The 144,179-nt window shown below is 46.2% G+C and overlaps 3 protein-coding genes across 3 annotated transcripts; 2 read left to right on the top strand and 1 right to left on the bottom strand.

Annotated features, from left to right (window-relative positions):
• Positions 1-9,263: 9,263 nt before the first annotated feature.
• LOC306959964 (zinc finger protein RFP-like) lies at positions 9,264-17,854 on the bottom strand (the record flags this gene model as incomplete). Its single annotated transcript, XM_079552222.1, has 5 exons — positions 9,264-9,626; positions 14,691-14,936; positions 15,133-15,270; positions 15,363-15,602; positions 17,561-17,854. 5 exons carry the CDS (start codon positions 17,852-17,854, stop codon positions 9,264-9,266), a joined length of 1,281 nt encoding a protein of 426 aa, XP_079408348.1.
• A 14,607-nt stretch (positions 17,855-32,461) lies between these two features.
• On the top strand, positions 32,462-69,158 carry LOC306959963 (chloride anion exchanger-like; the record flags this gene model as incomplete). The annotated part of the gene is made up of 20 exons (XM_079552221.1): positions 32,462-32,577; positions 38,868-39,007; positions 39,082-39,192; positions 41,287-41,447; positions 44,404-44,568; positions 45,065-45,217; positions 52,783-52,865; positions 54,839-54,986; positions 55,106-55,219; positions 56,204-56,281; positions 57,498-57,593; positions 57,657-57,763; positions 58,891-58,960; positions 59,029-59,121; positions 60,997-61,092; positions 63,123-63,350; positions 64,762-64,816; positions 65,581-65,726; positions 66,685-66,744; positions 69,132-69,158. 20 exons carry the CDS (start codon positions 32,462-32,464, stop codon positions 69,156-69,158), a joined length of 2,247 nt encoding a protein of 748 aa, XP_079408347.1.
• Positions 69,159-71,742: 2,584 nt separating this feature from the next.
• On the top strand, positions 71,743-112,627 carry LOC306959962 (chloride anion exchanger-like; the record flags this gene model as incomplete). Its single annotated transcript, XM_079552220.1, has 19 exons — positions 71,743-71,870; positions 76,510-76,649; positions 81,903-82,013; positions 82,171-82,331; positions 84,298-84,462; positions 84,746-84,898; positions 85,879-85,961; positions 86,044-86,191; positions 86,422-86,535; positions 90,814-90,891; positions 91,729-91,824; positions 95,785-95,891; positions 95,965-96,034; positions 97,044-97,136; positions 97,289-97,384; positions 109,093-109,317; positions 112,253-112,307; positions 112,370-112,519; positions 112,575-112,627. 19 exons carry the CDS (start codon positions 71,743-71,745, stop codon positions 112,625-112,627), a joined length of 2,226 nt encoding a protein of 741 aa, XP_079408346.1.
• Positions 112,628-144,179: the final 31,552 nt, after the last annotated feature.

The following is a 144,179-nucleotide window of genomic DNA, read 5'->3' as shown; positions in this document are numbered from 1 at the left end:
GCTACATAACTGCACGTAGCGCCCAAACCCCTGGGGGCTGGAGCGGGGATGTTGTTGCGATGAAACAACATCCCCGCTCCAGCGTTATGAGCGCGGCACTGGCTTGCCTACGCAGACCCACTATCCCCCTCCACATTTTAGTTTTTAATTACAGATTAGCATGATTCACGTGGATGACCTTTTTCAAAATCAAAACGGTGATTTTCGCCGAAAGGTGACAAGTTTGCAGCCCGGCCTGAGCAATGGTGGGCAACGTCGGCCTCTAGCTTAGCGGTCACAAAGAAGAGCAAAAATGTATTTTGCAGTGCGTCTGGATGATTGGATATACTTACTTTATATCAGCAAAAGTCGCGTTATTGCTCAATTAACTGAAGAGAACAAATATGTACCAATGGAGCTTCCGATTTGCTGGTTGACGCTGCCATGTTTGTTGTGTTCTTGCCGCGCTGCACTCTGGCTTCTGAGTGTCACGTGACTAGAAGCAATCTGATTGGGTGTTCGTCAATGAGTTTGAAGCAGCGAAAAAAAATACACAGAATTTTTTTTTCAATGAATTTTTTTTTCAGCAGCGAAAAAAAATACACAGAATTTTTTTTTCAATGAATTTTTTTTTCAGCAGCGAAAAAAAATACACAGAATTTTTTTCTATACGGTGGTGAAATACGGATGCAAAAAAATCAGATACATAAATTCAGTGTATAAAAAACACCTTGATAATAAAAACACAAATTAACCTTCATACCATAGTTTAACATTGAGGTGGAGGTCAAGTGACGGTAACTATGGTAACGGTGGTAACTGACAAAATGCATATTTTTATGTCTTTGTTTTTTGGCTCATATCTCAGTCATTACTGGAGGAATCCACATGAAACAAAAACTGTCACAAAGTTCATCGTCTCCTCTGTCGGCACAAGTGAACTCATGTCCAACTATTGTCTCTGAAAAACGTCAAAAAGTGGTGACAATATGGGAAAACATGACCATGATGTTGTCCAATAGAAAAGACTTTCAGACAAAAAAATAATATCACAGGTTTGTGAATCCGATCACGATCAGACACTGAAGAGGAAAAACATTTGTCAATTTTCGTTTTGGAGATTTCTTCCAAAAACTGCATTTCTCCCATAGAGTTGTATTGGCCCCGCCCTCCATATGACATTATGACATCATCACATTCTAAATCGTGAACGCCGCCTATTATTAAATATAAATGATTAAGCATTGGCTCCTTCTAACAGATTAAGAAAAGCGTTAGTATCCTCTTTATGTAGATACAAATTTCCTTTAAACGGGTAAAATCTTTCTACAACCCACCGGTTAAGAATCACTTTGGTAAACCTTAGAATAACTTCCCAAGCATTAACCCAGACCAAAGTGTAGCATGTGGCGAAAAGTACCGTGACAAACTGTCAATAAATGTTGGTGCATGGTGTAGGGTATGAGGGTTTATTAATCAATTAATTTGTTTATTAATTAATTAATAAGTTGTAGATTAGCCTTAAAATTTAACGAGGCACCAGTTCGAAAAGCGAACAAAATAAAAGTAAGAATAGGAAGCTAAACTACAGATTTATCTGAAGGAAATGAGGTCTTGGACGTACACATGGACCCTTAGTCTGAAATAATAAACACAGACATTACCAAAGCAAACTGTGGTTTATGGAGGTTTAATGATCAAAATCAATTAACAGACGGCATTAAATATTAAAGTGCAAACAGAATAACCTAGAAGGCTAACAGGATGAATAATCAGATAAAGGGCCAGATCTTGTGGTTCATAGCGCAGGCTGTAGAGAAGACGAGTACGCAGACGGGTGGCGCTCCTTGCAATCTTCAGTGTCATACCTGGCGCAAAAGTGGGCAGGACAGGAGGGGGGACAGACTCGCATTGCGATGTTGTGGTGCCGCCCCCTCCCCATGCTTTCCCCAGACCTGCGGAAGGCGGTGGGATGCGAGGGGGGGTTCTCCTGTAAACGCGTAACATGCGTGATGCAGCGCGCAATGTTTAATAAAGATTAAAGAAATAAAACTGTCCATCCGCTGCTGCAGCCACTCACTGCAGATCCAGGATGAGCGGGCGGGACAGAGAGGTAGCAGCCTCGCGTTGGAGACAGTTTGAATGCGCAAAGTTACGAAATGTACAGGATTTAATTGATCAGAAACTGTCATATCGGCTGCGGAGGAGTTGCAGAGTTATGCAGTAGTTGCAAGAAAACTGTAGTGTATTGGAACATTTGAGCTACACCTTCACGATTCTTGGAGCGGCTGAATTGGAAAAAAAAAAAAAAGTTGCTATGCGCCCTGCAAAACGCGCTTCTTTCTTTTGGACTGAGCTGTGGCTACACAAGGAGCATCACCAGGAGGTAAACACTGACACACGATGGAAAAGTGTCCTTAAAACACAGATTAGACCTGGTGTTGTGGCACTTGAAGGCATGTGTGGTTTATTTATGGAAAACTGTTGTTGTTTTGGTGTTAGGGGTGTGCGCGTTGATCTACAGTATCAACGTAAACCCGTGCGTAACCGACGCTCAAACAGACTTTTCAAGGCAATTTCGCTTTTGTTTTCAATTGTGCTGCTTATAATAAACCACGCCTCAGTCGGCCTCTTTTTTTTAAATAACGCCCTCTCCCTAGTGGCGCAGCCTTTAGCGCAAAACCTGCGCCACATGCAAGATCGCGCGTGCACCACGTTGCGTTTAGAGTTGCGCATGGACTGCGCCAGTCACAAGATCTGGCCCAAAATGTTCTAAAATTGTATCTGAAAGTCAGTAAGATGGTTATGTGAGTCTTATTGAGCTAGGTCTGTGAGATACGCTTACGACCGTGAGAAAGGTTTTCCACGCCAACTGTGGTCCGGCGATCCAAAGTTCTGGTGTCCGACGGCCTGTTTGGTCGTGGTCTCTCGGGTGGCAATTCTCAAGTTGATGCAGGCGAGGGGGTCTCTCTCCAGCTCCTCGGGGCCTTGGGGTTTGGATTGACCAGCTAGACTCAAATTGGTTTCGCTGAAAGCTCAGCGATCAAAAATGTTGTTGTCTTGTAGGAAAAATGCAAATGTTCTTAAAAAGAAGTAACTGGTAGTTACAAAATCACGTCAACTGACGGGCTCAAACTTAAAGTTCTTGTGGTCCATCTGAGACAAAGGAGAGGTCAGAGTTCAGCGGGGGATGTTAGCCATGTGCTCATCCTGCCGTCTCTTTCTCCTCCTCCTTCCAACTCAACTCAGAAGCGGTTTCAGAAAAGAAAAGCAAGGGTAAGGGAAGTTTCTGGCTATTTCTCCTTCCTTTATACCAAGGGGGCGGCCCCTTTTTCTCCGTGGATTCGACCAATCGTTTCAGTCCGTAACTCGATATGCCGATCCCAAGTGGGAATGTCTTTGGGAGAGAATTCAAGAAATACATTTCTATTGCGATAAACACATTAACAACTTCACAACTTTCCAAACAACATTTCGACAGTATGTTTGTACATTGCGTCTTTGTTGACCTGGGGAAGAATTCATCATTAGAACAGATTGGTTGAGTTCATTCTCACTGTCCATGAATTGAAGAATTGGCTTATTACTCAAATCGGATGTTTGAGATTCAGTCTTTAGTCCAATTCGAAGGTCAATAGAGAGTTCTCATTTCTGGCTGTGAGGGTTAGGATAGATCGTCACAGTCTTTTTCTCCTGAACTGTATTCGATCTTATCAGCCATTCACAAGACAGGACGTGACGACATCCCAAAAGTCATAAAATGGCCTAGGAGTTTTGGAGTGGGGGGTTGAGCTGCTCTCAGGAATGCGTTAACAATGGCAAAAGGCAATAGGCGAACCTTCACACGCTACAATGGTAAGTATTTGCCGGGCCGTGAACATCGAGCGGTGCTCCATGAACGACTCCTTTCAAATGATTTTCAAGAACATCAATCTGCAAAGCACATTTATTTAGTGCTTTGTTAGCTCACTTCACTACATCTATATCTAACTCTGAGCGTACGCTGTACTCTGCTTTGGAAGCCTTTTATGTTGTGTTGCCAAACCTCTTTAGTGATACCAAAAGTGAACGTCACTGGTTTTGTGTCTTACATAAGGTCAATGAGCCATGTTTACATTACATGGGGTATTTATTAGTTAAGAAGGGGATCTGCACTAGTATGTATGCACTTACAAACTATGGAACTATTATGGAACAATTACTATTTTGATAACAAAACCAGCCCCTGCAATTTGATATTATACCTCATTATTTCAGGCAAGGATTTTGTCTCACTGATAGCCTGTGTTACTCTCTTTTCTCGTATATGATTCGATTGACAATACATTACAAAAGGATGGAATAAAAAAAAAGAAATTACAATTAAAAGCATAATAAAGTGATAAAGTAGGCCTGATAAAAGCTGGCCTGGTGTACAATCATGTTATCAATGAGCTGCCAATCTTTGTGTCACACTGTCTGTGTAATATGACACTATAGTGCAGTACAGTTACCTTGTAGTCTTCAATCATAACTTTTGAGTCATCCAAGGCATCTGTCTGCTTCATGAGCTCTACCAGGTTTTGATGGTGCTTGGTAACTTTAGGACCGTGGCATGGAGAGTAGAAAACTACTGTGGCACTCAAGATGATTCCTTCCTGTTGGAGCCATGTGTCACCACTAGGAGGTGCTGTGGTGATGCTCTACATATGGGGAGCCACACCTTAGTCACACAGGTGTTGGCAATCCAGAAGAGCACACAGTTTGTTGACCGCTTCACTGTATGTTTTTAGCCCTTGTTTATGGAAGTAATGATTTGGATTTTATAATGAATTATTGAAACTTGACACTATTTTGAACCTAATAAAGCAGCTGTATTTTTGTACATTGGACTCTTCGGATTTGTATGGAAGTGCACAGTCAGCGCGTCACTTACTTTACCTGGATTTGCTGCCCTCATCGGTCTATGTGGAAATTAGCCGGAACACTTCCATTTCTGGAAGGGTCGTGCTGCAGGCAAGCAGCCCAAATGTGTGCATCGCCAATTTGAAATGCATGTGATATATAGACAGGTTAGTAATGTATCGAAAGATATCTAATATAATCCAGTGCCCTATGATAATACTTACATTTTCTTACAAAGATCCTTTATTTTTCATAATATGACTTAAACACCGATGGATTATGGGAAAATCAAAGACTTCTTCAAAATACTGTCCAGTCACAACTCTGTAGTACAGCCTTAAAAAGTGAAAGAAATGGACTGGAGCAGCACCAAGGAACCATCACATATGACCAGAACAGATCAGGCTCCCAGTTGCATCAAGGTAAATGATGTCATCTTTGCACCTTTGGTAGAAGACAGACAATGTCTGTTTTGACCACATCATGAGCCCCTTTGGATGAAGTAGTACTTTCTGGAGGACATCACTGTCATCGCCGTTTTGGTCTTCTAGCAGCTTCTGAATGCTCAGGACTTCATTTTGATGTGGTCGGCTCTTTTTCCTTTCAGTGCTGGATATATTTTTCAGCACTTTTGGTCCAGGAGCTTCATCACGGCATCCTGATTGAAACACCTCTTCTGAAATATTTTCTATTTTTTCAAGGTAGTATGAACGAGGTAGCTGTGCTTGTAGATCTTTTTCAATCTGCTTTCGTGCTTGTGCACGGACTGGTCTGCTTCTTAATTCATCTTTGGAATGACAGACCTCTCCAGTGAAATCTTCAATGTGACCTCACTGCGCACGGTCACAGTAACTGCAACAGTACAATCTGAAAATGTGCAGTATCCTGTACACGTGAAGAGTGGTGTATCGGTTTCTGATGTCGCTGACTTCAAAGTATGCCTGTTAAAGGCAAAACTGCAATATGCGTGAACAGTTCGCAGACCAGATGAAAACAAGTTGGTCCATTCCAATCCAGAGAAAGATCGATCTTTACGTGATTGCATCAGTGCTTGCCATTCTTTTGGATTTATAAAGTTAAACAGAGGTGCCTGTGGGAGACTGCATGTAAACATCTTTTCCCCTTATAAAGAAAAGGACAATATGTAACTTCATGGTCGTCTGCCATGACCGATGTCCAAAAGTGGGTCAAGGAATCATGTTTACAACTTAACAAAAAGAAAACAGTCTGTATGATGTTCAGTAAAAAAGCAACTGATTTAAAACAGTCCAGTGTTTCCCTGGATGGAGTCGAGCTCAGCCTCGTTACTGAGTTCAAATACCTGGGACTGACATCGGACCCAACGCGGACATTTAAGAAACATGGAGGGGGAAACAGTGCTTCACCAGCACTGTTTACAGTGCGGGTGGGGGGCTGCTGACCTCGACTGGGGATGTCGTCGGGCGGTGGAAGGAGTACTTCGAGGACCTCCTCAATCCCGTCGTCACGTCTTCCAATGAGGAAGCAGAGGCTGAGGACTCGGAGGTGGGCTCGCCCATCACCGGGGCTGAAGTCACCGAGGTGGTGAGAAAGCGTGGCGGTCGGGGACAGTGCCCCTGGATTGGCAGACCGGGGTGGTGGTCCTCTCTTTAAGAAGGAGGATCGGAGGGTTTGTTTCAATTACAGAGGAATCACCCTCCTTAGCCTCCCCGGTAAGGTCTACTCCAGGGTGCTGGAGAGGAGGATCCGGCCGATAGTTGAACCTCGGATCCAGGAGGAACAATGTGGTTTTCGTCCTGGTCGTGGCACACTGGACCAGCTCTATACCCTTCATCGGGTACTCGAGGGTTCATGGGAGTTCGCCCAACCAGTCCTCATGTGTTTTGTGGATCTGGAGAAAGCGTTCGACCGCGTCCCTCATGGTGCCCTGTGGGGGGTGCTCCGGGAGTTTGGGGTCCGGGGCCCTCGTGGTGCCCTGTGGGGGGTGCTCCGGGAGTATGGGGTCCGGGGCCCTCGTGGTGCCCTGTGGGGGGTGCTCCGGGAGTATGGGGTCCGGGGCCCTCGTGGTGCTCTGTGGGGGGTGCTCCGGGAGTATGGGGTCCGTGTCCCTCGTGGTGCCCTGTGGGGGGTGCTCCGGGAGAATGGGGTCCGGGGCCCTCTGCTAAGGGCTGTCCGTTCCCTGTATGAGCAGCAGGAGCTTGGTTCATTGCCGGCAGTAAGTCAGACCTGTTCCCGGTGCGTGTTGGTCTCCTCAGGGCTGCCCTTTGTCACCGGTTCTGTTCATTACTTTTTTGGACAGAGTTTCTCGGCGCAGCCAGGGGCCGGAGGGTGTCCGGTTCAGGAGCCTCAGGATCTCATCTCTGCTGTTTGCAGATGATGTTGTTCTGTGGGACCTTCAGCTGCACTGGGGCGGTTTGCAGCCGAGTGTGTAGCGGCCGGGATGAGGATCAGCACCTCCAAATCTGAGGCCATGGTTCTCCTTCCCCTCTACAGGTCGGTGGGGAGTCCTTACCTCAAGTGGAGGAGTTCAAGTTTCTCGGGGTCTTGTTCTCAGTGAGGGACGGATGGAGCGTGAGATTAAAGTTCTGTCTAAAGCAGAAGCTCCATGACTTCCTTCTTCACTTCTCAGTCTGTGACTGAAGAGCAATGAGGCCTCAGACATTTTACTGCAAACAAAGAACACATTGTATTTAGCCTCATGTTACTGCCACTCATGGTGTCTGACCTAAAGTCTCACTCTGAAGAAAGTCAACTCACATTTCCACTGAGAAGGTTGGAAGAGCGCCCCCTTGTGTCACCTTGCATCCAAATGCCCGGAGCATACCAGCGGGTCAAAAAGACCCGCGAAGACGACACGAGGGTTAAATACACATTGAACACCAATGACTGCATGACAAAAGATAGCCGGGGAAAGCTAACAGAGCCAACCACACTGGCAGGGTACATGTACAAACATTCAGCGTAGCTACTTTAACTTTAACTCCTTTAACCCACATAAAGGACGGCGCATAATCAGCATATATTTATGCACAATCGTCGCAAGGACAAAAACAACAACAGTGAATGACTACGTTCAAATAGCACGGCGACACTTACCGATCCCATTCAAAACAAAGGCACACGGTCACGATAAAGCGTCGCGGTGGAACCACCTGGTTGAGGATAGTGATGTGCCTGTCAGGGTTTGAAGTAGAAATACATGAGGAAACCGGGCATAGGTGAGACACATTAGGGCGGGGCCGGCAATGACGAGAGGGAAATCAAACAGAAAATCACAGACCAAAAAAACATGTCAGAATAAAACACCAAGGACAGAAACACAAGAAAAACAAACTCAAACAAGCATGCTTTATATATTTTGTCCACATGATGGCGTAGTGGAGCAAATAAAGCGCCGTGATGCTTCGAACCATGTGTGACGCATTTGGCTGCGATGCTTCAGTGCTTCATGGGGCTTCATCTTGCCATCACTAGTTGAGGAGCACAACACGTCAGAACTATTCACTAGAGTTACACAGTTTAGACGTCTAGATTGACGTTTTACCTGCAGTACCGAGTCCCGCTTGTCCCACGCACCTGGCTGGCAGCCAGAGGCTACTGTGTACAGCTACTATTGGCAGGGTTGCCAGGTCTGGGCAGCCAAACCCGCCCAAAAATATCTGAAAATGCGGCGCGGCTGGAATTTTCAATATTGTTTACTAGTTAACAGAGCCCATGTGCTCGTGCGATGATGAGAAACCGCCCCTATATCCCCCCCTTATTGAAAAAGCAGCTTGCAGAGCCTTGGATTTGCCTTCGAAATAGTGATTTTGATCAAGTCAACATTGATTACAGCAAGGCAAAAAACCGCGGACAGTTTTTTTCACCCGCGGAATGGCTTTAAAAACCGCCCAATTCCGCGGTTTAACTGCGGACCTGGCAACCCTGACTACTGGTAACCGGACACCCGGGAAGGCGCGCAGAGGCTCATGGGAAATGTAGTTCTTAGGGCAACTGCAGGGAATGTATTAATATTAGCTGGGTTACATGTCTTTTATCATCTTGTATGTATTGTTCATGTCACAGGTTTGACTTCTGGAGACTGGTGTGGTGTAGCCAATGATAAAACCAGTTTAAGAACATAAAATACAATTTACTGTAGTTTATTAAAAGCACGGTTAAAACATACATCAAAAGGAGGGCTAAAACATATGGGTTCAAACGGATTAAAAATGGGGAAGGTGCGCTTTAAGGTGCTTCAGTCCGGTCCACTCCCAGGAGGTGGGGAGGTCCGGCCGGCTCCAGGAGTCTCCTACGGAGGCTCTGCAGGGGTCCACCTCGGGGAGCGCATGCCCTCGATCCCGCCGCTCCTGTCCGGGGGACCTCCCTGGCCTCGACGCGCTCCCTCACCGCCATCCCTCCGCCGGCCCTGGTGTGTCACGTTAGTGCAGGGCCGTGATGACCAGCGGCGCTGCGTTCCTGCCTCCGTCTCCGCTGCACGGGCCGAAGAACGCCCTCAGTTCGTCCTCCGCGAAGCTGCAGCCGGTGAAGGTGTAGATCCGCTCGGCCGAGTCGGCGTCGTAGAACCTCACCAGGCCCTCGCCGCGGTCCACGAACACGCCCACCCTCTCCAGGCTCCTCCTCCTCGGCTCCAGGGCCACGGCGGGTTCGTCCAGCGCCCGATACTCCCCGCCCCCTTTCAGCCAAATCACCCACAGCCCAGAGGCGGGACTAGCAGACACCTGACCCCGCCTCGGGACCGACGCCTTGGCCACGCCCAGGTACCAGCGGGTCTTTCCTCCAACCTGGAACAACAGAGTTTACTTTAAGATTTAGGAAAACTAGTCTTTCAGTTTCCACTGAATCTAAAGTGAATTTAGTCAAGTTTACATTTACAAGGTTCCAGCTCAAGACAAACCTGGAATCAGATTTAACCTGCTTGAAAATGAGCCACAAAAACAACAGTAAAGTGTGTGAGGAGGTGCCCTGTTGCTCTGCAGTCGAGAAGCTTTAGATTTGGGTAAAACCGAACTGGAGATAATGCGCTTGGTTAAGGCGGGGGTTAAGAGGTTAAGATGACTCGCAGTGTAAACAACCAGCCTGAAGATCATCAGATGGTATGAAAATAAGCCCTAGCGAAGGATGATGTGTCTTTACACTGCGTTCCAAATTATTATGCAAATTGGGTTTTTGTGTCAAAAAGGTAAAAAAAAAAAACAATAATAATGAAACTCATGGATGGTATCGTGTCTTGGGGCTCTATAAATCACTGACATTAATCTCAGAGACCTGGGATGATTAGTTTTCAGGTTAGGCCCAGTTAAGGGAAAAACTACTGAAAAAGGGTTCCACTTTATTATGCAGATCATCATTTTCAAGCAATATGGGAAAGAAAAAGGGACTTTCTGCTGATGAAAAGCATGAAATAGTTGAATGCCTTGGTCTAGGTATGAAAACCTTCGATATTTCATGAAAGATTAAGTGTAATCATCGTACTGATAAGAGATTTGTGGATGATTCAGACACACTCGGCTTTGTGCAGATAAAGGCACAATATGGACGGTTTTTGCCAGACAAACACAATAGATTAAGAGAACAGATGCCACAAAGCAGCAGACAGGTATTTGAAGCTGCTGGTGCCTCTGTAGTCTCCTGAACATCAAGGTATAGGACCCTCCAGAGGCTGCAGTTGTGCATAAACCTTCTATCCGGGCCTCCCCTAAACGGTTAATTGAAGCTGAAGCAGAAACGTCTGCAGTGGCTCAGAAATACATGAGACTCATTTTCAAACAGTCTTGTTCACTGATGAGGCCGTGTGACCCTGGATGGTCAGATGGATGGAGGAGTGGATGGAGGTGAATGGCCACAATGTCCCAACAAGGCTGTGACGTCAGTAAGGAGGGGGCGGAGTCATGTTTTGGGCCAGAATCATGAGGAGAGAGCTGGTCGGCCCCATTAGGCCCTTTTAGGCTCCCTGAAGGTGTGAAAATGACCTTTGAAAAATATGTGGAGTTTCTGACTGACCACTGTCTTCTATGCTACAAAAAGAAGAGCCGTGCTTTCCCAAACAAAATCCTCTTCATGCATGACAACGCACCATGTCCTGCTGTAAAGAACACCTCTGCATCACTGGCTGCTATGGGCATAAAAGGAGAGAAACTCATGATGTGGACCCCTCCTCCCCTGACCTCAACCCTATTGAGAACCTTTGGAGCCTCAACAAAAAACACTTCTATGAGGGTGGGAGGCAGTTTTCATCCAAACAGCAGCTCTGGGAGGCTGTTCTGACATCCTGCAAAGAAATCCAAGCAAAAACTGTCCAAAATCTCACAAGTTTAAAGGATTTAAGAATTTTGAAGCTGCTTCACACAAGGGCTCCTATGGTGAAATATAACTTGACCTGTTAATATTTTTTTCATTGAAATATCTTTTGATTTCAGTAAATATGACCTCCTAATGCTACAAATACAACAAATGACCATTTTCAGTTAATTACAAGCTTTAAAATGTATTGAAACGATGAGTTGCATAATAACTTGGAACAGTGGATTTTGAGGTTTTTACTATATTTATTTTTGAAAAAAATACTGTTATCACTAGGAATTTTTTTCCACCACATTTAAATGATCCTCTACCAGTTAAAGACTTGAAAATTATGCTGACTCTCATTTGAGTTGACAATTTAGAAAATCTTAGAAAAATGTCATTTGCATAATAATTTGGAACGCAGTGTATATTGGATTGTTTCTGTTACAGTCATTGATGATTCCAAATGAGCGGCTGAAGAGGCTGAAGAGGCTGATGAGGCTGATGAGGCTGATGAGGCTGATGAGGCTGATGAGGCTGAAGAGGCTGAAGAGCTGGATCACAGCACAAGATCAAGCCCACGTTTCCACATTCTCCTTTTCATCTGTATTTTCAGCCTTTTTTCCAGAAGCTTTTAGATTTGGGTAAAGCTGGAGGACTTCTGCACACTTTACACATGGCCTCCCTGCTGCACATCAGGAAGATGACGTGTGGTCCTCACCTGCATCACAGTCTGGCTAAACTCACTAATTACAGTATTTTCTTAACAAAAGAACCAATGAACCCAAGGACTGTGTTTTTGTGTTGCCCAAGGTTATTTTTAGAAAGATTTTTAGGCAAACAATGCGGAACAGGCCATGGTTCTTCCACACTGAGATCTGATCTTCTGAGCTTGGACGAGTTGATGGGTGTGAGGAAGCTGGGCACCAGGGGTCAGAATGGGCAGGCAGACTGACCAAGCATTTATTTAGCCAGACAAAAGGAATGTCTCTGACACACAGATGTCGCACACAAAATGGCCCCAGTGACAAGAAGCCGTCAGGCTTTACACTTCCCCCTAATGGGAAAGGACCTCCCACCGGAAAGCACCATGAGCTCAGTGGGTAAGTTCTACATGCAAGTTCAGCAGGTTTTAACATTTGACATAAAATGAATAAGTGTTCAAATCAAAACAAAGACAAAACACAAATCAAAAATCATGCACAAAAGGAAACACAAAGCAAAGTTAAACCTCCTGCCACATGGTCCAGCCTAAGATTTCAAAATGGCCGACAAAGACCACGCCCCCTCCTTTCTCACCAGTTGGTGCAGCTAAATGTCTATTGAGTAAATGAATAAACAAACATGACGACGTGAAGTAATTATTAACTTAATAAGGTGAATCAGGGGTTATTGTTGAAACAAACGAACGAAATACATAATGGGACTTTCCCCATGCTGGTCTCTGTGCCCAGGGGAGAGCGGTCGCTTCTAACTTCACCCCCGTTTGGAGCCATAGGAATACACTGGGAGAGGCCAAATGCTAACAACATCTTTGGGGCACACACAAAGACCAGACAGGTCCACATGAACTCGTCTAAGCTCAGGTAAGAACTACCTCAGGATGAAAAAACGGGGGCCTGCTCCTTTAAACCAGGGGGGCCCAAACTTTTTGTCTCCGAGGCCAAAACTAAAAAGTGCCTGTGAGTCTCGGGCCAAACACGGCGATGTCAAGCACGAAAAACACACATAACTGCACATTACAAAGCTACTTTATTTTATTTACTTTTATTTTTTCAATAGCCTATGTTTGCATTTGATTCTATCTATGCAAATAACATGTTATATTAACCTCTTAACTCCCGACTGAGCCGAGAGGATCTTTTTTTGTCCATGTTTTATCACATTTTTGTAATTTTTTGGTCACATTTTGTCACATTTTTGTCATTTTTTCATTATTTTTTATTACATTTTGTAAATTTTTTGTCACATTTTGGTCATTATTTTGTCAAATTTTAGTAATTTTTTTCATCAATGTTTTCTCACTTTTTTGTCACATTTCCATCATTGTTTTCGTCTCAGCTCTGTCACTATTTCCACAGCTTTTTTCCAGAAGCTTTTGGATTGGGGTAAAGCCAAACTGGAGAAAATGTGCTCGGTTCAGGCGGGAGTTAAGGGGTTAACACAAACTGTAGCAATTTAGTGCAAAAAAAAACAACACACCTGTATCTACAGCACCTACAGTAACTTCACCTCACTCGTTCACTCAAAGAAAATGCCACATTAGATCATTTTGAAAGTGTCAGTTCAGCATCAACTCTTGTATCAGTCACTTTTTAACATATACTGATGTTGATGTAACAACCTTTGCAATAAAAGTTGGAAAACTGTGAAAGTTGATGCTACAAAGCTCTTTATACCATGGTGTGGGTGAATACTGGATTCTGATTGGCTGGTGCATTATTTTGGTGTAACCGCACACGTAGTCCGGTAGTTAAATCACTGGGATGTCACTCCGCTGTGGCGTCGCCATAGCAACGCCTGACACAGCTGAATCAGATAAAGGCGTAATTATGAGATGGATTTAGTGTTTGCTAAATGTTTGTAGAGGAGAGTGAGCAGCTAGGTTAGCTACTGTTAATAACATATGAGCTTTACATTTCTATTGGAAACGGTTAAGGTTATTCATCATTTTCAGGCGTACATAAAATGATCCTGCATTGAAGCATATTTGTCTGGATTAGTAAAGTCAAACATAAAAGTTTGAGTTGGGGGGGCCCAGGTGTGAGCGACTCCACCGCAGCTGTTTCCATAAACAGTTGAGCTGGTTGAGCTAGCTAGCTTTAGCTTCAGGTTAAACCTTGTAAAAGTGAAATAACTCCTGCCCACGAGTGCCGCATATCGGTGTTTCCTTCCAGGGAAAAGTGTTTCCGGGTTAGTCCTGTTGTGTTGTGATTCTGTGCTGATGTTGTGTCGTTGAGCCTGACTGAGATCCTCGTAATAGCTGCGGAGAATGACTCGCTCTGAGACCAGCCTTCAGTGACCGGCTAATAACCCACACAAAATGAAAAATGAAAAACACATTTATTATAAATGTTACGTTTGTGGGACCCTGGTATAAGCGGATTAAACAACTCGGAGCCGTGCATTCGACGGTTATAATGCACTTTGCAGAGTAACACCTTGACCCCGCGTCGTGCTTTATAACCATCGAATGCACGGCTCCGAGTTGTTTAATCCTTACGTAATTGATAAATACAGAGGCACCACAACAGTGTCTCCTTAACTTTGTGAAAGGAGTGAAACAGCGCCCCCAATTTGACGCTCGTGGTCAAAAAGTGTACTGCATCCATATTTACCTTTGAGAATGAATGGAAGAGAGTTAGTATTAACCACAGCGCAAAAGTAGGTCACTTTGGGCACCCCTGGTTTAAAGGGCAATGAACTAAACATGGCAGCTTCACTCACATTGATTTTCTGTTTGATGAAGAAAACTTATCAAAGGTTTTCTGCAGCAGAACTCAGCTTGTGCTCTCTTCAGTTGGATGTATTTCCCCTAAAGGGCTTGGGCGGGTGAGACTGACCTGCACTTCGTAGTAGGCCTTGGCGCTGCGTTGGTGCAGCGGCGTGCTGAGGACACAGGGGCTGTCCGTGAAGCGGCCGGCGGAGAACGGCAGGTCTCGCTTGGCGTCCCCACAGTGCACGGCCTTACGGTCGCCGGAGAGCAGCAGCGCGGAGTGAGCCGTGTCCGGGTCCAGACAAACGTCCACCGCAAACCTCTGAACGCTCCTCAGCTCCGCCGCGGACAGTTTCTGCAGCTCGGAGCTCAGCTGGAGCAGAGAGCGGCACCGGGGGTTACGAGAGTCAGGAGCACGGCAGAGCTTCACATCGTTAAGAACGACTGACTGTATTATGAACTCACTGGAGAACAGGACAATACAGACACAGCTGAATGATGGAGCTCGCCCTCAACAGCACTTAGCTTTGGCAGGATCGCTCCAGGACTCTCAGACGTTACCTTCTCACCTCTGAGCGCAGGGTCTCCACCGCCGACCTGACCACGCCCTCCAGTGACCCCTGAACCTCCTCCTCCTCCCTGTGCTCCCGGTTCAGGAAGTCCAGCGGGTCCTCGGTCCTGCTCAGCGCTGCCATCTCCTCTCGCACCTGCAGGGGGGAGATTAGTTTCCTCGTTAACATCTTAGCTTATGTGAGAGTCTAAAGTGACCCTGTGCGTTTTGCCCCCTCCCCCACCGGACCTGCTCCAGGGCGTGGTGCAGGCGCCGCTCGGCCGCTCGGCGCCGCCCCTCGATGTCCTCCAGCAGCTCGGACAGGACGCTCTCTGCCGTCCGGGCGAAGGCGGCGAACAGTGTCACGCTCGTGTCGGTCTCCACCATGGCCTCGTCACGGAGCGCGCTCAGATTCTCCTCCAGGCGCCGCGTCCTCTCCTGAGCCGCAGAGAGCAGCGCCGCCCTCTGCTGGTCCAGCTCGGCGTCACTCTGACCGGAAACAAGGACAACTCTGAACAAAAGAGGCTTTATTATCTCTATATTATCTCTATCTGTCAATTTAAAACATCAGCTTCTAAGAAATAAATGATGACATTTCAGTTTCTGAGTTTACTCATAAGCCGACTGTACAGCTCCTGATCAGCAGAGGGCGCTGTGACTGTACAGCTCCTGATCAGCAGAGGGCGCTGTGACTGTACAGCTCCTGATCAGCAGAGGGCGCTGTGACTGTACAGCTCCTGATCAGCAGAGGGCGCTGTGACTGTACAGCTCCTGATCAGCAGAGGGCGCTGTTACTGTACAGCTCCCGATCAGCAGAGGGCGCTGTGACTGTACAGCTCCTGATCAGCAGAGGGCGCTGTGACTGTACAGCTCCCGATCAGCAGAGGGCGCTGTGACTGTACAGCTCCTGATCAGCAGAGGGAGCTGTGACTGTACAGCTCCTGATCAGCAGAGGGCGCTGTGACTGTACAGCTCCTGATCAGCAGAGGGCGCTGTTACTGTACAGCTCCCGATCAGCAGAGGGCGCTGTGACTGTACAGCTCCTGATCAGCAGAGGGCGCTGTGACTGTACAGCTCCTGATCAGCAGAGGGCGCTGTGACTGTACAGCTCCTGATCAGCAGAGGGAGCTGTGACTGTACAGCTCCTGATCAGCAGAGGGCGCTGTGACTGTACAGCTCCTGATCAGCAGAGGGCGCTGTGACTGTACAGCTCCTGATCAGCAGAGGGCGCTGTGACAGTACAGCTCCTGATCAGCAGAGGGCGCTGTGACTGTACAGCTCCTGATCAGCAGAGGGCGCTGTGACTGTACAGCTCCTGATCAGCAGAGGGCGCTGTGACTGTACAGCTCCTGATCAGCAGAGGGCGCTGTGACTGTACAGCTCCTGATCAGCAGAGGGAGCTGTGACTGTACAGCTCCTGATCAGCAGAGGGCGCTGTGACTGTACAGCTCCTGATCAGCAGAGGGAGCTGTGACTGTACAGCTCCTGATCAGCAGAGGGAGCTGTGACTGTACAGCTCCTGATCAGCAGAGGGCGCTGTGACTGTACAGCTCCTGATCAGCAGAGGGCGCTGTGACTGTACAGCTCCTGATCAGCAGAGGGAGCTGTGACTGTACAGCTCCTGATCAGCAGAGGGCGCTGTGACGGACACAGGTTTGTAATAGTTTGATGAAATTGGCTTGTTGCACGGTGTGGCTATGCTAGTTCCTCTGACCTGAAGGTGTGAGCGCCAGTACTTCCTGTCTGTGTTCTTTTCCTGGAATAATAATCCTATTTTCCAAAGATTGCGTTGTGGGCAGAGAGTTCCCAGTAGATGATCATTTACTGTGTTCAAATCTTGATGTAGGAGTTCAGATCGGAGACGCCTGTGATCAGAAAGGATTGATAGTTTGTCTTGAAGCTAAAGGCTAACATGCTATTAAAAAAAAAGTTAATAAAAGCACTATTTCCAATTGTATAATGCATGAAATGAATGTTAGCCTTTAGCTTCAAGACAAACTCACTGATCCTTATGAACATAGACGTCTCCTCTACGGAAACATTAACACTGTACAGCAGCTCGTTAACCTGCAGGAGGTGATCATCTACCAGGAAGTCACTGTCCACCACAGAGTCTTTAGGAAACACGAAGATTCAAACGGGTCTAAGCAAATTTTAATGGAATTTAATACGGACAGGAAGTACTAGCGCCCACAGCTTCAGCTCAGAGGAACTAGCGTAGCCACACTGTGCAACAAGCTAATTGGTATTCAAAATGGCCGCCGGAGCTATGCATGATGTCATTGGAAACGCATGTATAGGCTGAAGACAATGTGTTAAATCTTTACTCAGTGTGACCTCTTGTAGCGTGTACCTACACGTGCACAAACTAAATAAGTTGTTCCCACAGCTGCCAGCAGGTGGAGCCTCTTTGAATGTTAATGTAAGCTTCTCCTGTGGACGCTCACCTCCGTGTCTCTCCCCCCTGGCCCCCGGCTGGCCCTGCTCTCCTCCCTCAGGCTCCTCTGCTTGAGCGCGGTGGACGTCTGGCACAGCGTGGTGTTGACCCGCAGCTCGGGCCTGAGGGGGAAGTCCTCCTTGCAGAGCGGGCAGCAGCTTTTGCCGGACACGTCCCAGGCCCGAGTGACGCAGCCGCAGCAGAAGTTGTGTCCGCAGGGCAGGGTCACCGGGCGGGAGAAGAGCTCCAGGCAGATGCTGCACACGAACTGCTCCCGGAGGAGGAGACTGGCCGAGCCCGCCATCGCCACACATGAAACAAAACTGTCACAAAGTTTAAAGTCCTCTCTCCAGCTCATATGAACTACTCTAATTGTTTCCTCATAAAGGCGTCTGAAAGTGGAGACACTGTTCACAAACATGAGTAGAATAAGAATAAAGTTGTGATGAGGTGTATTTTTCTGTGGCTAAATGATGGAATATGTTCAGAGTAAAAGAACAGGCTCTTCCACACTGAGATCTGATCTTACCTGAGCTTAGACGAGTTGATCCGTACCTGTCTGGGCTTTGTGCTCGTGGACACAGGCGTAGTTTGCCGTTAGGAAAAGCAGGCAGCTGCCTGGGCCCCCAACAGACCAGGGCCCCCAACAGACCAGGGCCCCCAACAGACCAGGGCCCCCAACAGACCTGGGCCCCCAACAGACCAGGGCCCCCGTGAACTGACCCATTTTTTAATATCAAATGCTGGATATAAAATCTTCCTAAGATTTCGGAGCTGCACTTACACCATGTCTCCACTAATGCGCTGTGGCGCTGTCCATCCTCATCCTGGTTCCCTGATGTTCATGTATAATGAGCAGGGACAGACTGGGCGGCACGGTAACGCAGTGGTCAGCACCTCCGCTTCACAGCCAGAAGGTCCCAGGTTCGATTCCCACCAGGACGGGGCCTTTCTGTGTGGAGTTTGCATGTTCTCCCCGTGTCTGCGTAGGTTTCCCCTACCACTAAAAACATGTGCAATAGGTGAATCCTCCAGCCAGGTGAATCTGACCATCAGCCTGGCTCCACATCATGGAGATGGGTCCCCGGGCGCGGCACTGCCGTCGACCACGGCTCCTTACGGGGTCGCCCCAGCGGCATCGAAGGACGGGTTAAACGCAGAGGACAAATTTAAAAGTAAACAAACAAACAAACAAACAGACCTTTCACTCACGGCTCCACCAGATTCTGTTTCTACAGTGAAACCACTTTGACCTAAAGAACCTCAGCTTCTGTTCTGAGGGAAACTGATGCCCAGTGTAATTCCCCACGTTCTCCACACGAGGGCAGCAGATCCACACAGTGCTCACACATGTGTCTGTCTTCTATAATAAATAAAGTTTGGATTGACTGAAAGAGAATTGAAGCACGACTGTTCAAATGCTTCTTGGATTGCTTTGAGTGTTTTGAGGGCTGTGTGAGGGGCCCCTCCTTTAGACGCCCCTGCAGCACATGACGTCTTCTTCTGGTTTAGTCCTTTTGTAAACACGCTTCATCTTGGACTGAACCGGATCATCAACATCAATGATCAGTTTTGTAGGTCTTAGCTTTCAAATGAGGCCTCTAGGCTGTAAGATTTGGGTAAAGGGTTAAAGTCCTCAAACATGTGGAGCTTACAGTGAATCCTTTGCATGTCTTGGTGGAACACACACTTCAGTCATACATGACGTGTTTAAAGTGATGCTTTACTTGAACTGCTACAAGAGGAAATGAAGATAAAGGTTCACTCACCAGTGTCTGTGTCTCCTGAGTACTGCAGTATTCCTGTACCGCTGATACTGCTGTTACTGCTGTTGTTGTTGGAAGTACTTTCCCGTCAGACTCCGCCCTCTCAGAACTCATCCTGCCACATACCAAACTGCTTCGTACCTGGGTTTCCTGGTTCCACCTCATCGAATATCTGGCCTCAAAGTAAAACCTAAACGTGTTTGTTTTTTTGTCTTAATTTTGTCTTAAATTTAAAATCGGTCTTAATGTCCAGCTTTTTTGCTTCCGATACCGATACTAGGGTTTGAGTATCTGCCGATACCCGATATTTACCGATACCAAGAGACTTTCTGAAAAGTGTTTTTCTCCGAGTGAAAAAAGGTATCGACTCTTCTCCATTTTCAGATAATGCTCACTACTGCCACCTCAGGTCACACGTGGAACTGCATCTTCTCTATGATACATTTGTGGAGGTTAAAACACCCGCCAAAACCAAAGGCATTCTCTCCTCTTTGCCATTGTCGTCACCTTCTATGTGTTTTTGTCACCTTTTTTATTCCTTTTTGCTGTTCTTCTGTCACTTTTGTGCTGGATTTATTTATTTTTTTCTTTTTTTTGCTGTTTTTTTTTTCATTTTTTTGCTGTTCTTCTGTCACTTTTTTGCTGTTTTTTGTCATTTTTTTGTAATTTTTTTGCTGGATTTTTGTCATTTTTTTGCTGTTTTTTGTCATTTTTTTGCTGTTTTTTTGCTGTTTTTTTGCTGTTTTTTTGTCATTTTTTTGCTGTTTTTTTGCTGTTTTTTTGCTGGATTTTTGTCATTTTTTTGCTGGATTTTTGTCATTTTTTTGCTGGATTTTTGTCATTTTTTTGCTGTTTTTTGTCATTTTTTTGCTGTTTTTTTGCTGTTTTTTGTCATTTTTTTTGCTGTTTTTTGTCATTTTTTTGCTGGATTTTTGTCACTTTTTTGCTGGATTTTTGACATTTTTTTGCTGGATTTTTGTCATTTTTTTGCTGTTTTTTGTCATTTTTTTGCTGTTTTTTTGCTGTTTTTTGTCATTTTTTTGCTGGATTTTTGTCATTTTTTTGCTGTTTTTTGTCATTTTTTGTCATTTTTTTTGCTGTTTTTTGTCATTTTTTTGCTGGATTTTTGGCGAGCGGCCTCTTTAGGAAGGATGAATAAAGTCCTCGCAGATAAACGTGCTTTTCTCTCTGACATTATGGTAAGAAAAAAGAACAGGCGTGTCCAGAGTAGGTTAGAAAGAGCTCCTGCTTCACACACAGTGCAGACATGACTCGGTTTTCTCTGCAGGGGCAGCGCGGACGCCTCGGGCACTTCCTGATTTCTTTTTTTAATTATTATTATTTTTCATGACAGAAATAATGAAAAGGCGGTTTTATAAATTAAAATCAGGCCTAAGGCAGTACATGACAGACGTCACATAGACATGTTAATATGACTCTTTGTTGTAGTTGTTTTGTTTTTATCACTGAAAATCAGTCTCTAACCCATCCCTAAACCTCTCCCACTTAACTTGTTCATAAAGTAAGTTCTGGAACGAGCAGAACAAACATTTTCTGATGGTTGTTGAGTGAAACATCCAGCATAAATAAACGAGAAGCATGGCGTGTTTCCGTCAACACGAATCAACGCGAAACAGGAAGCCTGAAGGCCACACCTGAGTCAAGTCTTTGTGAAAGAAGTCGGTCGGGACAACTCGGCCATCGGGAAACAGTGGTTCTCTCTGTGTTTAGTCCTGACTTTGGGAAACTTGTAGCAGCTAGTTGGTAAATGGACTTTTACCTTTTTCAGTCAGGGACCAGACAAGTTGGAACAATATAGAGAAAAAAGAAAATGGGGATAAACTTTGGGGAAAAGATATTCTTCTAAACTTCTATAGAAGAAGCTGTGGCCCCTGCTTTCGATTTTTTCATGAAGCCGGTTGACTCCGCCCTAAAGTGTCGCCTGTGCCGACTGATGTGTCCAGTCTCTGACCGTTACTGAAGATCATAACATAACATCAGCTATTTCAACAACATGACTTTATGATCTCCATTAAAGGGAGACTGGTGGGTTAAAGTCTGCCATATAAATGTCCCTTTTATTAACGGCGTATCACAGTTGGATTACGGAGGCTGGCGTTTGACCCGCGGGGAAACTACAGCGTCGTAGTTTTCACGCAAAGAAAGAAAGAACCGAAAACAACGATTAACCGGCAGATCATGTAGTGTTTCTGTTTTGTAACTTGTGGTTTACCTCAGGCCTTTTCCTGCCGCGGAGGCCCAGAATGCAGCAGGTCCTGGTGTTCGTGGAGCTGAAGCCCGGTTGTCTTTTAGTGAATGAGCCTCATGTGGACAGGGCTGGACTGGCAGAACAAATCGACCCGGGACTTTTGGGTCAAGACGGGCCCTCTAAAAAAAAACAAAAAAAAACAGTCATATTCAATACAGTAGTCGAGGTGATGAGCAAAACAATAAAACAATACGAATGGAGTACAGTACTTACATGTTGTTTCTGCTGAATTCAAGCTCTCGCCTCAGAGACTCAACACTTTCATCTTAACAATCTTAAAACGTGCGTTCCGTTAATGAAGTTCCTCTCGCGACTGCAACACAAACAAACTTCTCAAAACCAGATGATCCCAGTGTAGATGAAACGCAGTCACAGAGGTGTCAGTGAGAGCAGAAGTCGCAAAAAGAACAAACTTTGTCAATCCTTTCAATGGAAACTAGAAGATTTAAAACTGCCCTGACGACGAGGGGCAGGGCGGAGTCACCTGACAACTCCCAGCATGCACTTCTCTGAGGTTCTGTGGGTCCTGGAGGGAGTTACAATAAACTGTTTCCTCTTATATTCACGGTGTGAGGGGCATGAGTGTGATGTCCCAGAGGCCAGAAGGGAATAAAAGGCGTCACATCCCTCTAGTGGAGGAGTCGTGTAGTTGCATAAATGTAATGATAGAGATTCTGATGGCTTTTCCTGTTAATTGTGGGCCGGTGTCAGATATAACGGGCCTTACCTCGGTCTGACCGGCCCAACCGGCCCAAAAGTACGTCGGCCCACCGGGAAAACCCCCGAATCTCCCGACGGCCGGTCCAGCCCTGCATGTGGACGGTCAAGAACTTTTTCTAGGGCAAAAATGGTCTTTCAAGAGGTTTTATCTCTGGAGACAAAAATACGTCAGAAAAGCTACAAAAACACGACCAAAAAGTGACCATCAGTTTTGAAGGTCTTTCAAATGAGGCTGTAAACTCCAGTCCAGAAGCTTTAGGATTTGTTTCAGACTGAAGTGGAGGAGATGTGCTGGGTGAAGCTGGGGGTGAGAGGCTGGGATGACACATGTCCACAGCACAGTTCGGAGCTTTGCCTCAAAATGCAAGGACGGGGACGATCCAGGCACAGCTGAGAAGATCTGCTCAAACGACTCGTGTGAACCTGAAGTCACCGCTCTAAAGAGTCTACCTGAAGGTGTCCGGAGAAAGAGCACGTTCTGGGAAGTGTCGTCCAAGATGATGTTCTTACTTTGTCCTTCACAGTTAAAGGGATGTTTCAGGGTTTTTGACAGAGGGCCTCATCTCCTCGTTAATGCACGCAGTCCTTCTATTTGAGGAGTGTAGTGGTGCTAGGCTAGTGCTAGGCTAGTGCTAGGCTAGTGCTAGGTTAATGCTAGGCTAGTGCATGTCTATGGTAACTAGTAGCCTGGATTAAAAACAGCCTGACCCGAGCACAGTGCCCATATTAATGTGTGTGGATCCCGGTGGTGGATCGGGTGCATATTCTAGAACTAAATGCAAATTTCCCAAAAAATTAAATGCATTTTTTGCTGGATTTTTGTCACTTTTTTTCTGGATTTTTTGTTTTGTTTTTTGGGGGGATTTTTTGTCTTTTTTTTTCTGGATTTTTGTCACTTTTTTGTCCGGAGAAAGAGCACGTTCTGGGAAGTGTCATTCAAGATGATGTTCTTACTTTGTCCTTCACAGTTAAAGGGATGTTTCAGGGCCTCATCTCCTCGTTAATGCATGCAGTCCTTCTATTTGAGGAGTGTAGTGGTGCTAGGCTAGTGCTAGGCTAGTGCTAGGCTAGTGCTAGGCTAGTGCTAGGCTAGTTCAGTGGGAGGTCTCTGAAGGCAAGTCTCCAGTCAAGTCCAAGGCAATTGGTCATGGAGTCAAGTCAAGTGTAGTCATAGCTTTTGTCAAGTCAAGTCTTTCTTTAGCCGCAAGTCGCCTTAAGTTGCAAAGGTCAGCGTTAAGCCTGATTCTTCTTTTGTGTTTAATCTACTTTCAAATATAAAGTGTTTTAAATGTAGGCTCAAATCAAACTTTTTCAAATGGAATGGGGTAAAGTCTAATTAATCTTTGAATTGCTACAAAACTTTAAATATACATATTTTAAAGGCACCAGTCTATGTACACAATGACTGGGACAGCGTCGGTGGCGATTTAAAAAAAACTAAGGAGTCTTTTAAACATGAGCTGCTTTTCCTGCAGTCAGAGAGATAAATATAACATTATATTTTTATATAGTTTTATAGTTTTTGTTAGCTTATGGCAGTTTTCCTGTCAGTGGTTCCCCTGTCACGCCCCAGGCCCTGCATACTCGCCCCTGCTCAAAGTAGATTCTGCACGGCCTCTAAATGCTGTAACTTTCCACCTGAAAACACCGAAAAGCTCCTGAGATTTGTGTCATTGATCCGCTGGTTCTGGAGCTTCATTGTTTCAAACGTTTTCCTTAATAAATGTCTATGAGTCTTCAGCTCTTCATCATAAAAGTAGAAACTTTTACTGCACCAAAGAAGCACGTGTTTCCTCCTGCCTTTAAACGCTGCATTGATCAGACTCTCCCATGTGCGGGGGCGGACCGGCCATACGTCCATCCTGGAGGAGCACAGAGGGGCCACCGGTCCCGCCTCAACCGAGCTTTACCCAAATCTAAACGCTAAAAAGAAAAGCATCAAAGAGGATGAAAACATGAGGAAAACGCAACAAAAAATGATAGAAAAAATAATTTAAAAAACAAAAACAAAACAACAAAAATGTGGCGACGCGACGAAAAGTTTCTATCACTTTTGTAGGTCTTAGCTTTCAAATGAGGCGTTACATTGTTGATCTCCAGTCAAGAAGCTTTTAGATTTGGGTAAAGCCCAGTATAAAAAAACATGAATCTAAAAGGAATTCCGTGGAGTATGGTGCACCACAAGGTTCAGTGTTGGGACCATTATTATTTATTATTTATATTCATGATTTTGCTCATGTTTCTACGACCGCCTTTCCCGCTCTTTTTGCTGATGACGCCGATCAAAAAATAATAATAAAAAGTCGAACTGGGGAAAATGCACTCGTTAATGTTAAGGCGGGGGGTCAGAGGTTAAAATATGTATTTGTGGAAGTGTCACAATTACGCTAATTTGGGCCAGGCTGGTCAGAGTCAGGGCTGTGTTTCAGTCCCAGTCCGGCCCTGCCCATATGTGAACATAGATGCACCGCTTTTAAACAATGAATCCTGATCTTTCAACAGTTTCACTCAAATAAATAATAATACACTGCGTTCCAAATTATTATGCAAATGACATTTTTCTAAGATTTTCTAAATTGTCGACTCAAATGAGAGTCAGCATAATTTTCAAGTCTTTACCTGGTAGAGGATCATTTAAATGTGGTGGAAAAAATTTCCTAGTGATAATTAAAAAAAAAAAAAAAAAGTAAAAACCTCAAAATCCACTGTTCCAAATTATTCTGCAACTCATCGTTTTAATACATTTTAAAGCTTGTAATTAACTGAAAATGGTCATTTGTTGTATTTGTAGCATTAGGAGGTCATATTTACTGAAATCAAAAGTTATTTCAATCAAAACATCTGAACAGGTCAAGTTATATTTAACCAGAGGAGCTTCTTTGAGCAGCTTCAAAATTCTTAAATCCATTAAACTTGTGAGTTTTTGGACAGTTTCTGCACGGATTTGTTTGCAGGATGTTAGAATAACCTCCCAGAGCTGCTGTTTGGATGAAAACTGCCTCCCGCCCTCACAGAAGTTTTTTTTGTTGAGGCTCCAAAGGTTCTCAATAGGGCTGAGGTCAGGGGAGGAGGGGGTCCACATCATGAGTTTCTCTCCTTTTATGCCCATAGCAGCCAGTGATGCAGAGGTTTTCTTTACAGCAGGACATGGTGCGTTGTCGTGATGAAGAGGATTTTGTTCTTTTTGTAGCGTAGAAGAAAGAGGTCATTTTCACACCTTCAGGGAGCCTAAAGGGGCCGACCAGCTCTCTCCCTATGACTCCGCCCCCTCCTTACTGACGTCACAGCCTTGTTAGGACATTGTGGCCATTCACCTCCATCCACTCCTCCATCCATCTGACCATCCAGGGTCACACGGCCTCATCAGTGAACAAGACTGTTTGAAAATGAGTCTTCATGTATTTCTGAGCCACTGCAGCCGTTTCTGTTCATCAGCTTCAATTAACCGTTTAGGGGAGGCCCGGATAGAAGGTTTATGCACAACTGCAGCCTCTGGAGGGTCCGACACCTTGATGTTCCGGAGACTCCAGAGGCACCAGCAGCTTCAAATACCTGTATGCTGCTTTGTAGCATCTGTTCTCTTAATCTGATGTGTTTGTCTGGCAGAAACCGTCCTCATTGTGCCTTTATCTGCACAAACCGGAGTGTGTCTGAATCATCCACAAATCTCTTATCAGTATGATGATTACGCTTAATCTTTCATGAAATATCGAAGGTTTTCACACCGAGACCAAGACATTCAACCATTTCACTCTTTTCATCAGCAGGGAGATCCTTTTTCTTTCTCTTATTGCTTGAAAATGATGATCTGCTTAATAAAGTGGAACATCCTTTTTCAGTAGTTTTTCCCTTAACCTGAAACTAATCATCCCAGGTCTCTGAGATTAATGTCAGTGATTCATAGAGCCCAAGACACGACACCATCCATGAGTTTCACTATTATTGGTTTTTTTTTACCTTTTTGACACAAAAATCCAATTTGCATAATAATTTGGAACACAGTGTATAAAGTCACCGAGAGTCATTGGCCTCGAGTCCAAGTTAAGTCTCGAGTCACAAACAGCAAGTCCCAAGTCAAGTCTTTTTGGAGCTTTGGTCAAGTCAGTCTCAAGTCCCCACATTTGTGGCTCAAGTCAAGTCATGTGACTGGAGTCAAGTCATGTGACTGGAGTCAAGTCATGTGACTGGAGTCATGTGACTGGAGTCAAGTCATGTGACTGGAGTCATGTGACTGGAGTCTGCCTCCTCTGGTGAAATGGGTCTATAGTGAGTGAAGTGGCCGGTCTGACCGAGGCCTGACCGAGGCCTGGGAACGGCGCTGACCGCAGAGCATTCATCTTCCTTATCTCCCTCTGTCGCTCTGATGCTTTAGCTGAGGCATCACTCGTGTCTCTGTCCTTGTGCACATGTGTGTCAGAGGCGATACAGGCCCGGGTACGACAAACTATACCAGTCTGGCATCACAAAGTTGATCAGCAACTTTTAAGAGAAGAAAAAAGGGGAGAAAATTGGGGGGAAATTACAACATTTGGAGCAAAATTGAAAAAAAAAAAAAAATTAAAATGGGGATAAAGGACACAACATTAGGGAGAAAAACGTGTTTCACCTCAAATAAAAGATACAAATGTGAAAAAAAGGAATTGGAAGGAAAAGGAATAAAACACAGATCCAGCTTTTTTGCTTCCGATACCGATACTGGGATTTGAGTATCCGCCGACATCCGATATTTACCGATACCAAGAGACTTTCTTATAAGTGTCTTTCTTTGAGTGACAAAGTGAATATACTCTTTTCTTTGTAAGATCAATAAAGTCATATTTTATTGTCATGTTAAAAATCAATTATCAATTATATCTATTGATAACCTTAAACATTTAACAAGAATGACTTTTCCACACGGAGTTTCCTTGTGTAAATGACAGGCTCTTAATTACATTAAAGGGGGGGTATTATGCAAAATCGACTTTGTCAAGCTTTACATCATGTTATTAAGTCATTCCCTCATTAAAAACATGGCTGAAGTGTTGCCTTGGCACATTCACGTATTTTCGAGTAATCTGTAAAAACTCTGATGGCGGCCATTTTAGGGATAAAACGCCTGATTCCTTCAGGAAACGCCCTCGACCTCCAGGATACGCCTCAGACCTTTCGTCACCAGCCGAGTAACCAACCACTGCTCCTCAGCAGAACCCCCTCCCCGCAGTGTGTAGCCCTAAGATGTAAACAGAGTCATCATGGAGGATTAGCTTCATGTGTTGTGAACCGGAGCCACAGCAGACTTTTACAAAGACACATCAGTGTTTCTGTTACCGAAACACCCAGGATTAAAACCGGTGACAAGAACACTTATTTCAGTGTCTGGTTCTGCGCTGGGCCTTGATGATGCGCAGAGCCTCCGGAGAAAGCTAATGCTAAGCTAAACCTCGAGTCATCACGTGGAAACGAGAAATATGCACAAATAAAGTCAATAAAACCACCACACACATAAAGAACCGTTTAACAATGATCACACACGGAGCCTGCCTTGTTGATTGTGTAGTTTATTGCTCACATTTCATCTACAGTGAGTCGTAGCCGAGTGGTTTTGTCCCGGAGCTAACAAGCTAGCCGCGATAAGCTAACGGGAAAATTCACTGAATACAAGCAGCATATTATGCATTGAAAACGTCACTAAAACAGGCGACTGCTTGAAGCAGCCTTTATGATGATCACACACGGAGCCTGGCTTGTTGATTGTGTAGTTTATTGCTCACATTTCATCTACAGTGAGTCGTAGCCGAGTGGTTTTCTCTCGGAGCTAAGGCACTATTAGCCGCGACAAGCTAACAACCTTCACCTTCACAACATTCATTGAAAACAGGCAGCATATTATGCACAAATAACGTCAATAAAGCAGCAACTACTCGAAGCAGCCTTTACGATGATCACACAATGAGCCTGGCTTTACACATTTGTGGTTTATTACAGACTTTTCATCAACAATGAGCTGTAGTCGATTATAACAAGCTAACGGGTAACCTCGAAAAACCATTGTCCACCTGCACAGATAATGTCCGTCTTTGAATCGTATGGGCTCCTGCAGATCCTGGTGTCGTCCATGGGGGTATAGTTAGAGATCCATAGGGCATGGCAGATGCAAAGAGAAGCCTCCAAACAGCAGTTATTTTTCAGGCAAGAGCCCCTTCCAAGCGTCCGGTGTGGAAGGTTCGTTTCCAAATAATATCCTGTGTGGCCATTGTTCACAAAGTGATAAACAGTAGCTCCTTTCCAACAATAAAAATTAAAATGCACCGATGGTAGTTTCAATACTGTTGAGACAACGAGCGCAGTGTTGTTGTGATGCCACAGACAGCGTGTGGAGGGGGCGTGTCAGAAAGGGTCAGAGGTTCTTAAAGAGACAGGGGCCTATTTCAAGTCATTTGCTACCGCCATTTTGAAAGAGCAATTTTATACAAGGCAGTTATTCTAATTTACTGCATTTACAGACCAACAGAAGGTTTCGTCATCATTGTAGTGAGATATAGACTGGTGCTATGTGGCTGAAAAAAGCATAATACCCCCTCTTTAATATAAATAACTCACATGAAGTGTCTGATCGTTACAAATCTGTGTGATCAACACGTGGCTTCAGCTGTGCTTATTTGATTTGATTTTGGCTACTTTAGGCATTTCTGTCATGGTTTCTGACCCAGCCTTGATTAGTTGTTGTTAGCATTAGCATGCTCCCGCTAGCTTTCGCATTCTATTGCTAACTGCAGAGTTTTGCGCAGCGATCAACATAGAATTCTCCATCATGGGTTCAGACATGACAGAAGAACCATCACTGACCAAAGCCTCAGAAGGTCAGAGCAGGAGCTGGATGTTCTTCATTATAGAAGGTGAAGTGAAGAGAAGGTCCACGCTGCAGGATGAGCTCAGTCTGGAGAGGACGGTCAGGAAAAGGTGTGGAGGACCTTCAGACTGAGGCTGAGTCAGAGCATCCAGAGCCTCCACACACAGACCTGGACATGGGCTTCAGATGAATCATCCTGGTCTTCATCACCTCAGCAGAGCAACAGGCTGATCCAGGCCACGCCACCACATCAAGGCCGGCATTCAGGAAAAAGAACTAAGTACATGCACATTTTAAGTTGAATTACAGAAATAAATGAACTTTTTCATGGTATTCTAACTATATCTAAAATGCTTTTTACAGCCGCACTAGAGGGCGCTCTACACTGGTACCGACACACATGTATTTCTCATTTGGACTGAAGACATGAGGAGAGACACAGACTTTAATGTCTGGGGTGTTTAGTAGTGACAGTTTTCCTTTAGTTAGAGCCACAGACAAAGACACTGATCTGAAAGACTCTGACGTTCGCTTTGATTTGAGCTGTTTCAGGACACTCTGGCTCCAGTCTCCCTCCTCTGGAGATACAGAGATAGGTATACAGATAGTTTGCATGAGGAGTCCGTATACAGTGTATCCGAGGTGAGAAACGGGGCGGGGCTGGGGGTATTATCAGTATGAACAATGGTCAAGGAGACGGCCCTTTTCCATCACTGTTAATAATTACAGTCACAGATAACATTCACACACTTCTCCACCAGCCCCAGGTTCAGGTAAAACTCATCCGTCAACGGGACTGTCCGCCGGGAATCAGACGGAAAACAACTGTCCGCCGGGAATCAGACGGAAAACAACTGTCCCCCGGGAATCAGACGGGAAGCAACGTCAGGTATTTCTTTGACAAATATATAGTGTCATAATATCATGATTTTTGTATGAATTTTATGCCGATTTTGGAACATTTCCGGGAGCATTTAATCATAATCACTGAAGTTTCCATCATGACTTAGTTTAAAGGAATAGTGACTGTGGTGTTCATCAAAGTTACATCAGTCATGTGGAAACTTCTTAACCTCTGCTTTAACGGAGCACATTTTCTCCAGTTCAGCTTCACCCAAATCTAAAAGCTTCTCCACTGGAGCCTATAGGCCAGTCAAAAGAAAGAAACCTACAAAACTGATCTAAACTGATCTTTTTCCTCATTGCTGCCATCACTTTAAAAAATAATGTGTATCGCATTATGTTTCTTGCATTTTTGCAGATTTTTCATCACATTTTTGTTGATTTTTTGTCACATTTTTGTTGATTTTTCGTCACATTTTTGTTGATTTTTCGTCACATTTTTGTTGATTTTTCGTCACATTTTTGTTGATTTTTCATCACATTTTTGTTGATTTTTTATCAATTTTTGTTGATTTTTTGTCATATTTTTGTTGATTTTTTTTTATCAATTTTTGTTGATTTTTCATCACATTTTTGTTGATTTTTCATCACATTTTTGTTGATTTTTCATCACATTTTTGTTGATTTTTTTATCAATTTTTGTTGATTTTTTGTCACATTTTTGTTGATTTTTTGTCACATTTTTGTTGATTTTTTGTCACATTTTTGTAGATTTTTCGTCACATTTTTGTTGATTTTTCGTCAAATTTTTGTAGATTTTTCGTCACATTTTTGTTGATTTTTCGTCACATTTTCGTTGATTTTTCGTCACATTTTCGTTGATTTTTCGTCACATTTTTGTAGATTTTGATAAAAGCACCAAAATAGGAGATGAAAACAAAACAAAAAGCTGATGTGACAAAAATGTGATGAAGCCACAACAAAAAATGTAAAAAGTGGCCATTCACATCAGCTTTGTAGGTCTTTGCTCTTGATCAAAAGCTTTTGGATTTGGGTAAAGAGGTTAATGTCACACTTCCTTGTTTGGTGACTCACTCCTGTGTAATCTTTGTGTCGGGCACTTGTTTTGATATGGTTTTGATGTGGTTGTGATGTGGCTGTGATATTGTTGTGATATGGCTGTGATATTGTTGTGATATGGCTGTGATATTGTTGTGATATGGCTGTGATATTGTTGTGATATGGCTGTGATGTGGCTGTGATATTGTTGTGATGTAGCTGTGATATGGCTGTGATATTGTTGTGATATGGCTGTGATATGGCTGTGATATTGTTGTGATATGGCTGTGATATTGTTGTGATATGGCTGTGATATTGTTGTGATATGGCTGTGATATTGTTGTGATATGGCTGTGATGTGGCTGTGATATTGTTGTGATGTAGCTGTGATATGGCTGTGATATTGTTGTGATATGGCTGTGATATGGCTGTGATATTGTTGTGATATGGCTGTGATATTGTTGTGATATGGCTGTGATATTGTTGTGATATGGCTGTGATATTGTTGTGATGTAGCTGTGATGTGGCTGTGATATTGTTGTGATGTAGCTGTGATATGGCTGTGATATTGTTGTGATATGGCTGTGATATTGTTGTGATATGGCTGTGATATTGTTGTGATATGGCTGTGATATTGTTGTGATATGGCTGTGATGTGGCTGTGATGTGGTTGTGATGTAGCTGTGATGTGGTTGTGATGTGGTTGTGATGTGGCTGTGATATTGTTGTGATATGGCTGTGATATGGCTGTGATATGGTTGTGATATGGCTGTGATATTGTTGTGATATGGCTGTGATATTGTTGTGATATGGCTGTGATATTGTTGTGATATGGCTGTGATATTGTTGTGATATGGCTGTGATGTGGCTGTGATGTGGTTGTGATGTAGCTGTGATGTGGTTGTGATGTGGTTGTGATGTGGCTGTGATATTGTTGTGATATGGCTGTGATATTGTTGTGATATGGCTGTGATGTGGTTGTGATGTGGCTGTGATGTTGTTGTGATGTAGCTGTGATGTGGCTGTGATATTGTTGTGATGTAGCTGTGATATGGCTGTGATATTGTTGTGATATTGTTGTGATATGGTTGTGATGTGGCTGTGATATTGTTGTGATATTGTTGTGATATGGTTGTGATGTGGCTGTGATATTGTTGTGATATTGTTGTGATATTGTTGTGATATTGTTGTGATATTGTTGTGATATTGTTGTGATATTGTTGTGATATTGTTGTGATATGGTTTTGCCTGAGCCTGATCCTGTCCCTGTGTTTTTTTGTCTCGGCGGCTGGCCCGTGTTTGCTGTCAGGATGTCCTTTGATGCGGCCGGTTCAAAGTGTCATAATGTCATTACTTTCTGTGCAGAGCCCTTAGAAAGCGCCGTCCCGCCAGCGGAGGACGCAGACGCCGCGCTGCGAGGACATGGCCCGGTACGTGGTGAGCCGAGACATTTACTCCGAGGACAAGTTCAACGAAGAACACGCCAAGATCTACAGGCAGCACAAGACCATCCTCAACCATGTGGCCCAGTACTTCAGGTGAGGAGCAGAGCTTTGTCATGAGGAGGCTGGAGGGGGAAGTGTCTTGCCCAAGGACACAGTGTGCACCTTCAGAAACGGGGATTGTGAAGAAGTCTTTAGTCGTTTTTGCAAATGGAAGTATCAAAATCTTGTCATGTCATGTTGTGTATGGGGGGCCGGGCACCTGAACGATTCTTTTTTCAATACCTATATTCAAATACTTGTCATATAGAACCCCTTAACTCCCACCTGAACCGAGCACATTGTCTCCAGTTTGGCTTTACCCCAATCCAAAAGCTTCTGGAAAAAAAAAGTGTGAAAATAGCAACAGAACTGAGACGAAGACAATGATGAAGATGTGACAAAAAAGTGAGAAAACTTTGACTAAAAAGTGATGAAAAAATGAAAAAAATGTGACAAAAAATGACAAAAAATGTGACAAAAAAATGACAAATAAATGTAAAAAAAAATGACAAAAATGTGACAAAATGAGTTGAATACCCCCCCCAAAAAAAAGATGGAAAAAAATGTGATGACGTGAGGAAAAAGATCAATTTAGATGAGTTTTGTAGATCTTAGCAGAGGTGGGAGACTCGAGTCACATGAGTCGCAATTTTCAGGACTTGAGACTTACTTGACCAAAGCTCCAAAAAGACATAGACTGGAGCATTTAAAATATATATAGTTCTAATTTTATGGTGATTAAATATTAATTCGAATTTAAATCCAAATCCATGAGATTTTAAAAAGTTTGATTTTAGCCTAAATTTTCAAAATTGCTATATCTGGAGAAAACACTACTTAATTTTCAAGATTAAACACATTTTGAAAAGTCGACACGCTGGCGTTTGTGACTTGAGGTGACTTGATGGTTAAAGCAAGACTTGACTTGACTTGACAAAAGCTGACTTGACTGGACTTGACTTGAGCCCATGACCGATTGACTTGGACTTACTTGGGACTTGTTCCTTCACGACTTGGACTTGACTCGAGACTTGCATTTAGTGACTTACTCTACCTCGGATCTTACCTCTGGACCTTAGCTTTCAAATGAGGTGTTCCACTGGCCTACCGGATTTGGGTAAAGCTGAACTGGAGAAAATGCTCTCGGTTCAGGCGGGAGTTCAGAGGTTAATAATGTTCATTTATTCCATTTTGCATTCGTGTGATTTGTTAGAGGTGAGCAAACTCATCTGTTTGTCCAGCGTTTGAATCGTCCGCTTCCTTTGGGCTGCTGTGATGTCTTGATTTTACCCAATCAATAAAACTGAATTACAGGCATTTATTTGATGACAGATGTTTTCTTCATTGATCAATACCTCGTAAATGTATAAAGAAACATTTATGATCTCTCTGAAGGTATGACTGTACACTTTACCAGGAGTGGCCAAGCATTTTCTGTGTCGAGCTGGTCATTAGGAGCATGTTTAGTCCAAAATGTTACGCAGTGTACCTTTAAGTGCAAAAGGGCTGAACATTTATTTTTTATTTTTTCAAGTCCATATTTTTCCCACATTTCCCCCAAAATGTTCCTTGTATTGTCCATGTTCTTTCCCGAAATGTTTCAATATTTTACTGAAATTGCTTTTAAATATTGATGACCAACTGCATCAAAACTTCAATGCAAGATTTTCTATTTCGTTTGGGTTCCTGCTTTCGATACTTTTATTTTTCAATGCTTTTATTTTGTAGATTCCAGACTGGTTTTCGGACAGGTACCATGTAGCCCCTTTTTCAGGTTCTCAGCTGATTAGTTTGACCCTTAAAACACACAGTTCTAACTTTATTATATTGAGATACAATTATCAAGCCCAGCATATGTATATAATGGACTGGTTCTTGTAAATGCAGCTGCCGTGGATGCTTTGCACCACTACAGTGCCTCTCGTAAGTATTCATACACCTTGAACTTTTGCACATTTTGTCATGTTTACAGCCCTAAACATAAAGATTTTATTTTGATTTTTTTACTGAACGTTCACACACAAGTAACAGACAACTGTGAAGTGAAAGCAAAATGATACATGATTCTGTTATTTTTCTAAAAATAGAAAAGTGAAAAGTGGGGCTTGCATAAGTATTCATACAGCATTTTCTGAGTGCATTAAATTGCCTTTATAACATTCCTAATGACTCCAGAATGTTCACACCTTGGCCTAACGGTTAAATAGAGGCACCTGTGTGTAATCTACTCTCAGTATAATTACAGCTGTTCTTTTAGGCCCTCAGAGCTGTGGTCGGAGTGTGTTGGTCACTAAACAACATCATGAAGGTCAAGGAGCACCAGAGAGGTCAGGGATAAAGCTGTGGAGAAGTTTAAAGCAGCGTTAAGGAGCGAGGCATCATGCTGTGGGGCTGCTTTTCCTCAGCGGGGACTGGGGAGACTGTAAGAATAGTTGTGAAGATGGATGGAGCCAAATACAGGGACATTTTGGAGGAAAACCTATTAATGTGTTAGAATGGCCCAGTCACAGTCCTGACCTAAATCCTATTGAACATCTGTTAAAAGACCTGAAAACTGCTGTTCACAAACGCTCTCCTTCTAATCTGACAGAGCTGGAGTTTTTTTGTAAAGATGAATGGGCTAAAATGTCAGTCTCTACATGTGCTAATCTTGTAGAGTCAGAACCCAAAAGACTTGTGCTGTTATTGCAGTAAAAGGAGGTCCCACAAAGTATTCATGCTGTATGATACTTATGCAAGCCCCACTTTTCTATTTTTTGAAAAATAACAGAATCATGTATCATTTTGCTTTCACTTCACAGTTGTCTGTTACTTGTGTGTGAACGTTCAGTAAAAAAATCAAAATAAAATCTTTATGTTTAGGGTTGTAAACATGACAAAATGTGCAAAAGTTCAAGGTGTATGAATACTTTCCAGAGGCACTGTATATTCTACCATCATTATGATACTAAGAATGTGGATTTGTTCTTCCTTTTTTAATCATGTCCAACTTCAGTCATACTGGGACATTTCTAACTTCAGCCAAAACAGTTTTGAGAAATGCACTTAAACACACAAAGTGACTTGGGCGAACTGCGAAACAAATTCTTTTCTTTTATTGCCTTGTTCCTTTGATAAGGAGGAACAGGCCTTATCAAAAGACACAATGATACTTTATGATCATCTTTGTCTCTTATCGCCGTCTAATAACGTCTGATAAATGTGTGGATGTTTGTTCGGAGCAGAAGATATGATACGAACATTGACGAATGTTAATAAAGTTTATATATGGAGGTGAAAGCATCAGCGAGCACCACGGCGACGCTTGTTCTGGATGTTTTCATCGTGGTCAAGTGATAGTCTGGAAGTCCAAATGTTTTGATGTAAAGTAAGTCACAATATACACCAGAGGTCACTAAACGGTGGACCTTGGTCTGGATCTGGACCCAGGTACAGACCTGTCGAGTCATTGAGACGAGCTGAGGGCTTTTATTTTGCTGGAGCGAAACAGGAAGTCACTTCTTGGCGATGTTCACACAGATGCTGTCGATGAAGACGGACCTGTGATTCGTATGTAGGAGTCTGCTCACTGTTTCTTTCATGTCGTCTCTCTGTGAGACAACAGTATTGTTCATGTGTGTTCCTGACAGAGATCTGACCTCACGTGGAGGAGTCGGTCACTAAAAAGGCTGGTCAGATCAAAGACTTCAGAGGCACTTCCTGTCGTTTTTACCTGCCTGTGAGCCCAACAAATGGTTTTTCAAATTCACTGATCCCTTCTGCAAGAGTTTGTGTTTTTATTTGGTCGTGCTGGACCTTATGAACCTGTGAACTGTTGTGGCACACACTGTAAATGTTTGTTCTGTGTGTTGGTATGGCCGGGTCACATGTTTGTTCTGTACAGGTGTGACTCTGTGTTTACCTGTGACTCTGTGTCTACCTGTGACTCTGTGTCTACCTGTGACTCTGTGTTTACCTGTGACTCTGTGTCTACCTGTGACTCTGTGTTTACCTGTGACTCTGTGTTTACCTGTGACTCTGTGTTTACCTGTGACTCTGTGTTTACCTGTGACTCTGTGTTTACCTGTGACTCTGTGTTTACCTGTGACTCTGTGTTTACCTGTGACTCTGTGTTTACTTGTGACTCTGTGTTTACCTGTGACTCTGTGTCTACCTGTGACTCTGTGTCTACCTGTGACTCTGTGTTTACCTGTGACTCTGTGTTTACCTGTGACTCTGTGTTTACCTGTGACTCTGTGTTTACCTGTGACTCTGTGTTTACCTGTGACTCTGTGTTTACCTGTGACTCTGTGTTTACCTGTGACTCTGTGTCTACCTGTGACTCTGTGTTTACCTGTGACTCTGTGTTTACCTGTGACTCTGTGTCTACCTGTGACTCTGTGTTTACCTGTGACTCTGTGTTTACCTGTGACTCTGTGTTTACCTGTGACTCTGTGTCTACCTGTGACTCTGTGTTTACCTGTGACTCTGTGTCTACCTGTGACTCTGTGTTTACCTGTGACTCTGTGTTTACCTGTGACTCTGTGTTTACCTGTGACTCTGTGTCTACCTGTGACTCTGTGTTTACCTGTGACTCTGTGTCTACCTGTGACTCTGTGTTTACCTGTGACTCTGTGTCTACCTGTGACTCTGTGTTTACCTGTGACTCTGTGTTTACCTGTGACTCTGTGTCTACCTGTGACTCTGTGTCTACCTGTGACTCTGTGTTTACTTGTGACTCTGTGTCTACCTGTGACTCTGTGTTTACCTGTGACTCTGTGTTTACTTGTGACTCTGTGTCTACCTGTGACTCTGTGTTTACCTGTGACTCTGTGTTTACCTGTGACTCTGTGTCTACCTGTGACTCTGTGTTTACCTGTGACTCTGTGTCTACCTGTGACTCTGTGTTTACCTGTGACTCTGTGTTTACCTGTGACTCTGTGTTTACCTGTGACTCTGTGTTTACCTGTGACTCTGTGTTTACCTGTGACTCTGTGTCTACCTGTGACTCTGTGTTTACTTGTGACTCTGTGTCTACCTGTGACTCTGTGTTTACCTGTGACTCTGTGTTTACCTGTGACTCTGTGTCTACCTGTGACTCTGTGTTTACTTGTGACTCTGTGTTTACCTGTGACTCTGTGTTTACCTGTGACTCTGTGTCTACCTGTGACTCTGTGTCTACCTGTGACTCTGTGTTTACCTGTGACTCTGTGTCTACCTGTGACTCTGTGTTTACCTGTGACTCTGTGTCTACCTGTGACTCTGTGTTTACCTGTGACTCTGTGTCTACCTGTGACTCTGTGTTTACTTGTGACTCTGTGTCTACCTGTGACTCTGTGTTTACCTGTGACTCTGTGTCTACCTGTGACTCTGTGTTTACCTGTGACTCTGTGTCTACCTGTGACTCTGTGTTTACCTGTGACTCTGTGTTTACTTGTGACTCTGTGTCTACCTGTGACTCTGTGTTTACCTGTGACTCTGTGTCTACCTGTGACTCTGTGTTTACTTGTGACTCTGTGTTTACCTGTGACTCTGTGTTTACCTGTGACTCTGTGTTTACCTGTGACTCTGTGTTTACCTGTGACTCTGTGTCTACCTGTGACTCTGTGTTTACTTGTGACTCTGTGTCTACCTGTGACTCTGTGTTTACCTGTGACTCTGTGTTTACCTGTGACTCTGTGTTTACCTGTGACTCTGTGTTTACCTGTGACTCTGTGTTTACCTGTGACTCTGTGTTTACATGTGACTCTGTGTTTACCTGTGACTCTGTGTTTACCTGTGACTCTGTGTTTACCTGTACACGTGTGACTGTGTGTTTACCTGTACAGGTGTGACTCTGTGTTTACCTGTGACTCTGTGTTTACCTGTGACTCTGTGTTTACCTGTGACTCTGTGTTTACCTGTGACTCTGTGTTTACCTGTGACTCTGTGTTTACCTGTGACTCTGTGTTTACCTGTGCAGGTGTGACTCTGTGTTTACCTGTGACTCTGTGTTTACCTGTGCAGGTGTGACTCTGTGTTTACCTGTACACGTGTGACTGTGTGTTTACCTGTACAGGTGTGACTCTGTGTTTACCTGTGACTCTGTGTTTACCTGTGACTCTGTGTTTACCTGTGACTCTGTGTTTACCTGTGACTCTGTGTTTACCTGTGACTCTGTGTTTACCTGTGACTCTGTGTTTACCTGTGCAGGTGTGACTCTGTGTTTACCTGTGACTCTGTGTTTACCTGTACATGTGTGACTCTGTGTTTACCTGTACAGGTGTGACTCTGTGTTTACCTGTACAGGTGTGACTCTGTGTTTACCTGTACAGGTGTGACTCTGTGTTTACCTGTGTGGTGTGACTCTGTGTTTACCTGTACAGGTGTGACAGGAGGCGTGTCCAGTCCGTCGCCCTCTCCCTCCTCCCCGTGATCTCATGGATGAAGATCTACAGAATCAAAGAGTGGCTCTTCAGTGACATCGTGTCTGGGATCAGCACTGGCCTCGTGGCTGTACTACAAGGTGCTACAACAACCAGGAGTCAAATACATCTGAGAAGGCATGAGTTGCTAATTAACGTGTGTCATTGGTTCCAGGCCTGGCGTACTGCCTGCTGGCCTCTCTGCCGCCCTGGTATGGACTCTTCTCTGCCTTCTTCCCCGTGATCATCTACTTCTTCCTGGGCACCTCTCGCCACATCTCTGTCGGTATGAAACAGTCGACTACAGGGATGGGACGATGACCTTGGTCACAATAGTTGGGATTAATCACGATGTTTGTCTATGGTTTAAAAACGTCGCTGAAGCTGCAGAAATGACAGGAGTGATGGGACTTTGGTAAATAAATATTCCTCTTCCTCGTCTGCTATAAATGTCATGTTGAGTAAGCTACAGAGAAAGTCCTTGGTTTCATAAGGCAGAAGAACCACAGAACATTAAGACATCAAGGCTTAGTGTCAGCAGTGCTAGAGCCAGTGGTGCTGCTAGCATGGCATTCATGAATCAGCGTTTCTGCCTGGTAAAGATGACACACTGTGAAAGTTTGTATCTTCGGTGTCTCTCAGATGGACCTGCGTTAGCTCTCGGCACAGACTCTTTTTCCTCAAGTGTTTCATCTTAACCTCTTGCTCCACACCTGAACCAAGTGCATGTTCTCCACTTGGGCTTTACCCAAATCTAAAAGCTTCTCGACTGAAGAGCAATTTGAAAGCTAAGACCTACAAAACTGATCGTAACTTTGTACTCGTGTTTCGTCCCTTTTTTGTCGCATTTTTGTCACATTTTGGTTGCGTTTTTATTTCCATTTTGATGCTATTTTTGCGGTTGAAGCGTTTAGATTTGGGTAAAGCCAAACAGGAGAAAAGGGTCACAATAGTGCTTGGTTCCGGTGGGGGTTAAGAGGTTACGTTTTCTTAAGCTCCCTCAGACTTTACTTTCTCCTGAGGGAAAGTGTGGAGTCATTCAGATCCTCAGGGAGCGGGGCCCCCTTGTGGTGCAACACTATAATTCACAGATGCGTTAAGAGGATGTGGTTTTCTGGTGTATTTAGTGATTATCTTCTCGTGCAATGGTCACGATTATTAAAAAATGTGGCAATTCATTGATTGTTTGTTGCTTTATTTGTCATTATACATGAACTGTACAATCAAATCTGTCTGATTTTGACATAGGGCCTCATTTCCTCGTTTCCAGAGTGTTGATTTCTGCAGATATATATTTAAAATTCATGCAGTCCTTATATTTGAAGAGTTTAGTGGTGCTAGGCTAGTGCTAGGCTAGTGCATGTCTATGGACACTAGTAGCCTGCATTAAAAACAGTCTGACCCAAGCACAGAGCACCTGAGGCAAATCACTGATAACACCAGACTACCCATATAAATGTCTGTGTCGACTGAATAATGTTTGAAATATAACCATTCAAAAGAACTTATATTTGAGCAGCATTGCGAGTGATCTGCTCGGTCACCGGATCTACAGTAGCTAGATCCAGTAGCTTTCTACAAGTCAGATATGGCAACGTTTGGAGGACGACACCATTACTTTGAAGAGGTTTTTAATGCAGGCTACTAGATACCATAGACATGCACTAGCACTAGCCTAGCACTAGCTTAACACTAGCCGCCTAGCACTAGCCTAGCACTAGCCTAGCACTAGCCAAGCACCACTAAACTCTTCAAGATCTTCTTCACTCAGATTAAATGAACACATGAAAGAGGAAACAGAAAACAGAAAACCTTTCTCTGCTACAGTTTGTCATGTCAACAGAGTCTCAGTCTGAGTCAGTGTTTAAGCTGCTCAAGACGTTAGCATGCTACCGGCTAGCATTTAGCTTCAACAGGATAAACACACGTGTGGCCACATCTATGACACTGTGGAAATACTACAGTAACAGCTCTGACCTCTGACCTCTGTCACATGTTGTATCCAAGGTTTGGAGACGTCAGAGCTGAGCTGTTGAAGCTAAATGCTAACCGGTAGCATGCTAGCATCTTAAACACTGACTCACTGGTTTCTTCACATAAACGTGCGTCTCTGGGGTCGTGTTTTAACTGTTTTCTTCATGAGCAATGATTACGAGGACATAAAAATGCCACTGTCGATCAGTTGTCATTCATATATCCTGAGTAGAGATATTGTGATATGTTGTAGTACTGCATGATTCTACTTCGGTATTCAAAATGGCCGCCATAACAACCAAAGTCACATGACTGTCCTTATTCCTCAGGTTTTTCCACTGCATTATGGTATGCTAATGTTCTAAATCTTGGGCTGTGTTACCTGGACGTACCTTGTTGCTCGCAGGCCCGTTCCCCGTCCTGTGCCTGATGATCGGCTCCGTGGTGACCAGGATCGTGCCGGATGAGGGCCCTGCCATGAACATCACCGGGCTGGAGGGGCTGACGCGGGACGAGCAGAGGGTCGTCGTGGCCTGCTCCGTCAGCTTCTTGGCCGGGATCATGCAGGTAACGACAGACGAGCTGAGCAGGAGTTACTGATGATGACGCTCTAGTCCAAGCTCAGTCCTGGTAGGGCCTGGTAGGGCCTGGCACGGTCAACCTTTTGGTTCTTGGTTTTTCTTCTTGACTCTTGGTTTTCGATACCGATGCCTGAACGATACTTTTCCCCCGACACCTATACTAAAATAATTGGACGCTAGAAGCAATAATATGTGAAAGACCAACAGCATCAAAACTACATTCTTTTATTCAGTACCTGCTTTCGATTCTTTTATTTGTTCGATATCAGTTGAGCCTAAACTTTTCTTTGATACCGGACTGGTCTCGTTCAACGTTACCCAGCCCAAGTCCTGGGTTTAGTCCAGGACGGGCACGTGTTCCAATGGGGGCAGGGGCTTTCCTTCTCCTTCTCAATGGGGTAGCGATCTGGCCTCTGTGGCAGCCAATCCCTCTCATGCTCCCTGAGCCACTCTTTCACAAAGTGATCCCCATGAATCCTGGTATTGTCATCTTGGAGTATGTGCCCATGCCATCATGAAAGAAGAGATCCACAGCTGACCCATCCTCAATGGGCACAGCAGTGGGCACCGGTTAATGGAAGATCACTAACCCTTCTGGTTCTGATGAGCTTGATGTCAAGTTCCTAAAGATGGTTGCTGATGTGATTGCTATGCCTATGCTATATTATTAATTTAAGTTTAGAAAAATGTGTTTTTCCTGCTATCTGGAAAAAAGCTAAAATTATGCCTCTTCCTAAAAACAAAAAGGAAAACTTTTCTGGGAAAAATAGCCGACCTATAAGTATTCTGCCAATTTTGAGTAAGATCACAGAGAAAATAGTTTATGATCAAATTAATCTGTATTTCTCTAAAAATGGCTTGAATTCACCCTATCAACATGCTTATAAGAAAGGACATTCCACAATGACAGCCTTAGTTCAAATGACGGATGATTGGTTGCATGAAATTGATGATAGAAAATTAGTTGGAGCTGCAATGCTAGACCTGAGTGCAGCATTTGATTTAATCGATTATGATTTATTATTGGGAAAACTTAGTTGTTATGGATTTCAGAAGGGTGCAATACAATGGATCTACAGCTATCTTACTAATAGGGAGTTTAATGTACTGTTGGTAGTTATTCTGAGACAAAGGTTCTGTGTTGTGGGGTGCCTCAAGGGAGTTGCCTTGGACCACTGTTATTTTCTATTTTTACAAACGTTTTGTCTTTTTTTTTGGAGTGTACCACTATTGCCCTATATGCAGATGACTTAACTGTTAATGTGTCGGATTATGACTCTACCAGACTTAATACTACATTAAATAATGAACTAAAACTAATTGAAAATTGGATCAAAGAAAATAAGTTAATTATTAATGTTGCGAAAAGCAAATGTATGATGTTGGGATCTAATCATCTTTTAGTCCCCTGTTCTGAATTTGTTTGTTGGTGGGTCGATCATTGAACAAGTGGCTGAGGTCAAACTGCTTGGTGTGACCCTGGACAGCAGGCTGAACTGGAACGCTCACATAAAACAATTAGTGAATAAAATGGGCAGGAGTATGGCCGCAGTTCGGCATTGCAGAAAATGCATACCGACTCGTATACGGAAAACTTTGGTGGAATCAATAGTTTTATGTCATCTGGATTATTGTCCCATCATTTGGGCAACAACTACAGAGAATAATTTAAACAGATTACAGATTGCACAAAATAAAGCGGCTCGGCTTGTGCTTAACTGTTCCTTCAGAACAAGTATTACAGACATGCACAGTCAGTTAGCATGGCTTCAAGTAAGAAGCAGAATCAATTATTGTCTTATTAAATTTCTAAAAAATATAATTATCACAAAAGCACCTGAAATTATTTATAATAGACTGACTCTCTTCAGTGATGTTCATACTTACTCCACTCGCCAATCAAGTGAAGGGCGTTTTCTGCTACCTGCCTGTCGAACAAATCAACTTCAGAGAACATCGTGTTATAGAGCAATGGTGGCATGGAATTCACTCCCACAATTCCTGGTTTCTGGGATTCACAATGTTAGTTTTTCCAAACGACTTAGATTGTATGCACTTACTTTGGAGTAACTGGATCATCTATGTAATGACTTTACAATGAGCTATGTCAGCTGATATGTTTTTTGTTATATTTGATATGCTGCCCCAAGAGTGGTAGTATTTGTTATCATAGAAGAGCTTATGTTGTTATATTGTCATGTTCAGTAGGGCTGAAACAGCTAATCGATCGGTCGACTAATAATCGATTATTGAAATAGGTGACAACTACTGTTAAAAATGTGTCAAAAAAAAGGGAAGGGAAAGGAAGAAAAAAGAAGGAAAAATGAAAGAAGATTAAAAGAAGATTAACTAAAAGAAAAGAAAAAGAAGAGAGAGAAAAAAAAATAAAAAATAAAAATAAAAAAAATAAAAATAAAAATAAATAAAATAAAAAAGAAAAGAGAGAGAAAAAACAAAAGAAAAAACATTTACCATCCTAATACTCTATTTACAGCCAGTCAATTAGTTGTGTAAATAACTGATGACATTTAGCCTCTCCCTCTCTCCTCTATAGCTCCAAAACAGGTCAAGATAGAAGCTACCAAGCTCTTCCACGTTTTCCCTATTTAAATATGGTTACGTGAAGTGTTCCACTACAAAGTATAATTACACACAATTAAACAATGTGGATTTTCTAAGCAGATAAAAGGGGGACTATATTGTAAGGCGTAATAATACCAGGAGTAGTAATTATACTTTGTCGTATAAAAAAAAAAGCCACAGAGATGTGATTGATCAAAACATGAAAAAGCGTCAAAGAAGCAACGGAAAAAATGATGGAGCAGCAACGAAAACACAATAAAAAAAAGAAGCTTCTTCCCGGTGTCACACTGGTGTGGTTTGACGGTGCCCGCCCAGAGCCACGGACGGTTGAGTGATTACAGGCATGTTTTGTGTTGCAGTTGGCGATGGGGCTCTTCCAGGTGGGCTTCGTGGTCATGTACCTGTCGGACACGCTGGTCTCCGGCTTCACCACGGCGGCGGCGGTTCACATCCTGGTCTCTCAGCTCAAGTTCGTGCTGGGTTTAACGGTGCCGGGCATCAGTGGACCCTTCGCTCTCATCTACGTGAGATAACCCGCCGTCTTTTTACGACCGCGCATGCACCGGCAGCGATAAGGTCAGGACGATAGGGGTCAAAAGTCACGCCAGTAAAGGCTCAAAATGACGAAATGAAGAGAGAAAGACTGCAGTTTCCCCGGATAAGTAAGGACTAAACAACTCGCGGCGCAGAGTCTAGAGAAAGTTATCAGCTGTTACAAAAAACAGTGATGAAAGTCATGTAATGGATCCATTTAACAAAGAGTATCAAAACAATAAAAACAAAAAGGAATACTTGTACTATTTATAAAACTTAGACAACTGAAAGGTGCACAAAACCAAGTAACTAAAATTGAGACAGATTTCACAAAACGAAATAAGTCACAAGTGTTCCTCGAAAGCACACAAAGGAACACGAACAAAATGGCCAATGTCCGTGGGTAGCACAGTTTGTGACCACCATGCATCCATTAGAAAGCATTGCACTACTCTGAATGAAAATGTTTGATGGTTTGTTTTGCAGACTCTGGAGATTATATTCAACAAAATCACCTCGACAAACGTGTGCGACGTGGTGATCGCTCTGGTCATCATGGTGGTGGTGTTCATCGTGAAAGAGCTGAACGACAGATTCAAGTCCAAGCTGCCGGTGCCCATCCCCATCGAGGTCATCATGGTGAGTCATGTCTGTGTGTGAGGTCATCGTGGTGAGTCCTGTCTGTGTACGAGGTCATCATGGTGAGTCCTGTCTGTGTATGAGGTCATCATGGTGAGTCCTGTCTGTGTATGAGGTCATCATGGTGAGTCCTGTGTATGAGGTCATCATGGTGAGTCCTGTGTATGAGGTCATCATGGTGAGTCCTGTCTGTGTATGAGGTCATCATGGTGAGGCCTGTCTGTGTATGAGGTCATCATGGTGAGTCATGTCTGTGTATGAGGTCATCATGGTGAGTCATGTCTGTGTGTGAGGTCATCATGGTGAGTCCTGTCTGTGTATGAGGTCATCATGGTGAGTCCTGTCTGTGTATGAGGTCATCATGGTGAGTCCTGTCTGTGTATGAGGTCATCATGGTGAGTCCTGTCTGTGTATGAGGTCATCATGGTGAGTCCTGTCTGTGTATGAGGTCATCATGGTGAGTCCTTTCTGTGTATGAGGTCATCATGGTGAGTCCTGTGTACGAGGTCATCATGGTGAGTCCTGTCTGTGTATGAGGTAATCATGGTGAGTCCTGTCTGTGTATGAGGTCATCATGGTGAGTCCTGTCTGTGTATGAGGTCATCATGGTGAGTCCTGTCTGTGTATGAGGTCATCATGGTGAGTCCTGTGTATGAGGTCATCATGGTGAGTCCTGTCTGTGTATGAGGTCATCATGGTGAGTCCTGTCTGTGTATGAGGTCATCATGGTGAGTCCTGTCTGTGTATGAGGTCATCATGGTGAGTCCTGTCTGTGTATGAGGTCATCATGTTGAGTCCTGTCTGTGTATGAGGTCATCATGTTGAGTCCTGTCTGTGTATGAGGTCATCATGGTGAGTCATGTCTGTGTATGAGGTCATCATGGTGAGTCCTGTCTGTGTATGAGGTCATCATGGTGAGTCCTGTGTATGAGGTCATCATGGTGAGTCCTGTCTGTGTATGAGGTCATCATGGTGAGTCCTGTCTGTGTATGAGGTCATCATGGTGAGTCCTGTCTGTGTATGAGGTCATCATGGTGAGTCCTGTCTGTGTATGAGGTCATCATGGTGAGTCCTGTCTGTGTATGAGGTCATCATGGTGAGTCCTGTCTGTGTATGAGGTCATCATGGTGAGTCCTGTCTGTGTACGAGGTCATCATGGTGAGTCCTGTCTGTGTGTGAGGTCATCATGGTGAGTCCTGTGTGTGTATGAGGTCATCATGGTGAGTCCTGTCTGTGTATGAGGTCATCATGTTGAGTCCTGTCTGTGTATGAGGTCATCATGTTGAGTCCTGTCTGTGTATGAGGTCATCATGGTGAGTCCTGTCTGTGTATGAGGTCATCATGGTGAGTCCTGGCTGTGTATGAGGTCATCATGGTGAGTCCTGTCTGTGTATGAGGTCATCATGGTGAGTCCTGTGTGTGTATGAGGTCATCATGGTGAGTCCTGTCTGTGTATGAGGTCATCATGTTGAGTCCTGTCTGTGTATGAGGTCATCATGTTGAGTCCTGTCTGTGTATGAGGTCATCATGGTGAGTCCTGTCTGTGTATGAGGTCATCATGGTGAGTCCTGTCTGTGTATGAGGTCATCATGGTGAGTCATGTCTGTGTATGAGGTCATCATGGTGAGTCCTGTCTGTGTATGAGGTCATCATGGTGAGTCCTGTCTGTGTATGAAGTCATCATGGTGAGTCCTGTCTGTGCATGAGGTCATCATGGTGAGTCCTGTCTGTGTATGAGGTCATCATGGTGAGTCCTATGTGTGTATGAGGTCATCATGGTGAGTCATGTCTGTGTGTGAGGTCATCATGGTGAGTCCTGTGTGTATGAGGTCATCATGGTGAGTCCTGTCTGTGTATGAGGTCATCATGGTGAGTCCTGTGTGTGTATGAGGTCATCATGGTGAGTCCTGTCTGTGTATGAGGTCATCATGGTGAGTCCTGTCTGTGTATGAGGTCATCATGGTGAGTCCTGTGTACGAGGTCATCATGGTGAGTCCTGTCTGTGTATGAGGTCATCATGGTGAGTCCTGTCTGTGTATGAGGTCATCATGGTGAGTCCTGTGTATGAGGTCATCATGGTGAGTCCTGTCTGTGTATGAGGTCATCATGGTGAGTCCTGTCTGTGTATGAGGTCATCATGGTGAGTCCTGTCTGTGTATGAGGTCATCATGGTGAGTCCTGTCTGTGTATGAGGTCATCATGGTGAGTCCTGTCTGTGTATGAGGTCATCATGGTGAGTCCTGTCTGTGTATGAGGTCATCATGGTGAGTCCTGTCTGTGTGTGAGGTCATCATGGTGAGGCCTGTCTGTGTGTGAGGTCATCATGGTGAGTCCTGTCTGTGTATGAGGTCATCATGGTGAGTCCTGTCTGTGTATGAGGTCATCATGGTGAGTCCTGTCTGTGTATGAGGTCATCATGGTGAGTCCTGTCTGTGTATGAGGTCATCATGGTGAGTCCTGTCTGTGTATGAGGTCATCATGGTGAGGCCTGTCTGTGTGTGAGGTCATCATGGTGAGTCCTGTCTGTGTATGAGGTCATCATGGTGAGTCCTGGCTGTGTATGAGGTCATCATGGTGAGTCCTGTCTGTGTGTGAGGTCATCATGGTGAGGCCTGTCTGTGTGTGAGGTCATCATGGTGAGGCCTGTCTGTGTGTGAGGTCATCATGGTGAGTCCTGTCTGTGTATGAGGTCATCATGGTGAGTCCTGTCTGTGTATGAGGTCATCATGGTGAGTCCTGTCTGTGTATGAGGTCATCATGGTGAGTCCTGTCTGTGTATGAGGTCATCATGGTGAGTCCTGTCTGTGTACGAGGTCATCATGGTGAGTCCTGTCTGTGTATGAGGTCATCATGGTGAGTCCTGTCTGTGTATGAGGTCATCATGGTGAGTCCTGTCTGTGTATGAGGTCATCATGGTGAGTCCTGTCTGTGTATGAGGTCATCATGGTGAGTCCCGTCTGTGTATGAGGTCATCATGGTGAGTCCCGTCTGTGTATGAGGTCATCATGGTGAGTCCTGTCTGTGTATGAGGTCATCATGGTGAGTCCTGTCTGTGTACGAGGTCATCATGGTGAGTCCTGTGTATGAGGTCATCATGGTGAGTCCCGTCTGTGTATGAGGTCATCATGGTGAGTCCTGTCTGTGTATGAGGTCATCATGTTGAGTCCTGTCTGTGCATGAGGTCATCATGGTGAGTCCTGTCTGTGCATGAGGTCATCATGGTGAGTCCTGTCTGTGTATGAGGTCATCATGGTGAGTCCTGTCTGTGTATGAGGTCATCATGGTGAGTCCTGTCTGTGTACGAGGTCATCATGGTGAGTCCTGTGTATGAGGTCATCATGTTGAGTCCTGTCTGTGTATGAGGTCATCATGGTGAGTCCTGTCTGTGTATGAGGTCATCATGTTGAGTCCTGTCTGTGTATGAGGTCATCATGGTGAGTCCTGTCTGTGCATGAGGTCATCATGGTGAGTCCCGTCTGTGTATGAGGTCATCATGGTGAGTCCTGTGTATGAGGTCATCATGTTGAGTCCTGTCTGTGTATGAGGTCATCATGGTGAGTCCTGTGTATGAGGTCATCATGGTGAGTCCTGTGTATGAGGTCATCATGTTGAGTCCTGTCTGTGTATGAGGTCATCATGGTGAGTCCTGTCTGTGCATGAGGTCATCATGGTGAGTCCCGTCTGTGTATGAGGTCATCATGGTGAGTCCTGTGTATGAGGTCATCATGTTGAGTCCTGTCTGTGTATGAGGTCATCATGGTGAGTCCTGTGTATGAGGTCATCATGGTGAGTCCTGTGTATGAGGTCATCATGTTGAGTCCTGTCTGTGTATGAGGTCATCATGGTGAGTCCTGTCTGTGCATGAGGTCATCATGGTGAGTCCTGTCTGTGTATGAAGTCATCATGGTGAGTCCTGTCTGTGTATGAGGTCATCATGGTGAGTCCTGTCTGTGTATGAGGTCATCATGGTGAGTCCTGTCTGTGTATGAGGTCATCATGGTGAGTCCTGTCTGTGTATGAGGTCATCATGGTGAGTCCTGTCTGTGTATGAGGTCATCATGGTGAGTCCTGTCTGTGTATGAGGTCATCATGGTGAGTCCTGTCTGTGTATGAGGTCATCATGGTGAGTCCTGTCTGTGTATGAGGTCATCATGGTGAGTCCTGTCTGTGTATGAAGTCATCATGGTGAGTCCTGTCTGTGCATGAGGTCATCATGGTGAGTCCTGTCTGTGTATGAGGTCATCATGGTGAGTCCTGTCTGTGTATGAGGTCATCATGGTGAGTCCTGTGTATGAGGTCATCATGGTGAGTCCTGTGTGTGTATGAGGTCATCATGGTGAGTCCCATCTGTGTATGAGGTCATCATGGTGAGTCCTGTCTGTGTATGAGGTCATCATGGTGAGTCCTGTCTGTGTATGAGGTCATCATGGTGAGTCCTGTCTGTGTATGAAGTCATCATGGTGAGTCCTGTCTGTGTATGAGGTCATCATGGTGAGTCCTGTCTGTGTACGAGGTCATCATGGTGAGTCCTGTCTGTGTATGAGGTCATCATGGTGAGTCATGTCTGTGTATGAGGTCATCATGGTGAGTCCTGTCTGTGTATGAGGTCATCATGGTGAGTCCTGTGTATGAGGTCATCATGGTGAGTCCTGTCTGTGTATGAGGTCATCATGGTGAGCCCTGCCTGTGTATGAGGTCATCATGGTGAGTCCTGTCTGTGTATGAGGTCATCATGGTGAGTCCTGTCTGTGTATGAGGTCATCATGGTGAGCCCTGTCTGTGTATGAGGTCATCATGGTGAGTCCTGTCTGTGTATGAGGTCATCATGGTGAGTCCTGTCTGTGTATGAGGTCATCATGGTGAGTCCTGTCTGTGTATGAGGTCATCATGGTGAGTCCTGTCTGTGTATGAGGTCATCATGGTGAGTCCTGTCTGTGTATGAGGTCATCATGGTGAGTCCTGTCTGTGTATGAGGTCATCATGGTGAGTCATGTCTGTGTATGAGGTCATCATGGTGAGTCCTGTCTGTGTATGAGGTCATCATGGTGAGTCCTGTGTATGAGGTCATCATGGTGAGTCCTGTCTGTGTATGAGGTCATCATGGTGAGCCCTGCCTGTGTATGAGGTCATCATGGTGAGTCCTTTCTGTGTATGAGGTCATCATGGTGAGTCCTGTCTGTGTACGAGGTCATCATGGTGAGTCCTGTCTGTGTATGAGGTCATCATGGTGAGTCCCGTCTGTGTATGAGGTCATCATGGTGAGTCCTGTCTGTGTATGAGGTCATCATGGTGAGTCCTGTCTGTGTATGAGGTCATCATGGTGAGTCCTGTCTGTGTATGAGGTCATCATGGTGAGTCCTGTCTGTGTATGAGGTCATCATGGTGAGTCCTGTCTGTGTATGAGGTCATCATGGTGAGTCCCGTCTGTGTATGAGGTCATCATGGTGAGTCCTATGTGTGTATGAGGTCATCATGGTGAGTCCTGTCTCTGTGTGAGGTCATCATGGTGAGTCCCGTCTGTGTATGAGGTCATCATGGTGAGTCCTGTCTGTGTATGAGGTCATCATGGTGAGTCCTGTGTATGAGGTCATCATGGTGAGTCCTGTCTGTGTATGAGGTCATCATGGTGAGTCCTGTGTATGAGGTCATCATGGTGAGTCCCGTCTGTGTATGAGGTCATCATGGTGAGTCCTGTCTGTGTATGAGGTCATCATGGTGAGTCCTGTGTATGAGGTCATCATGGTGAGTCCTGTCTGTGTATGAGGTCATCATGGTGAGTCCTGTCTGTGTATGAGGTCATCATGGTGAGTCCTGTCTGTGTATGAGGTCATCATGGTGAGTCCTGTGTATGAGGTCATCATGTTGAGTCCTGTCTGTGCATGAGGTCATCATGGTGAGTCCTGTCTGTGCATGAGGTCATCATGGTGAGTCCTGTCTGTGTATGAGGTCATCATGGTGAGTCCTGTCTGTGTATGAGGTCATCATGGTGAGTCCTGTCTGTGTATGAGGTCATCATGGTGAGTCCTGTCTGTGTATGAGGTCATCATGGTGAGTCCTGTCTGTGTATGAGGTCATCATGGTGAGTCCTGTGTATGAGGTCATCATGGTGAGTCCTGTCTGTGCATGAGGTCATCATGGTGAGTCCTGTCTGTGCATGAGGTCATCATGGTGAGTCCTGTCTGTGTATGAGGTCATCATGGTGAGTCCTGTCTGTGTATGAGGTCATCATGGTGAGTCCTGTGTATGAGGTCATCATGGTGAGTCCTGTCTGTGCATGAGGTCATCATGGTGAGTCCTGTCTGTGCATGAGGTCATCATGGTGAGTCCTGTCTGTGTATGAGGTCATCATGGTGAGTCCTGTCTGTGTATGAGGTCATCATGGTGAGTCCTGTCTGTGTATGAGGTCATCATGTTGAGTCCTGTCTGTGTATGAGGTCATCATGTTGAGTCCTGTCTGTGTATGAGGTCATCATGGTGAGTCCTGTCTGTGTATGAGGTCATCATGGTGAGTCCTGTGTCTGTGTATGAGGTCATCATGGTGAGTCCTGTGTATGAGGTCATCATGGTGAGTCCTGTCTGTGTATGAGGTCATCATGGTGAGTCCTGTCTGTGTATGAGGTCATCATGGTGAGTCCTGCATGTGTATGAGGTCATCATGTATGGCTGTATGGGTGGTTAGCTTAGCGCCGTTGCTTTCCATGTTGGTGGTTTCTAGGTTTTCCCGTAACCATGGCGACAGCACCATCAGCTCGCGTTGGGCGATTTCCCCTTAATTGGCAGCTGACATTATAAGCATTTTTTAACCTCTTACCACTCGCCTAAACCAAGTGCATTCTGTCCTCTTTGGCTACAGGCCTGTGTAACACCTTATTTGAAAGCTAAGACCCACAAAACTGATCTTTTTCATCGCATTGTTGCTGTGTTGTGTCACCTTTTGTATGTTTTTTTCTTCTTTTTTTTGTTTTTTGTCACTTTTTGTTGATTTTTTGTCACATTTTTGTTGAATTTTTGTCACATTTTGGTTGCGTTTACATCCTTGTTTTCTTCCCATTTTTTGTGGCTGTTTTGGTGATTTTTCCCAAGAAGCTTTTTGATTAGGGTGAAGCCAAACTGGAGAAAATGGGATCCGTTCAGGTGGGAGTTAAGAGGTTAAAGACATTTACATAGCCTATATATAGGCTGCATAATATCTATGTCATATTATAGATTTCAGGATAAAAGGAAAAAAACTAAACATGATCTGATCCGAGTCATGGAACACAAATGTTGTCAGAGAAATGTGTTCAAACTTGTGCGTCAGAAAGAGCATTTGCATTACGGCGAACACGTGCTTAAAGTAGGATGTGAGTTATATTCGTGATTTAATTTAGAGTGCAATCCCTGCAAAGGTTCACAGGATCAGTGCCTGTTTCTGCCAGGAGGGGGCGGACGCTGTTAAAATCTTTCATAATAATCTCAGCCTGTACAATGGTGTTTTTGTAAGTTTAGGATCGAATTGAACTGAACTGAAAGCTTATTTCCTGTATATTTACTCTCTAACCCGCTTCACCTCATTGTTTTCCCAGACTGTGATCGCGTGTGGCGTTTCCTACGCGTTTGACTTCAAGACCAAGTACGGCATCGAGGTTGTCGGCTTGATTCCCAAAGGGTGAGCCCTGTGTGAAAGATAACCTGCGAGCGATAGCCTATCTCCTTTAAACAGCCCACAATCTTTACGTCTGTGCCTGTATGTGAACGGGATCACAGATAACGTGTGGAATGAGTCACAAAGGAAGTGATTCAGGCGGGTCACATTCACGGATCCGGACGGGCCGAGGAAAGAACGTGATAAAGACGATGACTTCAGCAAAAGTACATTGATTATTGCAGTGTCAGCGTATCGTGAGCCGCGAGGTACCCACAGGTTCCTAGTCATCACGTGACCAAAGTATCCACCTCCATGTAAACTCTAAAATGTGATGACGAAATTCCACAGCAAAGTCTTTACAAAATGTGCAAAGTCAAGATATTTTCTTCAATGAGTCGTCTTCTGTGCTCAGTAGTTGAAGTGTTGAACGTTTCGCCTCTCATCCAAAAGGCTTCGTCAGCGCACTAAGGTTCAGCTCAGCCCGCAGCCCAGATAAAGACAAAGAGAGGAGTTCAGCTCAGCTCAGTCCCTTCCCTCTATTAACAGCTACCCTGACCATGTATTCAGACCAGAAAAGTCCTTTGCTCCGCTTGTTTGTTCCGGATCAGAAGTGAACTTTTTTTCCCGTTTGGTGCAGTTCGTGTTCAGACTGTACTTTTTGCAAGAGAACTATATTTTGTAAACACGTGTGTGACGATCGAGGCTCCCATTGGACGGCAACGACCACAACAAATGAAATAAAAATGAAAATTTGACGCTTGCTATGATGATAAAAGAAACGGGAGAGGCTAAAGCACTGACCTTTGACCTCAGCTTCAACAGAGCAGCTGGAGGAAGAGGAGTTCTGTGTGGATGAAGGCTCGTCTGCTGAGCTGTTTGTTTACATTATGTCCACGGGACAAACTGTTGGTCTTGATCCTCCACTTCTTTAATGCGTCTGTGCTTTCATTTAAGTTTGGCGAAGTTTTTTCCACTTTGACACCGCGGCTGTTCAGGAGACGCTCGAAGCCCCTCCTTCATTTTCTCGCTAAACACAAACGCAGTTGTGTTTGTGCATCTGCCCAAACATCCAGGAGCTCCAGGTCTGTCCACGGCTCATTGTTTGTAGCCTCCATCCAGTGTTAGCGTTAGCAGCAGTGAAGGGATAACCTTTCCCATGGTGCCTTACTACGGTGGCTCGTTAAGCCCAAAAAGGCGCATGTTTCCCGCAGTTGTTTCGGATCAACAGTGGTTTATATTCACACCTGGAGCGAACTGGCCCAGAGTCCGTTTGGAAGCCGGACCGAGACCACCTGAAAAAGTGGGTCTCGGTTCTTTGATCCGCAACAGGATTCGTATGTTGTTTTCACACCTGAATAAAAAATCCGGAGCAGCGTTCAAAACGAACCCTGATCCGTTCAAAACGAACCCTGATCCGTTCAAAGTGGACCAAACAGTGCAGGTCTGAATACACCCTTAGAACGAGTTAAATCCCCCTAAACGTCAGTGTGAACGGCCCTAATCTCAGCTGCTTATTACCTTCCTATTGATCTGTCCTGGGCTGAGTTTCAGCCCCATTAACACGACACGGCCCTTGAAACATGGGCGACAGAGATTTCTGTAGGAGAAAGATGACATCGAATTCCTCCATTCCTGTTCATGGTTCTCCTTCTTCAACAAATAGAATAAACCACATTGCTTTGTTTGTGGCTCGCAGTTTGGTCTTTGGGATGAAGTAATCTCCGCCTCGGGGGCCGTGTCGTGTTAATGAGGCCGAAACTCAGCCCAGGACAGATCAACAGGCAGGTAATCAGCAGCTGAGATTAGGGCCGTTCAGACATAGAACTACAAAGACTTCAGTTACAAAGATGGTTGCCTACCTGAGCTGAAGCTTAGTGCGCTGACGAAGCCTTTTGGATGAAGAAACTACAGAGTACAGAAGATATTTACAAAGTACCAAAGAAGCACTGTTGCTAAGGCTGTGGGGTTCCTCACGTTCCTGTCCCTGGATGTAGGTACGAGCCCCCCATGGCCCCGAACCTCCAGATCTTCCAGGAGACGGCAGTGGAGGCGTTCCCCATGGCCATCGTGGGCTTCGCCGTGGCCTTCTCCGTGGCCAAAGTCTACTCCGTCAAACACGACTACACCATCGACGGAAACCAGGTACTGCCCTCCCGTTCCTCGCGTCCGTGTCCGGGCAGTCGTCGTAGGGGGAGGATTCAGGATGTGCAGGACAGGCTGGGGGAGGAACCCGTGTCACTCGTTTGGTGGTTTGTCTCCAGGAGCTGATCGCGTTTGGCGTCAGCAACATCTTCGGAGCGGCGTTCAAGTCTTTTGCGGCGAGTACGGCTCTGTCCAGGAGCGCCGTGCAGGAGAGCACCGGCGGGAAGACGCAGGTACTGCCCCCGGAGGCCGGAGGAGGAGCCGATACATGACACGTGTTCTGGTGTCCTAGAAAACTACTGGACCTTCATTTTTAAACATCTGGCAACAGCTTTAGAAAGGAACATTATTGCCTTCTCAACTTTAATAACTAGAGTATTTTTAGAATGGGGCGGGTTTAAACCATGATGTGGGTGATACTGGACTCTGATTGGCTGGTGCAGTATTTTGGTATAACCGCACACGTAGTCCGGTAGTTAAATCACTGGGATGTCACTCCGCTGTGGCGTCGCCATAGAAACGCCTGACACAGCTGAACCAGATAAAGGCGTAATTAGTGACTGACAGGAACGTATGAGATGGATTTAGTGTTTGCTAAATGTTTGTAGAGGAGAGTGAGCAGCTCGGTTAGCTACTGTTAATAACATATGAGCTTTACATTTCTATTGGAAACGCTTAAGGCTATTCATCATTTTCAGACCTACATGTAATGATCCTGCACTTCAGCATATTTGTCTGGATTAGTGAAGTCAAACATAAAGGTTTCAGTTCGTGGGGTGTAAGAGACTCCATTTCCATAAACAGTTGAGCTTCAGGTTAAACAGCGTAAAAGGAGCCGCATATCAGTGTTTACTCCCACGGAAAAGAACAAGATTAGTCCTGTTGTGATTCGGTGCTGATGTTGTGTCGTTGAGCCTGACGCAGATCCTCACAGCAGAGAGAGGCTCACTCTGAGACGAGGCTTCAGGCAGTGTCACACCGGCTAATAGCCTACACAGAACTGTCCAGGTAGTTTGGTATATAGTGAGTTTAGCAAACAAAATAAACATTTTTAATCTATGAAATGTTGCGTTTGTGGGACCGTGGTATAAACGGATTAAACAACTCGGAGCCGCATTAGACGGTTTTAATGCAGTTTGCAGAGGAACCCCTTCCTGACTCCGTGTCGTGCGTTATAACCGTCTAATTTTTTGCTATTTTCTGCTTCGTTCCTTCAGATCGCTGGTTTGCTGTCGGCGGTCATTGTGATGGTGGTGACTCTGGCTATAGGATTCCTCCTGGAGCCACTTCCAAAGGTAACATCATCATCATCATGGTTCAGCTCCACACTTTCTATGTAATAAGAACTTGAAGCATTTATCCTGTTGGCTTAAACCAGGGGGGCCCAAACGTTTTGTCTCTGAGGCCAAAATGAAAAAGCGTCTGTGGGTCGCGGCCAAACACGGCAATGTGAAGCACAAATAACTACAAATAATACTAGTTACTTTATTTTCATTTTTGGTTTACATTTGCATTTAATTCTATCTATGCCAATAACATGCTACAAAAGCCTAGTTTTAGTAGAACAAAATCAATTATTGTAGCAATGTAGAGCAAAATGTAAACAACAACACCACCTGTACTGCCATATTAGACCAGTTTGAAAGTGTCAGTTCAGCATAAATAATTTTATAAGTCATAGATGTCAACGACCTTTGCAATAAAACAATATGGCAAAATGGGAAAGTTGATGCTACGACGCTCTATGACAGAGAAATACCAAGACACCAGAACGGTGTTTCCTTAAAGAGGGGGTGTTCTGCTTTAAAGAGGGGGTGTTCTGCTTTTGTCAGTCACACAGCACCAGTCTATATCACACTACAATGATGACAAACCTTCTGTTGGTCTGTAAATGCAGTAAATTAGAATAACTGCCTTGTATAAAATGTCTCTCTCAAAATGGCTGTAGTGAATGTCTTGAAATCGGCCTCTGTCTCTTTAAGAACCTCTGAGCCTTTAGACACGCCCCCTCCACACGCTGTCTGTGGCATCAGTGGGGAGGGGGTTCTGCTGAGGAGCAGTGGTTGGTTACTCGGCTGGTGACCAAAGCTCGGAGGCGTCTCCAGGAGGTGGGGGCGTTCCTAGGAGGACTCAGGCAAACCTATCCCTAAAATGGCCGCCATCAGAGTTTTTACAGATTACTCAGAAATACGTGAATGTGCCAAGGCAACACTTCAGCCATGTTTTTAATGAGGGAATGACAGAATAACATGATGGAAAGCTTGAAAAAGTCCATTTTACATAATACCCCTCCTTTAACTTTGCGAAAGGAGTGAAACAGCGCCCCCAATTTGTCGCCGGTGGCCAAAAAGTGTACTGCATCCATATTTGCCATTGAGAATTAGTATTATCCAGATGTGGCGCAGAAGTAGGTCACTCCCTGGCTTATACTGAAGGCCAAGTGGACTGGTGATGCGAGGACGTCATCATGTTGCTGTATGTCTCTCCTCATATCTTCTCTCCGCCCTGCAGTCCGTTTTGGGAGCTGTGGTCATCGTGAACCTCAAAGGGATGCTGCTGCAGGTCACAGAAGTGCCGTATCTGTGGAGGCGGGACAAACCGGACTGTGTAAGAAAACTTAAAGTCTCACTCATGTTCTGCATCATAAACTGACCGGTGCTGTGGCTGCAGGTGGTGTGGATCGGCACCTGCCTGGCGTCCATCGTACTGGGTCTGGACCTGGGCTTAGCGGTGGGTCTGGGCATCGAGCTGCTCAGCGTGGTCCTCCGGGCGCAGTTGTGAGTACCCCTGTGTGGTGCTTGAGAGTGGCAGTTGTGAGTACCTCTGTGTGGTGCTTGAGTGTTGTGAGTACCTCTGTGTGGTGCTTGAGTGTTGTGAGTACCTCTGTGTGGTGCTTGAGTGTTGTGAGTACCTCTGTGTGGTGTTTATGGCAAGGATTACACTCAGCGATCTTTACTATAACTCTAGATGTGACCATAGGGATACATTGGGATGAATGGGGTTTTGGCGGCCATCTTGTGACTGGCTCTTTGATTGGGCTGAATGGGGATTCTGGCGGCCATCTTGTGACTGGCTCTTTGATTGGGATGAATGGGGATTCTGGCGGCCATCTTGTGACTGGCTCTTTGATTGGGATGAATGGGGATTCTGGCGGCCATCTTGTGACTGGCTCTTTGATTGGGATGAATGGGGATTCTGGCGGCCATCTTGTGACTGGCTCTTTGATTGGGATGAATGGGGATTCTGGCGGCCATCTTGTGACTGGCTCTTTGATTGGGATGAATGGGGATTCTGGCGGCCATCTTGTGACTGGCTCTTTGATTGGGATGAATGGGGATTCTGGCGGCCATCTTGTGACTGGCTCTTTGATTGGGATGAATGGGGATTCTGGCGGCCATCTTGTGACTGGCTCTTTGATTGGGATGAATGGGGATTCTGGCGGCCATCTTGTGACTGGCTCTTTGAACCCAGGGCGATGTAACTAAATGGAAACATAGTTTAGCTCCATTAGTTCATGGATTTCCCCCTGTCAAACTCGTCAAACCTCGTCACTTCACTGAGTGCATCTTCTCCAGTTCGGCTTTACCCAAATCTAACAGCGTTTACAGCCTATAGGCCAGGGGAACGCCTCATTTGAAAGCTAAGGCCTACAAAACTGATCATTTTTGTCACTTTTTCCACCACTTTTCGTTTCTCTTTTGTTGCCTTTCTTTCCTCCTCGTTTTTGTCTCTTTTGGGTGTCTCTTTTTAGATTTGGGTAAAGCCAAACTGAAGAAAATGTGCTTGGTTCAGGCTAATTTTAGAATGAAAACACACTTTTTATTTTTTGTTTTATTTTATTTTATTTCTATATTTTTTGGGGGGACTGCTTTTCCCCCTGAGTGACCCCTGTGTTTGTGTCCAGCCCGCGCTGCTCGCTGCTCGCCAACATCAAAGGCACGGACGTCTACAGAGACCGGAAGGACTACCTCAACGTGAGCGCCGGAGGAACACGCGTGACGCTGATGAGGCACACGCGTGACCTTTGTCTTCATGCTTTCAGGTCCTGGAGCCCGAGGGAGTGAAGATCTTCCGGATCCCGTCGCCGCTGTTCTTCGCCAACATCGAGTTCTTCAGGAACAAACTGGTGGAAGCTGTGAGTGTGACCCGAGCCGGCACCGTTGAACCACAGCTGGCCGGTATCGAGACAAAGGTTTAGGTCAGGCCTACTCTATAGGCGGCCCGCGGGCCAGTTCCGGCCCGCCAGCCAATTAAATCATAAGTATATCTGTTTTTTGTCATTATCCTGGACGCGTTGGCGCCGGAATCGCGCTGCTTTGCGTAGCAGTGTCTTCAGCCTCACGAGCGAACTCCTCCAGCGCGGCTCAGATGAAAACATGGCTCTTTTAAACGGTGTAAACTGAGTGAACAGGAGCTGATCGTTGGACTGACAGGTTTTCTAAACCGAAGCACAAGGACAGTGTGCAGCGTGTTTTTGGACGTTTGTTCGGATTATTATAGCAGCTCTCTTCACGCACCGCGGCAGATGACCACATGTTTCCCTGTCGTCGTCATGGTTACAAAGGGCTTGACCAGTGACTGTCAGGTCAGAAACACCAGCTCAGTTGTGGATGTTTGTAAAGTGGACGATGTGAGTTTTGGATCAGTGTCCTGCACCTGCAGCGCGTGTTTAGTGGGTCAGAGATAAACCTGCTCTCTGGGCTCTACTGAACTAAAGAACATCTGAATCATGAATCTGACCTCCCCCGACTTCATTCGATACGTCTTTGTGGGAAATGTACAAGCGCAGGGATGCTCTTTGTGAAGTGAACAGGCAAAAGAGAGGCTTCTTTCACTTTCATCATAAAGCTGGAGGAAAATGGAGAGTCCAGCCTCTCTCCAGGAGTTGGGATCCGGACCCAAACTGTGCGTGGAGGTGGAGGTATCTCTCAACCTCCCGCACAAGCTCAGGCTCCTCCCCCTCAGTGAAGTGACGTTCCAAGTCCCAAAGGCCAGAAGCTGTGCATGTGGACCAGGTCGAGGCACCTGCCTCTGACTGCCACCCAGTCCTCTCTGCACCCGACCCCTACGGATCCCTCTGCAGGTGGTGGGTCCACAGGAGGGCGGGCCCACGTCGTCCCTTCGGGCTGGGCCCGGCCGGGCCCCGTGGGCAGAGACCCGGCCACCAGGCGCTCGAGTTCGAGCCCCGACCCCAGGCCTGGCTCCAGGGTGGGGCCCCGGCTGCGCCATGCCGGGCGACATCATGGTCCTTGATCTTTCATAGTCCATATGAGTCTTGTGAGCTGCTCTTCGTCTGACCCGTCTCCTCGGACCTGTTTGCCATGGGAGACCCTACCGGGGGCATAAAGCCCCGGACAACAGAGCTCCTCGGATCATTCGGGCTCAAACAACCCCACCACGTTAAGGCAGCAGCTCACGGGGTTGAGTGTCTCCCCATAATGTCTAATTCCTGATTTATTCAGCTTTGAATTAAAAAAAAACTAGGTAAAATTAGAGTTTATCCAAAATCGCCTCTTTGTCACTAATATGTCATAAAATAAATACATTTTGGCCATTTTTATGCTTAAAACGCCTTCTTTTTCTGTGAAGACAAAAAACAACAGAAAACTTGCAATGCATTTTATTCTCACATTCACATCAGTGATGTTCAGCAGGAGTTTGAAATGGATATCTCTACATTTATTTTTCTCACCGTCAGGATGAATGTTTCCTGTAAAGTCACACATTGTTCGGTTTAGGCCTGGAGCAAAAACAATGGTGAAAAAGTGTGTCACCTTCACTGGAGTCCGGACGAGACCATACACTCCTGAGTATGGGAAAACAAGAGTGAGAATGCTCACTTCAGCCACTAGGGGACAGCAAAGATATAAACAAACAATAAGGACATAAACAACACATTACAGCCACGTGGTAAACGGACCGTCTGAGAAACGTGTGGTGCAAACTTGAAGACACGGGACTACACGTATGTGGAGCTCTGACCTGAGTGACTCGTGTGTTGTTGTTTCAGCTGGGCTTCAGCCCGCTGAGGGTTCTGAGGAAGAGGAACAAAGCCCTGAGGAGGATCCGGAGGCTGCTGAAGAGCGGAGAGCTTCAGTGCACGCCTGTGAGTACCAAGAAAACAAAAGACTCCTCAGAGCTCTTATGTTGTTTTTACTTCAACTTTGTTCTGTATGGAATGACATCAAATATAAAACCACACAAAATACATCAGTGCTAGCTGATAAAACTCTAGATCAGACGTTGCCATAGTAGCGCGTTGGAAAGAAAGCATTTCTAAGTTCCAGCTCCCACAGATGCACACTGTGGTTGCTGTGAAAGCTGAGACTAGAGATGCAACGATCCAGCTTTTTTGCTACTGATACTGGGATACTCAGCCTTAATTAGTTTTCGTTAGCATTGGCTCCCACTAGCTTTAGCATGCTATTGCTAACCACAGAATATTGCGTGGCGATCAAAAATACATCTGATCGTTACAATGACTTACAGCATGTCCATATTCACTTAGATTCAGGTGTAAAAGTTAGTGGTATCGGTTCAGTATCGGATATCGGATTTGTAACTGATACCCGATATCATATTTTTTCAGTATCGGCTCCGATATCCGATACCAGTGTGCATCCCTCGCTAAGACCCACAAAACGTGGCCGTGTTTATTTCATGTTGCATTGTGTTTATCACTTTCTCATTATGTTTTTGTTTTATGTTTGCCTTTTTGTTACTGATGGGATTTACCGGGAGCCGAGTCTTTGGGATCCGTTCATTTCAAAGAGCCGTTTAAAAGACTGATGTAACATTTTATCCAGAAAACGTCCAATATCGAAGACGCCATTGATCAAAGACACCTTTTCAATGTAAACGATATAAAATCACGATGGGACGGATGTTTACGCCGTGAAAAATGGAATCTTCCGCCACAACTAAGGAGGCTTTGACTTCAGCGCAAAGAGGGTTCACTTGTGTGGAGTTTTGATACCTCATTTGAAAGCTAAGACCTTGTAGTTTCTGAAAGCATGTGTCAGATCTTATACAGGTGGAGGATGGCAGGCTTGTAGTTAAGTCTTACAGGGGGGGTATTATGTAAAATGGACTTTTCCAAGCTTTCAATCCTGTTATTCTGTCACTCCCTCATTAAAAACATGCCTGAAGTGTTGCCTTGGCACATTCACGTATTTTTGAATAATCTGTAAAAACTCTGATGGCGGCCATTTTAGGGATAGGTTTGCCTGAGTCCTCCTAGGAACGCCCCCACCTCCTGGAGACGCCTCCGAGCTTTGGTCACCAGCCGAGTAACCAACCACTGCTCCTCAGCAGAACCCCCTCCCCACTGATGCCACAGACAGCGTGTGGAGGGGGCGTGTCTAAAGGCTCAGAGGTTCTTAAAGAGACAGACGCCTATTTCAAGACATTCACTACAGCCATTTTGAGAGAGACATTTTATACAAGGCAGTTATTCTAATTTACTGCATTTACAGACCAGCAGAAGGTTTGTCATCATTGTAGAGTGATATAGACTGGTGCTATGGGACTGAAAAAAGCAGAACACCCCCTCTTTAAAAGCTCAGAATCCATGAGCTGTTCTGCCAACAGAGGGCGCTCCAGGCCAGTTCGAAACCTCAGTCATGCAGGAAAACAATGACCAGAGTTTTACTGCGACTTTGAGCAGCGGAAAAGCAGATCAAACAGTAGTAAAGGTGGATTATAGACTGGAATGACTAACTGGTTTATTCCGTGTTTGCGTGTGACACACCGCACACAGGAGCATCATAAACACATAAAACCACCGGTTAGAACTAGTTTTGGGTGGATTTTCATATTGGGCTGAACTAAACTCTACAGCACCTTATTCACAGCACCCATCTTTGTTTACAATCTGCAAATTAGAAAGTGGCTTAGGGAGAAGATACAGTATAATGTCATGCTTGTTTCATCAACTGAAGTGTCGTAGTGAAAAAATGACTTGTGTTTCGAGAAGCTAGCGCATCTTTGAGTCGTCTTTGAATCTTCTCCAGTGGATGTTGTGAACAGTGGCAGCTCAGAGAAAGCTCCTCTAAAGCTCTTGTCTGCAGCAGTGATGAATGTGTTTGGGATGATTAGTGTCCGCTCTTTACCCCGTTTCCCGTGTCCCGACCACAGAAGGGGTACCTGAACGCGTCGTGCGAGCCGTACTCGGACCTGGAGGAGGAGAACAGTGCGGAGGACTTGGACCTGCCCACGGACCTGAAGGACCTGCCCATCCGCATCGACTGGAGCGCAGAGCTGCCCGCCAACATCAGCGTGCCCCGGGTCCACCTGCACAGCCTGGTGCTGGACTTCGCCGCCGTCTCCTTCCTGGACATTTCTGCTCTCAAGGGACTCAAGACCGTAAGTGACTCAAGACTCAAGACTGTGAGGACTCAAGACTCAAGACTGTGAGGACTCAAGACTGTGAGGACTCAAGACTCAAGACTGTGAGGGACTGAAGACTGTGAGGACTCAAGACTGTGAGGGACTGAAGACTCAAGACTGTGAGGACTCAAGACTCAAGACTGTGAGGGCTCAAGACTGTGAGGGACTGAAGACTCAAGACTGTGAGGACTCAAGACTCAAGACTGTGAGGGACTGAAGACTCAAGACTGTGAGGACTCAAGACTCAAGACTGTGAGGGACTGAAGACTGTGAGGGCTCAAGACTCAAGACTGTGAGGGCTCAAGACTGTGAGGGACTGAAGACTGTGAGGGACTGAAGACTCAAGACTGTGAGGGACTGAAGACTCAAGACTGTGAGGGACTGAAGACTCAAGACTGTGAGGGACTGAAGACTCAAGACTGTGAGGGACTGAAGACTCAAGACTGTGAGGGACTGAAGACTCAAGACTGTGAGGGACTGAAGACTCAAGACTGTGAGGACTCAAGACTCAAGACTGTGAGGGACTGAAGACTGTGAGGGACTGAAGACTGTGAGGGCTCAAGACTGTGAGGGACTGAAGACTCAAGACTGTGAGGACTCAAGACTCAAGACTGTGAGGGACTCAAGACTGTGAGGACTCAAGACTCAAGACTGTGAGGACTCAAGACTCAAGACTGTGAGGGACTCAAGACTGTGAGGGACTGAAGACTCAAGACTGTGAGGACTCAAGACTCAAGACTGTGAGGGACTCAAGACTGTGAGGGACTGAAGACTCAAGACTGTGAGGACTCAAGACTCAAGACTGTGAGGGACTCAAGACTGTGAGGACTCAAGACTCAAGACTGTGAGGGCTCAAGACTGTGAGGGACTGAAGACTCAAGACTGTGAGGGCTCAAGACTGTGAGGGACTGAAGACTCAAGACTGTGAGGACTCAAGACTGTGAGGGACTTAAGACTGTGAGGACTTAAGTCTGTGAGGACTCAAGACTCAAGACTGTGAGGGCTCAAGACTCAAGACCTCAGCCTTAACCTTTACCTCAGCCTCAGCATCAACCTCAGCCTTAACCTTAACCTCAGCCTCAGCCTCAGCCTTAGCCTTAGCCTTAGCCTTAGCCTTAACCTTAGCCTTAGCCTTAGCCTTAGCCTTAGCCTTAGCCTTAGCCTTAGCCTTAACCTTAGCCTTAGCCTTAGCCTTAGCCTTAGCCTTAGCCTTAGCCTTAGCCTTAACTCACTCCCACCTCTTCCGTGTTACCCCATAGCTGTGTCAGGCTAAATCAGGCGTAGTTACTGTGAAGTGTTACCGACAGTGATGTCCGTGCGACCTCAGTGGGCGTGGCCAGCGTGGCGCCTTCACACACCTTCACAGAGAGACGTCTGTTTGTTGCAGACGCTGAGGGAGCTGGTCCGGATCGAAGTGGACGTTTATATTGTGGCGTGTGACTGTGAGTATCCAGCACAATACTGCAAGCACGGGGGTGGGGGACGGGCCGGGTGGGGACAGGTGGGGACGGGCCGGGTGGGCACAGGTGCTTAATGAAGCATTACAATGGCTGATAGGCTGTAAACCTTTAGATTTGGGCAAAGCTGAATTGAATGTGCTCGGTTGGGGTTAAGAGACTAACTACAAACCCTCTAAATTTACCCCAATTTTTCCATTTTAATGTCTTTAAAAAACCCTCTAAACGAAAGAACAAAAACACCAAAAATATCACAAAGACCCAAATCTACACGCCTCTTCCAGCCTCTAGGCCAGTGCCTCATTTGAAAGCAAAGACCCGCAAGACTGGTCTTTTTGTCATTATTTTTCTGTTTTTTGTTGTGTTTTTATCTTCATTTCCGTCTCCTTTTTGTCGCGATTTTGACGCTTCTTTCAATAAGCGTTTATTTGGAAAGCTCAGGTCTAAACAACTGATGGGAACTTATTTGTCACTCATTTTGCTGCTTTTTTGTCGCGTTCACGTCCCTGTGTTCGTCCTTTTTTCCCCTTTCTCGTTGTATTTCAGTCGTTATTTTTATTGTGTTATTGTTGCTCTTCCTGCTTGTTTTTGTCGCTCTTTGGTTGTTCCTTTGTTGCTTTTTTTGCATGACAACCAAGTCACGATCAGTTTCGAAGGTCTTAGCTTTCAAACGAGGCGTTCCTCTGTTGCTCTGTCGTCGAGAAGCTGTTAGATTTGGGTAAAGCCCGGTCCCGTCCTCTCGTCTCCAGCCGACATCCTGGAGAAACTTCACAGCTGCGGATTCTTCGACGACGAGGTCACGCCCTCCATCTTCTTCCTGACGCTTCACGACGCCGTGCTGCACATCCTGCAGCGCCACCCGGAGGCCATTCAGAGCAAGTCCACGTTAAACACGGTACGGCGTCCTGAGTGCTTACCGATACTTCGATAACGATACTCTACCGATACTTCGATACCGATACTTCGATACCGATACTTCGATACCGATACTTCGATACCGATACTTCGATACCGATACTTCGATACCGATACTTCGATACCGATACTCTACCGATACTCTACCGATACTTCGATACCGATACTTCGATACCGATACTCTACCGATACTCTAATGATACTTCGATACCGATACTTCGATACCGATACTCTACCAATACTTCGATACCGATACTTCGATACCGATACTTCGATACCGATATTTCGATACCGATATTTCGATACCGATACTTCGATACCGATACTTCGATACCGATACTTGGTTTTCAATACCGACTCCTGAACAATACATTTGGGGGGAAATGGGGAAAAATAGAAATAAATTGGGTAAAATTTTGAATATATTGGGAATAAATTGGGTAAAAAATCGGGGGGAAATTGGAATAAATAGGGTAAAAATTGTGATAAATTAGGAATAAATTGGGTAAAAATTAGGGGGAAAAAGGTAATTAATTGCATAAAAATGTTACAAATTAGGAATAAATTGCGTAAAAATGCTATAAAATGAGGAATTAATTGGGGAAAAAGTGGCGGAAAAATTTGAATAAATTGGGAATAAATTGGGAAAAAAAAATATAAAAATAGCAATACATTTGGCAAAAAAGAATGAATTGGGGCCAAAATAAAATATATTTTTTATATACATTTGGAAACATTGGGCAAATCAAAGGTAAAATTGGGGGAAAATAATGTATTTGAGCCGAAACAACCAAGTCACTTCCTCTAATCCTGTTCTGGACCAACGGCATCAAAACTTTCATTTGTTCGACACCAGTTAAACTTGTTTCCCGACACCAGGTTTAACGTGTGTAGTTCAGGGGGAGCTGGAATGTTCCTGATCACGTGTGTTTGTGCAGATCGTCACCACAGTCACCGTCCACCACTACGACAGCAGCCTCCGGAGCCGAGAGCGAAACGTGAGCGCTTTACCCACACTCACCAGGTCCCACACTCACCAGGTCCCACACTCACCAGGTCCCACACAGCAGACAGAGGTCCCACACTCACCAGGTCCCACATAGCAGACAGAGGTCCCACACTCACCAGGTCCCACACTCACCAGGTCCCACACAGCAGACAGAGGTCCCACACTCACCAGGTCCCACACAGCAGACAGAGGTCCCACACTCACCAGGTCCCACACAGCAGACAGAGGTCCCACACTCACCAGGTCCCACACTCACCAGGTCCCACACAGCAGACAGAGGTCCCACACTCACCAGGTCCCACACAGCAGACAGAGGTCCCACACTCACCAGGTCCCACATAGCAGACAGAGGTCCCACACTCACCAGGTCCCACACTCACCAAGTCCCACACAGCAGACAGAGGTCCCACACTCACCAGGTCCCACACAGCAGACAGAGGTCCCACACTCACCAGGTCCCACACAGCAGACAGAGGTCCCACACTCACCAGGTCCCACACAGCAGACAGAGGTCCCACACTCACCAGGTCCCACACTCACCAAGTCCCACACAGCAGACAGAGGTCCCACACTCACCAGGTCCCACACAGCAGACAGAGGTCCCACACTCACCAGGTCCCACACAGCAGACAGAGGTCCCACACTCACCAGGTCCCACACAGCAGACAGAGGTCCCACACTCACCAAGTCCCACACAGCAGACAGAGGTCCCACACTCACCAGGTCCCACACTCACCAGGTCCCACACAGCAGACAGAGGTCCCACGCAGCAGACAGAGGGTCCCACACTCACCAGGTCCCACACTCACCAGGTCCCACACAGCAGACAGAGGTCCCACACGCACCAGGTCCCACACAGCAGACAGAGTGTGGAGAGCACTATAAACAGCACACACGATGCTTATCTTTGTTCTGCCGGTGATTCCCCTGGTCTTTCCCACGCTTAGTCATTCACAAGTATCGACACGTTTATGGCCTGGATTCCAAATATGGTCATTTCCTTTGTGGGAGACGGCGGCGGCTAAAGACGAGAGAAATACAGAACCACATCTTTAACCTTTTTCAAAAGACCCACAATATTTTCTCTCTGTCTGACATGAAACGACAAACAGCTAGTCGTAGCTAACGTTAGCATATGTAGCATGAAGGGGTTAATGCGATACATTTCCCTGCCCTAGTTTTTTCTCCTCTTTGTTTTCTCCCTCTAGCTGCTTCGAACATGACCATATATGGGCAGTTCAGTGTCTTTATACACGCGTTTCCAATGACATCACACATAGTTCCGGCAGCCATTTTGAATGACAAAGCAGCATTATGCAGTACAACAACATGTAACAATATCCCTACTCAGGATGACAATGGCTTCGGGGAAAAAGGTGGGAAAATAGCCACAAAACTGAGACGAAAACAATGATGGAAATGTGACAAAAAAGTGACGAAAAATGTGATCAAAAATTACAAAAATGTGATCAAAATTCGACAAAAAATTTACAAAAATTTGATCAAAATTTGACCAAAAAAATACAAAAAATTGACAAAAAATGACAGAAAAAAATACAGAAAACGGACAAAAAAATGACAAAAAAATGTGACAAAAAATTGACAAAAAAATACAAAAATTTAACAAAAAAAATTACAAAAAATGGATAACAATTTGACCAAAAAAATACAAAAAATTACAGAAAAAATTACAGAAATTTGATTAAAAATTGACAAAAAAATACAAAAATTTGATAAAAAATTGCCAAAAAAAATACAAAAATTTGACAAAAAAATACAAAAAATTGACTAAAAATTTGACAAATAATAATACAAAAAAGCTACAGCAGGATTTACTAAAGACCTGCTCCACTCTGAAGACTAAATGAACACATCAAAGAGGGAACAGAAAACCTCTCTGTGAGTTTTACAGTTTGTCATGTCAACAAAGTCTCAGTCTGAGTGAATGTTTAAGCTGCTCAAGACGTTAGCATGCTACCGGTTAGCAACGTTCATCTATCAACTGTCAATGGCTTCAACACGATAAACGCATGTGTGGCTCACATCTATGACACTGAGGAAATACTACAGTAATAGATCTGTTACTATCAGTGTACATGTGTTTATCATGTTGAAGCTAAATGCTCTCCGGTAGCATGCTAGCGTCTTGAGTAGCTTAAACACTGATGCACTGGTTCTTCACAGTGCATAAAAATGCCAATGTCGATCAGCTGTCTTTCATTGTCATCCTGAGAAGAGACATTGTTACATGTTTTACCTGCATAATTCTACTTCGGTATTCAAAATGGCCGCCATAACAACAAAGGTCACATGACTGAAAGGCATGTATTGATTCCGACTTCACAGGAAAGTAACTTTGTGCCTCTGTGTCTGCAGGGTTTGGATCCTGAGACTCACTTCTGAAACACCGCCTTCCTCATTATGAAGGAAATGTTATGTTCATTTTCGTACTGCTCTATAATGTTTTTTTCTTTATATATACAGTATTTGTAGACAAATCGTGTGCAGTATATTTAAATTGTGTATATATTTGATGATACAGGAAATAAATTGATGTTTGACATGTTGTAAAAGTCGTGTCTTTACTACGTTTGACAGTGAGGTCCTGGTGGAGCAGGTTTTGGCGTGTGTTTGGTACTAGTACTTTAATGATACTCGGTTGTCGTTACCGATACCTGAACAAAACTTTTTTTCATTCAGATGCTCAGTGTGATGAGCATAAGTCCCGCCCCCTTTCCTTTTGTAGTGCAACAACTGCCTTCAGACGTTTGATTTCTGAATGTGTTTCTAATGTCAGGTCAGATACAGCTGCTCTGTGATGGTCTCAGGTCTCAGGTCTGTGATGGTCTCAGGTCTGTGAAGGTCTCAGGTCTGTGATGGTCTCAGGTCTGTGATGGTCTCAGGTCTGTGATGGTCTCAGGTCTGTGATGGTCTCAGGTCTGTGATGGTCTCAGGTCTGTGAAGGTCTCAGGTCTGTGATGGTCTCAGGTCTGTGATGGTCTCAGGTCTGTGATGGTCTCAGGTCTGTGATGGTCTCAGGTCTGTGATGGTCTCAGGTCTGTGAAGGTCTCAGGTCTGTGACCTCGGGGGACCTCGAAATGTTATCTAAATGATCTGAAATTTTGTAAGTAGTTTCATGGTCCATCCATCTATTTTCTTCCTCTTTATCCGGGGCCGGGTCGCGGGGGCAGCAGTCTGACTTCCCGATCCACACACACTTCCTCCAGCTGTTCTGACCCCGAGGCCACACCAGGCCAGCTCGGAGACATAGTCCCACCACCGTGTCCTGGGTCTTCCACGAGGCCTTGTCCCACTAGGACATGCCTGGAACACCTCCCGCGGGAGGCGACCAGGAGGTATCCGGAACAGATGCCCGAGCCACCTCAGCTGCTCCTTTCGACGTGAAGGAGCAGCGACTCTACTCCGAGCTCCTCCCGGGTAACTGAGCTCCTCACCCGATCTCGGAGGGTGCGCCCAGCCACCCTGCGAAGGAAACTCATTTCGGCCGCTTGTATTCACGATCTTGTCCTTTCGGTCATGACCCAAATCTCATGACCATAGGTGAGGATCACATGACCATAGGTGAGGATCACATGACCATAGGTGAGGATCACATGACCATAGGTGAGGATCACATGACCATAGGTGAGGGTCACATGACCATAGGTGAGGATCACATGACCATAGGTGAGGATCACATGACCATAGGTGAGGGTCACATGACCATAGGTGAGGGTCACATGACCATAGGTGAGGCTCACATGACCATAGGTGAGGATCACATGACCATAGGTGAGGGCGGGAACGTAGATCGATCGGTAAATCGAGAGCTTTGCCCCGACTCAGCTCCCTCTTCACCACGACAGACCGATACAGCGACCGCATCACTGCTGACGCCGCACCGATCCGTCTGTCCATCTCACGCTCCATCCGTCCCTCACTGAGAACAAGACCTGAGATACTTGAACTCCTCCACTTGAGGTAAGGACTCCCCACCGACCTGTAGAGGGGAAGGAGAACCATGGCCTCAGGTTTGGAGGTGCTGATCCTCATCCCGGCCGCTACACACTCGGCTGCAAACCGCCCCAGAGCAGCTGAAGGTCCAACAGAACAACATCATCCGCAAACAGCAGAGATGAGACTCTGAGGCTCCCAAACCGGACGCCCTCCGGCCCCTGGCTGCGCCGAGAAACTCTGTCCATAAAAGTAATGAACAGAACCGGTGACAAAGGGCAGCCCTGAGGAGACCTAGTTTCATGGTGTCATAGTGAAACTTTTTAGGGGGACTGCACTGGCATTTTCCAAAAAAAAAATGTTTTGGGACACCCTAGTGTACAGTTAAATCCACCATCCAGGAATGGAAAGAGTCTGACATCACTGCAAACCTACCAAGACCCGGCCGTCCTCCTAAACTCACTGACCGAACCAGGACAGACCTGACCACAGCTGTTACAGAGACGCCTCTGATGACCCTGGAGGAACTGCAGAGAGACACTGCTCAGGTGGGGGAAACTGTCCACAGAACTATTAATAGCCATAACTGCACAAATCTGGCCTCTATTACTTTTTAAAAAGAAAACCATAAGAAGCCACATGGAGGACACATGGTGGCTCAGATTGCGAGTCGTGGATTCTGAGCTGAAAAGACAATTCTGCCAATATTCAAGTGTCAGGGTTGATCATTTTATTTCTTAAAGTTTGTAAACAGCTGAAACTCTGATGTTCCTTTGAGCGAGAAAAGGGAACTTTCTTCTGAAACTCCAGATTCTTCCTGCTCTGAGAAACAAAGGTGTTTAAATAAACAGCCTGTTCACCTGCAGCTCCTTCACCTCCAATGCTTTTATTCGGCGGAATCATAAACGCTCTGCTGTTAATGATTAAACTGGAGTGAAAAGCGTCAGATCCTCCTCATAGATTCCAGATAAGATAAACGGAGGATAAAGCATCGAGCAGACTGGTTCAGCTCTTTGAAGGTCCTGGATCTGAAATGGCCTCTCTCCGTCAGCGGTACGTGGTGTCCAGGCCCGTCTACTCAGAAGACTCTTTTGAAGAAAACTATGAAAGAATCGAGCGAATCCGCAAAAGCACGAAGGATCATGTGAGGGAGTATTTCAGGTGAGTCTGTTCATCGCAACAATGAAAACTCTACCAGGACCAAAGTGACTGTGAGTCTGAGGACACAGAAGTTAGTCTGAGGACACAGAAGTTAGTCTGAGGACACAGAAGTTAGTCTGAGGGACACAGAAGTTAGTCTGAGGGACACAGAAGTTAGTCTGAGGGACACAGAAGTTAGTCTGAGGACACAGAAGTTAGTCTGAGGACATAGAAGTTAGTCTGAGGGACACAGAAGTTAGTCTGAGGGACACAGAAGTTAGTCTGAGGGACACAGAAGTTAGTCTGAGGGACACAGAAGTTAGTCTGAGGACACAGGAGTTAGTCTGAGGACACAGAAGTTAGTCTGAGGGACACAGAAGTTAGTCTGAGGACACAGAAGTTAGTCTGAGGACCACAGAAGTTAGTCTGAGGGACACAGAAGTTAGTCTGAGGGACACAGAAGTTAGTCTGAGGACACAGAAGTTAGTCTGAGGGACACAGAAGTTAGTCTGAGGACACAGAAGTTAGTCTGAGGGACACAGAAGTTAGTCTGAGGACACAGAAGTTAGTCTGAGGGACACAGAAGTTAGTCTGAGGGACATAGAAGTTAGTCTGAGGGACACAGAAGTTAGTCTGAGGACACAGAAGTTAGTCTGAGGCCACAGAAGTTAGTCTGAGGACACAGAAGTTAGTCTGAGGACACAGAAGTTAGTCTGAGGACACAGAAGTTAGTCTGAGGACATAGAAGTTAGTCTGAGGACACAGAAGTTAGTCTGAGGACACAGAAGTTAGTCTGAGGGACACAGAAGTTAGTCTGAGACCACAGAAGTTAGTCTGAGGGACACAGAAGTTAGTCTGAGGACACAGAAGTTAGTCTGAGGGACACAGAAGTTAGTCTGAGGCCACAGAAGTTAGTCTGAGGGACACAGAAGTTAGTCTGAGGGACACAGAAGTTAGTCTGAGGGACACAGAAGTTAGTCTGAGGCCACAGAAGTTAGTCTGAGGACACAGAAGTTAGTCTGAGGGACACAGAAGTTAGTCTGAGGGACACAGAAGTTAGTCTGAGGGACACAGAAGTTAGTCTGAGGCCACAGAAGTTAGTCTGAGGGACACATAAATTAGTCTGAGGGACACAGAAGTTAGTCTGAGGGACACAGAAGTTAGTCTGAGGGACACAGAAGTTAGTCTGAGGGACATAGAAGTTAGTCTGAGGACACAGAAGTTAGTCTGAGGACACAGAAGTTAGTCTGAGGGACACAGAAGTTAGTCTGAGGGACACAGAAGTTAGTCTGAGGCCACAGAAGTTAGTCTGAGGGACACAGAAGTTAGTCTGAGGTCACAGAAGTTAGTCTGAGGGACACAGAAGTTAGTCTGAGGACACAAAAGTTAGTCTGAGGCCACAGAAGTTAGTCTGAGGCCACAGAAGTTAGTCTGAGGACACAGAAGTTAGTCTGAGGGACACAGAAGTTAGTCTGAGGACACAGAAGTTAGTCTGAGGGACACAGAAGTTAGTCTGAGGGACACAGAAGTTAGTCTGAGGACACAGAAGTTAATCTGAGGGACACAGAAGTTAGTCTGAGGGACACAGAAGTTAGTCTGAGGGACACAGAAGTTAGTCTGAGGACACAGGAGTTAGTCTGAGGACACAGGAGTTAGTCTGAGGGACACAGAAGTTAGTCTGAGGACACAGAAGTTAGTCTGAGGCCACAGAAGTTAGTCTGAGGCCACATAAGTTAGTCTGAGGACACAGAAGTTAGTCTGAGGACACAGAAGTTAGTCTGAGGGACACAGAAGTTAGTCTGAGGGACACAGAAGTTAGTCTGAGGGACACAGAAGTTAGTCTGAGGACACAGAAGTTAGTCTGAGGACACAGAAGTTAGTCTGAGGACACAGAAGTTAGTCTGAGGACACAGAAGTTAGTCTGAGGGACACAGAAGTTAGTCTGAGGGACACAGAAGTTAGTCTGAGGCCAAAGAAGTTAGTCTGAGGACACAGAAGTTAGTCTGAGGACACAGAAGTTAGTCTGAGGACACAGAAGTTAGTCTGAGGACACAGAAGTTAGTCTGAGGACACAGAAGTTAGTCTGAGGCCAAAGAAGTTAGTCTGAGGACACAGAAGTTAGTCTGAGGACACAGAAGTTAGTCTGAGGACACAGAAGTTAGTCTGAGGGACACAGAAGTTAGTCTGAGGGACACAGAAGTTAGTCTGAGGGACACAGAAGTTAGTCTGAGGACACAGGAGTTAGTCTGAGGACACAGAAGTTAGTCTGAGGACACAGAAGTTAGTCTGAGGACACAGAAGTTAGTCTGAGTGACACAGAAGTTAGTCTGAGGACACAGAAGTTAGTCTGAGGGACACAGAAGTTAGTCTGAGGGACACAGAAGTTAGTCTGAGGGACACAGAAGTTAGTCTGAGGACACAGGAGTTAGTCTGAGGGACACATAAGTTAGTCTGAGGGACACAGAAGTTAGTCTGAGGACACAGAAGTTAGTCTGAGGGACACAGAAGTTAGTCTGAGTGACACAGAAGTTAGTATGAGGGACACAGAAGTTAGTCTGAGGGACACAGAAGTTAGTCTGAGGGACACATAAGTTAGTCTGAGGACACAGAAGTTAGTCTGAGGACACAGAAGTTAGTCTGAGTGACACAGAAGTTAGTATGAGGGACACAGAAGTTAGTCTGAGGGACACAGAAGTTAGTCTGAGGGACACAGAAGTTAGTCTGAGGGACACATAAGTTAGTCTGAGGACACAGAAGTTAGTCTGAGGACACAGAAGTTAGTCTGAGGGACACAGAAGTTAGTCTGAGGACACAGAAGTTAGTCTGAGGACACAGAAGTTAGTCTGAGGGACACAGAAGTTAGTCTGAGGGACACAGAAGTTAGTCTGAGGACACAGAAGTTAGTCTGAGGGACACAGAAGTTAGTCTGAGGACACAGAAGTTAGTCTGAGGACACAGAAGTTAGTCTGAGGGACACAGAAGTTAGTCTGAGGACACAGAAGTTAGTCTGAGGGACACAGAAGTTAGTCTGAGGGACACAGAAGTTAGTCTGAGGACACAGAAGTTAGTCTGAGGACACAGAAGTTAGTCTGAGGGACACAGAAGTTAGTCTGAGGGACACAGAAGTTAGTCTGAGGGACATAGAAGTTAGTTTGAGGCCACAGAAGTTAGTCTGAGGGACACAGAAGTTAGTCTGAGGACATAGAAGTTAGTCTGAGGGACACAGAAGTTAGTCTGAGGGACACAGAAGTTAGTCTGAGGGACACAGAAGTTAGTCTGAGGACACAGAAGTTAGTCTGAGGACACAGAAGTTAGTCTGAGGGACACAGAAGTTAGTCTGAGGACACAGACGTTAGTCTGAGTGAGACAGAAGTTAGTCTGAGGGACACAGAAGTTAGTCTGAGGGACACAGAAGTTAGTCTGAGGGACACAGAAGTTAGTCTGAGGGACACAGAAGTTAGTCTGAGGACACAGAAGTTAGTCTGAGGGACACAGAAGTTAGTCCGAGGGACACAGAAGTTAGTCTGAGGACACAGAAGTTAGTCTGAGGGACACAGAAGTTAGTCTGAGGGACACAGAAGTTAATCTGAGGGACACAGAAGTTAGTCTGAGGACACAGAAGTTAGTCTGAGGACACAGAAGTTAGTCTGAGGCCACAGAAGTTAGTCTGAGGGACACATAAATTAGTCTGAGGGACACAGAAGTTAGTCTGAGGGACACAGAAGTTAGTCTGAGGGACACAGAAGTTAGTATGAGGGACATAGAAGTTAGTCTGAGGACACAGAAGTTAGTCTGAGGACACAGAAGTTAGTCTGAGGGACACAGAAGTTAGTCTGAGGGACACAGAAGTTAGTCTGAGGCCACAGAAGTTAGTCTGAGGGACACAGAAGTTAGTCTGAGGTCACAGAAGTTAGTCTGAGGGACACAGAAGTTAGTCTGAGGGACACAGAAGTTAGTCTGAGGGACATAAAAGTTAGTCTGAGGCCACAGAAGTTAGTCTGAGGGACACAGAAGTTAGTCTGAGGGACATAGAAGTTAGTCTGAGGACACAGAAGTTAGTCTGAGGACACAGAAGTTAGTCTGAGGGACACAGAAGTTAGTCATCCTAATGAAGCCTCATCCTGATGAAGCCTCATCCTGATGAAGCCTCATCCTAATGAAGCCTCATTAGATTGACAGCAGATACAGCAGATTGATGTTTCATAATATGATTAGTAAGAAACATCTGGCTCCCTTTGGTGGATCCCACTCCAGTCGAAGTCGACCAAGTGGACTCGAGTCCACATCTGTTTCTTCTTCTACATCTGGGGGTCTGACTGAAGGAGGGGAGAGACTCCTGTCTCTGCTCTGGCTCATGTAGAATCCGGAGTTTTGGATTCTCCGATGACTGAAGTGATTATCGGGTTGTCTGATTACTCCACTGATCTGATTATTCAGACCATGTAAACGTAGCCACAGATTTACCACCACGAGGGACTGACAGATGTAAATGTGTGAAACTTTCAGTGTGTGTTTCATTTTATAAAATATCACAGACATTTTCCCATTAATGTCGGCCATTTCTCTGGCAAATATTTATCATTACCTTCGAAATGTTTGACCAGAAATAAGAAGGAAATGTTCCAATGAAGAGAGTAAAGTGTGAATGGTTCTTTTCCAGCTGCAGCTCCGAGCGGCTGAAGAAGACGGCCCTGTCGCTGCTGCCCGTCATTGGCTGGATGAAGAACTATCGGCTGAAGCAGTGGCTTGTGGGAGATGTAGTTTCTGGAGTCAGCACTGGGCTGGTGGCCATTATGCAAGGTACACGCAGTGTGTGGTCAGTGTGTGGTCAGTGTGGTCAGTGGGTGGTCAGTGGGTGGTCTGTGTCTGTCATAAGTTCTTGTCATTGCTCAGGTATAGGTCTGAGTGGACCGTATGGCAGGAGGTATAGGTCTGAGTGGACCGTATGGCGGGAGGTATAGGTCTAAATGGACCGTATGGCGGGAGGTATAGGTCTGAATGGACCGTATGGCGGGAGGTATAGGTCTGTATGGACCGTATGGCAGGAGGTATAGGTCTGTATGGAGCGTATGGTGGGAGGTATAGGTCTGAATGGACCGTATGGTGGGAGGTATAGGTCTGAGTGGACCGTATGGTGGGAGGTATAGGTCTGAGTGGACCGTATGGTGGGAGGTACAGGTCTAAATGGACCGTATGGCGGGAGGTATAGGTCTGAGTGGACCGTATGGTGGGAGGTATAGGTCTGAATGGACCGTATGGCGGGAGGTATAGGTCTGAGTGGACCGTATGGTGGGAGGTATAGGTCTGAATGGACCGTATGGTGGGAGGTATAGGTCTGAGTGGACCGTATGGCGGGAGGTATAGGTCTAAATGGACCGTATGGCGGGAGGTATAGGTCTGAGTGGACCGTATGGTGGGAGGTATAGGTCTGAATGGACCGTATGGCGGGAGGTATAGGTCTGAGTGGACCGTATGGTGGGAGGTATAGGTCTGAATGGACCGTATGGCGGGAGGTATAGGTCTGAGTGGAGTGTATGGTGGGAGGTATAGGTCTGAGTGGACCGTATGGCGGGAGGTATAGGTCTGAGTGGAGTGTATGGTGGGAGGTATAGGTCTGAATGGACCGTATGGCAGGAGGTATAGGTCTGAATGGACCGTATGGCAGGAGGTATAGGTCTGAATGGACCGTATGGCGGGAGGTATAGGTCTGAGTGGACCGTATGGTGGGAGGTATAGGTCTGAATGGACCGTATGGCGGGAGGTATAGGTCTGAGTGGACCGTATGGCGGGAGGTATAGGTCTGAATGGACCGTATGGCGGGAGGTATAGGTCTGAATGGACCGTATGGCGGGAGGTATAGGTCTAAATGGACCGTATGGTGGGAGGTATAGGTCTGAATGGACCGTATGGCGGGAGGTATAGGTCTAAATGGACCGTATGGCGGGAGGTATAGGTCTGAATGGACCGTATGGCGGGAGGTATAGGTCTGAGTGGAGCGTATGGCAGGAGGTATAGGTCTGAGTGGACCGTATGGCGGGAGGTATAGGTCTAAATGGACCGTATGGCGGGAGGTATAGGTCTGAATGGACCGTATGGCGGGAGGTATAGGTCTGAGTGGACCGTATGGCGGGAGGTATAGGTCTGAGTGGACCGTATGGCGGGAGGTATAGGTCTGAATGGAGCGTATGGCGGGAGGTATAGGTCTGAGTGGACCGTATGGCGGGAGGTATAGGTCTGAGTGGACCGTATGGTGGGAGGTATAGGTCTGAATGGACCGTATGGCGGGAGGTATAGGTCTGAATGGACCGTATGGCGGGAGGTATAGGTCTGAGTGGACCGTATGGTGGGAGGTATAGGTCTGAGTGGACCGTATGGCGGGAGGTATAGGTCTGAATGGAGCGTATGGCGGGAGGTATAGGTCTGAGTGGACCGTATGGCGGGAGGTATAGGTCTGAGTGGACCGTATGGTGGGAGGTATAGGTCTGAATGGGCCGTATGGCGGGAGGTATAGGTCTGAATGGACCGTATGGTGGGAGATATAGGTCTGAATGGACCGTATGGCGGGAGATATAGGTCTGAATGGGCCGTATGGTGGGAGGTATAGGTCTGAATGGACCGTATGGTGGGAGATATAGGTCTGAATGGACCGTATGGCGGGAGGTATAGGTCTGAATGGACCGTATGGTGGGAGGTATAGGTCTGAGTGGACCGTATGGCGGGAGGTATAGGTCTGAATGGACCGTATGGTGGGAGGTATAGGTCTGAGTGGACCGTATGGTGGGAGGTATAGGTCTGTATGGACCGTATGGTGGGAGGTATAGGTCTGAGTGGACCGTATGGCGGGAGGTATAGGTCTGTATGGACCGTATGGTGGGAGGTATAGGTCTGAGTGGACCGTATGGCGGGAGGTATAGGTCTGTATGGACCGTATGGCGGGAGGTATAGGTCTGTATGGACCGTATGGCGGGAGGTATAGGTCTGAGTGGACCGTATGGCGGGAGGTATAGGTCTGAATGGACCGTATGGCGGGAGGTATAGGTCTGTATGGACCGTATGGCGGGAGGTATAGGTCTGAATGGAGCGTATGGCGGGAGGTATAGGTCTGTATGGACCGTATGGCGGGAGGTATAGGTCTGAATGGACCGTATGGCGGGAGGTATAGGTCTGAATGGGCCGTATGGCGGGAGGTATAGGTCTGAATGGACCGTATGGCGGGAGGTATAGGTCTGAACGGTCGATCGGTCCTGCAGACAAAGGTATAGACCGCACTGCTGTTTCTGTCCTGTAGAGGCAGTCAACACTCATTATACCAGGGTCTGGGTGAATGCTTGATTCTGATTGGCTTTCTGTTAAAAAGTGATCATGTATACCTACTCCAGCAACAGTTTAATCACGTTCTATAGTAAAGATTTTTTCCAAAGTAACGATGAACAATTAAGCTGGAACTAGTTTCAGGTAAAACTGTTTAAAAAGTGAAATAACTCGTGCTCGTGAAAGAAGTAAACAGGCCCCAATGAACAGTTTCCGTTTGTGAACCATGGTTCACCCTGCGAGTGGGTCATTACAGACACCTCTGGTAATGGACACCTCGTGCATTATCCCTTACATGATGGGTCGGGTGGGCCACGGACAACAGGCCGACCCGTGGTGCCGCTGATGCTGATATCTGCTAATGGGTAATGTATGAAACACAGCTCAAAATCCACACACATTACACCCAGAGCTGCCCCGAGGCTTTCACCGAGTCCTCACATCAACACTGAAGATCTGTGGACTAAATGGACCAAATCTAAGGCTTGTATTTTCCTACTTATCTGCAGCACTGGCAATGCACACCTGCATAACAGCCATAAACTGTGAAGATTAAGAAGGAAATCCGGGGTTTATGACTCACAGTAAAAGTCAGAGATTTTAAACTTTGAACTGTCTCTCTAACAATAGCTTGGTTTTGTGACTCACACATTGTGACAGGCTTTATCTGAGCCGTGTGTTTTCATTATGTTCAGAACTGTCATGTCATTGTACTGCAGTAAATCCGAGGCGCTCTGTGGCCCAAAGGCACAAGGGCAGGATCCAGGTCACTTATCTTGCATGACATGTTTACTTTCTTAAGGGGCACAAAGACGCTAGAATCATCGTGCTAGAAAGTAATCTCTAAATACGCCCTAGGGTAAAAAAGACATCATTTTAACATTTTTAAACTCCGTCTAGTCCAGGGGTCACCAACCTTATTTCAGGTGAGGGCTACTTAAAGAGCATTAAGTTGTTCGAGGGCTACCAGTTAAAAACAAATCCTAAAGACTCAAACGTACACTGTTCACTTATAGGATATTGACCCCATATTATGTTAAAATAGCTTTATTTTAAACTCATACTGAGTCACAAGAACGGAAATAACTGTAATTTTTAGAATTAGATTCAAGAAAATGAAGTGTTTTACACTTTAGAAAAAGTCCCAAGGGCTACTGGACATGCCCCATAGGGCCCCTGGGTGCCCGCGGGCACCACGTTGGTGATCCCTGGTCTAGTCCCTTTAAACAGTAATAATAATGCCACACACAGAGCAGCGGCCTTACGTCTTTAACCATCGCTGTAAACAGAAGCTCTTCTACTGAAAAGTATCAATAGAATAGAACAATACACACGTTTTTCATTGAGCGCTAGAGCCGCGAGAGTTAGGGCTAACGCTAACATTAGCATGGAGGACGTCTCTGTGTTTGAGGCTAACGCTAACATTAGCATGGAGGACGTCTCTGTGTTTGAGGCTAACGTTAACATTAGCATCGAGGACGTCTCTGTGTTTGAGGCTAACGCTAACATTAGCATGGAGGACGTCTCTGTGTTTGAGGCTAACGCTAACATTAGCATGGAGGACGTCTCTGTGTTTGAGGCTAACGCTAACATTAGCATGGAGGACGTCTCTGTGTTTGAGGCTAACGCTAACATTAGCATGGAGGACGTCTCTGTTTGAGGCTAACGCAAACACTAGCATGGAGGACATCTCTGTGTTTGAAGCTAACGCTAACATTAGCATGGAGGACGTCTCTGTGTTTGAGGCTAATGCTAACATTAGCATGGAGGACGTCTCTGTGTTTGAGGCTAATGCTAACATTAGCATGGAGGACGTCTCTGTGTTTGAGGCTAACGCTAACATTATTATGGAGGACGTCTCTGTGTTTGAGGCTAACGCTAACATTAGCATGGAAGACGTCTCTGTGTTTGAAGCTAACGCTAACATTAGCATGGAGGACGTCTCTGTATTTGAGGCTAATGCTAACATTAGCATGGAGGACGTCTCTGTGTTTGAGGCTAACGCTAACATTATTATGGAGGACGTCTCTGTGTTTGAGGCTAACGCTAACATTAGCATGGAAGACGTCTCTGTGTTTGAAGCTAACGCTAACATTAGCATGGAGGACGTCTCTGTGTTTGAGGCTAACGCTAACATTAGCATGGAGGACGTCTCTGTGTTTGAGGCTAACGCTAACATTAGCATGGAGGACGTCATACCCATGGGTGTTTTAAAAAGTGAGTCCAATTTCTACCCAAACTAATATTTTCATATTGAAATGAGCCATTTTGTGATGATTTGATTATATAAAATCTATAATCTAACATCTAATATAAAATAACTACATATTTTGATGTTTTTTTCAAACTTTAGTTGTTTTTTTGCAGGACGGAAGTGGATTAACAAACAAAAGGGTTCATTTACAATGTTTTTACAGCAGTGGATAAAAGTTAGTGTTTAACTGAACATAAGGGTTAACTTTATGAATGAAAGACTTGTAAAGCTGCCTGTTAGAAAGCCAAGCCGGGCAGTGCTCCCCCTGGTGTTCGGTTTTTATATCTTCATGCTGTGGCACCAGGCATGGAGGAGCCTCGTGCTGGACACCTCTCCTCTGGATTACTTCACCGTACGGTCACCGCGCTCAGCCGGTTAAACGACCATCGAGGGCCAGCCATCGTCTGGTCCTGTCCCTCCCAAACAAACTGATTTGGTTTCATCCATTTTCTAATCTAGATTTTCTCATTTTTTATTTTTTTCGTCAGGGCTGGCGTTCTCTCTCTTGGCGTCTCTTCCTGCCAGTTATGGTCTGTACACGGCCTTCTTCCCGGTGCTCACCTACTTCCTCCTGGGAACCTCCCGCCACATCTCTGTCGGTACGTTCCAGAACTCAAAAGTACAGGATCAGGCTCCTCCCCCTTCTCTCCTGATTGGACCTGACAGAGGTCCCGGGGTCACGTGTCTGAAATCAGTCAAAGAAGTTTATTGCGTTTTCCTCCTGGTTTCCGGTTGTTGAAAACCTCTCTCCTTTAGGCTCATTCCCGGTGCTGAGCCTCATGGTGGGGGCGGTGGTGACTCGTCTTGTCCCGGACCAGGGAGATCCGGCCCCGATCCCGGCCTTCAGGAATCTGACCCAGGATCAGCAGAGGGTCCTCGTGGCCTCCTCCGTCACCTTCCTCATGGGAATCCTGCAGGTGTGTTCGTCCATCATGTCCTGTGTTTCCTGTATGTTTCACAGATGTGTGCTCGTCTATAATGTCCTGTGTTTCCTGTATGTTTCACAGATGTGTGTTCGTCTATAATGTCCTGTGTTTCCTGTATGTTTCACAGATGTGTGCACGTCCATCATGTCCTGTGTTTCCTGTATGTTTCACAGATGTGTGTTCGTCCATCATGTCCTGTGTTTCCTGTATGTTTCACAGATGTGTGTTCGTCTATAATGTCCTGTGTTTCCTGTATGTTTCACAGATGTGTGTTCGTCCATCATGTCCTGTGTTTCCTGTATGTTTCACAGATGTGTGTTCGTCTATAATGTCCTGTGTTTCCTGTATGTTTCACAGATGTGTGTTCGTCCATCATGTCCTGTGTTTCCTGTATGTTTCACAGATGTGTGTTCGTCCATCATGTCCTGTGTTTCCTGTATGTTTCACAGATGTGTGTTCGTCTATAATGTCCTGTGTTTCCTGTATGTTTCACAGATGTGTGCTCGTCTATAATGTCCTGTGTTTCCTGTATGTTTCACAGATGTGTGTTCGTCTATAATGTCCTGTGTTTTTTCCTGTATGTTTCACAGATGTGTGTTCGTCTATAATGTCCTGTGTTTCCTGTATGTTTCACAGATGTGTGTTCGTCTATAATGTCCTGTGTTTCCTGTATGTTTCACAGATGTGTGCTCGTCTATAATGTCCTGTGTTTCCTGTATGTTTCACAGATGTGTGTTCGTCTATAATGTCCTGTGTTTCCTGTATGTTTCACAGATGTGTGCTCGTCTATAATGTCCTGTGTTTCCTGTATGTTTCACAGATGTGTGCTCGTCTATAATGTCCTGTGTTTCCTGTATGTTTCACAGATGTGTGTTCGTCTGTACTGTCCTGTGTTTCCTGTATGTTTCACAGATGTGTGTTCGTCTATAATGTCCTGTGTTTCCTGTATGTTTCACAGATGTGTGTTCGTCTATAATGTCCTGTGTTTCCTGTATGTTTCACAGATGTGTGCTTGTCTGTAGTGACCTGTGTTTCCTGTATGTTTCACAGATGTGTGTTCGTCTATAATGTCCTGTGTTTCCTGTATGTTTCACAGATGTGTGCTCGTCTATGATGTCCTGTGTTTCCTGTATGTTTCACAGATGTGTGCTCGTCTATAATGTCCTGTGTTTCCTGTATGTTTCACAGATGTGTGTTCGTCTATAATGTCCTGTGTTTCCTGTATGTTTCACAGATGTGTGCTCGTCTATAATGTCCTGTGTTTCCTGTATGTTTCACAGATGTGTGTTCGTCTATAATGTCCTGTGTTTCCTGTATGTTTCACAGATGTGTGCTCGTCTATAATGTCCTGTGTTTCCTGTATGTTTCACAGATGTGTGTTCATCTATAATGTCCTGTGTTTCACAGATGTGTGCTCGTCTGTAGTGTCCTGTGTTTCCTGTATGTTTCACAGATGTGTGCTCGTCTATAATGTCCTGTGTTTCCTGTATGTTTCACAGATGTGTGCTCGTCTATAATGTCCTGTGTTTCCTGTATGTTTCACAGATGTGTGTTCGTCTATAATGTCCTGTGTTTCCTGTATGTTTCACAGATGTGTGCTCGTCTATAATGTCCTGTGTTTCCTGTATGTTTCACAGATGTGTGCTTGTCTGTAGTGACCTGTGTTTCCTGTATGTTTCACAGATGTGTGCTCGTCTGTAGTGACCTGTGTTTCCTGTATGTTTCACAGATGTGTGCTCGTCTATAATGTCCTGTGTTTCCTGTATGTTTCACAGATGTGTGTTCGTCTATAATGTCCTGTGTTTCCTGTATGTTTCACAGATGTGTGTTTGTCTATAATGTCCTGTGTTTCCTGTATGTTTCACAGATGTGTGTTCGTCTATAATGTCCTGTGTTTCCTGTATGTTTCACAGATGTGTGCTCGTCTGTAGTGACCTGTGTTTCTGGTATGTTTCAGTTGGGGATGGGCCTGCTTCAGTTCGGGTTCATCGTGCTGTACCTGTCGGACACGCTGGTCTCCGGCTTCACCACGGCCGCCGCCGTCCACATCCTGGTCTCTCAGCTCAAGTTCGTCCTGGGTTTAACGGTGCCCGGCATCAACGGGCCCCTGGCCATCATATACGTGAGTCAGGGGGGGTCGGGGTCAGTGGGGGGGTCGGGGGGGTTTGTGAGTTTTTTACCCGATTTGTTTGACATGTTAATGTTTTTTTCTTGTGTTGTCGTCATGACTGAGAGTGAATGGGTGACTGGGTCCTCACTGTAAAGCGCTTTGGGCCTGATAAAGGGAGAAAAGTGCTTTATAATTTGAGCCCATTTACCATTTATTTTTAATTTTTATGTTATTGCAGCTTTTTTGCCGCCTTTTTTATCCCTTTTTTTTCACAGTCTTAGTGTTTCATTCCCAGACCCTGGAGGAGGTGTTTGTCCAGATCACCTCCACCAACATCTGTGACCTGGTGATGTCTCTGATCATCATGGTCATCGTGTTCATCGTGAAGGAGCTCAACGACAGGTTCAAAGCCAAGCTGCCGGTGCCCATCCCTATAGAGGTCATCATGGTGAGTCAGTGCCCGTCCCTATAGAGGTCATCATGGTGAGTCAGTGCCCGTCCCTATAGAGGTCATCATGGTGAGTCTGTGCCCTATAGAGGTCATCATGGTGAGTCAGTGCCCTATAGAGGTCATCATGGTGAGTCAGTGCCCTATAGAGGTCATCATGGTGAGTCTGTGCCCTATAGAGGTCATCATGGTGAGTCAGTGCCCATCCCTATAGAGGTCATCATGGTGAGTCTGTGCCCGTCCCTATAGAGGTCATTATGGTGAGTCTGTGCCCGTCCCTATAGAGGTCATCATGGTGAGTCTGTGCCCGTCCCTATAGAGGTCATCATGGTGAGTCAGTGCCCTATAGAGGTCATCATGGTGAGTCTGTGCCCTATAGAGGTCATCATGGTGAGTCAGTGCCCTTCCCTATAGAGGTCATCATGGTGAGTCAGTGCCCGTCCCTATAGAGGTCATCATGGTGAGTCTGTGCCCTATAGAGGTCATCATGGTGAGTCTGTGCCCGTCCCTATAGAGGTCATCATGGTGAGTCAGTGCCCGTCCCTATAGAGGTCATCATGGTGAGTCAGTGCCCGTCCCTATAGAGGTCATCATGGTGAGTCAGTGCCCATCCCTATAGAGGTCGTCATGGTGAGTCTGTGCCCGTCCCTATAGAGGTCGTCATGGTGAGTCAGTGCCCGTCCCTATAGAGGTCATCATGGTGAGCCTGTGCCCGTCCCTATAGAGGTCATCATGGTGAGTCTGTGCCCGTCCCTATAGAGGTCATCATGGTGAGTCGGTGCCCATCCCTATAGAGGTCATCATGGTGAGTCAGTGCCCGTCCCTATAGAGGTCATCATGGTGAGTCAGTGCCCTATAGAGGTCATCATGGTGAGTCAGTGCCCGTCCCTATAGAGGTCATCATGGTGAGTCTGTGCCCTATAGAGGTCGTCATGGTGATGCTTTTGCACATCCAGACTCTGATTCTGATTCGTTCACAGACGGTCATCGCTTGTGGAATCTCGTACGGCTTCAACTTTGAGAAGAAGTTCAAAGTGCAGGTCGTTGGTGAGATGGTCAGTGGGTGAGTCTGAACCCCCCCATAAACTTTAACACCAGCCTGTGCCATAAGAACGAGGTCAGATGAAGTGACTGTTCTCCTCCAGATACGAGTCTCCTGTGGCTCCAGACCTGCAGATCATGAAGGAAGGCGCCGCCGAGGCCTTCCCCATCGCCGTGGTCGGGTTCACCGTGGCCTTCTCTGTGGCCAAGGTTTATTCAATCAAACACGACTACACCATCGACGGCAACCAGGCGAGTCCCCCACACCCCCCAAAACCCAACCACACCCCCTCACGCTGACCCACTGTTTGACCTCTAACAGGAGCTGATCCTCACTGACCCACTGTTTGACCTCTAACAGGAGCTGATCCTCACACTGACCACTGTTTGACCTCTAACAGGAGCTGATCCTCACACTGACCACTGTTTGACCTCTAACAGGAGCTGATCCTCACGCTGACACACTGTTTGACCTCTAACAGGAGCTGATCGCGTTTGGAGTCAGCAACATGTTTGGCGCCACCTTCAGGTCGTTTGCGGCGAGCACGGCTCTGTCCCGTACGGCTGTGCAGGAGAGCTCTGGAGGAAAGACTCAGGTCAGACGTCCACCATCATTCAGAGGATGTTCGTACAGAGAGAGAGTCGATACAGCCTCAGGGGCGACAAATATACGAGCGGTTTGTTTATAGAACGACTTGGACGATAAAAAAATCTAAAATGTTCTAAACATTTAAAAGGTTACTTCAATTTTCTATTGCTGAAAATAAACAAGCTTAAGTTTAGTCGACCACAAATGGCAAGATATTGAAGTCTCCTGTGTCGATGTTATTGCTGATTCTGTTGTCTGTTGTTTTGTTTTATTTTGGAAGTTTTTTTTGCTTTTTACTTCCAAAAGCTTTACTTAAAAGGTAAATCCTGCCAAACGCTCCTGTTCAAACTCAGCAGTTCTTACATGTGGTCATGAATGTTGCGTTTCTTGTTCGTGGTCATGAATGTTCCGTTTCTTACACGTGGTCATGAATGTTGCGTTTCTTGTTCGTGGTCATGAATGTTGCGTTTCTTGTTCGTGGTCATGAATGTTCCGTTTCTTACACGTGGTCATGAATGTTGCGTTTCTTGTTCGTGGTCATGAATGTTCCGTTTCTTACACGTGGTCATGAATGTTCCGTTTCTTAAACGTGGTCATGAAAGTTCCGTTTCTTGTACGTGGTCATGAATGTTCCGGTTCTTACACGTGGTCATGAATGTTCCGTTTCTTACACGTGGTCATGAATGTTCTGTTTATTGTTCGTGGTCATGAATGTTCTGTTTATTGTTCGTGGTCATGAATGATCAGTTTCTTGTATGTGGTCATGAATGTTCTGTTTCTTGTTCGTGGTCATGAATGTTCTGTTTCTTGTTCGTGGTCATGAATGTTCCGTTTCTTGTTCGTGGTCATGAATGGTCTGTTTCTTGTGCGTGGTCATGAATGTTCCGTTTCTTGTTCGTGGTCATGAATGTCTGTTTCTTGTTCGTGGTCGTGAATGTTCCGTTTCTTGTTCGTGGTCTTGAATGTTGCGTTTCTTGTTCGTGGTCATGAATGTTCCGTTTCTTACACGTGGTCATGAATGTTCCGTTTCTTACACGTGGTCATGAATGTTCCGTTTCTTACACGTGGTCATGAATGTTCTGTTTCTGACACGTGGTCATGAATGTTCCGTTTCTTACACGTGGTCATGAATGTTCCGTTTCTTACACGTGGTCATGAATGTTCCGTTTCTTACACGTGGTCATGAATGTTGCGTTTCTTGTTCGTGGTCATGAATGTTCCGTTTCTTACACGTGGTCATGAATGTTCCGTTTCTTACACGTGGTCATGAATGTTCCGTTTCTTACACGTGGTCATGAATGTTCCGTTTCTTAAACGTGGTCATGAATGTTCCGTTTCTTACACGTGGTCATGAATGTTCCGGTTCTTGTATGTGGTCATGAATGTTCCGTTTCTTACACGTGGTCATGAATGTTCCGTGTCTTGTTCGTGGTCATGAATGTTCCGTTTCTTACACATGGTCATGAATGTTCCGTTTCTTACACGTGGTCATGAATGTTCCGTTTCTTACACGTGGTCATGAATGTTCCGTTTCTTGTTCGTGGTCTTGAATGTTGCGTTTCTTGTTCGTGGTCATGAATGTTCCGTTTCTTGTTCGTGGTCATGAATGTTCCGTTTCTTGTTCGTGGTCATGAATGTTCCGTTTCTTGTTCGTGGTCATAAATGTTCCGTTTCTTGTTCGTGGTCATGAATGTTCCGTTTCTTACACGTGGTCATGAATGTTCCGTTTCTTGTTCGTGGTCATGAATGTTCCGTTTCTTGTACGTGGTCATGAATGTTCCGTTTCTTGTTCGTGGTCATGAATGTTCCGTTTCTTACACGTGGTCATGAATGTTCCGTTTCTTGTTCGTGGTCTTGAATGTTGCGTTTCTTGTTCGTGGTCATGAATGTTCCGTTTCTTGTTCGTGGTCATGAATGTTCCGTTTCTTGTTCGTGGTCATAAATGTTCAGTTTCTTACACGTGGTCATGAATGTTCCGTTTCTTACACGTGGTCATGAATGTTCCGTTTCTTACACGTGGTCATGAATGTTCTGTTTCTTGTACGTGGTCATGAATGTTCTGTTTCTTACACGTGGTCATGAATGTTCCGTTTCTTACACGTGGTCATGAATGTTCCGTTTCTTGTTCGTGGTCATGAATGTTCTGTTTCTTGTACGTGGTCATGAATGTTCCGTTACTTGTTTGTGGTCATGAATGTTCCGTTTCTTGTTTGTGGTCATGAATGTTCCGTTTCTTGTTTGTGGTCATGAATGTTCCGTTTCTTGTTCGTGGTCATGAATGTTCTGTTTCTTGTTTGTGGTCATGAATGTTCCGTTTCTTGTTTGTGGTCATGAATGTTCCGTTTCTTGTTCGTGGTCATGAATGTTCTGTTTCTTGTACGTGGTCATGAATGTTCCGTTTCTTGTTCGTGGTCATAAATGTTCCGTTTCTTACACGTGGTCATGAATGTTCCGTTTCTTACACGTGGTCATGAATGTTCTGTTTCTTGTACGTGGTCATGAATGTTCCGTTTCTTACACGTGGTCATGAATGTTCTGTTTCTGACACGTGGTCATGAATGTTCTGTTTCTGACACGTGGTCATGAATGTTCCGTTTCTTACACGTGGTCATGAATGTTCCGTTTCTTACACGTGGTCATGAATGTTCTGTTTCTGACACGTGGTCATGAATGTTCCGTTTCTTACACGTGGTCATGAATGTTCCGTTTCTGACACGTGGTCATGAATGTTCCGTTTCTTACACGTGGTCATGAATGTTCCGTTTCTTACACGTGGTCATGAATGTTCCGTTTCTTACACGTGGTCATGAATGTTCCGTTTCTTGTACGTGGTCATGAATGTTCCGATTCTTGTTCGTGGTCATGAATGTTCCGTTTCGTACACGTGGTCATGAATGTTCCGTTTCTTGTTCGTGGTCATAAATGTTCCGTTTCTTACACGTGGTCATGAATGTTCCGTTTCTTACACGTGGTCATGAATGTTCCGTTTCTTGTTCGTGGTCATGAATGTTCCGTTTCTTACACGTGGTCATGAATGTTCCGTTTCTTGTTCGTGGTCATGAATGTTCCGTTTCTTACACGTGGTCATGAATGTTCCGTTTCTTGTTCGTGGTCATGAATGTTCCGTTTCTTGTACGTGGTCATGAATGTTCCGTTTCTTACATGTGGTCATGAATGTTCCGTTTCTGACACGTGGTCATGAATGTTCCGTTTCTTGTTCGTGGTCATGAATGTTCCGTTTCTTACACGTGGTCATGAATGTTCCGTTTCGTACACGTGGTCATGAATGTTCCGTTTCTTACACGTGGTCATGAATGTTCCGTTTCTTGTACGTGGTCATGAATGTTCCGTTTCTTGTACATGGTCATGAATGTTCCGTTTCTTGTACGTGGTCATGAATGTTCCGTTTCTCACACGTGGTCATGAATGTTCAGTTTCTTGTTCGTGGTCATGAATGTTACGTTTCTTGTTCGTGGTCATGAATGTTCCGTTTCTTACACGTGGTCATGAATGTTCCGTTTCTTACACGTGGTCATGAATGTTCCGTTTCTTGTACGTGGTCATGAATGTTCTGTTTCTTACACGTGGTCATGAATGTTCCGTTTCTTGTACGTGTTCATGAATGTTCTGTTTCTTACACGTGGTCATGAATGTTCTGTTTCTTACACGTGGTCATGAATGTTCTGTTTCTTACACGTGGTCATGAATGTTCCGTTTCTTGTACGTGGTCATGAATGTTCCGTTTCTTACACGTGGTCATGAATGTTCCGTTTCTTACACGTGGTCATGAATGTTCCGTTTCTTACACGTGGTCATGAATGTTCCGTTTCTGACACGTGGTCATGAATGTTCCGTTTCTTACACGTGGTCATGAATGTTCCATTTCTTGTTCGTGGTCATGAATGTTCCGTTTCTTACACGTGGTCATGAATGTTCCGTTTCTTACACGTGGTCATGAATGTTCCGTTTCTTGTACGTGGTCATGAATGTTCCGTTTCTTACACGTGGTCATGAATGTTCCGTTTCTTACACGTGGTCATGAATGTTCCGTTTCTTACACGTGGTCATGAATGTTCCGTTTCTTACACGTGGTCATGAATGTTCCGTTTCTTACTCGTGGTCATGAATGTTCCGTTTCTTACACGTGGTCATGAATGTTCCGTTTCTTACACGTGGTCATGAATGTTCCGTTTCTTGTTCGTGGTCATGAATGTTCTGTTTCTTACACGTGGTCATGAATGTTCCGTTTCTGACACGTGGTCATGAATGTTCCGTCTGGGTCCAGATCGCGGGGCTGATCTCGGCTCTGATGGCGATGATCGTCACTCTGGCTCTGGGCTTCCTGCTCGCGCCTCTGCCCAAGGTAGGATCCCGTCACAAACTGCATTATTACAATGGACTCTGATGTTAGTGCGTGTTTGACCTTTCAGTGACCCTGCAGCTGGTCGGGGGGTTCAGCTTCGCGCCTTTGCTTTCCATCCCGGTGACTCCTGTGCAGCCTCAGGATCAATCTTATATTCTTTTTTTGTTATGATTTCTGGTGGCTTTTCGGAATAGAACGCATGCGTAACCATGGATACTAGGGCTGGGATAAAACATCGAATCGGACTTTCAAGTATCTCAATCCTTAAATACTTGTGTTTGGAGGCGTTTTTATCATCACTCCGCTGTGACAGTTACACAGCACTTTGTTACATTTAGGGTTAATGCACTTTTCAAGCTTCAATAATGCCTGTTTTCTTTTTAATGTGAACATTTTTCTTATAATTGTTACTTACCTTATCGCAATATTGGATCAGCCCCTGAGTGTCGCGCATTGTTGATTTTGACGACATATTTTTATTTGGTTTTAGTCTAAGTTTTTTTTACTAAATCTGGACTAAAATTTTATTATATTATCGTCAAAAGACTATCTTCAATTTGAGTCTAGTTTTAGTCTACTAAAGTTAAGACACATTTAGTGGACTTTACATTGATAATATTCGTTGTTATCATACTTAGTCAGGTCCTCTGCTTCATGGAGCTGCTCCACATGAACACAGCTCTTTCAGACTGACAATAGAAGTTTGGATGATTTTAGTCTCTCCTTTTCATTTTTATTTAATCTTTAATTAAAATATCTGGACATCGTAGTCATAGTTTTTAGTCTCATGAAAAACGTTTAAGTAAATTTGATGATAAAGGTTCTTTATGCTTCCAGTCGGTGCTCGGAGCTCTGGTCATCGTGAACCTCAAAGGGATGTTGATGCAGTTCAGGGAAGTGCCTTTTCTGCTGAGGCGGGACCGGACTGAGTGTGTGAGTCACTGTACATCACTGTAGCACTGACCTGAAGTAAATATAGGTCATTTACATCACTGTAACACTGACCTGAAGTAAATACAGGTCATTTACATCACTGTAACACTGACCTGAAGTAAATACAGGTCATTTTACATCAGTGTAACACTGACCTGAAGTAAATACAGGTCATTTACATCACTGTAACACTGACCTGAAGTAAATACAGGTCATTTTACATCACTGTAACACTGACCTGAAGTAAACACAAGTCAATTACATCGCTGTAGCACTGACCTGAAGTAAATGCAGGTCACTTACATCACTTTAACACTGACCTGAAGTAAATACAGGTCATGCACATCACTGTAGCACTGACCTGAAGTAAATACAAGTCATTTACATCACTGTAGCACTGACCTGAAGTAAATGCAGGTCACTTACATCACTGTAACACTGACCTGAAGTAAATACAAGACATTTACATCACTGTAGCACTGACCTGAAGTAAAAAAAAAGTCATTTACATCACTGTAGCACTGACCTGAAGTAAATAAAAAGTCATTTACATCACTGTAACACTGACCTGAAGTAAATACAAGACATTTACATCACTGTAACACTGACCTGAAGTAAATAAAAAGTCATTTACATCACTGTAGCACTGACCTGAAGTAAATAAAAAGTCATTTACATCACTGTAGCACTGACCTGAAGTAAATACAGGTCATTTACATCATTGTAACACTGACCTGAAGTAAATACAGGTCATTTTACATCACTGTAACACTGACCTGAAGTAAATACAGGTCATTTACATCACTGTAACACTGACCTGAAGTAAATACAGGTCATTTTACATCACTGTAACACTGACCTGAAGTAAATACAGGTCATTTTACATCACTGTAACACTGACCTGAAGTAAATACAGGTCATTTACATCACTGTAACACTGACCTGAAGTAAATACAAGTCATTTACATCACTGTAACACTGACCTGAAGTAAATACAGGTCATTTTACATCACTGTAACACTGACCTGAAGTAAATACAGGTCATTTACATCATTGTAACACTGACCTGAAGTAAATACAGGTCATTTTACATCACTGTAACACTGACCTGAAGTAAATACAGGTCATTTACATCACTGTAGCACTAACCTGAAGTAAATACAGGTCATTTACATCACTGTAGCACTGACCTGAAGTAAATACAGGTCATTTTACATCACTGTAACACTGACCTGAAGTAAATACAGGTCATTTACATCATTGTAACACTGACCTGAAGTAAATACAGGTCATTTTACATCACTGTAACACTGACCTGAAGTAAATACAGGTCATTTACATCATTGTAACACTGACCTGAAGTAAATACAGGTCATTTTACATCACTGTAACACTGACCTGAAGTAAATACAGGTCATTTACATCACTGTAGCACTGACCTGAAGTAAATACAGGTCATTTACATCACTGTAGCACTGACCTGAAGTAAATACAGGTCATTTACATCATTGTAACACTGACCTGAAGTAAATACAGGTCATTTTACATCACTGTAACACTGACCTGAAGTAAATACAGGTCATTTACATCACTGTAGCACTGACCTGAAGTAAATACAGGTCATTTACATCACTGTAACACTGACCTGAAGTAAATACAAGTCATTTACATCACTGTAACACTGACCTGAAGTAAATACAGGTCATTTACATCATTGTAACACTGACCTGAAGTAAATACAGGTCATTTTACATCACTGTAACACTGACCTGAAGTAAATACAGGTCATTTACATCATTGTAACACTGACCTGAAGTAAATACAGGTCATTTTACATCACTGTAACACTGACCTGAAGTAAATACAGGTCATTTACATCATTGTAACACTGACCTGAAGTAAATACAGGTCATTTTACATCACTGTAACACTGACCTGAAGTAAATGCAAGTCATTTACATCACTGTAGCACTGACCTGAAGTAAATACAGGTCATTTACATCACTGTAACACTGACCTGAAGTAAATACAAGTCATTTACATCACTGTAACACTGACCTGAAGTAAATACAAGTCATTTACATCACTGTAACACTGACCTGAAGTAAATACAGGTCATTTTACATCAGTGTAACGCTGACCTGAAGTAAATGCAGGTCATATACATCACTGTAACACTGACCTGAAGTAAATACAAGTCATTTACATCACTGTAACACTGACCTGAAGTAAATACAAGTCATTTACATCACTGTAGCACTGACCTGAAGTAAATACAAGTCATTTACATCACTGTAGCACTGACCTGAAGTAAATACAAGTCATTTACATCACTGTAACACTGACCTGAAGTAAATGCAAGTCATTTACATCACTGTAACACTGACCTGAAGTAAATACAAGTCATTTACATCACTGTAGCACTGACCTGAATTGAATACAGGTCATTTTACAGCACTGTACCACTTACCTGAAGTAAATACAAGTCATTTACATCACTTTAACACTGACCTGAAGTGAATACAAGTCATTTACATCACTGGAACACTGACCTGAAGTAAATACAGGTCATTTTACATCACTGTAACGCTGACCTGAAGTAAATACAAGTCATTTACATCACTGGAACACTGACCTGAAGTAAATACAGGTCATTTTACATCACTGTAACACTGACCTGAAGTAAATACAAGTCATTTACATCACTTTAACACTGACCTGAAGTAAATACAAGTCACTTACATCACAGTAACACTGACCTGAAGTAAACACAAGTCATTTACATCACTGGAACACTGACCTGAAGTAAATACAGGTCATTTTACATCACTGTAACACTGACCTGAAGTAAATACAAGTCATTTACATCACTGTAACACTGACCTGAAGTAAATACAAGTCATTTACATCACTTTAACACTGACCTGAAGTAAATACAAGTCACTTACATCACAGTAACACTGACCTGAAGTAAACACAAGTCATTTAAATCACTGTAACACTGACCTGAAGTAAATACAAGACATTTACATCACTGTAGCACTGACCTGAAGTAAATACAGGTCATTTACATCACTGTAACACTGACCTGAAGTAAATACAAGTCATTTACATCACTGTAACACTGACCTGCAGTAAATACAGGTCATTTACATCACTGTAACACTGACATGAAGTAAATATAGTCATTTTAATCACTGTAACACTGACCTGAAGTAAATACAGGTCATTTACATCACTGTAACACTGACCTGAAGTAAATACAGGTCATTTACATCATTGTAACACTGACCTGAAGTAAATACAGGTCATTTTACATCACTGTAACACTGACCTGAAGTAAATACAGGTCATTTACATCATTGTAACACTGACCTGAAGTAAATACAGGTCATTTTACATCACTGTAACACTGACCTGAAGTAAATACAGGTCATTTACATCACTGTAGCACTGACCTGAAGTAAATACAGGTCATTTACATCACTGTAGCACTGACCTGAAGTAAATACAAGTCATTTACATCACTGTAGCACTGACCTGAAGTAAATACAAGTCATTTACATCACTGTAACACTGACCTGAAGTAAATACAAGTCATTTACATCACTGTAGCACTGACCTGAAGTAAATACAAGCCATTTACATCACTGTAACACTGACCTGAAGTAAATACAAGTCATTTACATCACTGTAGCACTGACCTGAAGTAAATGCAAGTCATTTACATCACTGTAACACTGACCTGAAGTAAACACAAGTCATTTACATCACTGTAGCACTGACCTGAAGTAAATACAAGTCATTTTACATCACTGTAGCACTGACCTGAAGTAAATACAAGTCATTTACATCACTGTAGCACTGACCTGAAGTAAATACATGTCATTTTACATCACTTTTGAGTCGTGTGGGCTCCATCAGAGACTCATGGATCTGACTCTGCTTCGCTCGGTGCAGGTGGTGTGGGTGGGGACCTGCATCGGGGCCATTTTCCTGGGTCTGGACCTGGGTTTGGCGGTGGGCCTCGGGATCGAGCTGCTCACCGTGGTTTTCCGAGCGCAGTTGTGAGTTTTCGGGTGGAGTTTTGTGCTGTTTGTGTTTGCGTTTGTCAAAGTGAAGCGTCTCTTGTTTCTTCAGCCCTCGCTGTGCCGTCCTGGCAAACATCCCCGGCACCGACCTGTACAAGGACCGGAAGGACTACCTGCAGGTCTGTGGACACGCCCCCGTCTGCTCACGAGGGGCGGGGCTCCGCTCACGACTGTTCCAGACCGATACCTGAGCGATACTTGGGTTATGATACCGATACCTGAACGATATTTCGTTTATGATACCGATACCTGAACGATACTTTTCACAATGCTTATACAATATCGGGTTCATCAAACCAGATTTATTTATACAGCACATTTAAAACAACTGTTAATCTCCAATGTCAAGAAATATGGGAAAAATTGGGGAATAAATTAGGGAAAAATTTGATCAAAAAAAGAAAAAATGGGCAATAAAATTGGGGGAAATTTAGAATAAATTAAGTTAAAATGGGAATAAAATGGGGAATAAATTGGGGGAAAAATTGAATAAATTAGAGAAAAATGGGAATAAATTGTGTAATATATTATAGAAAAAATTAGCAAAACATTTGGAATCAATTAGGGACAAAATATGGAACAAATTGTAAAAAATAATGATGAAGTCACTGAACCAACAGCATCAAAACTTGGATCTAAAGATTGATTTTTTTCTGTTCCTGCTTTCGACCCTTTCATTTTTCCGATACCGGTAGAACCGATACCAGATAGACCCGATACCAGATAGAACCGATACCAGGTAGAACCGATACCAGATAGAACCGATACCAGTAGAACCGATACCAGCAGAACCGATACCAATAGAACCGATACCAGGTAGAACCAATACCAGTAGAACCGATACCGGCAGAACCGATACCGGTAGAACCGATACCAGTAGAACCGATACCAGGTAGAACCGATACCAGTAGAACCGATACCAGTAGAACCGATACCAGGTAGAACCGATACCAGGTAGAGCCGATACCAGTAGAACCGATACCAGATAGAACCGATACCAGGTAGAACCGATACCAGGTAGAACCGATACCGGCAGAACCGATACCAGGTAGAACCGATACCAGACTGGTTTGTTTAACGTCATGTGCTCATGTTTTAATCACGGGAGTAAATCCTTCCTCCGCTCAGATTTATGAACCGTCCGGAGTGAAGATCTTCCGCATCCCGTCGCCCATTTTCTTCGCCAACGTGGACTTCTTCAGGAACAAGCTCATCGAGGCGGTGAGTTGGATGGATGGACTGGCTACAGCGGGTCTTTGTTCCCACACTGTCTGAAGCACTGGTGGGAGTAAAGTACAGAATCACTCTTTCTTTACTGTTCAACCTTTATTTTGAAATCCGCTTGATGAGCTGACGCTGTGAGTCTTTCACAGGTCGGGTTTAACCCCATGAGAGTTTTGAAGAAGAGGAACAAAGCTCTGAAGAAAATCAAGAAACTTCTACGACAAAGAGATTTTCAAGTGACTGAGGTGAGTCCGTTTTCTCACATGGTTACACAGTATATAAGTAAGTTACACAGTATATAAGTAATACCCTCTATAGTTACACAGTATATAAGTAATACCCTCTATAGTTACACAGTATATAAGTAATACTTTCTATAGTTACACAGTATATAAGTAATACTTTCTATAGTTACACAGTATATAAGTAATACTTTCTATAGTTACACAGTATATAAGTAATACTTTCTATAGTTACACAGTATATAAGTAAGTTACACAGTATATAAGTAATACTTTCTATAGTTACACAATATATAAGTAATACTTTCTATAGTTACACAGTATATAAGTAAGTTACACAGTATATAAGTAATACTTTCTATAGTTACACAGTATATAAGTAAGTTACACAGTATATAAGTAAGTTACACAGTATATAAGTAATACTTTCTATAGTTACACAGTATATAAGTAAGTTACACAGTATATAAGTAATACTTTCTATAGTTACACAGTATATAAGTAAGTTACACAGTATATAAGTAAGTTACACAGTATATAAGTAATACTTTCTATAGTTACACAGTATATAAGTAAGTTACACAGTATATAAGTAAGTTACACAGTATATAAGTAATACTTTCTATAGTTACACAGTATGTAAGTAATACTTTCTATAGTTACACAGTATATAAGTAATACTTTCTATAGTTATACAGTATATAAGTAATACCCTCCATAGTTACACAGTATATAAGTAATACTTTCTATAGTTACACAGTATATAAGTAATACCCTCTATAGTTACACAGTATATAAGTAATACCCTCCATAGTTACACAGTATATAAGTAATACTTTCTATAGTTACACAGTATATAAGTAATACTTTCTATAGTTACACAGTATATAAGTTATACCCTCCATAGTTACACAGTATATAAGTAATACTTTCTATAGTTACACAGTATATAAGTAATACCCTCTATAGTTACACAGTATATAAGTAATACTTTCTATAGTTACACAGTATATAAGTAATACTTTCTATAGTTACACAGTATATAAGTTATACCCTCCATAGTTACACAGTATATAAGTAATACTTTCTATAGTTACACAGTATATAAGTAATACTTCTATAGTTACACAGTATATAAGTAATACTTTCTATGGTTACACAGTATATAAGTAATACGTTCTATAGTTACACAGTATATAAGTAATACTCTCTATAGTTACACAGTATATAAGTAATACTTTCTCTAGTTACACAGTATATAAGTAATACTTTCTATAGTTACATAGTATATAAGTAATACCCTCCATAGTTACACAGTATATAAGTAATACTTTCTATAGTTACACAGTATATAAGTAATACTTTCTATAGTTACACAGTATATAAGTAATACCCTCTATAGTTACACAGTATATAAGTAATACCCTCCATAGTTACACAGTATATAAGTAATACTTTCTATAGTTACACAGTATATAAGTAATACTTTCTATAGTTACACAGTATATAAGTAATACCCTCCATAGTTACACAGTATATAAGTAATACTTTCTATAGTTACACAGTATATAAGTAATACTTCTATAGTTACACAGTATATAAGTAATACTTTCTATAGTTACACAATATATAAGTAATACTTTCCATAGTTACACAGTATATAAGTAATACTTTCTATAGTTACACAGTATATAAGTAATACTTTCTATAGTTACACAATATATAAGTAATACTTTCCATAGTTACACAGTATATAAGTAATACTTTCTATAGTTACACAATATATAAGTAATACTTTCCATAGTTACACAGTATATAAGTAATACTTTCTATAGTTACACAGTATATAAGTAATACTTTCTATAGTTACACAGTATATAAGTAATACTTTCTATAGTTACACAGTATATAAGTAATACTTTCTAAAGTTACACAGTATATAAGTAATACTTTCTAAAGTTACACAGTATATAAGTAATACTTTCACGAGACGTCAGCACCTTCTAAAGAGCTGTTAGACACAGACGCATCTCTGGACTCGCCCATATATGGTCATGTTTGAAAACATGTTTAAAAACAGTAAAAAACAATTTTGAAAAAATCTAAACTTTCTCTAATTCTTCAAAAACTACTTTAACAAATGCTGAATTATGAAAATAGTTTCTACTGAATAAAGATAAAAAGACATGGGGAGGAGCAAAGTGGATCAACAGCCCATAATTACATAAATAACATAATGCTAACATAATGCTACATGTTAGCATCATGCTAAAACTGCAGTTTTTTCGCTTCTACTGAACAATCTGCTGTGAGAAAACATCCACATGGACCTGATTTACACTTGACTTTATCTACATGTGATAAATAAGTTCATATTCCACCAGAAAATGGCTGAAAAGAGTGAAAATTGTGCTTCCCAAAAGATTCTATTTTCCCCCTCGGCGAGGCCACGCCCCCTTCTATGACGAGATGCCGCCTGTATCTATGGTTTAAACTGTGTTAGTAACCATGGTAACTGTCTTTATGCAGATTTCTACTCTTGTTATTAGTTTGTTGCTCATTTCTCTGTAATTCCTGAGGCCGATTCACATGAAACAAAAACCTCCTGAAGGCGTCGGAAAGTGGAGACAGTATTCACATAAGCCTGATGTCCATCTCAGGCGCCCCTTTGGCCCGCGGCCCATCTCAGGCGCCCCTTTGGCCCGCGGCCCATCTCAGGCGCCCCTTTGGCCCTCGGTCCATCTCAGGCGCCCCTTTGGCCCGCGGTCCATCTCAGGCGCCCCTTTGGCCCGCGGCCCATCTCAGACACCCCTTTGGCCCTCGGCCCATCTCAGGCGCCCCTTTGGCCCGCGGTCCATCTCAGGCGCCCCTTTGGCCCGCGGTCCATCTCAGGCGCCCCTTTGGCCCGCGGTCCATCTCAGGCGCCCCTTTGGCCCGCGGTCCATCTCAGTCGCTCCTTTGGCCCGCGGCCCATCTCAGGCGCCCCTTTGGCCCATGGTCCATCTCAGGCGCCCCTTTTGCCCGCGGTCCATCTCAGGCGCCCCTTTGGCCCCCTCTGCCCCATGAGGAAAGCATGAGGGCGGCATGAGGGCAGCATGAGGGCAGCATGAGGACGGCATGAGGGCGGCATGAGGGCAGCATGAGGGCGGCATGAGGAAAGCATGAGGGCGGCATGAGGGCAGCATGAGGACGGCATGAGGGCGGCATGAGGGCGGCATGAGGGCAGCATGAGGACGGCATGAGGGCGGCATGAGGGCGGCATGAGGGCGGCATGAGGGCAACATGAGGGCAGCATGAGGACAGCATGAGGGCAGCATGAGGACGGCATGAGGGCGGCATGAGGGCGGCATGAGGAAAGCATGAGGGCGGCATGAGGGCAGCATGAGGGCGGCATGAGGGCGGCATGAGGGCGGCATGAGGAAAGCATGAGGGCGGCATGAGGGCAGCATGAGGGCGGCATGAGGGCAGCATGAGGGCGGCATGAGGGCGGCATGAGGGCGGCATGAGGAAAGCATGAGGGCGGCATGAGGGCAGCATGAGGGCAGCATGAGGACGGCATGAGGGCAGCATGAGGACGGCATGAGGGCGGCATGAGGGCAGCATGAGGGCAACATGAGGGCAACATGAGGGCGGCATGAGGACGGCATGAGGGCGGCATGAGGGCAGCATGAGGGCAGCATGAGGACGGCATGAGGGCAGCATGAGGACGGCATGAGGGCAGCATGAGGGCGGCATGAGGGCGGCATGAGGGCGGCATGAGGGCAGCATGAGGACGGCATGAGGGCGGCATGAGGACAGCATGAGGACAGCATGAGGGCAGTATGAGGGCGGCATGAGGGCAGCATGAGGGCAGCATGAGGACGGCATGAGGGCGGCATGAGGGCAGCATGAGGGCAGCATGAGGGCAGCATGAGGACGGCATGAGGGCGGCATGAGGGCAGCATGAGGACAGCATGAGGGCAGCATGAGGACGGCATGAGGGCAGCATGAGGGCAGCATGAGGGCGGCATGAGGGCGGCATGAGGACAGCATGAGGGCAGCATGAGGACGGCATGAGGGCAGCATGAGGGCAGCATGAGGGCGGCATGAGGAAAGCATGAGGGCGGCATGAGGGCAGCATGAGGACGGCATGAGGGCGGCATGAGGGCGGCATGAGGGCAGCATGAGGACGGCATGAGGGCGGCATGAGGGCGGCATGAGGGCAGCATGAGGGCAACATGAGGGCAGCATGAGGACAGCATGAGGGCAGCATGAGGACGGCATGAGGGCGGCATGAGGGCGGCATGAGGAAAGCATGAGGGCGGCATGAGGGCAGCATGAGGGCGGCATGAGGGCGGCATGAGGGCGGCATGAGGAAAGCATGAGGGCGGCATGAGGGCAGCATGAGGGCAGCATGAGGGCAGCATGAGGACGGCATGAGGGCGGCATGAGGGCAGCATGAGGGCAACATGAGGGCAACATGAGGGCGGCATGAGGACGGCATGAGGGTGGCATGAGGGCAGCATGAGGGCAGCATGAGGACGGCATGAGGGCAGCATGAGGACGGCATGAGGGCAGCATGAGGGCGGCATGAGGGCGGCATGAGGGCGGCATGAGGGCAGCATGAGGACGGCATGAGGGCGGCATGAGGACAGCATGAGGACAGCATGAGGGCAGTATGAGGGCGGCATGAGGGCAGCATGAGGGCAGCATGAGGACGGCATGAGGGCGGCATGAGGGCAGCATGAGGGCAGCATGAGGGCAGCATGAGGACGGCATGAGGGCGGCATGAGGGCAGCATGAGGACAGCATGAGGGCAGCATGAGGACGGCATGAGGGCAGCATGAGGGCAGCATGAGGGCGGCATGAGGGCGGCATGAGGACAGCATGAGGGCAGCATGAGGACGGCATGAGGGCAGCATGAGGGCAGCATGAGGACGGCATGAGGGCAGCATGAGGACGGCATGAGGGCAGCATGAGGGCAGCATGAGGGCGGCATGAGGGCGGCATGAGGGCAGCATGAGGGCAGCATGAGGACGGCATGAGGGCAGCATGAGGGCGGCATGAGGGCAACATGAGGGCAACATGAGGACGGCGTGAGGGCAGCATGAGGGCAGTATGAGGGCGGCGTGAGGGCAGCATGAGGGCAGCATGAGGGCAGTATGAGGGCGGCATGAGGGCGGCATGAGGGCAGCATGAGGGCAGCATGAGGACGGCGTGAGGGCAGCATGAGGGCAGCATGAGGGCAGTATGAGGGCGGCATGAGGGCAGCATGAGGGCAGCATGAGGACGGCATGAGGGCGGCATGAGGGCAGCATGAGGACGGCATGAGGGCAGCATGAGGGCGGCATGAGGGCAGCATGAGGGCGGCATGAGGGCAGCATGAGGGCGGCATGAGGGCAGCATGAGGGCAGTATGAGGGCAGCATGAGGGCGGCATGAGGGCAGCATGAGGACGGCATGAGGGCGGCATGAGGACAGCATGAGGACGGCATGAGGGCAGTATGAGGACAGCATGAGGGCAGCACGAGGGCGGCATGAGGGCAGCATGAGGGCAGCATGAGGACAGCATGAGGGCAGCACGAGGGCGGCATGAGGGCAGCATGAGGGCAGCATGAGGACAGCATGAGGACAGCATGAGGGCAGCATGAGGGCGGCATGAGGGCGGCATGAGGACGGCATGAGGGCGGCATGAGGGCAGCATGAGGGCGGCATGAAGGCGGCATGAGGGCGGCATGAGGGCGGCATGAGGACAGCATGAGGGCAGCATGAGGACGGCATGAGGGCAGTATGAGGGCAGCATGAGGGCAGCATGAGGGCAGCATGAGGGCAGCATGAGGGCGGCATGAGGGCGGCATGAGGGCGGCATGAGGGCAGCATGAGGGCGGAACGAGGGCAGCATGAGGACGGCATGAGGGCAGTATGAGGGCAGCATGAGGGCAGTATGAGGGCAGCATGAGGACGGCATGAGGGCAGTATGAGGGCAGTATGAGGGCAGCATGAGGGCAGTATGAGGGCAGTATGAGGGCAGTATGAGGGCAGTATGAGGGCAGTATGAGGGCAGCATGAGGGCAGTATGAGGGCAGCATGAGGGCAGTATGAGGGCAGTATGAGGGCAGTATGAGGGCAGTATGAGGGCAGCATGAGGACGGCATGAGGGCAGCATGAGGGCAGCATGAGGGCAGTATGAGGGCAGTATGAGGGCAGTATGAGGGCAGCATGAGGGCAGTATGAGGGCAGCATGAGGGCAGTATGAGGGCAGTATGAGGGCAGCATGAGGACGGCATGAGGGCAGTATGAGGGCAGCATGAGGGCAGTATGAGGGCAGCATGAGGGCAGTATGAGGGCAGCATGAGGACAGCATGAGGACAGCATGAGGGCGGCATGAGGGCGGCATGAGGACGGCATGAGGGCGGCATGAGGGCAGCATGAGGACGGCATGAGGGCAGCATGAGGGCAGCATGAGGACAGCATGAGGGCAGCATGAGGGCAGTATGAGGGCGGCATGAGGGCGGCATGAGGACAGCATGAGGGCAGTATGAGGGCAGCATGAGGACGGCATGAGGGCAGTATGAGGGCAGCATGAGGACAGCATGAGGGCGGCATGAGGGCGGCATGAGGACAGCATGAGGGCAGTATGAGGGCAGCATGAGGACGGCATGAGGGCAGTATGAGGGCAGCATGAGGGCGGCATGAGGGCAGTATGAGGGCAGTATGAGGGCAGCATGAGGGCGGCATGAGGGCAGCATGAGGACGGCATGAGGGCGGCATGAGGGCAGCATGAGGGCGGCATGAGGAAAGCATGAGGGCGGCATGAGGGCAGCATGAGGACGGCATGAGGGCGGCATGAGGGCGGCATGAGGGCAGCATGAGGACGGCATGAGGGCGGCATGAGGGCGGCATGAGGGCAGCATGAGGGCAACATGAGGGCAGCATGAGGACAGCATGAGGGCAGCATGAGGACGGCATGAGGGCGGCATGAGGGCGGCATGAGGAAAGCATGAGGGCGGCATGAGGGCAGCATGAGGGCGGCATGAGGGCGGCATGAGAGCGGCATGAGGAAAGCATGAGGGCGGCATGAGGGCAGCATGAGGGCGGCATGAGGACGGCATGAGGGCGGCATGAGGGCAGCATGAGGGCAGCATGAGGACGGCATGAGGGCAGCATGAGGACGGCATGAGGGCAGCATGAGGACGGCATGAGGGCGGCATGAGGGCAGCATGAGGGCAACATGAGGGCAACATGAGGGCGGCATGAGGACGGCATGAGGGCGGCATGAGGGCAGCATGAGGGCAGCATGAGGACGGCATGAGGGCAGCATGAGGACGGCATGAGGGCAGCATGAGGGCGGCATGAGGGCGGCATGAGGGCGGCATGAGGGCAGCATGAGGACGGCATGAGGGCGGCATGAGGACAGCATGAGGACAGCATGAGGGCAGTATGAGGGCGGCATGAGGGCAGCATGAGGGCAGCATGAGGACGGCATGAGGGCGGCATGAGGGCAGCATGAGGGCAGCATGAGGGCAGCATGAGGACGGCATGAGGGCGGCATGAGGGCAGCATGAGGACAGCATGAGGGCAGCATGAGGACGGCATGAGGGCAGCATGAGGGCAGCATGAGGGCGGCATGAGGGCGGCATGAGGACAGCATGAGGGCAGCATGAGGACGGCATGAGGGCAGCATGAGGGCAGCATGAGGACGGCATGAGGGCAGCATGAGGACGGCATGAGGGCAGCATGAGGGCAGCATGAGGGCGGCATGAGGGCGGCATGAGGGCAGCATGAGGACGGCATGAGGGCAGCATGAGGGCGGCATGAGGGCAACATGAGGGCAACATGAGGACGGCGTGAGGGCAGCATGAGGGCAGCATGAGGGCAGTATGAGGGCGGCGTGAGGGCAGCATGAGGGCAGCATGAGGGCAGTATGAGGGCGGCATGAGGGCGGCATGAGGGCAGCATGAGGGCAGCATGAGGACGGCGTGAGGGCAGCATGAGGGCAGCATGAGGGCAGTATGAGGGCGGCATGAGGGCAGCATGAGGGCAGCATGAGGACGGCATGAGGGCGGCATGAGGGCAGCATGAGGACGGCATGAGGGCAGCATGAGGGCGGCATGAGGGCAGCATGAGGGCGGCATGAGGGCAGCATGAGGGCGGCATGAGGGCAGCATGAGGACGGCATGAGGGCGGCATGAGGACAGCATGAGGACGGCATGAGGGCAGTATGAGGACAGCATGAGGGCAGCACGAGGGCGGCATGAGGGCAGCATGAGGGCAGCATGAGGACAGCATGAGGGCAGCACGAGGGCGGCATGAGGGCAGCATGAGGGCAGCATGAGGACAGCATGAGGACAGCATGAGGGCAGCATGAGGGCGGCATGAGGGCGGCATGAGGACGGCATGAGGGCGGCATGAGGGCAGCATGAGGGCGGCATGAAGGCGGCATGAGGGCGGCATGAGGGCGGCATGAGGACAGCATGAGGGCAGCATGAGGACGGCATGAGGGCAGTATGAGGGCAGCATGAGGGCAGCATGAGGGCAGCATGAGGGCAGCATGAGGGCGGCATGAGGGCGGCATGAGGGCGGCATGAGGGCAGCATGAGGGCGGAACGAGGGCAGCATGAGGACGGCATGAGGGCAGTATGAGGGCAGCATGAGGGCAGTATGAGGGCAGCATGAGGACGGCATGAGGGCAGTATGAGGGCAGCATGAGGGCAGTATGAGGGCAGCATGAGGGCAGTATGAGGGCAGTATGAGGGCAGCATGAGGACGGCATGAGGGCAGTATGAGGGCAGCATGAGGGCAGTATGAGGGCAGCATGAGGGCAGTATGAGGGCAGCATGAGGACAGCATGAGGACAGCATGAGGGCGGCATGAGGGCGGCATGAGGACGGCATGAGGGCGGCATGAGGGCAGCATGAGGACGGCATGAGGGCAGCATGAGGGCAGCATGAGGACAGCATGAGGGCAGCATGAGGGCAGTATGAGGGCGGCATGAGGGCGGCATGAGGACAGCATGAGGGCAGTATGAGGGCAGCATGAGGACGGCATGAGGGCAGTATGAGGGCAGCATGAGGACAGCATGAGGGCGGCATGAGGGCGGCATGAGGACAGCATGAGGGCAGTATGAGGGCAGCATGAGGACGGCATGAGGGCAGTATGAGGGCAGCATGAGGGCGGCATGAGGGCAGTATGAGGGCAGTATGAGGGCAGCATGAGGGCGGCATGAGGGCAGCATGAGGACAGCATGAGGGCGGCATGAGGGCGGCATGAGGGCAGCATGAGGGCGGCATGAGGGCGGCATGAGGGCGGAACGAGGGCAGTATGAGGGCAGCATGAGGGCAGCATGTGGGCGGCATGAGGGCAGCATGAGGGCGGCATGAGGGCAGCATGAGGGCAGCATGAGGGCGGCATGAGGGCGGAACGAGGGCAGCATGAGGGCAGCATGAGGGCGGCATGAGGGTAGCATGAGGGCAGCATGAGGGCAGCATGAGGGCGGCATGAGGGCAGCATGAGGGCGGCATGAGGGCGGAACGAGGGCAGCATGAGGGCGGCATGAGGGCAGCATGAGGGCGGCATGAGGGCAGCATGAGGGCGGCATGAGGGCAGCATGAGGGCGGCATGAGGGCGGAACGAGGGCAGCATGAGGGCAGCATGAGGGCAGCATGAGGGCGGCATGAGGGCGGCATGAGGGCGGCATGAGGGCGGCATGAGGGCGGCATGAGGGCGGCATGAGGGCGGAACGAGGGCAGCATGAGGGCGGCATGAGGGCGGCATGAGGGCAACATGAGGGCAGCATGAGGGCGGCATGAGGGCGGCATGAGGGCAGCATGAGGGCGGCATGAGGGCGGCATGAGGGCGGCATGAGGGCAGCATGAGGGCAGCATGAGGGCAGCATGAGGGCAGCATGAGGGCAGCATGAGGGCAGTATGAGGGCGGCATGAGGACGGCATGAGGGCAGTATGAGGGCAGTATGAGGGCAGCATGAGGACGGCATGAGGGCAGCATGAGGGCAGCATGAGGACGGCATGAGGGCAGTATAAGGGCGGCATGAGGACGGCATGAGGGCAGTATGAGGGCAGCATGAGGGCAGCATGAGGGCAGTATGAGGGCGGCATGAGGACGGCATGAGGGCAGTATGAGGGCAGTATGAGGGCAGCATGAGGACGGCATGAGGGCAGCATGAGGGCAGCATGAGGGCGGCATGAGGTGAAACCAGCACCAGGAGACAGACACGGGGACACGAGTACTCGCGTGTTGGGAGAGACGGTGAAGGCGGTCGGTCTCTCCTGCTCATTCACTTGCAGACTGCTCCATTTTAGTGTTATATGTGGCAAAGTAGGCGGAGAGTGAGTGAGGCTGTTAAAGAGCCTGTCCCTGTAACAACGCGTTGATTAATCAGTGAAACAACACGTAGTTTGACTGAGATGTGGGGCCCTTACGGCTACGGGGGCCCTACGCACCTTGCGTAGTCTGCGTATAGGAAGAACTGGCTCTGTACGTTCCTGTCAGTCACTAATTACGCCTTTATCTGATTCAGCTGTGTCATGCGTTGCTATGGCGACGCCACAGCGGAGTGATATCCCAGTGATTTAACTACCGGCCTACGTGTGCGGTTATACCAAAATAATGCACCAGCCAATCAGAATCCAGTATTCACCCAGACCATGGTATAGATCAGGGGTCGGCAACCTTTAACACCGAAAGAGCCATTTGATCCGGTTTCCACAGAAAATAAAACACTGGGAGCCGCACATACTTTTTGACATCTAATGCTGGGTTTACACATAATGACGACAAGTCACGAATGCGACGAATCCACATTCGTGGCCGTGGATCACGAATGTAGTGATTCGGGGTAGAGGATTCACGCGCCCACGAACTGTTGCGACCTGTTACTGCGTGTTACGATTAATTGCACGAATTATTACGCACGGTCACGAATATGCGTCCAGCGCTGCTGCGCGCTGTTGCGAGCTGTTGCGCGCTGCTGCGGGCTGTTGCGGATTATTGGGAATTGTCGCGTTCTGTCAAAAATCTGTCAAGAATTGGGCGAATGTGGACAAGATTGCCTGCCGCGCACACCGGAGGAGGCGGAGCAGGGACGTCTCGCTCCACCGTGCTCTCCTGACTCGTTGGGCTCTCGCCAAATCGGGTTAAACAAAAAGCAAAATACACCAGCTCATCGTCGGGCCTGTCCATATACTGAAGAATAGCAATAGTTTTTCAGTCTATGGGACAGTCACACCAGTTCAACCCCACTCCTGTCAACGTGTAACACGGCAAACGCATCAACAAACGCACGTGCTTCATGTCAGATAAGTCCGTGCAACAGCCGAAAAGGCGGCGTTTTGGCGGGTACCGGCTTTCACGAGTATGACGTTTATTTTGAGCGACGAAAAACAATAAAATATATTTATTCTAATATGTCAAGATCACAATAATCTTCCAATTTAGAACTAAAATATTAAAGAACTAACACAAATAAAACACACTTCAATTAAATACTTAGGTTTTTTTTTTTTTTGTAATTTATTTTCCCAAGCCACTCAGAGCCGCAGTATAAGGATGAAAGAGCCGCATGCGGCTCCGGAGCCGCGGGTTGCCGACCCCTGGTATAGATATATATATGGTATATATATATAATCTGCATAACCTCTGTGGACATGACTTTGTCTGACCTCTGACCTCTGACCCTTGAGTGACCGGTGTCTGTGTGTCTTCCACCCCCTGCAGAAAGGCCTCGTGGACCTGACAGACCAAAGCGCTTTACACCTGCAGGAGCTGGACTCTCCGGTTAAGGTGGACTGTCCGGTTAAGGTGGACTGTCCGGTTAAGGTGGACTGGCGCTCCGAGCAGGCCGAGCATCTGGGAGTACCCGCGGTGGAGCTGCACAGTCTGCTGCTGGACTTCTCCGCCGTTTCCTTCGTCGACATCTCCGCCTTAAAGGGGCTCAAAGCTGTAAGAGCTCTGACGTTCACGTAGATCTGAGACTCCCCCCTCGCCTTCGGGCCTGTGGGAGATGGAACCATAATGGTTCACGGATCATTTTTGTTGCTCTTTTGACACTTTTCAATTTTATTTTTGGTGGTTTTCCTTCACTTTTTGTTGCCTTGGTTAACCTCCAGTTTGGCTTTACCCTAATCAAAAAGCTTCTTGGGAAAAAAGCGCCAAAACAGCCACAACAAATGACAAGAAAACAAGAAGGTAAACGCAACAAAAAATGACAAAAACTGAACAAAGATGTGACAAAAAGTCAATCAACAAGTGACCAAAAATTAAAAAATAAACAGTGAGAAAAACTCAACAAAAATTTGACAAAAAAGGTGACACAACACAGAAACAACACGAGGAAAAATATCAATTTTGTGGGTCTTAGCTTTCAAATGAGGTGTTACACAGGCCTATAGCCACAGAGGGCAGCATGCATTGGGTTTGGGCGGGTGGTCAGAGTGCTTGTTACTGAAGGTGATTAAGGAGGTCTTTGGGTTTGGGCGGGTGGTCAGAGTGCTTGTTACTGAAGGTGATTAAGGAGGTCTTTGGGTTTGGGCGGGTGGTCAGAGTGCTTGTTACTGAAGGTGATTAAGGAGGTCTTTGGGTTTGGGCGGGTGGTCAGAGTGCTTGTTACTGAAGGTTATTAAGGAGGTCATTGGGTTTGGGCGGGTGGTCAGAGTGCTTGTACTGAAGGTGATTAAGGAGGTCTTTGGGTTTGGGCGGGTGGTCAGAGTGCTTGTTACTGAAGGTGATTAAGGAGGTCATTGGGTTTGGGCGGGTGGTCAGAGTGCTCGTTACTGAAGGTGATTAAGGAGGTCTTTGGGTTTGGGCGGGTGGTCAGAGTGCTCGTTACTGAAGGTGATTAAGGAGGTCTTTGGGTTTGGGCGGGTGGTCAGAGTGCTTGTTACTGAAGGTGATTAAGGAGGTCTTTGGGTTTGGGCGGGTGGTCAGAGTGCTTGTTACTGAAGGTGATTAAGGAGGTCATTGGGTTTGGGCGGGTGGTCAGAGTGCTTGTTACTGAAGGTTATTAAGGAGGTCTTTGGGTTTGGGCGGGTGGTCAGAGTGCTTGTTACTGAAGGTGATTAAGGAGGTCTTTGGGTTTGGGCGGGTGGTCAGAGTGCTTGTTACTGAAGGTGATTAAGGAGGTCTTTGGGTTTGGGCGGGTGGTCAGAGTGCTTGTTACTGACGGTGATTAAGGAGGTCATTGGGTTTGGGCGGGTGGTCAGAGTGCTCGTTACTGAAGGTGATTAAGGAGGTCTTTGGGTTTGGGCGGGTGGTCAGAGTGCTTGTTACTGAAGGTGATTAAGGAGGTCATTGGGTTTGGGCGGGTGGTCAGAGTGCTTGTTACTGAAGGTGATTAAGGAGGTCATTGGGTTTGGGCGGGTGGTCAGAGTGCTTGTTACTGAAGGTGATTAAGGAGGTCATTGGGTTTGGGCGGGTGGTCAGAGTGCTTGTTACTGAAGGTGATTAAGGAGGTCATTGGGTTTGGGCGGGTGGTCAGAGTGCTTGTTACTGAAGGTGATTAAGGAGGTCTTTGGGTTTGGGCGGGTGGTCAGAGTGCTTGTACTGAAGGTGATTCAGGAGGTCTTTGGGTTTGGGCGGGTGGTCAGAGTGCTTGTTACTGAAGGTGATTAAGGAGGTCATTGGGTTTGGGCGGGTGGTCAGAGTGCTTGTTACTGAAGGTGATTAAGGAGGTCATTGGGTTTGGGCGGGTGGTCAGAGTGCTCGTTACTGAAGGTGATTAAGGAGGTCTTTGGGTTTGGGCGGGTGGTCAGAGTGCTCGTTACTGAAGGTGATTAAGGAGGTCTTTGGGTTTGGGCGGGTGGTCAGAGTGCTTGTTACTGAAGGTGATTAAGGAGGTCTTTGGGTTTGGGCGGGTGGTCAGAGTGCTCATTACTGAAGGTGATTAAGGAGGTCTTTGGGTTTGGGCGGGTGGTCAGAGTGCTTGTTACTGAAGGTGATTAAGGAGGTCTTTGGGTTTGGGCGGGTGGTCAGAGTGCTTGTTACTGAAGGTGATTAAGGAGGTCTTTGGGTTTGGGCGGGTGGTCAGAGTGCTTGTTAGTGAAGGTGATTAAGGAGGTCATTGGGTTTGGGCGGGTGGTCAGAGTGCTTGTTACTGAAGGTGATTCAGGAGGTCTTTGGGTTTGGGCGGGTGGTCAGAGTGCTTGTTAGTGAAGGTGATTAAGGAGGTCATTGGGTTTGGGCGGGTGGTCAGAGTGCTTGTACTGAAGGTGATTAAGGAGGTCTTTGGGTTTGGGCGGGTGGTCAGAGTGCTTGTACTGAAGGTGATTAAGGAGGTCTTTGGGTTTGGGCGGGTGGTCAGAGTGCTTGTTACTGACGGTGATTAAGGAGGTCTTTGGGTTTGGGCGGGTGGTCAGAGTGCTTGTTACTGAAGGTGATTAAGGAGGTCTTTGGGTTTGGGCGGGTGGTCAGAGTGCTTGTTACTGAAGGTGATTAAGGAGGTCTTTGGGTTTGGGCGGGTGGTCAGAGTGCTTGTTACTGACGGTGATTAAGGAGGTCTTTGGGTTTGGGCGGGTGGTCAGAGTGCTCGTTACTGAAGGTGATTAAGGAGGTCATTGGGTTTGGGCGGGTGGTCAGAGTGCTTGTACTGAAGGTGATTAAGGAGGTCTTTGGGTTTGGGCGGGTGGTCAGAGTGCTTGTACTGAAGGTGATTCAGGAGGTCTTTGGGTTTGGGCGGGTGGTCAGAGTGCTTGTACTGAAGGTGATTAAGGAGGTCTTTGGGTTTGGGCGGGTGGTCAGAGTGCTTGTACTGAAGGTGATTCAGGAGGTCTTTGGGTTTGGGCGGGGGTCAGAGTGCTTGTTACTGAAGGTGATTCAGGAGGTCATTGGGTTTGGGCGGGTGGTCAGAGTGCTTGTACTGACGGTGATTTCCGGTGCACAGGTGATTAAGGAGTTCCTCCGCCTGGACGTGCAGGTCTACATCGTGTCCTGTGACGGTGAGTGAACCCGCCCTCACACCTCCCTCAGAAACCACCGCTCATGTCCTGTGGTTCTGCAGCCTATGTTCTGGAGAAGTTCCACCACTTTGCCTTTTTCGACGCCGACGTCGGGACCTCCATGTTTTACCCGACTCTTCACGACGCCGTGCTGCGAGCGGCGGAGACACGGCGCTCCGACGGCGGGCCGGTGGTGAGGCTCAGGCGCTTTGGTAAAATAACAGAGAAAACACTTTGGATTAAAGTCTCTCTCCTCTTTTTCCTCAGCTCAAAGCCACACAGCTCTGACCCGGATCAGCTCTGACACGGATCAGCTCTGACACGGATCAGCTCTGACACGGCCCGGATCAGCTCTGACCCGGATCAGCCCGACACGGCCCGGATCAGCTCTGACCCGGATCAGCCCTGACACGGCCCGGATCAGCCCTGACACGGCCCGGATCAGACCAGGAACCATCTGCCAGAACATCTCCACAAAGACTCTCCTGCTCTGTCAGCAGGGCGTGTCCCGGCCTCGTCCAGGGGGAAGAAGACTTTTATCCTTCTGTGTGACACCTGGGCCCAGGCCACGCTCTCACAGGCCACGCCCTCATTTTCCAATCAAACTATGAAGATCATCATCAGAGGAGAGAATGATTTTTTCAGTGTATAGGAGCGTTTTTAGGATGAAACAGAACATTTGAACACATTGATTGTTAGAACCTCAGGTGTGATTTTGGCAGCTCTGTGATGAACAGAAGTGAAATAAATGACGATCGAAAACATTTTATATATTATTACGTTTCATTTCTTCTTTTTTAGTCTGAAGGAGACTAAAAGCAGATGGCGCTAGCGCGTTGATCGTATAAAAGCCCACCCTGGTTCACAGCACTTCCTCTGTCTCCTCACGGTGTCTCCAGCCTGTCGGGCTGTGGGGAGGGTGTGTGGGGGGTTATTGACCGGGGGCTATGGAAGCACCGGGCCGGCCGGGGGGGGGCACGTTGAATTGATCTATATTTAGATGGAGCTGTTCTCACTCAGAGAGGGGAGAACAGCTCAGAGGTCAGAGGTCCATTCCTCTCTTTCTAAAGTCAACTCTCCACATCTGTCCCGCTCACAGGGCCCCAAACCCGGTGATGTCCCCCCGCTCTCCTGATGGGTCACAGATGTTTAATTTAGCCAAAACCATTACCACTCGTCACAAAAGCCTGTGAGGGGACCCTGACCCCCGGCTCAGCCCTGCAGGAGGAGGTCTGTACAGGATCTAAGGAACCTGGGGCTTTTCTTATAGTGAGAGATGATGCTCCAGATGTTCCAGATGTTCCAGCCTCTGCCTGAAAGAACAGCTGTATTATGTCCATCCATCCATCCATCCATTTTCTTCCGCTTTATCCGGGGCCGGGTCGCGGGGGCAGCAGTCTCAGCAGAGATGCCCAAACTTCCCGATCCACACACACCTCCTCCAGCTGTTCTGGGGGGACCCCGAGGCGACACCAGGCCAGCTCGGAGACATAGTCCCACCACCGTGTCCTGGGCCTTCCACGAGGCCTTGTCCCACTAGGACATGCCTGGAACACCTCCCGCGGGAGGCGACCAGGAGGCATCCGAAACAGATGCCCGAGCCACCTCAGCTGGCTCCTTTCGACGTGAAGGAGCAGCGACTCTACTCTGAGCTCCTCCCGGGTAACTGAGCTCCTCACCCGATCTCGGAGGGTGCGCCCAGCCACCCTGCGAAGGAAACTCATTTCGGCCGCTTGTATTCGCGATCTTGTCCTTTCGGTCATTACCCAAATCTCATGACCATAGGTGAGGGTGGGAACGTAGATCGATCGGTAAATCGAGAGCTTTGCCCCCCGACTCAGCTCCCTCTTCACCACGACAGACCGATACAGCGACCGCATCACTGCTGACGCCGCACCGATCCGTCTATCGATCTCACGCTCCATCCGTCCCTCACTCGTGAACAAGACCCCGAGATACTTGAACTCCTCCACTTGAGGCAAGGACTCCCCACCGACCTGCAGAGGGGAAGCCACCTTTTTCCGGTGGAGAACCATGGCCTCGGATTTGGAGGTGCTGATCCTCATCCCGGCCGCTACACACTCGGCTGCAAACCGCCCCAGTGCGTGCTGAAGGTCCTGGTTCGTTGAAGCCATCAGAACAACATCGTCCGCAAACAGCAGAGATGAGACTCTGAGGCTCCCAAACCGGACACCCTCCGGCCCCTGGCTGCGCCTAGAAATTCTGTCCATAAAAGTAATGAACAGAACCGGTGACAAAGGGCAGCCCTGGCGGAGACCAACACGCACCGGGAACAGGTCTGACTTACTGCCGGCAATGCGAACCAAGCTCCTGCTGCGGTCATACAGGGAACGGACAGCCCTTAGCAGAGGGCCCCGGACCCCATACTCCCGGAGCACCCCCCACAGGGCACCACGAGGGACGCGGTCGAACGCTTTCTCCAGATCCACAAAACACATGTGGACTGGTTGGGCGAACTCCCACGAACCCTCGAGTACCCGATGAAGGGTATAGAGTTGGTCCAGTGTGCCACGACCAGGACGAAAACCGCATTGTTCCTCCTGGATCCGAGGTTCAACTATCGGCCGGATCCTCCTCTCCAGCACCCCGGAATAGACCTTACCGGGGAGGCTAAGGAGGGTGATTCCTCTGTAATTGGAACACACCCTCCGATCCCCCTTTTTAAAGAGAGGGACCACCACCCCGGTCTGCCAATCCAGAGGCACTGTCCCCGACCGCCACGCGATGTTGCAGAGACGTGTCAGCCAAGACAGTCCTACAACATCCAGAGACTTAAGGTACTCAGGGCGAATCTCATCCACCCCCGGAGCCTTGCCACCAAGGAGCTTTCTCACCACCTTGGTGACTTCAGCCCCGGTGATGGGCGAGCCCACCCCCGAGTCCTCAGCCTCTGCTTCCTCATTGGAAGACGTGACGACGGGATTGAGGAGGTCCTCGAAGTACTCCTTCCACCGCCCGACGACATCCCCAGTCGAGGTCAGCAGCCCCCCACCCGCACTGTACACAGTGTTGGTGAAGCACTGCCTCCCCCTCCTGAGGCGCCGGATGGTTTGCCAGAATCTCTTCGAGGCCGACCGATAGTCTTCCTCCATGGCCTCCCCGAACTCCTCCCAGACCCGAGTTTTTGCCTCCGCAACCGCACGAGCCGCAGCACGCTTGGCCTGCCGGTACCTCTCAGCTGCCTCAGGAGTCCCACAAGCCAACAAGGCCAGGTAGGACTCCTTCTTCAGCTTGACGGCATCCCTTACTTCCGGGCGCCACCACCGGGTTCGGGGATTGCCGCCGCGACAGGCACCAGAGACCTTACGGCCACAACTACGAGCAGCCGCATCGACAATGGAGGAGGAGAACAGAGTCCACTCTGACTCCATGTCCCCCGCCTCCCCCGGAATCTGGGTGAAGCTCTTCCGGAGGTGGGAGTTGAAGACCCCACTGACAGAGGGATCCACCAGACGTTCCCAGCAGACCCTCACAACACGCTTGGGCCTGCCAGGTCTGACCGGCTTCCTCCCCTGCCAGCGGATCCAGCTCACCACCAGGTGGTGATCGGTTGACAGCTCAGCCCCTCTCTTCACCCGAGTGTCCGAGACACGCGGCCGGAGGTCAGATGACACAACTACAAAGTCGATCATCGACCTCCTGCCTAGGGTGTCCTGGTGCCACGTGCACTTATGGACACCCTTGTGCTCGAACATGGTGTTCGTTATGGACAAACTGTGACTAGCACAGAAGTCCAACAACAGAACACCACTCGGGTTCAGATCGGGGAGGCCGTTCTTCCCAATCACCCCCTCCCAGGTCTCACTGTCGTTACCCACATGGGCGTTGAAGTCCCCCAGCAGAACAATGGAGTCCCCAGTCGGAGCACTATCTAGTACCCCTCCCAGGGACTCCAAGAAGGCCGGGTACTCTGCACCGATGTTGGGCCCGTAGGCCGAAACAACGGTGAGAGACCTGTCCCCGACCCGAAGGCGTAGGGACGCGACCCTCTCGTCCACCGGGGTGAACTCCAACACGTGGCGGCTGAGCTGGGGGGATATGAGCAAACCCACCCCAGCCCGCCGCCTCTCCCCGCGGGCAACTCCAGAAAAATGGAGAGTCCAGCCTCTCTCCAGGAGTTGGGATCCGGAACCCAAGCTGTGCGTGGAGGTGAGCCCGACTATATCTAGTCGGTATCTCTCCACCTCCCGCACAAGCTCAGGCTCCTTCCCCCCCAGCGAGGTGACGTTCCATGTCCCGAACGCCAGAAGCTGTGCATGTGGACCAGGTCGTCGAGGCACCCGGCCTCGACTGCCACCCAGTCCTCTCCGCACCCGACCCCTACGGATCCCTCTGCGGGTGGTGGGTCCACAGGAGGGCGGGCCCACGTCGTCCCTTCGGGCTGGGCCCGGCCGGGCCCCGTGGGCAGAGACCCGGCCACCAGACGCTCGCGTTCGGGCCCCAACCCCAGGTCTGGCTCCAGGGTGGGGCCCCGGCTGCGCCATGCCGGGCGACGTCACGGTCCTTGTATAGTGTACGTCCATGGGGGTCTTTTGAACTGCTCTTCGTCTGACCCGTCACCTCGGACCTGTTTGCCATGGGAGACCCTACCAGGGGCATAAAGCCCCAGACAACATAGCTCCTCGGATCATTCGGGCGCTCAAACAACCCCACCACGTTAAGGTAGCAGTTCATGGGGTTGAGCTGTATTATGTATGTTTATTAAAATATATACATGCTCAAAGTGTCCTTGTCCCTCTCAAAGTGTCCTCGTCTCAAAGTGTCCTCATCTCAAAGTGTCCTCATCTCAAAGTGTCCTCGTCTCAAAGTGTCCTCATCTCAAAGTGTCCTCGTCTCAAAGTGTCCTCGTCTCAAAGTGTCCTCATCTCAAAGTGTCCTCGTCTCAAAGTGTCCTCGTCTCAAAGTGTCCTCGTCTCAAAGTGTCCTCGTCTCAAAGTGTCCTCATCTCAAAGTGTCCTCATCTCAAAGTGTCCTCGTCTCAAAGTGTCCTCATCTCAAAGTGTCCTCATCTCAAAGTGTCCTCATCTCAAAGTGTCCTCGTCTCAAAGTGTCCTCATCTCAAAGTGTCCTCATCTCAAAGTGTCCTCGTCTCAAAGTGTCCTCGTCTCAAAGTGTCCTCGTCTCAAAGTGTCCTCATCTCAAAGTGTCCTCATCTCAAAGTGTCCTCATCTCAAAGTGTCCTCATCTCAAAGTGTCCTCATCTCAAAGTGTCCTCGTCTCAAAGTGTCCTCGTCTCAAAGTGTCCTCGTCTCAAAGTGTCCTCATCTCAAAGTGTCCTCATCTCAAAGTGTCCTCGTCTCAAAGTGTCCTCGTCTCAAAGTGTCCTCGTCTCAAAGTGTCCTCGTCTCAAAGTGTCCTCGTCTCAAAGTGTCCTCATCTCAAAGTGTCCTCATCTCAAAGTGTCCTCATCTCAAAGTGTCCTCATCTCAAAGTGTCCTCATCTCAAAGTGTCCTCATCTCAAAGTGTCCTCGTCTCAAAGTGTCCTCGTCTCAAAGTGTCCTCGTCTCAAAGTGTCCTCATCTCAAAGTGTCCTCATCTCAAAGTGTCCTCATCTCAAAGTGTCCTCATCTCAAAGTGTCCTCGTCTCAAAGTGTCCTCGTCTCAAAGTGTCCTCGTCTCAAAGTGTCCTCATCTCAAAGTGTCCTCATCTCAAAGTGTCCTCGTCTCAAAGTGTCCTCGTCTCAAAGTGTCCTCGTCTCAAAGTGTCCTCATCTCAAAGTGTCCTCATCTCAAAGTGTCCTCATCTCAAAGTGTCCTCATCTCAAAGTGTCCTCATCTCAAAGTGTCCTCGTCTCAAAGTGTCCTCGTCTCAAAGTGTCCTCATCTCAAAGTGTCCTCATCTCAAAGTGTCCTCATCTCAAAGTGTCCCCATCTCAAAGTGTCCTCATCTCAAAGTGTCCTCATCTCAAAGTGTCCTCATCTCAAAGTGTCCTCATCTCAAAGTGTCCTCGTCTCAAAGTGTCCTCGTCTCAAAGTGTCCTCGTCTCAAAGTGTCCTCGTCTCAAAGTGTCCTCATCCCTCTCAAAGTGTCCTCGTCTCAAAGTGTCCTCGTCCCTCTCAAAGTGTCCTCATCTCAAAGTGTCCTCGTCTCAAAGTGTCCTCATCTCAAAGTGTCCTCGTCTCAAAGTGTCCTCATCTCAAAGTGTCCTCATCTCAAAGTGTCTCATCTCAAAGTGTCCTCATCTCAAAGTGTCCTCATCTCAAAGTGTCCTCGTCTCAAAGTGTCCTCGTCTCAAAGTGTCCTCGTCTCAAAGTGTCCTCGTCTCAAAGTGTCCTCATCTCAAAGTGTCCTCGTCTCAAAGTGTCCTCGTCTCAAAGTGTCCTCGTCTCAAAGTGTCCTCATCTCAAAGTGTCCTCGTCTCAAAGTGTCCTCGTTCCTCTCAAAGTGTCCTCATCTCAAAGTGTCCTCATCTCAAAGTGTCCTCATCTCAAAGTGTCCTCGTCTCAAAGTGTCCTCGTCTCAAAGTGTCCTCGTCTCAAAGTGTCCTCATCTCAAAGTGTCCTCATCTCAAAGTGTCCTCATCTCAAAGTGTCCTCATCTCAAAGTGTCCTCGTCTCAAAGTGTCCTCGTCTCAAAGTGTCCTCGTCTCAAAGTGTCCTCATCCCTCTCAAAGTGTCCTCATCTCAAAGTGTCCTCATCCCTCTCAAAGTGTCCTCATCTCAAAGTGTCCTCGTCTCAAAGTGTCCTCATCTCAAAGTGTCCTCGTCTCAAAGTGTCCTCATCTCAAAGTGTCCTCATCCCTCTCAAAGTGTCCTCATCTCAAAGTGTCCTCGTCTCAAAGTGTCCTCATCTCAAAGTGTCCTCGTCTCAAAGTGTCCTCATCTCAAAGTGTCCTCGTCTCAAAGTGTCCTCATCTCAAAGTGTCCTCGTCTCAAAGTGTCCTCGTCTCAAAGTGTCCTCGTCTCAAAGTGTCCTCATCTCAAAGTGTCCTCGTCCCTCTCAAAGTGTCCTCATCTCAAAGTGTCCTCGTCCCTCTCAAAGTGTCCTCATCTCAAAGTGTCCTCATCTCAAAGTGTCCTCATCTCAAAGTGTCCTCGTCTCAAAGTGTCCTCATCTCAAAGTGTCCTCATCTCAAAGTGTCCTCATCTCAAAGTGTCCTCGTCCCTCTCAAAGTGTCCTCGTCTCAAACTGTCCTCATCTCAAAGTGTCCTCATCTCAAAGTGTCCTCGTCTCAAAGTGTCCTCATCTCAAAGTGTCCTCATCTCAAAGTGTCCTCGTCTCAAAGTGTCCTCGTCTCAAAGTGTCCTCATCTCAAAGTGTCCTCATCTCAAAGTGTCCTCATCTCAAAGTGTCCTCGTCTCAAACTGTCCTCGTCTCAAACTGTCCTCATCTCAAAGTGTCCTCATCTCAAAGTGTCCTCGTCTCAAAGTGTCCTCATCTCAAAGTGTCCTCATCTCAAAGTGTCCTCATCTCAAAGTGTCCTCATCTCAAAGTGTCCTCGTCTCAAAGTGTCCTCATCTCAAAGTGTCCTCATCTCAAAGTGTCCTCATCTCAAAGTGTCCTCATCTCAAAGTGTCCTCGTCTCAAAGTGTCCTCATCTCAAAGTGTCCTCGTCTCAAAGTGTCCTCATCTCAAAGTGTCCTCGTCTCAAAGTGTCCTCGTCTCAAAGTGTCCTCGTCTCAAAGTGTCCTCGTCTCAAAGTGTCCTCGTCTCAAAGTGTCCTCATCTCAAAGTGTCCTCATCTCAAAGTGTCCTCATCTCAAAGTGTCCTCATCTCAAAGTGTCCTCGTCTCAAAGTGTCCTCGTCTCAAAGTGTCCTCATCTCAAAGTGTCCTCATCTCAAAGTGTCCTCATCTCAAAGTGTCCTCATCTCAAAGTGTCCTCGTCTCAAAGTGTCCTCATCTCAAAGTGTCCTCGTCTCAAAGTGTCCTCATCTCAAAGTGTCCTCATCTCAAAGTGTCCTCATCTCAAAGTGTCCTCGTCTCAAAGTGTCCTCGTCTCAAAGTGTCCTCGTCTCAAAGTGTCCTCGTCTCAAAGTGTCCTCATCTCAAAGTGTCCTCATCTCAAAGTGTCCTCATCTCAAAGTGTCCTCGTCTCAAAGTGTCCTCGTCTCAAAGTGTCCTCGTCTCAAAGTGTCCTCATCCCTCTCAAAGTGTCCTCGTCTCAAAGTGTCCTCGTCCCTCTCAAAGTGTCCTCATCTCAAAGTGTCCTCGTCTCAAAGTGTCCTCATCTCAAAGTGTCCTCGTCTCAAAGTGTCCTCATCTCAAAGTGTCCTCATCTCAAAGTGTCCTCGTCTCAAAGTGTCCTCATCTCAAAGTGTCCTCGTCTCAAAGTGTCCTCATCTCAAAGTGTCCTCATCTCAAAGTGTCCTCATCTCAAAGTGTCCTCGTCTCAAAGTGTCCTCATCTCAAAGTGTCCTCGTCTCAAAGTGTCCTCATCTCAAAGTGTCCTCGTCTCAAAGTGTCCTCATCTCAAAGTGTCCTCGTCTCAAAGTGTCCTCGTCTCAAAGTGTCCTCGTCTCAAAGTGTCCTCATCTCAAAGTGTCCTCATCTCAAAGTGTCCTCGTCTCAAAGTGTCCTCGTCTCAAAGTGTCCTCATCTCAAAGTGTCCTCATCTCAAAGTGTCCTCATCTCAAAGTGTCCTCATCTCAAAGTGTCCTCATCTCAAAGTGTCCTCGTCTCAAAGTGTCCTCATCTCAAAGTGTCCTCATCTCAAAGTGTCCTCATCTCAAAGTGTCCTCATCTCAAAGTGTCCTCGTCTCAAAGTGTCCTCGTCTCAAAGTGTCCTCATCTCAAAGTGTCCTCGTCTCAAAGTGTCCTCATCTCAAAGTGTCCTCGTCTCAAAGTGTCCTCATCTCAAAGTGTCCTCATCTCAAAGTGTCCTCATCTCAAAGTGTCCTCGTCTCAAAGTGTCCTCATCTCAAAGTGTCCTCGTCTCAAAGTGTCCTCATCTCAAAGTGTCCTCGTCTCAAAGTGTCCTCATCTCAAAGTGTCCTCGTCTCAAAGTGTCCTCGTCTCAAAGTGTCCTCGTCTCAAAGTGTCCTCATCTCAAAGTGTCCTCATCTCAAAGTGTCCTCGTCTCAAAGTGTCCTCGTCTCAAAGTGTCCTCATCTCAAAGTGTCCTCATCTCAAAGTGTCCTCATCTCAAAGTGTCCTCATCTCAAAGTGTCCTCGTCTCAAAGTGTCCTCATCTCAAAGTGTCCTCGTCTCAAAGTGTCCTCATCTCAAAGTGTCCTCGTCTCAAAGTGTCCTCATCTCAAAGTGTCCTCGTCTCAAAGTGTCCTCGTCTCAAAGTGTCCTCGTCTCAAAGTGTCCTCATCTCAAAGTGTCCTCATCTCAAAGTGTCCTCGTCTCAAAGTGTCCTCGTCTCAAAGTGTCCTCGTCTCAAAGTGTCCTCATCTCAAAGTGTCCTCATCTCAAAGTGTCCTCATCTCAAAGTGTCCTCATCTCAAAGTGTCCTCGTCTCAAAGTGTCCTCGTCTCAAAGTGTCCTCATCTCAAAGTGTCCTCATCTCAAAGTGTCCTCAGAAACGGTGGAGCATGTCTTAATGATGTGTAGGAAATTTAAAAAGAACAGGTTTTAATGAAAAGGGAAATAGAGACGGTGGAAAAGGTTTATCTTGAAAGACATTTTATCTAAGACGTCAGATCATAGAATAATAAAATGTTTGTCTGAATTTTGAAAACACACCGGACTCATTGATAGAGTAGTTTGTTTTCTCTCTGTAGCTCGGCAGCAATATTCCTGAAGCTGTAAACCATGATGACGTTCATGCACCGTTTATCCAGAGGGTGGCAGTAATGCACCGTTTATCCAGAGGGTGGCGGTAATGCACAGTTTATCCAGAGGGTGGCAGTAATGCACAGTTTATCCAGAGGGTGGCGGTAATGCACCGTTTATCCAGAGGGTGGCAGTAATGCACAGTTTATCCAGAGGGTGGCGGTAATGCACCGTTTATCCAGAGGGTGGCAGTAATGCACAGTTTATCCAGAGGGTGGCAGTAATGCACAGTTTATCCAGAGGGTGGCAGTAATGCACAGTTTATCCAGAGGGCGGCAGTAATGCACAGTTTATCCAGAGGGTGGCAGTAATGCACTGTTTATCCAGAGGGTGGCAGTAATGCACAGTTTATCCAGAGGGTGGCGGTAATGCACCGTTTATCCAGAGGGTGGCAGTAATGCACAGTTTATCCAGAGGGTGGCAGTAATGCACAGTTTATCCAGAGGGTGGCAGTAATGCACAGTTTATCCAGAGGGCGGCAGTAATGCACAGTTTATCCAGAGGGTGGCAGTAATGCACTGTTTATCCAGAGGGTGGCAGTAATGCACAGTTTATCCAGAGGGTGGCAGTAATGCACCGTTTATCCAGAGGGTGGCAGTAATGCACCGTTTATCCAGAGGGCGGCAGTAATGCACCGTTTATCCAGAGGGTGGCAGTAATGCACAGTTTATCCAGAGGGTGGCAGTAATGCACAGTTTATCCAGAGGGTGGCAGTAATGCACAGTTTATCCAGAGGGTGGCAGTAATGCACTGTTTATCCAGAGGGTGGCAGTAATGCACAGTTTATCCAGAGGGTGGCAGTAATGCACAGTTTATCCAGAGGGTGGCAGTAATGCACAGTTTATCCAGAGGGTGGCAGTAATGCACCGTTTATCCAGAGGGTGGCAGTAATGCACCGTTTATCCAGAGGGCGGCAGTAATGCACCGTTTATCCAGAGGGCGGCAGTAATGCACCGTTTATCCAGAGGGTGGCAGTAATGCACTGTTTATCCAGAGGGTGGCAGTAATGCACAGTTTATCCAGAGGGTGGCAGTAATGCACAGTTTATCCAGAGGGTGGCAGTAATGCACAATTTATCCAGAGGGTGGCAGTAATGCACAGTTTATCCAGAGGGCGGCGGTAATGCACCGTTTATCCAGAGGGTGGCAGTAATGCACAGTTTATCCAGAGGGTGGCAGTAATGCACAGTTTATCCAGAGGGTGGCAGTAATGCACAGTTCATCCAGAGGGCGGCGGTAATGCACCGTTTATCCAGAGGGTGGCAGTAATGCACAGTTTATGCAGAGGGTGGCAGTAATGCACAGTTTATCCAGAGGGTGGCAGTAATGCACAGTTCATCCAGAGGGCGGCGGTAATGCACCGTTTATCCAGAGGGTGGCAGTAATGCACAGTTTATCCAGAGGGCGGCAGTAATGCAGAGTTTATCCAGAGGGTGGCAGTAATGCACAGTTTATCCAGAGGGTGGCAGTAATGCACAGTTTATCCAGAGGGTGGCAGTAATGCACTGTTTATCCAGAGGGTGGCGGTAATGCACAGTTTATCCAGAGGGTGGCAGTAATGCACAGTTTATCCAGAGGGCGACGGTAATGCACAGTTTATCCAGAGGGCGGCAGTAATGCACAGTTTATCCAGAGGGTGGCAGTAATGCACAGTTTATCCAGAGGGTGGCAGTAATGCACAGTTTATCCAGAGGGTGGCAGTAATGCACAGTTTATCCAGAGGGTGGCAGTAATGCACCGTTTATCCAGAGGGTGGCAGTAATGCACAGTTTATCCAGAGGGCGGCGGTAATGCACCGTTTATCCAGAGGGTGGCGGTAATGCACCGTCAGTCCGCCGTTAAGCAGCCGAAGAAGAAGCCTCCTGACAGTGAACAGCAGCTGCGGTCTATGGTCTCATCCTCCTGCAACAAACACACAGTAAGTTTGGTCATTTTAATCTGAGCTTCGTAAATCTGTATCAAACGTTTATTAAAGCTAACGTTAGCTGCGCCCCAGTGTTTCCACAGGAGCCTGTGTTCTGAGAGCTAGCTACAGGCTAAAGGCTACAGGCTAAAGGCTACAGGCTAAAGGCTACAGGCTAAAGGCTACAGGCTAAATGGGCTAAAGGCTATGGTTCACTTTCTTTTTTTCCTCCAAACTTGAATCTTCTCATGTGTTTCAGCTCCAGGTGAATAAACTGTGTAACAAACGGCTAATGCTACAACAGTTAGCTCGCTGTGGCTAAGGTTAGCTCCATATTCACAGACTGGGACTCCCGTGGTCAGTAGCTCCTAAACAAAGCTGTTTAAATGATAAAAGTCTTATATTCCTCACAGTCACGAAGGGAAACAAATATAAAGCTTCAGTTTTGAGTTGATCTGAGCTCATGAGGCTGAGCCTCCTCACATGACAGTCTCTGACTCTGCAGGAGGATGTAAATAATGCGGCTTGACACTTCCACAAATACATATTTTAACCTCTGACCCCCCGCCTTAACATTAACGAGTGCATTTTCCCCAGGTCGACTTTTTATTTATTATTATTATTTTTTTGATCGGTATCATCAGCAAAAAGAGCGGGAAAGGCGGTCGTAGAAACAGAAGCAAAATCCATCCATCCATTTTCTTCCGCTTTATCCGGGGCCGGGTCGCGGGGGCAGCAGTCTCAGCAGAGATGCCCAAACTTCCCGGTCCACACACACCTCCTCCAGATGTTCTGGCCCCGAGGCCACACCTCCTCCAGATGTTCTGACCCCGAGGCCACACCAGGCCAGCTCGGAGACATAGTCCCACCAGCGTGTCCTGGGTCTTCCACGAGGCCTTGTCCCACTAGGACATGCCTGGAACACCTCCCACGGGAGGCAACCAGGAGGCATCCGGAACAGATGCCCGAGCCACCTCAGCTGCTCCTTTCGACGTGAAGGAGCAGCGACTCTACTCCGAGCTCCTCCCGGGTAACTGAGCTCCTCACCCCCAGCCACCCTGCGAAGGAAACTCATTTCGGCCGCTTGTATTCGCGATCTTGTCCTTTCGGTCATGACCCAAATCTCATGACCATAGGTGAGGGTCACATGACCATAGGTGAGGATCACATGACCATAGGTGAGGATCTCATGACCATAGGTGAGGATCACATGACCATAGGTGAGGATCTCATGACCATAGGTGAGGATCACATGACCATAGGTGAGGATCTCATGACCATAGGTGAGGATCACATGACCATAGGTGAGGATCACATGACCATAGGTGAGGATCTCATGACCATAGGTGAGGATCACATGACCATAGGTGAGGATCACATGACCATAGGTGAGGATCACATGACCATAGGTGAGGATCACATGACCATAGGTGAGGGCGGGAACGTAGATCGATCGGTAAATCGAGAGCTTTGCCCCGACTCAGCTCCCTCTTCACCACGACAGACCGATACAGCGACCGCATCACTGCTGACGCCGCACCGATCCGATCAGAAGCAAAATCATTAATATAAATAATAAATAATAATGGTCCCAAAAGTGAACCTTGTGGTGCACCATACTCCACGGAGTTCCTTTTAGATTCACATTTTTTTATACTGGGCTTTACCCAAATCTAAAAGCTTCTCGACTGGAGATCAACAATGTAACGCCTCATTTGAAAGCTAAGACCAAAAAAGTGACGGAAACTTTTTGTCACGTCATTTATGTCACATTTTTGTTGTTTTTTTCATTATTTTTTCTATCATTTTATGTTGTGTTTTTATCACGTTTTTGTAGTTTTTTTTGTCCGTGTTTTTCTCATGTTTTTGTTGCCTTTTCATCACATTTTTGTCACTTTTTTGTTGCTTTTCCAGCACATGTTTGTACTGCAGAGCTAATAATCCTGATGTTCAGAGTAGGGCTGTGCAATTAAAGGAACAGGCCACCGTTTTACATACTGAGATATGTTCTTACCTCACTTTAGCCGAGTTAATATATCCCCGTCTGGTCTTTGTCCGTGCGCTCACACATACGCAGCCTCTCCCACATGTCACATAGCTCCAAAAAAGCTCACGATAGAAGCTACCAAGCTCTTCCACGTGTTCCCTATTTAAATAAAGTTACGTGAAGTGTTTTCATGCGAAGTATATTTACACAGAAATGTAACGTGTTGATTTTATAAGCAGATAAAAAGGGGGACTATATTGTGAGGCGTAATGATACAGGAGCAAAACGTCCGCGCAGTAACTCCTAAAGACTTCCCCGCTCACTTCCGTCAATAACCTTTCTCTCGGGCCAGAACCGGCCTACAGCCTTACGTTTCTTCTGGCTGACAGTTGGCTTTTTCCACGGCCCTTTGCTGGGCCATAGGCTGTGTGTCTTATCGATTCACAGCTGCCGGCGCTCTGGTGGGCCACACGCTCCGTAAAGGCATGACTGGCGAGGGTTCTCTTCTGGCCCAGTACTGGTTCATACACTTCAAATCTAATGAAGTTAGAATGTGTTCTGGCCCAGTACTGGTTCATACACTTAGAATCTAATGAAGTTAGAATGTGTTCTGGCCCAGTACTGGTTCATGCACTGCAATCCTTATGAAATTATAAATTATGCTCATACACATATTAATTGAATTGCAGGCTTACAAACATGTCAACAGAGCTGTGTCTAAATGTAGAAGGAAACATCTAAAAACTACATAAATACAAACCAACCAACAGGCCTACAGTACATTTTATTTGTCACAAATGATTTCTCCAAGAACAGATTCATATATAAATGTTTCAGACAGTAGATCTCTTAAAGGGGCTATATCATGCTATTTTAGCCATTCCAAAGTTAAGTATAGGCATTTATATGATATATTGTACCTCTACCATTATGGAGCACTCATTTTTGTGATAAATATAAGTGTTTTCTGGAGGTATTTTTCAAACCCGGAAGACACAACGCTTCGATTCAGTTAACTCCGCCCCCTCTCTCCGCGCATACAACTTTACCGTAATATAAATAAACAACAATAAGTGAAGTTACTTCACGATGCAGTTATACGGAGTTGACATCTGCAACACAGCTTCATAAATGGCTAACACACACATGCTAATATGCTAACACACACATGCTAATATGCTAACACACATGCTAATATGCTAACACACACATGCTAATATGCTAACACACATGCTAATATGCTAACACACAAGCTAATATGCTAACACACATGCTAATATGCTAACACACAAGCTAATATGCTAACACACAAGCTAATATGCTAACACACATGCTAATATGCTAACACACATGCTAATATGCTAACACACAAGCTAATATGCTAACACAGAAGCTAACCCGCGTTTGGATTGACTCACCGCTCTGGTCCATCGCTGTTTACATTATGGGACTCGCGTTGGTTATAAAAGTTAATCCACTTTGATTCTGGCGAAGGTTCCCCAAACATCCATCAGAGACAGTCACAGAAAAACAATATTTTGGTGAAAGTCGCTGAATCCCGGAGAAAAAAACTGCTGAGTGGCCTCTTCTTGAAAAAGGTTGAATAAACTCCTCGTCCTCGTAGCCAAACGCGCTTCTTTTTCTCCGTCCGTGACATTATCGTTAGTTAAGAATAAAGAACAGGTGTGTCCAGAGTAGGTAACGAGCTCCATCTTCAGCTGCAGCGCAAACATGACTGATCTGTTCAGACGCGATGTGTTTGTTTTGGCCACAGCTGACCTGGAAGCACCTCGGGCACTTCCTTTTTTATTTTTTTATTTTTTTTATTTTTTACTCTTTGTTTCTCTATTACGACCGAAATAATGAAAACGCTGTTTTACAAATTAAAATCCGTCCGTAAGCATAGAATTAAGACATCACATTACAGACGTCGAGCACTTCCGTTCCGTTGTTACGACACAACTGAACATTCAGTCGTTCACCAGGAGAGGGCGGAGCCTCAGAGAGCAGGAGGGCGGAGCCTCAGAGGGCAGGATTCAGGAGGATTACTGAGAGCTGCGTGAATGAAGCCACAAACCACTCTGGGGGTGTTTTTGATAAGGAAATAGCATAACAACATGGCTAAAAGCTCCAAAAAGTCGATTTTGCATGATATAGGACCTTTAATTCTCTTGAAGCGAGTTAGGTTTAGAGTTTCCATAAAAAAGAACAAGTTACTTCTTTATAATTATTATTATTTTAGAACCACTGCTAAATAAAAATAAATATAAATCAGATGTTGATCCTGCTGGCTCTCAGTCTCCTACCTCTGCTCTGGTCATGAGCCACACATGATGTTTCCATCATTTTTAGAGCCTTTCCAGATCACGTCACAGACGGCGTTGAGGACTTTGTTTCCTGACAGCACCTGAACTGATGGGCATTTAATTGATTGTTGATGTTTACCTCAAATCTGGTGACATGACTGGTTATTTTATGAAACCAACCATAATATTTAATAACCTAAAGAAAATGTTTACTTACCAAGTAAGTGGTGCATGTATTTTGGACGAATATTACTCTATAAACAGAAAAAGGAAAACATTCAATACAATGTAATTCATGCTACTATCTCTATTAAGTTAAATCAGTGCATCCTGAAGTAATCTCTGATGGAACATTAGTGTAATGTGGCTTTAACAAGTTTGTCAGTTTTCAATGTAAACTTGCTAGCTGGATAACCTAGCCAACAGGTTTAGTTATCCAGCTTTGGCATCACAGAAATTAAATAATGTACACATAATATGGCACAACACAACGGTAGCTCACAAACATGTTCACTTATACACTAATGTAAATGTTAGTCTGACAAAAAATCATGAGAAAAGTTACAATAATTACTCACTTACCGGCAGAAAATAACGTTTGTGGGCAGATCCAGACGTCCGCTTGAAAGGTCGCTAGGCAACCACACTTTCAACGACGAACGACGTGACTTATGGTTTGTTGGTTGTGTCCGTTGTGTCCCAAGCGGGCGGGGTCATGTAATACAGACAAACTGTAGCGTCGTTGTAAACTTATTTTCACTGTTTATGTTCAATCAACAATGACAAACTGCAGAATGATGGCTTTTTAAATAACATATTTTGATTACGGTAATCCCCGCCCGCCTTGTTTGTCAAGGTAATTCAAACCAAGCATCTATTCCAAAACTTGTGGCTCACTCGCTGTTTGTTTGTTGTTGGGCCAGAAGGTGGCGCCGCGTGTATGCGCCACCCATGTTCTGACCGCTGTGGCACCAGTTGTGATTGTTGTGGCGCAGACACCGCGTGTCCACTTCAGGCCCAGTAATGAGTTTACTGCCGATTACTGACATTCGACGTATTGCGTATGGCTCGTTACTGGGCCAGATAAGAACTGTCGAGTCGCCAGTCAGCCAGCTGTGCCACAAGAAAGCCACAACTGGCTCACACGACTGCTACCTGGGACAGTCGTTCTGTTTCATAAAATAAACGTTTGTAACAATAAATAAATTCAAATTAAAAATAAATTTAAAAAACATCCGCACCCCGCAGCGCGAGTGATGTCACGCAGCGCGGAGAAAGTCGTGGACTTGTGTCCGAATCGCCAACAGAATCGGTGACTATACAGTGACTATATAGTGACTATATAGTGACTATATAGTGACTATATAGTGTGGGCCTATGTAGTGAATGAGTGGTTAGGGACTAGGGTGGACATTCGGATACAGCCAACAACATCTCCTGGAGAAGTTTAACCCACGCCCCGCGTCTCGTCTCTTCAGAAGATATCTGAAACAAGCTAACGCCGGGTCTGGCCACCGTGACTGCGCCGAGACCCACCACACGGCCTTCGCTTTTCTCTCACACGGACTCGCTGCGATCTGAGCAGAAGTGGATCCAAAAGAGCTAGGAGTTTGTGTCCTCATAGTGCTGAGGACACAAACCCCATAACAAAGACTTGATTATGTGCAAACAGGATTCTTTATAATGGCTGTCATTTCTTTGATTATGGTGAATATATTTTCATGTCAAATAAAAAGTGGCCTGTTCTTACAATGTGGCTGAAATGTGTCTCCTGTTGGGCGACTGACCCATGTCATTAGAACATAGTTAACATAACCCTTCCCCGTGCACATACTGTACTTAAGGGCCATGTGCATGTCCCAGTTCTGGATGGGATTCTCCCTCTTCTAAAGACTTACTGTCTCTTCACTGGGATGAATCCTTGTCCATGAAAGCTGTGATCTGCACTTTAAACTGTCTGTGAGCTCACAGGAGGAGGGAGTGAGAGGTGACAGAAAGTGAAGCTGAAGTATGAAGCCACATTAATGAATATTATTTCTCTCACAATAAAAACACAACTCATTTTGATGCTCAGACGCTTTTATTCCTGCATGAGGAGGAGGAGTCGCTTAGAAGAAGGTCGACTCCATCCAGACACGTCCACAGTTTACCCGAATAATTTCTTGGCAAAACCGATGATGTGACTTCATATGTGGAAAAGACAAAAGCAACATGTGTAAAAATTAACAGCACATCTGCTTTAAAGTCTGAATGTGAGAGAATGTGCTTCAGGGAAATGTTTGAATGATTAAACTTACCGAAGGAAAGGATCAGGCTCTGGTCCAGAAGCCAGTGCCTCTGGTTCTGCCTCAGCCTCTGGTCCAGACGCCAGTGCCTCTGGTTCAGGCTCAGGAGCCGCCTGAACTGCTCAAACAAGAAACAAAACACACTTATCATGTGCAGTGACTGACTCCAACAGCTTCCACTCAAATGAACACAGAAGCTGTTTCTCCTTATCCTGTAGAGAGGAAGATCCACGAGTCCCAACAACAAGGATTCACTCAAGTCAAAGGAGGAAAATGACCCCTGACACTGGATAAAGACTCCTGTAGGAGACTCTTTGAAACAGATACAGCTGATGTGTGTGTTTGTGAAGACTCTCAGTGGTCCAGGAAGTATTAGTGAGTCTAAATCATCACCTGGACTGGGTTTGGTAGAGCTGAGGACGTTTGGAGCCTGAGTCTGATATAAGACACTCCAGCTTTGGGTTCAGTGTCACATTCTGATCACAAGAGCTAAGACTCTGTGAATAGAAACGTCCTGGACTCGGCCAAACCCCGTCCAGTCCACCATTTAGCCTCACTATGACTCTCATGAAGTGGTTGTTGACACTGACCCTCCAGCAGTGTCACTGAGGCCCAAAGACTCTGCTGTCATTTAGAAGCAGCTGTATGAGAAGTGTTTGAATGATTCAGACCCATTGATGGAACAAACAGCCCACAGTAGGGAGGGGGGATAAATGGCCTAAAAATTAAAAAAGAGGAAAATGATTACGCCCACTTCAGGGATGGTGCATTGGGTCATTTGGGAGATATTTTGTATTGGAAGTTGGTACCTATCATGAAATAAACCCCCCACCCCAGCCAAAAGACTAAATCGGACATGGTTTTCCCCCTATTTTCATTCAACCTAAAATAAAATCTTGGGAGAACGCTTTTTGTTCACCTGTCAGATGTTGCAAAGTTGTAGTGTATTAGAGTACATTTACATAGGGTCTGCTTAGGAAAAAAGTCTGCTTGAAAAAATAGAAAAAAAAAAAAAATTGTTAAAGAAGAAGAAAACTTTTTTTTTTCAAGTATGCTAATTTTGTAATAGTTTAGTGTAATAATCAAAATTGTAATCGAATTTAATTAATTGATTAATTGCATAGCCCAACATTTACAAAATACATTTTGGCTCCTGGTTGACTGCAAGCAAATCGATGAAATCCCCAAGCATCATCATCATATCATCACATCAATCACCATATTCAACACACCATCAGACAAGCAGCTAAACAGAGTGAGAGGTATGTTATTTCGTTTTTTAACAAAATAATTATATTCTAAATATATTGTACTGTAATTAAGCTTGGTTTGTGTCAGGTTCCATCCAAATTAGTTACCCTTTTAGCTTTTAAGCTTTGAAGAACATAACTAAAACTAGCTAGCTAGCTAGCTAACTAGCTAGCGCGACAGTGTGCAACTGTTGGTTTGACATGTGTTTGCTCAAATTAGCCAGCTAACTTAATTATACAGTAATAACTTATCTAATTGTTACATTAAGCTCATTTAGGACCTAGTGCTTTTTACTTAATATAATTTAGAATATTAATCTTTTTCAGAGAAGTCAAGTCAGTCTGAGAACATACATCATCGAGCATGGCAGAGCCCAGTCGGATGTCCAAAACTAGATCTACCGGCAACATTTATGATGCAGATATCGACTTTCCGCCCTCCAAGAACTTCCAACCACCAACAAAACTCCCCACACTGCAGAGTGTCATAAGCATGATACGGTATCACCTGGAGATGGGCAATGGGAGAGTGACTACAACCATGGCAGTACGGGAAGTGGCAAAACAGGTCTATGCCAAGTACTACCACGACACTGTGTTTTGTGTTTCCTTGAGCACCATCCAGAGGAAGTTAGAAAGGATCTGGAAACAGTTCAGTGAGGGCAGAAAGAGGTATGGACAGACAGGGAAAGAAGACTCACTGGCTGTTCAACAATACAAAGAGTTATTTCACATAAAGTCTGAGCTCTTTGATGTATTTGCGCATGACCCTATACGTCGACAATCACTGGAGAAAGAGTGGTGTGTAAGCATGAGTGAGATGGAACACAAATACTATGAAGATCAGAAGACAGAGCGAAGGATGCTCTGTTCCAAAGGTGTTGACCCTGTCTGGTACCATAGCATGATGCGAACCCAAAGGTTGAGGGAAAGGAGCGAAGAGTACCAGAGGAAGAGAGACCAGCAGTTCTCATATCAAACTCTGGACCACATCACAGATATCCTGATTGAAACTGGTGAGATATCCAGCTGCAGCAGCGATGATGAGAAAGAGGGCACACCCCCAAAGCGACTGAGACAGATGTCTGAGACTGACACACAGCTTCAAAACGAGGGTGAAGAGTGTGAGGTGCGAGCAGAACCAAAAGGAAGGAAAAAAATCTTCACAGATGGTGCTGATTTAGACATGGATGAAGATCTACTACCACAAGAGTTTCAACACATACGATTGTCCGAGAGAAAAGTCCGGGATGAGTTCTATTCAACTATAGCCAATCTCTCAGGAAAGGGACTTTCTATCAGTGAGGCGAGCTCAGCTGTAATTGAAGTAGGCAACACTATGTTTGGACGAAGTTGGAAAAGTGCGGGGGAATGCGATGAGATCTTTGACAAGGATACAGTGCCAAGTACAAGAAGCATAAGGGCAGCTCTACAGCAAATTGAGGCCCAAAGTCTGTGTCTTGTTGTGGAAAAGCTTGAGGAGGAGAAGAAGAAGGGTAAAATGATCACACATGCATCGGACAGCACCACAAAGAAAGGTGTAGGCCAGTTCATGGTACAAGGGTTGCATGTGGGTCAAGACAGCCCATTTCCTCTGCCTATCTTACCAATCCATCGAGAGACCACTGAGGACATAGCAATGCAAGTAGATATGGGGTTCGAAATACTGGCATCGGTCAGAGGAGTCAGTGTGGAGGATGTGTATAAACTTGTAGATGCACATATGACTGACAGCACAGAGCACAACAAAGGGTTTTCAAAGCTGCTGGCAGAGATGTACAACCTGGAAACACCAGCAGGGCAGATCTTTTGTGGCACTCACACTACACTGGGCTTCAGCAGTGCCATGAATAAAGTGATGCGGTTGGTGGAGGCCGATATGAAAATGGAGCAAGTGCTACAGAGTTTCATGGTGGATCTGGATGTAGACAGCAAGAATGCCAGTGTGGCTGGACAGGCATTGGACATGTGCCTCAAGTTGGTGGCTCCTGAGTATGCCCATAAACCCTGGAACCGCTACAGGGAGTTCCTCCTCTTCCTTGAGCAAAGGCAGGTCTCCAGTGTGCTGTTTTCCTACAAAGACAGCAGGTTTGGGTGTCTCTCCAGGGCAGCAGCAGTCCTAGTATACCACTTTGGCCATCTGACAGAGTTCCTGAGCCAGAACCCTCACATAAACAACCGCCTGGCCTGCCTTGTCAGAGAAGTGATGGAGCTTCCCTACCTCAAGGTGGTCCTTGTGGTGTTTGCCTGCCTGGGTGTGCACTTGGTGGAGCCCTTTTACGCCCGAACCATAGAGAAAGATGCTACCCATACTCAGCTCAGGGAGTTCTACAAGGGACTGCATAAAGGCTTGGGTCTGCCAATCAGCGACAGCTACACTATGTTCACAACACCCGAGTATCCTGTAGTGTCTGACAAGCTTTTCAGCAGCGTGAAGAAGACCTACACGGAGGAGGTCCTGAACTCAGTGTCAGACGTGGCTGCTGAACACTTGGATGAAGTGAAGAAGCTGATAGGTCTCATGCAGCCTCACCTGAAGACTGTCCTGGCCAGGCAGAGGAGGGACTATGGGATTGATGAGGAGACCTTCCCAATGAACTACCCTGTCAGTGAACAGGCCAGTAACATTGACGGCACCCCTGTGCACAACATTGGGATGGAGAGACAATGTGGCAAGGTGGACTACAGGCTGAAGAAGCTAGGCACACTAAACGCGGTCAGTAGGTCTATCATTTTACAGAAGAGCCAGGAGCTTAGGGATGGACAGATTCCATCCTTCAGAGGTTTTAAGGCAGCAGCCCAAGCAAAAAGAGAGATTGAACTCAACTGGAGTAAACTCATGAAGGCGAAATTCGAGAGTGGGGCAGACCAGAAACAGGAGATGGCTCAAAGAAAAGAGAGGAATAGACTAGACATGCTGGACACACTGAAATCTAGAGGTGGCCCCTTCACAGACAGTGGGGAAGTTGAGAAGTTCCTCGGGGATGAAAGTCTGAACAACGACGCAAAGCTGCAGAGAATGAAGCTTGAGGTTCAGTTTGCCAGAGAAAGCACCACGCTTCTGCCTAAAGTCGATCCTCTCTTCAGAATCCAGGTGACACTGCCCAGTGGGAAGAGGAGGATGAAAACCGCACAGGAGTTTGGAGATGCGCTCATGGCGTATCTAGGCAAGAGGAGCGACCGAACCACACTGGAATTTGAAAAATTTCAAGAAAGTCTTGAAAGGCTAAGAAATATGTGAGGTCCTACTTACGACTGATGAGTTCAAGTTATATCCATGCCAATTATTTTACTGTTTTGTATTTGAAATAAAAAATCTAATCAAGTTTTCTAAACGAGTTTGGTCTTTTAGTATTAGCAGACAGTAAGAGTAGTGAATGCATACAAAAGGGCGGAACAGCAAAAAAAAGCAAAAAAAAATTTTTTTGTGTCCTTTTCTGGATTTTAAAGAGGGATGTGGAATTATTTTTAAGATACAGAGTTACTTTGAAGTGTAACATTTCTTCTATTAATAGTGTGTATTAATTCCCAAATGGGTTTGAAAACATTTATTCAACAGTACATAGGCAAAAGGAAAGAATAGCTTATGCATTCCAGGCGGAATGTGCAGGAAATGCTACTTTTTGGGTTATTTTTTTCATTTTCAAGGGGTGGGGGGTTATTTTCAAGGTACAGAGTTACTTTTGGTGTCAAAGTTCTTGCATTGATAGTGTTAATCAAGTCCCAAATGGGTGTGTTGAAATTTTGAACTTGATGATTATCCCCCCCCCCTACCACAGTGTTCTTACGGACAAACACAAAACTGTCCCAGTGTCTGTGAGGAAATGCATTTACCTGAAGCCACAAAGACAACGGCCATCACTGAAAACACAAGGGAGGAACGCTCAGTATTAGTCACATTTATAGAAGACAGAAAAGAAGCAGAAGAAGTTTCATATCAGTGGGAAATACATGACGTTTGTCAGGTCTAAACTGTGTCTGAACGGGACAATAACATCACAGTGGCTACAGTCAGTACTTTAAGAGGTACTGCTCGTAGTTGTAGAGTATACTCACGGGCCAGGGCGCTGATCTTGAGGAGAGTCATTTGGTTTGGAGTTTGATTCACAGACCAAGTGAAGAGCGGCTGGTGTTCAGGGCTTTTATCTGTGAGTGGAATCGCCTCAGGAGCCTTTATGGGTGACGCCCCCCTCCCTCCAGGAACACCCACGTTTACTCTACTCATACGTGTACTACTTGTACTGTGTGTATTATCTGCAAACAGACGAAGGCCCCTTTATTTACTGTGTTTTCATGAATATTATGTTAAAAAGGAAAAGTAGGCAGACAACCTGAATGATACCGTTTCCTAAAAACAAATATTATATATAATATATATTATATAACTCATCGTTTCAATACATTTTAAAGCTTGTAATTAACTGAAAATGGTCATTTGTTGTATTTGTAGCATCAGGAGGTCATATTTACTGAAATCAAAAGATATTTCAATCAAAAAAATATTAACAGGCCAAGTTATATTTGACCATAGGAGCTTCTTTGAGCAGCTTCAAAATTCTTAAATCCATTAAACTTGTGAGTTTTTGGACAGTTTCTGCTTGGATTTCTTTGCAGGATGTTAGAATAACCTCCCAGAGCTGCTGTTTGGATGAAAACTGCCTCTCACCCTCATAGAAGTTTTTCTTGTTGAGGCTCCAAAGGTTCTCAACAGGGCTGAGGTCAGGGGAGGAGGGGGTCCACATCATGAGTTTCTCTCCTTTTATGCCCATAGCAGCCAGTGATGCAGAGGTTTTCTTTACAGCAGGACATGGTGCGTTGTCATGATGAAGAGGATCTTGTTCGGGAAAACACGGCTCTTCTTTTTGTACCATAGAAGACAGTGGTCAGTCAGAAACTCCAAAGACGATGTTGTTCTGTTGGACCTTCAGCTGCTCTGGGGCGGTTTGCAGCCGAGTGTGGAGCGGCCGGGATGAGGATCAGCACCTCCAAATCTGAGGCCATGGTTCTCCTTCCCCTCTACAGGTCGGTGGGGAGTCCTTACCTCAAGTGGAGGAGTTCAAGTATCTCAGGTCTTGTTCTCAGTGAGGGACGGATGGAGTGTGAGATGGACAGACGGATCGGTGCAGCGTCAGCAGTGATGCGGTCGCTGTATCGGTCTGTCGTGGTGAAGAGGGAGCTGAGTCGGGGCAAAGCTCTCGATTTACCGATCGATCTACGTTCCCGCCCTCACCTATGGTCATGTGATCCTCACCTATGGTCATGTGATCCTCACCTATGGTCATGTGACCCTCACCTATGGTCATGTGATCCTCACCTATGGTCATGTGATCCTCACCTATGGTCATGAGATTTGGGTCATGACCGAAAGGACAAGATCGCGAATACAAGCGGCCGAAATGAGTTTCCTTCGCAGGGTGGCTGGGCGCACCCTCCGACGGCGTGTCTTGGTAAGGTCACAGTGGTGTTGAACTCTTTCTATTTCCGAATGATGGATTGAACGGTGTATTGAATCTTTGAAGAGGTTAATAGACGGAGACATGGCGGAAGTAAGGTGCGGCATCTCGGCAGGCGCTGCTGTTACTCTCCCAAAACCATCACGGAAACCGCCGGATCTCCCTCCTATACTGCTCTGGCTATGCCCAGAATGGCACCTCGTTCCTAAAAATAGAACAACGCAGGTTCTCCTGCGTAAGATGACCGTGGGCCTGTACATGCTGGCTATCATCGTCATGCAACTGTATGGAAACTGGTCCGCGGCTGATAGAGAACGTACGGGTCGTGTGCAGGACCGTCTGGCCCCGCCTAACTTGGTGGAGCAGCATGCAGTCATGGATGGCCTGCAACACGCCGTGCTGCTGGATGTATGGAGCCAATTTACAATATTCACCCATGTATTGGATAAAGGGAAAGCTATTGCGCCGAGGACGGAGCGCGGATCGTCCCGAGAAGCGCTCGGACGACGTGGCGAAACCCTGCTTTGCATTGTTCTACTCTTGTGTGGGGACGTTCGCTTAAACCCTGGACCCGTGGACTTGCCCGTGGCTTCACAACAGGTAAGGATTAAACAACGAGGAGCCGTGCATTCGACGGTTATAATGCACGACGCGGAGTCAAGAACACCACGACGTGCAGCGGAGTGGTGTTACTCCGCGAAGTGCATTATAACTGTCGAATGCACGGCTCCGAGTTGTTTAATCCGCTTATACCAGGGTCCCACAAACGTAACATTTATAATAAATATTTGTTTCATTTACTAAACTCACTAAATATGCCAGACCACCGGGACTATTTTATGTTGGTTATTAGCCGGTCACCGAAGGCTCGTCTCAGGGCGAGTCATTCTCTGCAGCTACGAGGATCTCAGTCAGGCGCAACCAAACAACATCAGCACAGAATCACAACACAACAGGACTAACCCGGAAACACTTTTCCCTGGAAGTAAACACCGATGTGCGGCACTCGTGGGCAGGAGTTGTTTCACTTTTACGCTGTTTAATAGATCCATGTGTTTAACCTGAAGCTAGCTAGCTAGTTCAACGAGCTCAACTGTTTATGGAAACAGCTGCGGTGGAGTCCGCTTACACCTGGCCCCCACGAACTGAAACTTTTATGATTGACTTTACTAATCCAGACAAATATGTTTAAATGCAGGATCATTTTATGTACACCTGAAAATGATGAATAGCCTTAACCGTTTCCAATAGAAATGTAAAGCTCATATGTTATTAACAGTAGCTAACCTAGCTGCTCACTCTCCTCTACAAACATTTAGCAAACATTTTGTTTTGGCCCAAAACGTTGAAATTAAACAAAATCCATCTCATACGTTCCTGTCAGTCACTAATTACGTGTTTATCTGGTTCAGCTGTGTCAGGCGTTGCTATGGCGACGCCCACAGCGGAGTGACATCCCAGTGATTTAACTACCGGACTACGTGTGCGGTTATACCAAAATAATGCACGCTTGTTAGCACCCACCAGCCAATCAGAATCGAGTATTCACCCAGACCATGGTATAACAACAGGTAAACGCACCATCCACGCTGAGTGTTCCGGTGGTTTACCCTGACTGCTCTCACACGAGATCACATCACAACAAACTGCTTGCCTGAGATACAGACTGCGCTTTCCTCCCTATGCATAAGCGCGCATCGAACCCGCGTGGCTCTAAAACAACAACGAATCAAACTTTTTCAAACTGTCAATCATGCGCGTGCTGTGGAACCCGGCCTCAAAACCGAAGGGTGTCTTTGGAGGGCACTTAAATATACGACGAAGTATTGCCTCAAAGACTGAGCAAATCGAGCACCTGCTAACGGACTCTAACCTGGACTATTTATGTCTAAGCGAAACGTGGTTTTGTCCCTCTACCCCTTTATCTGTATTTACCGTCCCAGGCTACAACATGTATACACGGGATAGAGAAAAGGGAAAAGTGTTCTGATATACGTGAAAGAGAATCTTCAAAGCGAGGAAATAGACCTCACCAAGCATAAACTTGAATGTGTGGGGGTTACTATTACACTCTCTCCTGAAATGTCTAATTATTGCTGTCTATCGCCCCCCCTAGTGCCTCTAACCATTTTTTATCCTGAGTTATCTGAAATGCTCAAAAGGTTTGAGGGCAAAGAAATCTTACTCCTTGGAGACTTCAATCTAAATTTGTGCGACATGGCTCGTAAAAAAAAACTGAAGGACATAACGAAAACCTATCAAATGACTCAAATGATAAATAAACCTACCAGAATAACGAAAACTTCACAACTCAAATAGATTTAATCTTTACAAACAAACCTGAAAGGATAATAAAAACCTATAATCTAATTACTGGTCTATCTGACCATAACCTCACATTAGTAGCGAGAAAAACTAGACATAAGTACCAAGAAGTGAATAATAGTATGTCGTTCATACCTCAAAAAGACCTTCCCTTTTTAGATAATGATATACAGTTAACTAATTGGAATTCCATCATTGAAAATAAATCGTGTGAACAAGCATGCAGCGACCTAACACTGACTTTGCAAGATCTCATTTTAAAATATACAAAAAAGAAGCAAACGAAACAGCTCCAAAAACAGAGTCTCCCCTGGTTTAATGGAGAACTCTGGGATTTAATGAAAAAAAGAGACGCCACTCTAAAAAAGTTCATAAAAAGCGGACTGTCAATTGACCCCTACTATACAAAGGCCTAAGAAACAGAGTTACAGCACTGACTAGAAAAGCCAAAGCCACCTTCTTCCTTAACCTAATTAAGGAAGCAAAAGGAAACAATAAGTTATTATGGAGAAATATTGACAAGCTCCTTGGCAAACGCCTTACCTATTGTGACATACAATTAAAAGTCGCAATGTATTTTACAAATAGAGGTAAACGTATAAACTATCCAACTATTTTTATTGATGAATGTTAATGAATTCACCCACTTAGACGTAACCCTGGACCCAACTCTGACTTTCAAAAATCATGTAAAAAAACGTCGAAATTCTTTAAAATTTAACTTGTCCAACTTTAGATCCATACGGGGGTCCCTGACCACAGAGGCGTCCCATTTGTACCTGAACTCCATGGTCACACTTTATGTATTGTATATGGAGTTGGTCACAGGCTGTAAAACGGTTCTGGGGCCTCTTGAATCATTATATAAATCTGCACTCAGGATCCATGATAAGAAACCCAGGCTCTGTCACCATTGTCAGACACTAAATAAGTTTGGAATTCTGAATCTTACAAACCTAATATTCTACTCTAGTGTTTGCTTGCTTTTTATAATGCTCCATGGAGTCACTGCCCCCCCTCTGAGAAAATGTGTAACTTTATGTACTGATAAAATGACTCGAACGACTCGATCCACCTCAGAGGAGAATGCAGCGTCCCAACATGTAACACTGCCTTCGCTAAATCTGCTTCTCTGTGATCGGGTCAGTGGAACAAACAGATTATTGCAAGTACGACATTCAAAAGTTTTGCGCATTTGACTAAAAAATGGCTTCTAGAAAAACAAACTTGCTCATGACCTGTAACGTCATGTCGGAGCGACCGTTCACCTAGAAAAAGGACCGGTAGAAAATGTTCTAATGTTAAAATCCTGTTTAAATTAAATGTATGTTTTTAATGATATCAAAATGTATAAATTCATGGTCAAGTTTTCATCTACATTTAAAAACATTTTTTGTAACATCAACCTGTCCAGGGACGACAGGTGGAAATGAGCATCTTTGCTATAACCTGGTACATCTTTCCTTTTGGTCAATGTTAAACTGTGCACTGTCCCTGTCTAAATAAAAAACATACCATACCGTACCATTGTATAACTTAAAACTGCTTTAAACTTCTCCACAGCTTTATCCCTGACCTCTCTGGTGCTCCTTGACCTTCATGATGTTGTTCAGTGACCAACACACTCCGACCACAGCTCTGAGGGCCTAAAAGAACAGCTGTCATTATACTGAGAGTAGATTACACACAGGTGCCTCTGTTTAACCGTTAGGCCAAGGTGTGAACATTCTGGAGTCATTAGGAATGTGACGCACCACTTTCACTTTTCTATTTTTTGAAAAATAACAGAATCATGTATCATTTATCTTTCACTTCACAGTTGTCTGTTACTTGTGTGTGAACGTTCACTAAAAAGATCAAAATAAAATCTTCATGTTTAGGGCTGTAAACATGACAAAGGTGCATGAATACTTTCGGGAGGTGCTGTATTTTACTGCTTTGTTTGTCTGACAGAGAAGATCTGTTATTTTTGATCCAAGTCATTCTGACTTTGACAGTTAAAGCTGATTATCATAAATAAAGCTGGTGAAGGCGTTTTTCTTCCGTTTTCGCCGTAGGGAAAGTTTGTCTCTAAATGTTTCTCGTGAGTTCCAGGCAAAAACACACAGACTTGACAAGCCTTAAAGTGTTTGTCCAACAGAGGACAATGTTCTCTTCATCATGAGACTCAGAAAGGCTCACACAGTCTGTAGATGTCGTGGTCTTTTAGGAACCGTTTTGTTGCTTTTTCATCACTTGTTGTCGCCTCTTTTGACACTTTTTTGGAGGCTCTTACTGAACACGCATGAGTCTAATGATTCATTATCTCTGGAGTTCCTAACACACTTTTATCACAGTAAATGTATCAGGAGCTGCCAGAGGAAAGATCCAGCCTTTTTATTCAGATGTTAAACCCTCAGGTTTCAGCTTGTCTGTGTGATCATGTGTCATGATCACCTGGTCCTTCATGTTAAGGTCCTGTAGGTCTCTATACTCTGTTCTTTTCAACAGAAAAGTGGCATTATTAGCACTACAAAGCAACTGAATGACATCATGGCTTCCAAACATGTTTTGAACAGTTTTTCATGTCAGTGTCAGATGTATTAATAATGTTTGCTTCTCCTTCCAAAAGTATGAAGCAGATGTGTGTGTATTAAAACTTTATAACCCGTGTGTGCCTTTTTGAACTGAATTATGGAGAGAAACATGTTGTTTTACATGATATTTGTTGGATGCACCTGTTGATCTCAGAGTTGTGTGCAAACACTTTGAATACTGTGTGTTTTTGCCTGAAGCGTACGTGCTGCTGCTGAGGAAGTGTTTACAAGACAAACTCATCCTCAGGGCCACAACGGCAGGAAGACGCCTTCAGCAGCTTCATTTATTCATGGATTCAGAAAGACGTCCTAGTAAAGTGTGCACTTCTGAAACTGTATCAAAGCCCATCAAACTGACCACGCGCGGTCAGACGTCCGGCTGATCCACCACTGCAGCTTTACTGTAATACACATGGTCCAGGAGAGTTTCCTCTTCATTACAGGAGTGTGACTTTACACTGACACAGGGCTCCCGTTAGCCACTGTGGTTAGAAAAGTCATGGACCCTGAAAAGACTCCGAGACAGAACGGCATTAAGAGAGTTTGACTCAACATGAATCATGATCATGTAGGACACGGAGGATTATGACCATGTGAAAAGGAATATATGATGGACCTTTCAAAGGACTGAGAAAGTGCTTTTCAAATGTACCGTCAACAATGTCCGTAAAGTGAAACTCACAAACTGCAGCTTCTTGTTTGATTCTTTTGAGTCTGAAAATGAACTCCTTTTGTTGCTGCTCAAATACCAATAAACTAAAGTCAAATGCACGGCGTTGATGAAGAATCTCCCCCAGAGCCTGGACACTGGTGGTGGTAGAAGAGGAGACCCGGGGTGACCGGTTGACGGCGAGCAGAGCCGAGGAGAGGCCAGGCGGAGAGAGGGTGGAGGAGGGTCGTAGCACAGCTGGGAATAAAGGTTTAAAGGTCAGTAAAACAACGGGAGAAAACAGTCAATCAGAGCAAACGGCTGTGCCAGAAACTGGACTCACCGTCTAATGATGCAGAAACAGCTTCTGTCGTCGCCGGCGGAGCCACAAGGAAGGAAAGACCTGAAGACCTGAAGACCTGAAGACCTGAAGACCCGAAGACCCGAAGACCCGAAGACCCGAAGACCCGAAGCTGCAAAATACCCAAACGACCCCAAATGTCCGACCTGGGACTAGGTAGTAGCGAGTCACATTTACTTGTGCGTATTAAAGGTTCATCATGACAATGTAAACTTAATCTTTCCTTCTGTTTTCTTGCTCTCGCTCTGACACAAACAGTAACAGGAGTTCTGCTCATCAGGCGACTCCTTAAACATAGAAACTGAACTGAAATGTGACTGAACATCAGTCCTTTCTGTCTGCCACACGTCCAAATGTATTAAACAAAGGTCAAGTTTCTGCCAATGACCAGCAGGAGGCGGCAGAGGAAAATGACAACACTATTTTCTATTGACTTTGGCGACTGCTGTGGGACCAGTGCTGGCGAGTGCGTCCACACGAACGTCCTCTTCAAGTCTCTCTCAGACAGAAAGACCATTTTATATATTTTATATAATATTTGTTTTTAGGAAACGGTGTCATTCAGGTTGTCTGCCTACTTTTCCTTTTTAACATAATATTCATGAAAACACAGTCAATAAAGGGGCCTTCGTCTGTTTGCAGATAATACACACAGTACAAGTAGTACACGTATGAGTAGAGTAAACGTGGGTGTTCCTGGAGGGAGGGGGGTGTCACCCATAAAGGCTCCTGAGGCGATTCCACTCACAGATAAAAGCCCTGAACACCAGCCGCTCTTCACTTGGTCTGTGAATCAAACTCCAAACCAAATGACTCTCCTCAAGATCAGCGCCCTGGCCCGTGAGTATACTCTACAACTACGAGCAGTACCTCTTAAAGTACTGACTGTAGCCACTGTGATGTTATTGTCCCGTTCAGACACAGTTTAGACCTGACAAACGTCATGTATTTCCCACTGATATGAAACTTCTTTCTGCTTCTTTTCTGTCTTCTATAAATGTGACTAATACTGAGCGTTCCTCCCTTGTGTTTTCAG

The sequence above is a fragment of the Gobius niger genome (assembly GCF_951799975.1).
Source record: "Gobius niger genome assembly, chromosome: 2".
Classification (NCBI taxonomy): Eukaryota; Metazoa; Chordata; class Actinopteri; order Gobiiformes; family Gobiidae; genus Gobius; species Gobius niger.
The sequence above is the reverse complement of the archived record's forward strand: the minus strand, read 5'-3'. Positions and strand labels throughout refer to the sequence as shown.